Source organism: Toxotes jaculatrix, chromosome 13 (genome assembly GCF_017976425.1).
Source record: "Toxotes jaculatrix isolate fToxJac2 chromosome 13, fToxJac2.pri, whole genome shotgun sequence".
Classification (NCBI taxonomy): domain Eukaryota; kingdom Metazoa; phylum Chordata; class Actinopteri; family Toxotidae; genus Toxotes; species Toxotes jaculatrix.
The window spans coordinates 14,250,948-14,395,126 of NC_054406.1; the positions used below are offsets into that span (position 1 = coordinate 14,250,948).

General features: G+C 42.0%; 5 protein-coding genes across 7 annotated transcripts in view; 4 read left to right on the top strand and 1 right to left on the bottom strand.

Annotated features, from left to right (window-relative positions):
- Positions 1 to 1,620: 1,620 nt before the first annotated feature.
- On the top strand, positions 1,621 to 5,542 carry nup42 (nucleoporin 42). Of its 2 annotated transcripts, none has more exons than XM_041052592.1 (7): positions 1,621 to 1,888; positions 2,895 to 3,164; positions 3,325 to 3,413; positions 3,543 to 3,619; positions 3,798 to 3,884; positions 3,979 to 4,081; positions 4,577 to 5,542. In XM_041052592.1, exons 1-7 carry the CDS (start codon positions 1,713 to 1,715, stop codon positions 5,098 to 5,100), a joined length of 1,326 nt encoding a protein of 441 aa, XP_040908526.1. In that variant the 5' UTR covers positions 1,621 to 1,712; the 3' UTR covers positions 5,101 to 5,542. The 2 variants fall into 2 exon arrangements, with proteins under 2 accessions (XP_040908526.1, XP_040908527.1); XM_041052593.1 differs by having other exon boundaries at positions 1,621 to 1,887; positions 2,900 to 3,164.
- Positions 5,543 to 9,393: 3,851 nt separating this feature from the next.
- On the top strand, positions 9,394 to 39,282 carry rims3 (regulating synaptic membrane exocytosis 3). Its single transcript, XM_041053564.1, has 7 exons — positions 9,394 to 9,501; positions 21,097 to 21,422; positions 36,057 to 36,198; positions 36,285 to 36,397; positions 37,075 to 37,176; positions 37,274 to 37,413; positions 38,149 to 39,282. Exons 2-7 carry the CDS (start codon positions 21,158 to 21,160, stop codon positions 38,359 to 38,361), a joined length of 975 nt encoding a protein of 324 aa, XP_040909498.1. The 5' UTR covers positions 9,394 to 9,501; positions 21,097 to 21,157; the 3' UTR covers positions 38,362 to 39,282.
- A 5,447-nt stretch (positions 39,283 to 44,729) lies between these two features.
- smap2 (small ArfGAP2) lies at positions 44,730 to 61,335 on the bottom strand. Of its 2 annotated transcripts, XM_041053898.1 has the most exons (10): positions 60,916 to 61,335; positions 50,920 to 51,053; positions 50,066 to 50,230; positions 49,882 to 49,941; positions 49,480 to 49,537; positions 48,928 to 49,085; positions 48,597 to 48,777; positions 48,188 to 48,327; positions 47,756 to 48,139; positions 44,730 to 47,635 (listed from the first exon to the last, which is right to left on the bottom strand). In XM_041053898.1, exons 1-10 carry the CDS (start codon positions 61,022 to 61,024, stop codon positions 47,510 to 47,512), a joined length of 1,515 nt encoding a protein of 504 aa, XP_040909832.1. In that variant the 5' UTR covers positions 61,025 to 61,335; the 3' UTR covers positions 44,730 to 47,509. The 2 variants fall into 2 exon arrangements, with proteins under 2 accessions (XP_040909832.1, XP_040909831.1); XM_041053897.1 differs by having other exon boundaries at positions 47,756 to 48,327.
- Positions 61,336 to 62,006: 671 nt separating this feature from the next.
- trappc3 (trafficking protein particle complex subunit 3) lies at positions 62,007 to 67,170 on the top strand. The gene is made up of 5 exons (XM_041053936.1): positions 62,007 to 62,165; positions 63,010 to 63,107; positions 64,132 to 64,231; positions 65,967 to 66,149; positions 66,407 to 67,170. The coding sequence occupies exons 1-5, from the start codon at positions 62,124 to 62,126 to the stop codon at positions 66,524 to 66,526; spliced, it is 543 nt and encodes a 180-aa protein (XP_040909870.1). The 5' UTR covers positions 62,007 to 62,123; the 3' UTR covers positions 66,527 to 67,170.
- A 59,124-nt stretch (positions 67,171 to 126,294) lies between these two features.
- col8a2 (collagen, type VIII, alpha 2) overlaps positions 126,295 to 144,179 on the top strand; it is a 44,338-nt gene continuing 26,453 nt past the window's right edge. The window contains exon 1 of the mRNA XM_041053131.1: positions 126,295 to 127,062. The gene's annotated coding sequence lies outside the window, so the exon portion shown is untranslated. The remainder of the gene's footprint in view (positions 127,063 to 144,179) is intronic.

Sequence of the window (144,179 nt, forward strand, 5' to 3'; positions counted from 1 at the left end):
ATTACATATTTAACATTCCCTTTATTACTTGCATTGAATACCAAAAATACTGTATTATGTTAAAATGAAGAAATGATTCTTTTAAATATAGATTATGTGTGTTTTTACATGAAGAATAGTTTTATGAAGCTGACTTTGCAATGGTCCTGACACTTGTCAGTTAACATTGTACTTTAAAAATGCTTTACTTTATCCTATATTAACACATTTTGAAAAATAATTGCATTTAAACTTTTGCCTGTCATACCTCTATCAAAGCTTATTTCTTTGTCATAGGTAAATGGCAAATAAAGAATATAAAAAAACATTGAAGGAAAGTGTTTACTTTTGAAGTGAACTCCTGTGCTCTGTGGTGAAAGTGACAAACGATTGAGCTTTTGTTTCATTTTTAGTAAAGATCATGGCTCATTTGAAGATATGTATCTTTATTAACAGCAGTCTGACAGTGTCAACATAATTATTATCAAACACAGATGAAGTCGGATAAACTGGTTGATGTAGTAGCTGTCAGAATATTCACAAGGTGTGTGAACCTTCTTGAATGGTGCAATGTTGCCCTGAGTTATCACTTCTGTACAAAGGTGTGCATGTTTTATGCTCACACAGTACATGTCCATTGTACACCCACACAGCTATTTTCACTTATGGCTAATTAAAACTTTTGTTTCAGTGTAGTGTGTATATGTGTTCACATACCACAAATAAATCACATCTCCAAAACTGTTTGCTGCACTTGTTAGGACGGGACAACTTCTGCTGTTTACTGTTAGTTTATGCACTCTGGTGCCAGTTTATTAGGAACGCTTACTGTAGCAGGCAAGGCTAGATTACCAACCCATAATGGGAACCAACCGATGGGATAGCTGTCTGAAGTAGGCAACTCCCCCAGACTGTCAAAGGCCTCAAACCCCCCAAATTCTTTTTTTTAGAAATGTTGCAAATTTGCATCACTAAATCATATTGTGTGTGCACAGTTACAACTCATCTTGGAGCCATGCTTTGTAAGATTGTCACATGATATATGCAGTGTTTCTAAATAAGTTTGTGTTTAATCAAATGACAAACGTAACACACAGGTAACACACAGGAAACCTAGGGTCAGGTAGTGTTATTCCATTGCAGAAGTTCTCTTCACTGGACAATGTTATTTAGAGTCTTCGATGATGTATAGTCTCTATTTCAAGGGAACTTAGAGGTAATAGAGTATCAGTGATATATGGTACGGCACGGGGGTAGATGGATTTACCAAATGGGCCTACTGGGCACAGGCCCAGAAGTTCAAGGGGCCCCTGGGCAAGATCCTGTCTATGAATGACTTTTAATATTTCTTGATCGAAAGTCATTGAGCTCAGTTTAAAAGACACAAAATGACCACAAAGACACACAAAACGACAGCAAAGGAACACAAAATAACCACAAAGCCATTGCTGCCAGCCTAGGAATCACAGTTTGTCACATTTTATATCCTCTATGGAGTAAGTACTACGTTTAACAGCGTGATGTGATGAAGCTCCTGCTCCTGAAAGCACTGCCTTTGCCACGTGGGGTCGCTGTTGTTACCGGGATCCACGACGATGGGCCATGACGTAAATCTCCGGCGACCGGAGCGTGCGCCTCGTCGCGGGTCGCACGAAAACATTGTGGGGAGCAGGAGGTGTTTGGGAGCTCGGAGGAAAGACGACCGAATTTGAGACAACCAGCGCGGGGTGAAAATGACAGTGTGCAACTTCTTTCTTCAGGGCCGTTGTCGTTACGGCGAAAAATGTTGGAATGAGCACCCGAGGGGGGGAAACAGAGGAGGAGGAGGAGGTGGACGAGGAGGAGGTTACAGCAACAACAACAGCTACGGCGGCTCCTCCGGTCAGCAGCAGTCCAGAGGAGGTGGAGGTAAAGCTAACAGCTAACAAATGTGAACTTCTCAAAGTGTGGTGTTTGCGGTGGCAGGTCTGCTGAGTGTCAACAGTAACAGACCAGCTGGAAGCTGACTCTTGTTTGTCGTTCATTAACATGGCGCTGGTTTGTTCGCTTTCGTTTCTGAGCCACTGTGTTTTCTTCGTAACGTTAGCTGGCTTGATTCGAGCATTTTATTTGAACTTAAACCAAAGTCACATATCAGTAAGGTTTGACAGAATATTAGAAACACCCATTGGCTTAATGCAACAACACCGCAAACTGCATCGTTGAAAAAACAAACAAACATAAAACCGTTTAAGCACAAACAAACCATGGTGAAGGTAGAGTTTGGAGTTTTTGTGCCAGGTAGTTGTGCTAGACTACATTAGTCAGATATACCTTATAAAACTGGAAACTGAATGTAGAGCTAACTCGTTTTTATTAGCATCAGCCTCCAAACGCGGCCGCTGTTGTGTGTGATGTTGGCTACATTGATGACTTATATAGAGTTTTTTATTCTGGTATTTATTTTTTTTCGTATCAGTGTTGCAGCCACATTGAACTGATGATACGAGGAAAGCAAACCCAGTCAGTAAACAAAGAAAAACAAGCATTACTGGGCAGCTAAAGGTAGTGAGAATAGAGGAATTGTATCACAGAAGTAAACAATGTTTGGAGTTATTCCACTCACAAATATAGGTGAAATTAATTTTATTTATGCATGCCAAAATCACAAATATATCTCAGAGGGATTTACAGTTTGTACAATATGTCATTCTTTATCTGTAGACCCTCAATACTGAGAAGGATACACACACACAAAAATCAATTTACTGTTAAACCCTGTTAAAAAGGAGAAACAGTAGAGGAATCCCTCTTTCAGGATTGACAGCCATGCCATAGTTATTGTACATACGGAAGTGGGTGTGGTAGTTACAATATGGAGGAAAAGATATACTTTTTTTTTCTCAACATTGACTTTTATTGCTTTCCATGGGTGTTTCAGGGTTCGGGAACAGAGTTTGGGTGAATCCTAACCAGCAAAAAGGAGGCTATATCCAGCCTTCATCCTTCTCCTCTCATGGAGGTGATGACTGGGGCCGAGGAGGAGGTGGAGGTGGAGGGAGAAGAGATAACGTGAGGAGCTCTGATTTCAGCTTCTCTGGTCAGAACAGATTTTCCACACTTAGTACTCCTAGTTCCTTTGACAGAGGAGGAAGAGGAGGAGGACAAGGTGGAACAACTGGTGATGATGAAGATGACAAAAAACTGTGAGTTTGCTTGTTTTTTAGGGCCCGAGCACCAAGTGGTGCGAAGTCCCTATTGAAATTGTAGTTGTTTTGGTGTAGAATTAAAATAAATGTTTATGTGTCAGAAGGTAATCACGAGTTACGAGATAATTTATGTGATGTCTGCCTCATGATCACACAGGGAGTGCATTCAGATGGACATGGAGATTTGGGAGAGTTCACGACAGTGGTGCTTCTCATGTTATTCAAGCTCCAAGATGCCTTTATCTGGTTTGTATCAAATATACTTTTAATAACATGATTTCTTGTGTCATGTGTAGCCATAACACTAGTTGTAAATTATGGGTTTATTATATTAATCACCAAGAAATGTGTTTATTTATTTATTAATTTCTTCAGGTTTCACCGATCTCTCTCCAGAGGAGCTCAGACTGGAGTATTATTCCACAAGAGCCTCAGGAGATCTGCAGGGTTATGTAAGTGAAGTGTTAATGTCGCTGCTTTGTTTTTGTCTTCAGGCCAATAAGAAAGTCAAGAGGATGGATACAAGTTTTCATTTCAACAAGGAAAAAAATGTACTTCAGTTAAATAATGAATTGCAGGCATTTTATAAATATGTATAAGTCTAAGAAACAAACTGTGTTGTGTGTTTAGATTAATGGTGTCAATCAGTTACTCAACCAATGGAGAAGCAGAGTGAGGGAACTGAGGGTTATGAATCCACCCACCCGTGCAGCTGTGGTAAGACACACACACACACACACACACACACATACTCCCATCTGTTGATGTTGTGAACAGGTTTTGATATGCAGTATAAATACTTTCCATGCAGCTCGCAGAGTTAAACAACCCAGCACCTCAGGCATCTTCAAGTGGCTTTGGCTCAGTGACAGCAACTGGATTTGGATCCTCAACAACTGACTTTGGAAACAAAGGTGAAGAGGGAGTATTCATTTTTACAATAAAAGAAGAAAGAGGAGCTAGAAAAAAAACCAAATTGAGATATTATGTGCTAATTAGTGAGCTTTAGAGGAATTGGTAGGTGGAGTTTAATACCTTTCCTACCCCCCAGTCCCTTGTGCCGCGTTGAGCTAGTCAGCTGTTGGCTGTAGCTTCTTATATAAAATGTAATTATCTAACTCTGTAAGAAAGAGCTACTGCTTTAAATCATCCCTCATCTCTCTTGACTACAGTGCTTGAGCAGATGATTTGTATACATACAGTATAGTACAGTGTTTGAGAGTCCAATTAAATGGCTGACTTGTGTGAAGTCAAGCACCTGAATACGTCTAAATTCGAGTTTAGAGATTTACAGAAAAAGAAATGCATAGAACAAGCATTTCTTTGTTCTGTCCGAATATGCTGATCGAGCAATTAAATCCATATAAATCCCTGCTCGTGTTATTTTTAAAATCTTTCTGACCATCTAGGCTTTGGAGCTCCGGCACCAGGGCAGGCCAGCAGTTTCAGCTTCGCTGCTGCAACTGGTGGATTTGGTTCCTCAGCTGCACCGTCATCATCAGCCGGTTTTGGTAGTGCTCCTACACAGCCTCCCTCTGGATTTGGTTCCTCCTCTGCTCCTTCAGCTTCAACTTTCTCCTTCGCCGCTCCGACCACCAACAAACCAGCAGCCACTTCAGGGTTTGGCTCTGCCTCTGGATTCAGCTTCAGCTCTACAGCAAACACCGGAGGAGGATTTGGGAGTGGCTTTGGGGCTGAAGCACCTGCTGCAGCAGGAAGCAGCAGCATTTTTGCTGGACAGATGAGCGGAGGGTTTGGGACAGCTGCTGCTCCACCTGCTGCAGGAGCCGGGTCTGCCGGTGGGGCGTCGGACAGTCTGTTTTCACCTGAGAGCAAACTAACTCCAGAGGAACTGAATCAGTTTAAGGCTAAGAGGTTCACTCTCGGTCAGATTCCTTTAAAGCCTCCTCCAGCTGACATGCTGGTAGTGTGATATGTGGGGAAAGTTTACAGAAGTTTTGAAATAAAGAGGAATAATTTATATAAAACATTTTTTTCTGCATAGAGCTTTTGTTAAATCCAAACTCATTAATTTTTGTTTTTAATACATGGCCGATGTTTAATACTTTGATCACTTCAGCTGAGGAAAGTTGCTCTGGTACTGTTTAAGCTTTTTGTCTATGTGCAAATTACAGACTATGTACAGCTGCACAATATGTAGTATATATTTTTAAATAATGTCTTTTATCATAAATAAATTACTATTTTGGGGTGATTGAATGTCTTAGAATATACAGTTTGAATGCGGTGAAACAATTTTAGCTTTTGCCATCTGTTGAGATAAGTTTGTTTCCACGAGTACACGCATGTATACACATGTATACTGGACTGACACATGGTTATGACAACAAAACATTAAAAATATGCCTGTTACGTGGTTGAAAACTTTTATTTGCACAAAAATCTTGCAACAATTCAGGCATGATGTCCTCTTACCTAGAAATTTATTTCACTGAATGTTTTGTGAGACGATAGTGTATGTTTAACTGACATATTGTAATCTTACATCAAGGCAGTTCCTTTTGTAAAGGTTGTAATTGCACAGAACAGCCAGGTGAGGGGGTCACAGCACAAGCCCCAAAATACCTCAGGCTTTTTGACATTGCAGAGATGCAAAAAGAGATACTGGGAAAGTGTAAATAACTAGCTGTTTATTTTCTCTGGGTGAGTATTGTTCTCCCTCTGTTTGTTTTTACTCAGATTATAATGTGACACAATATTGAAACATCTGAACCATTGCCCATCAGTCCAAAACCATCCCTCCACACCAGCTTGTAGACCTTCACCCAGTAAAAGAGAGTGTGGGAGAGTGCAGATGACAATGAGTGAGTAAGCTATTCAATGCGTATTCATTAGGTGTTGAGCACCCAGTGGGACCACAAGAGGAGGAATACAGCGACAAAGAGACACCAATAAGCTATTCTGCTGCTATAGGGGCTTCAGCTCTGCTGACTGGAGCATATTTTCAGCTGACAGGGAGTTTGTGATATTGGCAAGAGGTGCAACTGAGCTGTGTGTGTGTGTGTGAATTTATTTTTATTGTGTTTTTGTGTGTCAACTCATCCCAAGTCCGCATCTCATGGCCAGGTCAGAGGCATTGTGCATATAACTAATACAGTTTCATATCTATAAATGGTAACACAGCAGTAACTGGCAGCAACAGAGTGCAACATAGTAATTTTCTCTCCTACTTCTCAGTCTGTCAGCAGTAACCTCCCACCCACCCCCTGCTAGCAGATAATACATCAATAATTCAACAGATTAATGAACGATTAAAATAGAGACTATCTCATGAAAAGGCTCTTGCATGCTGATTTCAGTGAAACTTATTTAAATTGCCATCCGGTCTCTACATGTAACTGAGAAATATGGGCACTTGTGAATCCTTGTTTCCCCAACAGTAAATAAGCAGATATAATCACTAACTGCTGTGGCATCAAATTGCCCGTCTGCCTGTGTTTATGTAACGTGTGCACGAGCTGCACAGAGTAGATCAGCGCAATATTAAAGATGAGGGATGAGTCTTTGGATGCCTGCGCACACATAGCCAAAGACAGAATGTCACTAGGAACACTTATTCACTCTGGAGTACATTAAGACCTGTGTAAAGTGGTCCAGTTAAATTATATTAAAGAAATGATTACATTTCGCTCATCTGACCGGTTGTGTTTAATGGTGAGAATTAGAATTTGTGAATGCAGTCATTTCCTCCTCCTTCCCTCCTGGGGATTGTTCAGTATTCCCAGAAGGGAGCTTGGATTTGGAGACATGACATTTGAGTTGCAAAGCACAAACACATACATATACACACACCTGTCACACACTGTACACGGTCCTCCTTTAATCCCCAACCCGCCCCACCCTCCTGGGAATTCATAGCTTACACAAACCTGGTCACATGACCATGATGTGTACTGTAATTCAATTGACTCTGGCCTGACTCCAGCAACATGGACCAGACATACACTGTATATGGTGCTCTAATACATTGAACACACTTTTCCATAGGGGAAATGGGGGCTGTTCATCTTGTTAATTCTCTATTTAGACCATGTAGCACAGCTGTGTATGTATGTCGGAGCGCTGGACGGATCAATCCTTTGAATTATAACTTCTGCCTGCAGCTATTGAAATTCATCCTCCCTTGCCGGCGTCTCCAGATCAGCATTTTTTAATGACATACAGTGCTTAAATGCACATTGTGTTACACGGCCACTGTGGTCACTACATCAGCTGATGACAGCAACAGATGTTCCCACCACCTCTTGAATCCCCTCTCTCCACAGAATGCCAATGAGCAGATTCGGATTCAGTGCTGGTATTAATGTTTGATGGGGGCTGATTCCCGTCGACCCTCCTTACTGTTGCAGCAGAGAACGAGGCTTAGTAATTGGAACAATGAATCCTGGGGTAGAATTGATTGTGTTGTGCCACAGCAGTTCGCCTATGGGAAACAGGGCATTGATCCAAGGCCTCTGATTTATGCCTATTTGAACGGTTTGCCGCATGGGTGACTGAGTGGCATATATTTCACCTGCGAGGGTCTGGACCTGGGTTTCTGTGCTATGCATGTTTATGGGTTCGTATTAGGATCAGGACACCGCGTTCTCCTAACACACTGACATTATTAACAGACTGCAGTGAGTGAACCCTCTCAGGACACAGAATATATATACTGTATTTGAGACCAGACTGGGCGAGGCCTGGATCATTTGAACTAAAGTGGCTCTAAGTGGCACTGAGAGGCTGGACACAAAATTATGTTCTATTACATCCATTACATTTATTTTATTAGTGTATGCAGACCAAGCTGCATGCTACCTAAGCACATGCATCTGTGTAGGGCATCACACTGCAAAAGACCACGTTTTGAGTGTTTTAAGTGAATGTAATATTTTTTATGTTTTCAGAGTTACATTACATTGATGTGGTGACTGAGCATCGATAATGTGAGGGATGACTATTCTCAAGCAAGTTTCAAGTCTGAAAATTGTATTTTATACAATACAGAAATTAAATATTGAAAAAATAATAATAATAAATTATATCTGTGTGCAAAATGTTCTTCACCTCTGCAAGTCTGGATTACCACCTGTGCAACAGACTGTTTATTATGTGTCAGTTTGGAGTGATTTGATTCACTCTTGTTTGCTTGGCGAGACGCAGCAGCAAATCAGAGTATCAGCTGAAATGGTAAAGACATTTTGGGAAATATGCTGCTTCGCTGTATTGCTGAGAGTTCAATGAGCTGATTAATATAACTCTTAACCTTGCAACTGTCTGTTCACTTTAATGGCAAATATGAAGCTTCTTCCAACAGGTGGTTAGTTTAGTGAACTGTGGAGAAACAGATCTGTTAAAAGGAAAAAAAATTAATTAATTGATTAATTAATAAAATAAAAACTGCATCCCGGCTCCTCTATAGTGCACTGACGTGAATGTTTTATCTTGTTCAATTATACAAAAACCAGAGTGAAAGTATAATTATGGTTTTACCAGGTGCTAAATGCCAGACTATTTCTTGACCAGGTGCAGTGACTTCCTGTTTATGCTAAGATAAGATAATTAACTGCTGCATATTAATGTAGCTTTCTATTTAAATTATAAACTAAGTGAATGGTATCAATCTTCTCAACTACCTCTTGAAAAGAAAGCAAATTGACATCTTTCGCAAAATATCAAACTGTTCCTTTAATACCACATTTGAGTTTGAACATTAACATGCTGCCTTCCACATACTTAAGGTAGGTGCAACAGGGAACTATTTTTTTTTTGCCCCAGGGCCGTACAGCGGATGAAGCCTGCCCATGCACCTCTTCTCTTATCAGGCAGGTAGCTTTTGTAGGCCTAGGTACTATGAGGCCTAAACCTCATCAGAGGATATCATACATGTGGAAGTAACTCTGTGCTGTGGAGCAACTCAGATAACCAACCCATGCATCTTGATCCCTCCATTTTTCCTCCACACAAAGGAGATGAGGTCCACAGTATTTACCCACGCTTGCCTCACAAAGCCACGCGTTGTCGCTGTTTGCCATGCCGCTGAAAGCAGCACCCAGGCCTACTGTAGTAATCGCATCTCTCCCCCACCTCTCCCCCTCCCCTCCCTCCTCGTTCCCTCTCCTCTCCACAGCAGCGCGTCTCTCACCGCGCCTCGGATGCAGTGTGACCAGCAGCACCGAGCGGAGGAACCGTCCAGCGAACCGCCGTCCGCACACCAGCACAGCAAAAATAAAACCCAAACGATGACATTCTTACACATACGACAGAAGCAAACAATCATTTGACAACTTCCGACCCCACACCTCGCCTTCGCTGCTCCTTGCTGTAAGTGGTAAGTGCTCTGATTCCTTTTTTTTTTTTTTTTTTTTTTTTTTAAATTGCGGGGCTCCAAGTGCTCAATTTCCCGCACAGGGCATTGATAGCGCCACTGCACTGATGTACTGAATAATGCAATTAACAGCAGAGCAGATTATCTGTGATAAGAGCAGCGTGGCTAAAACTGGGTGCAGTCATCTGAATTTACGAAGAGGTAATGGTCTCCAGATTAGATTATTACTGTCAGCTGGGAACACTTGCTTTCTTCGTTTATACTCGCACCTTTGTAGCAGCAGAAGCTTGGCATTGTCAAGATGGCTCACAGTTTACACTTCAGTCAACCTCATTAACTGTTTAAAGAGAGTGAGATGATTAAATGAGATGATACACACAAGATAATGCACATTGAGGCTGTATGGAGTGATTGTAATGTGACTTAAATACTTATAGATAGAATATTTCTTCTTCTTGTTTGCCTTTATGTTTCCAGTTTGAACATTTAAATGTGCTCTAAAGGGAATTTTACCAGTGTTGCTGTAGGAGCAGATAACGATCGTCTCTATTGATTTTGCCATGTAGGGAGAAAGTTCAGCCATGTCAGAGGTCAACTGTGCACCTCTGCTGCTGGTGATCTGTGGGAGGCTTGTGTGGGGTCAAAGGCGTAGAAAGGTGCCTCAGGATAGGTCAGCTATGCATTGCTATCCCCCTTATTTTTTTTTTGGCTGTGTTTGTTTGTGTGAGCACATGTGAGTGAAGGTGACAGTAAAGGGTGGGGGGAGGGAGGAACTGGGAGGTGGGGGAGAAAATAAGTATATTTTGAAATGCCTGTCCTCTGCCAGCACACAGGTCAAGCCAAGTGCATGCTGAGGTGCGAGATTATATCAGATGGTCACACGCACCACATGTACGAGCATATACACGCACAAGCGCAGACACAAACACAACAATGCCCGGAGCTCAGCTCAAAACTGTGTTCCCCACCTGTGGATGTGGGGGGGCAGGGGGGATAGAAACCAGTGACAGGGCTCCAGGGCTTCTGTATCTCTGAGCTCTTGTGATTTCTCTGAATGTTTTGCTAAGAAAATCTGACAGTCTTTAAGCTGTTTGATATTTCTGACATGCAGAGTTTAGCACAGAGTGTGCAGCAGAGTCAGTACATTAACTGGCACTAAAGGAGCGGGCCCTCTTTGGCCCTTTTTAAGGAGAAAAAGAATAATTATCCATGTGCTTAACTCTTGAAATCCGTGCCAGACTCGCACTTGATCCTCTGAATAATCCACTGAGACAGAATTGAGATAGTAAAATACTTGAAAGAGACTCAACACTGCTTTGGCAAGCCATGTTTCTATATCTCCATTTGCACTTAGCTCCAAAATTTAAATGCAGAAGCCATTTTCTACAAATTCTGCTTTTTACACTTGCAGAAAAGATGTTTAGAAAAAAAATTCTGTCATCCCATTTTACATCGTCAAACAGCTGCCATGCAGCTCACATCTCTGTTTGTGAGGCAGTCATGTGCCACAGTTTTTAGTTTCACATTTGGGTGGGTGTGGCAACCAAGCAGCTTTGAGATGCGTGGCGCCCAAGTTCAGAGGGCAGACAGATCCCTGCTCTTTCTGAAATATTCACCAGGTTGAAAAATATGTGTCTGCGCGTGCATGTGTTTGAGTCTGAGTAGAAGAGAGAGATGCGTCAGATAGTATCATATGAGCTTGCTACTCAAAAGGCCAGCCTGACCGTTATGCACTGTATCATCTTCCATCAAAGAGCCTCTGCACGCACACACACATACGCAGTCCTCAAAATTGAAAGCTGGAAAGGGCAAAGGCAAAGTCCACTGACACATCAGACCACACTTCAGATCTGTAGCTGGTCCTGGTCTTCTTAGAAATGAAAATGAAATCAAAACAACCAAAGGGGGAAGAGCAGACACTTTTCGTAGTAATGAGCAGGCTTCAGTGTGTGCGTCTCGGTGCATCTTTATATGTGTGTTTTTGTTGCATCTTCTGTGGCTGTGTGTACTCGTCATGCACAATTCGCTGGCCAACTGGTATGTATCATCAAAGAGAGTGGCTGTGATTGGTTAACAGTGAATGGCCGGTCGGTATTGCGCCTCACTTCCCACTTCAAACTGGACTCGCTAATGAGACACTACAGTTTTGGAGAAGATTATTTTGCACACTCACACTCAGACACATTCAGCCATGATGGATGAGGATGTGGGTTTTGACCTATATTTTATAGAAGTTTGTATTTTTCCTGCAGACGTCAGGTGATCATCCAGTTGAGAGCCACTGTACTTTTTTCGAGAAATATTCTGCCTCTGCAGCAGTCCCCAGAAAATCAATGCCACTCACCACCCGATATGGGTTTGAGGCTGCTGCAGGAGTAAAGGTGACCTCCATTATATGCATGTGGGCCACTTGCGTGATAACCTAGCACCTTTCAAGGAGACAAAAGCTATGCTTCTAAAAAATGGACTATGTGTTTGTAGTTGTTGCCATATTTACAAAATTCGCAATCTGCCGAGGAACTTAAACATTGTTGTAACCTTTTAATGCATATCATTGTGTCTTGTCTTTAAATTTGACCATTTGGCAGGGTGAAAAAAATCCCCTGTTCCAAGACAATGACACTACATGATAATATTAACCTATAAAAAGACGTTATGTTCATTTGTATAAAGTATTTCATCAAACATTAAAAATGTGGGATTCAAATCTGTAAAAGAGAAAAGACATGACAAGTATTAGAAGACTTCTCACTGTTATTATATATCAAAATATCTGTAGCCACGTTGAGGTAATTGCATGTTAGTTTAGTTTATGTTCCTCTCAATGGACTGTGTGATAAGAATTATAAGAAGTCATTCTGGAAGAAATACGACTTAGTGATTGCTTTGTGTTTTTAATTTACACCACATAATTGCGTGTTATAATTCACAATATTATAATCCACAGTTGCACGCTGAGAATAGAAATTCAGACAAGTTAATGTCTTATTGTTCCCAAATACATCTTATCAGTCTGGCAGATCAGCCAAACAGTCAAGGAACTCAAAAATGAGGTCACATATAAAAGGAAGAAAGTAGAGAAATGGATTAAAAGCCTGTGATAGAAGTCCTAAAAACATAAGTGAGCAGAGAGATAAATATACAGCTCTTATCCTGTCCTCTCGCTGGATCTGACTATGTTCCAGTGCACACGTCCTTTTAGAGGTTTAGGAGTAAATAAAATAGAAAGGCGTGTTTTTGGTGACCCCTGGCCGTGTCCCTACAGGCCTGTGGTAGCCCCTCCTTAGCCCAACACCGCCCGTGCTGTCTAAGCGGGGACTTGCTGATCCGGACATGGTATAAGTGGGGTGAGATCCTGTTTGCTCTTCCGCCCCGGGCTGGCTACCAGCATCCCAGGTGGGATGGTGAAATGAGAGGATGGGGGGTGGGGTGGGATGGGGTGGGGAGGGGTGGCTGAGGGGTACTGAGAGAGATGTCGCTGACCATATTAGTCACCAGAGAAAGCAGGTCATGAGTCAGGAAAGCTTCCAGTCTCATCTATCACGCCCCTCTTAACCCACTTTCCTTCCAGCCCAGCCACTCCGCTTTTTTATTTTTCTATTTTCTATTTTCTGCATCCCCCCGTTGCTGACGGAGTAACTTTGCCATCTCTCTTTTGATAGTGATGAAAACGAGAAGAGGGCGCAAAGAGAAGGGTTCAGTGCTGGACAGATTACTGGTTTCGGGTGAGAAGAGATTTGGGGATGACCTTTGTGGTGCGCCGAGGGAAACTGTTAGGAATTGATACATTTGAGGAAAATAAATAAAACGATTGAAGGGAGTTTGTTTAAGCTGTGTCACTGCAGGGAGGAAAAAAAAAAAAGAAGATAACATGGTGACATGATGAGGTCTCATTTTCACACCAGATTTCCCAGGGTGGTGTGTATAGAAACCCTGTGAGCTGGGTGAGACTGCTCAGGGGTGATAAGTGATTATATGAGAAAGGTCTCACTTCTCCAAACGGCTGCTGGCTCAAATCCTGGAACAGGTATTTGATTCACTGAGGAGACGAAAACGTTGTGTTTCTAGCTGAGCTGTGGAGGGATTATTGTGGAATATAGGGGAGCTGTGGATGGGTGAATGGACATTTGAAATCATTCTCCACAGGGTAGTGATTTGATGGTTGTCAGTGGCTTCAGGCCAGCTTTTCATAATACAGTTTAATGGAATTGTTATTGCTATAAACAGGTAACCACCTGCCTCCCACAAAACGTGTGTGTGTGTTTCCGCTATGTCTGGTTCATGAACTAACATCCCATGAACAAAAAAAAAAAAAAAAAAAAAGGTGGGGGGATAAAGTGACTAAGCTCTGTTCACTTGTCGTTTATTATGTGCTGTGTGGTGTGGAGAGAAAAGTGGAGCCCTGCAGTGGCCCTGTCATAATTAAGTATATTATACAGAGTAATTCTAGTTTAGTGCTGCTCAAGTTTTTATTTATCTAGCTTTGGCCATCAGTTGTACATTAGAGACTATTCACCAGCTTAATTACATCCTGGAATTGCAATAGCATCTCTGAAAAGAGATCCAGCATGGGAAGAAACACGAGCAGTGAGACAATTAGGTTTTAAACAAACCCTTATGTGAAAAAGTGAGTGGTCAGATTGTTGTTCCAGCTGACTGGTGTAAACATCCCTCAGTTTAAAGGCTGACCTCCATCATACTTGCTGCAGTTATGCCTGCACACAGTTTTCAAGAGAAGTGGATTAATATTGACATTACTGGTGGACTCGCTTTTGGTTTTTACCTCAAAATAAAGTGGCTTAGATGAATTGGCTAAACTGTAACCTACTGAACTTTGTTGCAGTGATGTTGTTTGGTGAGTTCCACATTGTCATAACTGTGGGAAACGACTCGGTAAAACTATGAAAATAAGGCCCAAATTGTAATAAAACAAAACTATCCTTTAAGTTTTTATTTAAGTAAATTAATGGCAAGCAGTTTTATTTGCCCTAATTCCAGAGCAGCACACAAACATGTATATTGGTCTATTGCAAAATATTGGTTTTATTGTGAAAAGATGTTCTTAAAAATTAAAAAAAAAAAAAAAAAGATTACTGGATTATTATTGTAACAACAATTAAAAGAACTAGCGTGCTGAAGTACCAGCTGTGGTTTTTATGCTCCTTCATCTTGCTGAGTGGATGCAGGTAAACACAAACAGCAGTTGTCATAGTGTCATAAATTATTCAAGTGTGCATTAAATAAGTGCTATGATGAGTTTTGGTTTAATGACAAAGGCTCTTAAACAGAAAAGGATAGATGTTTGCCATAGGCTGATACTTGCCTTGTGGTCAGAAGACATAATGGTTTATTGTATCACGGGTCACAGGTGTGTGTCGCACATTTTAATTGAACATTTCAATAACAAGTGACACTTTAAACAACCTCCGACAGGCTGATGTAACCCCTTCAGTTGTAGTTCTGGTGGAGAAAACGTGACCCTTTGTTTTCCCCGCCGTGGCTCATTCAACACGATGCAGGCAGTTCGTGTGAAAGCATGGTGTGACGGATCGGATCTGTGTCTGCTGTCACAAGGTGATGTAGAAGGAGTGACTCAATGACTCACCTCATTAAAGATTTTATTGGATAAAAATGTGATTGCGCCAATGGGAGAGGCAAAGCGAAAGCTCCTGATGAACTCCGATGTCTGTTCATTTCATGGCTGTTAGCGTTTGATTCAGATTTGCGTGTGTGTGTGTTCGCCAAGCATAATATTGCTCCGCAAAGTGTGAAATAGGAAATTTGTGAATATTTAATGGTGGTGTGACTGTATCTGGTCAGTCTGTTTGTGGGACGTACGCTGAACGCGCTCAGTCAACATGATACTGAAATCTAATCCGTGTCAGAGCTGAGTGTTTTACAGAAGATTTGGATGTTATTTCGCGTCCATCAGCCAAGACATTGGTGTCAGCACCCTCTGTCATTCAATATTTTGGCTCTTTCTTCTGCCACGCTCTGGCACGTACATTCAGTACAGCATATGTGTGTTTGCACTATGCTGGGTTTCTCTGTGTGTGATTTTGTGTGTGTGATCCATTTGGCTCTCAGTCATCCCACAGCCTGGCACTCTTACTGTCCTCCGCGTGTGCGTAGCAGAAAAACCAGCCTTCTGTTTTCTCTCCTTTAGAGACCCCTTATGATCAGAGAGATAGCAGGCGCCGGGCAAACGCATACAGTATCATAACCTGGGAAGTTTCCATGGTAGCCTCAGCAGGAAGTGCATTACAGCTCCTGCTTGTCCTTGCGTGCTGCCGGCGTGATTGTCCAGCATGAATTTCTGTTTAATTCGAGCTGTTTTTGCAAGTACATGACATGTCTGCGATGAAAAACGTAGAAACAAAATCTGTTATTAGAACGTGCGGTTTCATAAATCCTGTAGATGTACGCAAGCATACCGTGATATCATCACCAGTTTCATCTCATCAAACCTTTGTCTTATTCTCACAGTTTTTCTTCAGAGAGATTTACCATCTGCTCAGCAGAGTTTTTCAGCTTTTACTGGCCATTATAAAAACCATTCTTCTTAATATGTCCAGTATATTGCATGCACTGTATCCTGCAGTTTAGATTTTGATTCCAATTACCTGGGAGAAATGAAGGAAGCACATTTGGCCTGTTAGAGAAACATCAGATCCTTAATTTAATTAAAAATACGGTATCATATTTCAGGCAGGATGACCTTTATTGAATTAAGAATGACACCCAGTCTCATCATGGTAAACGCTTGACATTCAGGCAACCGCACATGACACCTCTATAGTCGGAGACAGATCTCATACAATAAGATAAAATGCTGAAATGATGATTTGGAAAAATATCTGATGACATTTGACTGGTGACAAATGATGACCAAATGAAATTTGCTGATAGATATTTTTATTTATGCCTTTCAGTTCATTTAGCCGTGATTCAGCTCAGTTCACTCATTGCTGTCCCACATGGGAAATTTGGCTTGCACCAGACAAAAAACACTTGGCAGACTCGCATCAAAACAGACTCATCCAACAGCAAATACACACAAAGAAAGATCAGTTAGAAAAAGTAACACGCAATAATAAAGGCAATAAGTGTATTCAATAAGTAATAAATAAAAAATGGGTAAAACCAATGAAAAAGAACATGTTAAAAATGACAATAAGACAGGTTTTACTGTTTATTGGTTCAAATTTATGTTCAGATTTATTATTAGCATGACTCATTTTGGCTTTATATTGTTTATTTCCTGACAAGACACTAGAGTATATTTATGCCATGTGCTTTTGCAGCTAAATTGTAGGTTAATGAACAGACCAGCAGTGGCAGTGTGGCCTGCATATTAGAGACCAACTTTAAAGAGACCATTAATGGATCTCTCAGCCATATCTAATTACAAGGTTGTGGCATTTGTGTTTATGGGGAGAGACTGAAATTAGAGATCACATTTTCACTCCTCTGCTCTTCTGCATCAGTTTATGAGTACGTTATGTTGAAAGTAGACGGTCAAGCTTGGCTGAATCACACTGAAGTTCATGTTTTCTGGTCTTCTTCACTGTAGTTTGCCAAGTGTTTTCTGCTAGACGGTTTTAAATCAGAGGTCACTCCAACCATTCAGGACATTTTGTCTTTTATAAAAAATTTAATGGTGCTTTTTTTTGGGGGGCTATTCCAGTTTAATCTGTGAAATATTAATGTCTAACTGTGTCCTTTTTTATTTTTTTGTATCTTACTGAACCTAAATTTTTGCCCACCCCCAAAATCTGGATTTTTCTTTCTCTGAAACACCAACAGTCAGACAACTGATCTTACAAGGAAGGGATCGGTGTGGGATGGAGACGGGTGCGGGGGAGGAACTGATAGCCACCAGGTCGGGCAGAGGGGTGGGCGGGGTTTCGGGGGTGGGGGTGAGTGGGGTGAGGGGGTGGCAGTTTGCTGACGGGAGGAGAAATAAATGAGCTCTGAGATGAGAAGAGAAGAGAGCACAGAGACATATGGCAGGGGAGCTGTCTGGCACAGAGATGAAGATAGATGGACTCCAGGTCTATACCTTTAGGTCCAGCAAACACTGTGTGGGGACAGGTACATGGTGGCATCCTCTACATTGACACTGCAGAGTTTAGAGATTGAAAGAGACTAGTAAATGCAGGTGTGGGTGATTTGATGATTGTTTTAGTGAATTCATATCCAGCACTTAAGCACCGTTACAAGCAGCAACATACAAATGGGCTACAGTGTTTCTGTTTTTCTTAATATTGACGAACATGTCTTCATACCTTAGCAGCAAAATAGGTCATTTCTCAACTCAGGGGCTGCTTTGCTTACTCATTGTTCCAGAACATTTGACCCACATCAAGGTTTTGTCCTGTGAGACAAAATCTCCACAACAAGCCAGGAAGTAGAAGTTGAGTCAAGATTTTGTTGCAACTGCAGCAAAATCAGTCATTTATCAGGGCCTTCCAAGTTGACCATCACACCAGTGCATACGAGTATTCTCTGATTAGCCACCACTAAGGATAAGATTTTGTTTTTTCAAAGACTTTTGTTGTGGCAGTGAGGTTACCAGGCAACCAGCCAAGACTACTGAAGGTGCTGGTAGGCAGATTTTGTTAGTGATGGACAGGGCCAGTCTAGGTGTTTCCCCCTGCTTCCAGTCTTTATCCTATGTTAAGCTCAGCTAACTGTTTTATGGCTCAAGTTTCATAGTGTAAGTAAACAAATAAGCATACCTTACAAGATGTTGAACTATTTCTTTAATTGGATGACTCATTTTATGTCAAACTCGCAGTTAAGCAATTAAACTTTAGCTCTGCGGATATGAAACCAATAGGCTTATCAATGTCACTTGTCTGTAGTTGTCCTCTGGGTAAAACGTATACTATGTACCTTACACTTCAATTCACCCTGCTTCACAGTCCTCAGCCAGAGACAGACAGACAGACAGACAGACAGACAGTCGGACACACACACAGATCTCATCATTAGGAGGAAAAGAGAAATGGATGCATGTCTCAGTTGTTGTCACTATCAGTGTCATATTCTTCCCCTTCTCTCTCTTTCACTCCATTATTTCTCACAGTTCAGGCCCCAGCTTCCTGCAGTATTCTTCTGTGTCCATTCATTATGAAGCATCCTCTCCTCCCACGTTTCTCTCCCTGTCCTCCTCCTTCCCTCGCTCGTTCTTCTCTGTCCTCATCGCTCACTTGTTATTCTCTGTCCTCATGCCTCTCTGAAAGCAGAAATTTTATTCTGTTTATCTCCCTTCTCTCGCAGCCTTCTCTATCCCTCCCCTATCCTAATTCTCTCCTGCTCTGCTCGCTGTGTGTTCAAAGTACAGAGGCCCCCCAGAGATACCGGAGAGGACTGCACATGGGCTAGAATAGAAAAGAGAGGGAGAGCAGGGAAGAGAGAATAAGAGAGGGGAGGAAAATAAGGGGATATAGGCTCACCCGAATTTCAGATTTCAAACCCTTACTTCCCCTTTCTCCTCCTTTCTTTCTCCTCAATCCCCTTTTCCAGTAATTACAAATGTCACTGCAGCAGCTCTGTACAAAGCATGCAGTCTCCCCCCTCCTCCTCTTTCTCCTCCTTGGCAATTTATTATGAGTTTCACTGCAAAATGCCAAAATTTGCCCTTTGCTGTATCAGTTCATAGTCCCTCAATAGCACCTACTTCGGTTATTGTAGTAATACTAAATGTGTTGCTTCAAAAGGCGCCAGTCAGCAGAGTTTTTTTTTTTTTTTTTTTTTAAGCAGTAAGCATTATGGTTGTGATAATGTGACAAAGCAGGGAAATAGTGATGGTGATGGTGATTTACAGGGACATCAAAAGCACAGTACAGTTACATTTGAGTCTTTAATTCTACAGACGTATTAAGGTCAAATTCACTGTACTTTATATGTATTATTAATGATTTCCAGCTGTGGCAGTTGTGCACCATTTCCTGTGATCTCTGTCTGAGTACAGTATGTAAAACTTCTGTCTTTTAGCCACGCTAGTGGGACAGCATCATTTGGTAGGTGCTTTGGTCCAACACTTTGTTTTGTCCAAACTGAAATATCTATTGGGTGGATTACTCGTTGTCCTCAGATGATGAGTCCTACTGATTTTCCTGGTTCCCTGATCATCAGGTCAAAATATCAGTTTGTCCAACACTTTGGTTTAAGCTCAAAGCACAGCCTCAAAGAGTTTATAGACTTGTAGTCATGCTAAGTTGTCAGGATGTTGTCAGGATGAAGCACGTGCACCACCTGAACTGGACGTGTGGCAGCAACAAAATATTGCAAGACACTTTTTAAGTTGTTTCTGAGTCATAGTGATAAACCAGGCGAGAAGGCAAGTGGAAAGAGAAGTTAACATGGAAGAGGAATAGGGAAGAAAGAGAAATATTAAAAAGGCGTGTGGAAGCATGATGTTGGCCACAGTGCATCTGCATATTTCATGTGCCCTTGGGCTGTCGGTTTAGCCTCAGTATAATCACTCTGATGTTAAGAGAGAGAGGGAGGGAGAGCAGGAAAGGAGAGAAGGAAAGGAGTGAGGGAGGGAAGAGGGAAATGACCAGGTGATAGTTGAGATTCTCTGTGAAAAAGATGCTGAATAATAATAGGCCTTTTTTTCTGAAGACATTTTGACATGTCACAGTAGGAAAAGCTCCATGTAAATAATAAGATTATCAATGGCTGAATTACATTTAACAGCTTTGGTTTCTGGCTGGCTCACTGTCACGCTCTCTTGCCTTACTGGGACACCTGAATGTTGTTTTTTCCTTCTATGACAAGTAAAAATTTCTGCTATGAGAAAGGCGTTCATACCTCTGCAAGCAAAGGCCTCGCTGTGTCCATTAGTTGGATATTACAAAGTTTATCAAAGTTTGGCGAGTGTACACGCACACACACTGGCCTCCTGCGAGGATTCAGCCAACCAGCGATGATTTGAGCTGTAAAGTTTATCATCTGTCACTGTTTAAGGTCAGACACAGAATAAGATTCCAAAAAAACACACAAGACAAATACCAGCTGACAGGGTCACCCCTCAACAGCAGGCCAGCCCTGACATTTGTGTGTGTGTTTGTGTGTGTGTGTGTGTGTGTGTGTGTGTGTGTGTGTGTGTGTGTGTGTGTGTGTGTGTGTGTGTGTGTGTGTGTGTGTGTGTGTGAGTGCGTGCGTGCGTGACTAAGATGTTGCTTCACTCACTTAAACACTCTGCTGCCATCTGCACTGTCCTCGCCTGCTGACCTTTGTGTTCTTTGTTTTCTCAGTTTGCAAAACTATTAGAGATGAGAGAGACTTTTCAGGGCTTTTCACTTTTTATTTATCTTTTACGGTGCAGGAAGTCATTTCTGCTGCCTTTGCAATAAGTGGGGAATTTAATTGAAAACCAAAGTGTGGTTGAAATTTAAACTCGGTGTCTCTCAGCCCCGGGGAGCTACTGCTGCTGTAAGACAAGCTATTATACTGTATTTCATCAGACACATCAGGACGCCCTTTTATTTGAGCTGTTCTACCTCTCCCGCCTTCAACTTCCAGTTTGTACTTCCACCCTCATCTTATCATCTTTTCTTGCCCCGTCTCATTTTCTTTCCTCAGCCCCGGTCCAACTGTCCGGCCCTCCCCTCCCAGCCCATCGGCCCTCCAGTCCAGTGGGACCATGATGCTCAGCAGCTCTGTGGAGGTGCCCAGCCCGGGCGGGATGAGCGGCCTCAGCGGACTGAGCGCGGCGGCCCGGAACGTGGTGCGCTCCTCTAGCATTTCGGGGGCCATGTACAGCCTGGAGAAGAGTCCCGGCAGCGGGGGCCCGGACTCCGCGTCTCTGACTGGCAACAAGAAGCGGCGCTCCAGTCTGGGCGCCAAGATGGTGGCCATTGTGGGGTTGTCGCAGTGGAGCAAGAGCACGCAGCAGCTCAACCAGCAAGGTCAGTTGACAGTTTGAAATGCTTTTGTTGCATGTAAACTCTGAAATTTTTCCCCCTACTCCTCTATATTTCTTTTGATTTCTTTTACTACTTCTGTATGCCTATTTCTTACATCAAATTCTCTCTATTCCAAGATATTTTTTCTCCCTTTTCAGGTCAGTGAGACTTCAAACTCCCTTTGTTCCTTTCTCCTTCCTCTCTTCTCCTCAGTCTCAGCTTCCACAGTTTTACTCTCCTTTGTCCTTGTTCTCTTTCTCTTCTGTCTTCCCTCCCCTTGGCCTCGCTTTGCTTTTGTCTACTTAATCCTAGTTTCTAAAGTTTGCGGGTATCAATCAGCTGTTTTAAACTGGGTTTAAATTTCAAACTCCCGATCATATTTTTATTTCCAAACGAGGAGTGAATTTTTAATAGGTAAGACATTTAATCATCTTTACCCTCCTGGCTTGGTTTTAACATAACACAATATTCCCTGGGCTTTTAGAAGTATTAAATGCTTCCCTGTCTCAGTCTATTTATTAAACTCATTCTAATACTGGTCTAACAGAACAGTTATTGTTTTTTTAGTGTATGCACAATAACATTAGCATAATCCACTCCAAAGGGTTTTGGGTAGTGCACTACCTCAGTTATAATACCTATAATATCTTATTCAATGAGCTCTCAGTGGTTTTACCTATTGTGGTATTATCATTGTAATGAGTCCTTTTTAAAAGGTTGCAGCACCGTTGTGAGCATCATTGTGTATTGAACTCTGAAGTGGGTTTGCCGCTGTAGCAGCTAGTATGCATGGTGGCTGTATGGCAATGGTAGTGGCACTATGTTCTAATATGTCTCCTGTAGGGTATAATTACAGACGCCGCGCAGCTGCAACAAAAGTGTTTCTCACGTTGCGCCTCAGCGGCAAACACAAACCCACTCATTTCTAGTGGGAAATAGGAAAAAGATGTCACACACTGAGGCTTGGTAAAGGCTGAGGCAGGGGTTGCAGCGCGTTTCAGTGCAGTTAAATATTTTCTTCATTGTTCCGTGTGTCGATAACAAACATGTTGTTCGTCTCTCCACATCCTCTGAGCACATTCTGTGTCTCCTTCCAGTACGCTGAACTGTAACCTTTTCAGAACAGTGTGTCCGTGTCTGCACGTGTCTCTGTTTGCCTGCTCGCTCTGAGATTGTACAGTATCTGTGCCTTAATTCTGTGAAAATGTTGAGTTGTATTTTTGTTTTATTGTCTGCACTAGTACGACTAGGATGTCCCTCTGTACCCATACCAGAATTATGATATTTTCAGTTCCTTCTTCCTTAGACATCCCATAAGCCATATTTTGACCTCCTCATTCATTCATCAGGATTTAACAGTGTTCGACACCAGCTTTTGATGTTCCGCAGTTTCTCGTGCTTGATGCTGTGGACATATTTTGGCACCCGGGCCTCATTCTGGGATGTTCAGGATGTTCAGTATGTTCATCCTCTGACTACAGCCCATCCTGGTCTGTTCTGCTCTACTGATACTGAACACATGCTGTGGGTGGGACTGGGAGGTATAGGGAAGGATTTTTTGCCCCGTCAGCCGAAGCAGCTCTGTCCTCATCTCACGTAAATTAATTTTCAACATAATTTCAATTCCCTTGGTACGTTTCTTCACTGGACCAGCATTGTATATTATATAATTATTATATTATATTGTATTATACAAACCATAACAAGACCAGGCAGGTTTGCTTTTGTCTTTTATTCTCAGCAATTGCATCTGTGAATTGACAGATTTTTTTTTTACAATTTTTTTGTAAAAAAAAAAAAAAAAAAAAAAGAAGTTGAAAATGACAAAAAGGGTGAGTTTATTTCATACATGTTCTCATGCGTGCTCTGACATGGTTACCATATAGCTAATAGGCAGTGTACACAGGAACACACACACACACAGTCCTTCACGTGTACACACGCTCTTCTAAATCATTATCCTGTATCATTACCTGTTTTTGGCATCCATCAGCTCGAGATAGCTGTTGCTCCAGTGCTCAGTCCGCACGCACACAAAGCTCTCAGCACACTCAGGCACAGCTGACACTTGTCTGACGCAGGCTGAGCTGTCGATATTTTCACCACAGGGGCTTTCATGTCTCTGTGTTTGTGGTGATGAGGAGAGCACAATGGAGGGGAAAGTGTGGATGAGGAGGCTAGGAGGGGCTGAGGATGTAGAGAAGAGGAAGGGGAGACGAGGGGTGCGTCTAAATTTAGATGTTCTCAGCTGCCAGAGGAACACATCGCGCCTGGAACAAAATCACAGTATCATGCACCGCTCCTTCTTCTTCCATCCATACCGCATCTCTCCTTACTACAGCAGTACTGTCTTCAGCTGCTCATGCATGATAGTTTCCTCTTGGCCACAACAGGTTGTGTGATGAAAACCTGCCTCTGACAAACTGAACTCGAGATCAGAAATATAACTGAAGGGCTCGGGATCTGCCCCTGTACTGACCTTATCAGGCAGACGTTAACCAATCCAATAGTTTTAGTTCTTCTCCATTCATTTAATGCAGTAAGCTACTTTGATGTGTTAAGCTACTGCTGCTACTCATTATGCTCTGCATGTGGTTCACAATAATTGCATTTCGATGTGAGGGTGGTGGTAGCCACCGACTGATTCAATAAAATCTTCCTAATAGCACATTCTTAGCACTTTTTTAACAGTCATTTTTAACAAAGCATGGATGCAGTAATGTTATATTTTATTACACATTTAAAAAAAGTTTGAAAAAGACTCAACTGAAGGAGGACTGTGGAAAGGTACAGTGAAGAAGCATTTCCATTTCCTGAGTGTCAGAAGAAGTTGTATCCTTAAACTAAATAAGGTGAGGATCACTCAGACAGTCAACGCTTCAGTTGATTGAAACATTAACTGAATCACAATCCAGGTGTTTTACATATTTTCTTTTACCTCCAATTCATCCAGCATCTAGATTACGTCACCACACTACTTGGAATTGGGCCTTAAAACTTTACTAATTTAAGTTCAGAGCATGGTTTCCTGGAGACAGACAAGGTTGTTTACTCAATGATCTAGAGAGGCCAGAATGGGCTACCCTAATCTGTTGTTTTCCATACCTCATAATTTACACCAGCCAGAGGCCAGAAAAAAAATGGGTGAGTATAATTAGACAAGTGACCCACGCTGACAGACAGACAGACTGACAGAAGGTCACACAGACAGACGAGCGGAGTGACAGGCAAACATTCCTTCCTGCTCGGTCAAGTTCGATTAGGGTCCTCTCTGTGTTCCTTCCTGGCGGTCATTAATGGCCCAATCTGGCCAGCTGTCACTGCTCCATGTTCCGAGTGACACATGCATCGATTGGCCGATGGGGTGGGTCAGTCCAGGTGCTGCCCCCCCCCTCTTCGCTCGGTTGGTCACCTAATAACCGATGAGCCGCAGGTTGAATCGGTCCCCAGAGAAGAGGGAATGTGTGGGGGGGGTAATGTGGGGACTTCGGATACAGGAATTGGGATCAGGAAACTGATCATCTGTCATTTGATTGACATTGATTGACTTTATACAACTTCTAAGATCAAAACCGTAAGTACACTTCTCTCAAGTAGGTAAAAATATGTTTCTGCTGGTTGTTTTCTCTCCGCTAAATAGTAAGATTGATGGGCAAGCACAAAATGAGCGAATGGGGTAATAGAGAAAGTGACTGAGCACTGAGGTGGCTGTTAGAGACACAAAGATGTAAAAAAGACAAAGTGAATGGAGACAGTGGGGGAATATGTCAGCGTCTCACCATTAAAGCGCTATTAGGAGGTAATGTGGTTATGGTGTTGTTATTGTGTCAGAGTTTCTGCAGGGTATGTTCTAGCCATGCCCCATTTTGTGAATTGGATCTAGTCAATTTACAACTATCAGCAGAATCTGTCTCGGTAAGATCTTATGCAAGCAAGGTAGTACTTTTGCATGTGTCCAAGCAAGAATTGCTGCTTTTTCTCTTAAAATAGCATCATATTCAAACTGTAAAACTATTTGAAAATGAGACCTCTTACTGTTTTGTATTTCAAAATGCAGCTGTAATCTCTCCAGGAATCTTAAAGCTTTTCTCAACTGAGGTTCTTTGTGGGCTCAGATATTTTGGTAACTTTGGCTTGATTGCTGTTCAGTAGTCATCATTGTGAGTGTGAACAGCACAATCCGCTCACAGTTTTGGTACAATAAACGCCACAAGGTTCATGGTCTGATGTAGTATTTCTAACAAAGATAGAATGAAAACAAACTGCTGCTAACTTAATCCACTTTGTGGCCTGTTTAGTAAAGGCTACAATGATTTCTCTTCCTTATTCCCTGTCCTTGGAAAGTAGTTTGTCAGGCCCTTTACCTGAGACCACTACACTCCCATAGGCATAGCTCTCAAGGTCTTTCAGATACACAAGCCTCTCCATCATGAGAAGGCGATACCACAAGAATGAAAACAAACTATCACTGTCCAAAACAAGTTTTAGTGCAGAATGTGAAAAGAAAAGGATATCAAAGTATGTCTAAAATAGGACAAGGACATTTTAAAGACTGTAGCCTTGTCCACATTTTCAGACAGCAGCTGAGACCTCTGACAGTTCTAAGTGTTAATGGATGCCATTTAATTGGGCCCCCTGGTGTTTCCAAACTAAAATTTGTAACTCTAGGGAGCTGTAACTCTTCAGCTTTATTTAACATCAACAATCCATTTTACAGCTCAAATGCACTTTTTTTTTACAGCATTCCACTGTGCCACAACACATTGTGACATCTTTAGTCCTGAATAATATCCAGCTGCAAAACTGCCATAGATAACCTTATGAATAAAGGCGTCAACTTAAGAGACGTAACAGTAAAGAGATGTAGGTTAGAGAGTGAACCTTACGAACATGAACACTAATAAAATACAGGTTGGAAAAGTCCCTTCAGGTGGGAGCGATGTACAGCACACTTTTCACAAAACTGCTGTTGATGTATCAGGTGTTCCTCCATGTTTAGATCCTTGTCTCTGACACAGGCTATTTTCATGCGTTCCTATCAGTGAGATATATGTTTTTCTTCCATAATGCATCTCAGTTTTCCTCAGGTTGTTCCATTCATAGCCCTGACTCCCACTGTCATTGTCTCATTATTCTAGGTTTTGTAACAGGCGAGCGTTGGGGATGGCACTTTGGTTCTGTCTGTGTTCTATTTATTACCTGCTATTATTAGTATCGGTGAGGAGAACACACACACGCACACACACAAATCGGTTTCCCAGATTTAATGGGTGAGTCACTCCTCCGCTGAACACAGTCTTATCTCCTGAGCAGGTTTATCCATGACTGTGAAAACAGAGCTAGCAGAGCGGCTCCCAGTACACTGTCAGTCTGCACAGAGGGACGTGGCTTGCAGAGAAACAAGCGCCACTGATGAGATGCAGTGCACCAGGAGAGTTAGATTAAAGGAAACCAGGCGTGGATGTGTGTCTGTTTTTTGTGTGTTTTTGGTGAGCGTCCCAGTGAAAGGCTTCAGCTCCAAGCCCCCCCTCCCAACCCACCCAGCCAGCTTAAATATACAGTGTATGTGTGCGTGTGTGTGTGTGTGTGTGTGCGTGCTTGTGTGTGTGTGTGTGAAAACGTGCATGGTTGGTGTGTTTGGCTGGTGCACATTCACACTCAATCACCTCACTCTTTTCTGCTCCATTTAGCTCTCCCAGCCCACTCAACACCCATCCTCCTCATTTCTCAACCTCACTTTTCAATCCCTTTAAATATTCTTTATTTAAATCTTTATTCTTTCGGCGTGTTTATTTCTGTGGTGCTGTAGATACAGCTGGAAGTACACCAGAGACTCGGAAAAGAAACAGAGACAGAGAAGGAAGAATGTCTGACACAGGAAGAGAATACTTGTTGGTTTGCTTAATAAATCGAATCCAACTTTGTTCTGAGACCAATAGCAACCACATTTCTGTGTTGTGCTATTGTCAGACATATTATTTTGAGTTGGCTGACAGTAACTCTAGCTTCCAACCCAGGAGTGAAGTAATGTGAAAGGGTTTTCACCATTGCCAGTAATGTTAAGAAACCCATTTTCCATACCTCTGACGCAGTTTTGTCTTTCAGTAAAGTAATCCAGGTGTTTCTGTTTCATTTGCCTTGCTATAAGAAACTATTAACTGATACTGTGGCACAAACTATAGTCCTGAGCCATGAATTATGCTTTGTGATGACAAAATGATCAAATGGCAAAACCTTTGTAAGCTTTTTTTTTTAATTTATCAAAGCCATGCAGCTTTTACAACTAAATGGTTCACTTAGGGCTACAGACTTATTACAATATGTGCAAAAAGGTTAAGTTAAAAAGTAACAAACATGATAGCTGCTATATTAGCTGCATTGAATACATTTAAAATAATAATATATAATGTATAATAATAATATAATTAGCATACAGTGTACAGTGTGTACAGTACAGTGTGGTACTAGTTGGTTTTGTGCTTGTTTGATTAATTGGCTCATTCTTTGGTAAATCCATGATAAACTAATTAAACAAAGGCTGTTATGCAAACCTTCTGTTATGCAAAGTGCTGTTAAAATTTCTACTGTTCATCTTCTGTTTGTTAGTTAACTTTCTCTGTTTAAATTGCTTTAATCAGTTTGCTTGCACTACAGTGTACAGAAAAAGTCTTTTTAGCTTCCTGAATACTTGCAGTGGAAACACTGCACTCCCCCACATCGAGATAGTTCTCCAGGACAGGCTGATGTGATGCAGAGTGGAGATAGGTATGGATAATATTTTCTGAGAGTTCTAGACACAGTCAACCACCAACCCAAACACACTTTCATACTGTGTGTGTACAGATGTCCACCTTGTTTGTTTGAATTCATTTGTATACCATTTCTGTGAAGTCTTTTTCCAAAAAGTTTTTTTTTTTTTTTTTTTTAATTCCAGTGTTTTATTCTTTACTACTATGGCAATTGTGTAACTTGTTTTTCTTGTTTAATCAGACTTTAACTGCTTAACTGATAATGACTGATTTCATGATTTTTGAGGGAAATTAAAGTAATCGGGTAATGTTTTGGCAGGAGAAAGAAGCCCAAAAATAACACAAAGAAAAGGCCACAGACTCGTATTAAAACAGTCAGCCTCTATATGTGTGTTTTAGACTGCATTAAAGTGGACCAGAGAGTAGACCTGGCATTTTAGTACTCAGGGTGTTTTCGGGGTGACTCACTCATGCCCTACTTCTAGTTCTAGTTTCTGAGTCACAGCTAGGAAACACACTTTAGGAAATTTGGCAGGGACATTTTGGAAAGCTTACAGTGATCATATCCTTCGAGGGAAAACTCACCCCTAAAGAGAAATTCTTACACATCAAGACAGCTCAGAAAAAGCTTGTGAACAAAATGAGCAACAGTGGACAAAAAAAAACAAAAAAAAAACAGCTATGAATTGTTAGAATAGTAACAGTGGGAGCTGTTGAATCTGAACGATGGTAACACTTTAACTGTCCTTTCATAATAATAGTTATTTCACAGGATGACTACACATGATAGCTATTCATATCCACTATGACTAATCAAAAAAAAAAAAAAATCCTCCTTGGGCTTCTATTTCAGGTGAGACTGCTGCTGTGTTGTCTCCCTCCCCTCACCTCCTGCTCCACCACCTCATTCTTCTTTTGAAGCGTATTGAGTCACTGGCTCTCCTGACACATACAAACTGAAACCTTATTCATGTATCTAAAAGCTTTCTCTTCCCCACCGGTGCTTTTAGAGGGCCACCAAACACCAGCTAAGCAGACCGGCAATCACTTTCTGTCCCTCTCTGTTTCTTATCTCTCCACTCGCCATACTCCCTCATCACCGTCTTTGTGTTTTCCCCCAGCTCACTGACATCTTAATTTTCCCTCTCCTTTATCTCTCCTCTCTTCATCTCCATGTCTTGTGCTCTCACTTTCACTCCAAGCGTCTATCATGTTTTCTCAATCTCGCCCACCGACTTCTCCATGCTGAATTCTCTATTCTTAGCCAGACAGATTATGTACTATTTCACAAAGCAAGGCAAGCTGTTTCCCTGCTTTTTCCAGTCTTTGTACTCAGTTAACCTAACTGCCTGCTGGCTGTAGCTTCATTTTACTTACACCGACAGTGGATTATCTCAATTTACTCAAAGGAAGAAGGCGGATAAATGTATTCCTTTGATAACCGTTGTCAACCGCTGTTGATAAAATGAGGGTATCAGGGTTTTCACAGTGTACAGCCAGCTGAAGTCTTATTTCCCATATATGTTGGGGGCTGTTTGCTGATTTAGCAAACTGCTCTAATAGATTAAGAGCTCTGAGATTTAGCAGCCTGGGTCAAAAAATGAGCAAGCGCACTTAGTGTCACCCCAGGAAGGCTTAAACAGGCAGTAAGTTGCAGTGTGTGCATGAGGTGAGTCACTGTGTTGTGTATGCGTATGAATGTCTGTGTGTTAAAGACCTATAATTAGGGTGTCATTACCACTCCTCTCGACATAGAGCCCTGTAAACACACACTTACACAGAACGCACACAAGCTGGCTGCCGTCTGCTGTGTGGTGCTGCAAAAGAAAAGGTGCACTTGAGAGCAGCTTTTGGTGCATAGGAGCAACACACACACACACACACACGCATGCACACACACACAGCTATAGCTCCTTTTCAGCCTATATGAACATACAGGCAGGTTGATTTCTAAATCTGTTTCATGATACTACTAAACCTTATTTTTTTTCTTGTAAGTCAGAGAACACAACTCGGCCAAGATGCTGGTGAGATCATTTCCTTTCTGCTCAAAGTAAGTCGAAGTCAACTGACTTCATTATTCTGCCTTAATTGAAGACACTGACACAGTTACCTGAAAAACACTTAAAGTAAATCAGAATGAAATAGACATATCTCATCCCCCTGGCAGACTTTTGATTTTAAGACTAAATTCGTGTAAAGAACTTTTTTTTAATGTACCAGATATTGTTCTTTTCTCTCTTTGAGTTGCTGCTTATGTTAGTGGAAAATTAAGTTCAGCACCTAATGCAATTGAAGGTTTTATAAAAATGAATAATCTGTTCTTCTTATCTGCTTCTTCCCTATAAATTGTTTGGCCATCTTGCACCATTTGGCCATCAGCTGCAGAGTTGAATAATCAAGAGGAAATTACATCTGAATTAGATTACTCTTTTCCTCATTGTAATTAATTGTCATTAGACAGGAGCCCGTGTGGCATATTAACTCACTGACAGACATCCTGCCGTACATGAAGCTTTTAGATTTCGAGAAATCATTTCCTATGCAACATGATGCTGTGAAAGGCTAATCGCCTCAAACTGACCACTCCCTGGCTTATGCCTGAGCTGTTAATGTGATTCTCTTGACCACAGACACACACGCACACACACGCACATGCACACAGAGACAACACAGGAGATTAGTTTTGTTTTACTCCCATGCATTATCATTAAAGACAGAGTAACACTTGGTGTACTAGGCTAGATTTAGCCCTCTGCCACATTTATTTGTTTTTGCATGCTCTGCTAGAGTTAAATAACTGTCTGAGAAAAGTGGACTGCTGGCAGAGTCTCATAAATGGTTGAATTGTAGTGAAAATGGTTTTAAGAAGAACACAGACAAACACACGCACAGACACACGCTCACACATGCTTGTACTTATATCTTTGTGAGGACAGTTGTTGACATATTGCATACCCTAGCCTCTTACCCTAACCATAACCATCTGAACTGCCTAACCCTAACCCTAACCTAAACCTCAAGTCAGATGATAAGATCTATACCACTCTCATACCTGTGCAGTAAATATGTTGTTGGAGCCAGTAGGGTTGAGCTTAGCTTAGCATAAAGACTAAGTTGCCAATTGGGAAAAAAGTTTTCAAGGCCTTTTAGCCTTTTTTTTTTTTTTTTTTTAATCCTTCTAGCTCAAGTGTTGCTATTACTTTGTACTTGCTTGGTGCTATGCATGGGTCTCCTCAGGCTGTTGATATAACCTTGAGTAGGGCTCTCGAACAATGAGGCAAGCTGATTTTTCAAACACAATAAATGTGTTTACGGGGTTATATTGTGTTTGAATCAGGGGTGTCCTTGAGCCATCATCAACTCCAGAGTTATTCGACGTTTGTAAGCCGATATGATTGTTGTTGTTTGAAATTCCTAGTGCCTGCCCTAGGAAGTAATGTAAATCTGATTAAGGTCACATGCTTTGTGTGATGCTCATAGTTTAGTTAGTTTAGTTTAGTATCTGTCTGTATACTATTTGTGTATATACACTGTGTTACCACTGAATCACTGGCTGTAACTGTAACAGTATGATGCATGGCTCTGAATCACAGAGTTATATATGTAATCCCTTGTCTTACTTAAGCGTCTTCCTTGAATCTTCCTTTTGTCCAAATTTAGCAGGGGTCCAGCGGTGAAGATACCGCAACAGATCTTTCATCTCCAACACCCATGCTTGGTTACTGTTGCTAGGCATGGTGGATCGTTGCCGTCACTGGTGCATCCAATAGGCATGTCGGCGCAGCCAGGGAGTCTAAAAACAGCATTCTGTATTACAGCATATAATGAGAAAGGCTTCATCAGTGTTCTCTCCAAATGTCAGAGCAGCTTTAATGATCTACTGAACACACACACACACACACACACACACACAAGCTATATTTCATATGTGAGTGTGCGTGCAGTTACAGTGTGTGGCTCTTTTCTGCATTGTTGGCGTTTTCAGTAATCCCACCTTTCTTTATTTCCCTCTCTGCTCTTAATTCTCTCTGCTGAAGCTATTAATTTTTTTCCATCCCCACCACTTCGCTCTCTCTGCCATCCTAATCTCCTTCCCCGTGACTCGATCTTGCCTTATCATGATTATCAAACATGTGGCTTGCATAAGTAGCTCCGATGAGTACCTTGGGTTTTTTTTTTACACACCAAAAAAAGTTCTGAGTGTGCGATTGCTTCCCCAGGCTGCACATTTCTGTGAGTGCGTCTTCAGGGACAAAGTATTACTCATCATAGTGAAACCAACAAGAGACACTTAAACAAGAAACCTTCTCCTGAAGCACAGTGAAGCACAACAGCTTATGTAATGTTGTTATTTTAGCCGCTCAAACGGCATATATGTCAGGCTACCTCTAATTACTTCTTCTAGGATGTTTGGGTATTTGATGTTAACACTGTATAACAAAGTTAGTTCAGCAGAGGGAGACGAGAAAATACACTAAATAATTTAGATGGGATAGACCGGGAAAAGAGATAGAAGTTGTGTGATAAAGATGGACAGAGGCCAAAGAACTAGAGAACTACCAGAGAGGATAAAATGAAAGTGAGGGTGATTTGGAAAGGCAGATGAAGCAACGAGGAAAAAAATTAGGAATCAGTGCGTAAGGAGTGTATGTATAGAGAAAGGGAGAGCAGGGATAAGAAAAAGATAGAAAGCAAACAAAGAGCTGCAGATAAAGAGCAGCAATAAAAGGAAGAAGTGTGTTGAGGGGGAGGGGGGGATACAATTTAAAGGCAGAGCTGCATAAGAAGTGTTGGCTGATGAAGTGAGTGAGACTCATGGAGAGGACAATATGAGCGAAGAAAGGCACAGAGAGAGGGGAAAGGCTTATGAGCGAACACGCCGGCCGGGGTTCTTGGTGCAATGCAGACGGCATTGCCATGGAAACGAATGGAGGAAAAGCGCAGATGAGGAGGAGGGGATTAAATAGGAAGGAGAAGATCACTGCTTCGCACCACGGGGAGGGGTGGGTGGGGGCTGTTGTGATGAGAGGGGAGGGGCTGGCCGACAAATGAGCAACAAGTGTGGATATGAAGTTAAATTAATAGATACTTGATAGTTGAAAGATGTCTCACTTGTGTGTGTATAAACTCACTCTGAAGGGTGTTTTGACAGATTCACCATCATAATAGACACACTTGACCACAGTGATGTGTAGATCATACACACTTGAAGCCGAACTTTATTTACAAATTTAAATGCTATACTCTTGAACAGCTGGCCCTTACAGTTCAGTTATGAGCAGGGACGTTCAGGGAGTTCAGGTCACTGTTGCAGGTGTTCAGTCTAAAGTAAGTTTCAATGAAATGTTGCCTTGCTAAATTGATTAAAAAAAAAAAAGTGATGGGGGATGAGCCTGTCGTCATGGCGCCAGTTGTCTCAGGTGGCATTGTCTGGGACCAGATCTGAGGGCGCGGGTTGTCATGGTAGCAGGAGTGCTTGGAGTTTGTCTGGGTGTGATGTGCTGCAAACACACACACACACACACACGCACACACACACACACAGACGGTCGGTTGGAAATATTCTTGACTGCAGGATTAAAAATAGAAGGCAGCAGAAGGCAGCACCCCTCTCCTCATCTCCAGCACCCATGGGACCCCATCATTCTCATCTTCCCCGTCACTCATCTCTCCTCAGCACTTACATCTACTTGTCTTCTTTGTTCTGTGACACTCTTTCAAAGCCCCTCCGTCCTCTCGTTAAATCCTTTCAGCACCCCCCAAAGTCTCATCGAGCGGCTTTGTTTGCTATCTGTTTATCTCCATAGTGATGGTGATGATGCAGGGTGTCTGTGGTTGTCATGGCGATGAGATGGGCACGGTGAGGATGCTTAATGAGCTTGGAGTTGCTCAGGCTAATGAAGTGGGGCGGCTGTACCTGCGTGCGCGCTCAGCTAGCAACAATGAGCAACTTCTTGTTAAAAGTCTCCTCTGGTGACTCCACTGCACCACTCAACTATCTGGGCTCCTATAGAGGAGAGATGTATGAGTTTCTACAGCAACCACAACTGCAGTTGTAATGAGCTGCACAGATGCAGCATTAAAACAGAGGACATTCATCAGTTTGTTCCTCTTGTTATAGCTTTGTTAACCGGTGATTTACTTCCACATTAACAAGTTTAATGAAGGGGAAAACTTACATATGTCTCTAAAAGGTTTAAGGCATTTTTAAGAAGGCAAGATTTAGAAACTATGCTTCCCCAGAAAGCCCCTGTTAAAGGGAAGTCCCAAAAATTATTCGGAAACTTTGTCTTTATGAAGCAAGCTTTACTGACACAACTGCACACAGCAGCTTTCTCATCCCGCCCCATCTGACTACACTGTCACCCTGTAGTCCAGACTGCTTACGTGCAGACACTGTGCATGTGAAAGTGTAAATGTTGCATGGAGGTGTGAATGTACAAACACCAGCGCTGTCTAGTGTCAGCGTGACATTTGTGTGTACGTGTGCGCACGTGTCTCTGCAGATTATTGTGTTAAATAGCTTTGAGAATCTGAAGTGTTATATTCTCCGTCTGTCTCTCTATCTTTTACATCTCCGTCTTCCCTTCTACTACTTCTTTCCATAAATGTTTTAATGTAAACTCTGATTAGCATTGTCTTTTCTTTAAATATTTTGTCCATGAAATGTCAGAAAATTGTGAAAAGTCCAAGGTGACATCTTCAGATTCCTTGTTTTGTCTGACCACTTGTGCAAAACCCAAAGAGATTCAGTTTACTCTCATATTTGTCAAAGAGAAGCCGCAGATTTTCCACCTTTCAAAAGCTGAGACCAGAGGATACTTTAACACACACATATGCATATAGGCTGCACTGACATGATGCCTCTTTGCACCCTGGGAACCTTGGGTAATGTTGAGAGCAAGACAAAGATGGTAGCGACAGAAGGGATGAGGGAAGGACTGACTGTGAAAACTGGCTGTGTGAGTGCACAACCCTACATGTCACATCCTGAACCCAAATCACCTACGACTTTGAACTCAGCACGTCAAGCCACAGTGTGTCATTACAGCGGATGATGCCCTGAAAGCTTCTTCTGGGGTTAGCAGCTCTCCAGCTCGCTCTGTTCTCCTAGCGTCAGCAGAGATGTAAATACCTCGCCCGCTCCCCCCTTCCCCCTCCCAGCTCAGCCTCCTGACTTTCTTTCTGCCCTGACACTCACAACAATCCTCAAGCTGCCAATTTGTGTGTGTTTCTACCTCGCAAGTCAGGCTCAGGCGTCCCTCTAAAAGCCCATCAGCCCCCGCCCCCTCCACCTCACAGCAACTGTTGTAAAATGCTCTTTGCGCGTTTAAAATGTGATGTAGTAATACCTCTGAAGTGGAGAGATTTTCCAATAGTGCAAGGACATCCCTGTGGATATTATGTGAGATTGCCTTCACGCCTGAGTGAGCTTGCTTGAAAACAAATAGTGGAGAGATGGGTGCTCTCAAGGCCAGCTTAAATTCCTCCTCGTTTCTAGTTTCAGGTTTCAATTTTATTGTCAGCTGCTTGATTACAATGCAAACATCACCGGTAATGAAATTCTTGGTCTCAGAGCCAACTCATCTTTACAGGTGTTTCTTTCAAACTCAGAACTAAGAAAACATTTGGGCAACTGAATGAGTTCTCAAACAAATTTTGCAATATTTTTTTCTATGGTATTAATATCTTCAGAACAAGATATCTCTACAAGGGGCTCAGATCTTTTCACAGCACCTATTTACGCCTAAATATCCAGGCAGCAGGCCTCCATGAAAGGCTTATCATGCATCAGACAGCTTTACGACTTCCTCTGATTATTATACTTAGTGGATTATCCTGCTGAAATAAGGCCACTTTGAGTTGAGATCTCTGTGTTTTTCAGACGGTGGGACAAAGAAGCTTCGCAGCACCATCCGACGGAGCACGGAGACCGGCATCGCCGTGGAGATGAGGAACCGAGTGACACGGCAGGGCAGCAAGGACTCGACCGACGGCAGCACCAACTCAAACAGCTCTGATGGAACGTGGGTATCCAGCAGCAAGTCATCCATGCATCCATCCATACACAGTATCCATCCATCCAACATTAATTCTCCTCTGACTCTCTTAGGTTTGTCTTCCCTACCACCCGCCTGGGGCCTGAGAGTCAGTTCAGTGACTTTCTGGATGGACTGGGCCCCGCTCAGATTGTAGGCCGGCAAACACTAGCTACACCCCCCATGGGTAAGCCAAGAGTGAGGTAGACCGACAACGCCACTCTTTCCTTGTCAGTCAGTTTCATTCTGCTCTGGTAGCATTCGCAGGTGATTCAAAATCATGAGATTAATGTGCTTCAAATTCTCATTGTTCTCTTGCATTTGATTGCGTTTGTTCTCGTGCAGGAGCAACAACATTTAGGTGTAAAACATCTATTTAACGCTGACAAAACAGCGTATTGCTCCACAATCAAGTTCATTCATCAGCAATTATTCAGTCACAAGTAAATAATTCTGTAACACAAGAGTATGTTAATATTTTTGGACTGAAAGTTCAAATAAATACAGCCATATACCAACATACAGACTGTTCAATGCACAGCAGCATCTAAAAATACTACACAATACTAGTGTATTCACTCAGCAGGGATGAAGTTATTCTTGCATGAGATATAAATCTTTCATGCAAAGATCACTGCATGTGAAAAACAACAGAAGAGAGCAGGCTTCTCCACTGTTCCTGGTTGTGAAGACTGACTCACAGCTCTGTGTCACCCTCTGCTGTCAGATATTTGCAACTGCAGCCTTGGTGAACCTTGTTGCAAATGATTTTTGGTTAACTGAAAACCACAGAGCTCAACTGTAAACAAAGTTTATTCTAGATTATTATGGGATTGTTAGAGGTGGTGTGTTTTCCCTATACAGGGGATGTCCATGTAGGCATGGTAGACAGAGGAGGGCAGCTGGAGGTGGAGGTCAACCAGGCCAGAGGGCTGATCCCTAAACCGGGCTCCAAGAACATACCAGGTACTCTGAACTGACTTCATTTGTTGAGAACTTCCACTGACTTTGATGCCCACGTAGAAACTTCACTATATGGTTTTTGTGTGCGGTGTGTCCACAGCGACCTATGTAAAGGTATATGTCCTGGAGAACGGAGTGTGCTTGGCCAAGAAGAAAACCAAAGTAGTGAAGAAGACTCTGGACCCCACCTACCAGCAGGCTCTGTTGTTTGATGAGAGTCCTCAGGGCAAAGTCCTACAGGTTCTTATTCCAATAAATCATTCCCACATCCGGTACACAACATAAATCATAAATGTCCACCTTTCATTATTTCAGTTATTATTTAGAATTAAAATCTTTAAAAAAAAATCTTCTCTCTGCCATGTCAGAAGATCTCCAAGCGGCACTGAGAGAATTTAATATCCTGTCAAAGCAAACAGACTTGGTTTTTGATATTAAAGTGCCTTAATAACAACATTGACCATATCTCTGTAAGATTTATTGAAGAAGTGTGTAAGTGTGTGTGTTTTAACAAAAAATAATTTTCTCTTATTATGAAAGGTCCATTTACAGCGTTGAGATCAGAGTTTTAATCTGTGATTTTACATATTTGTGCATGAAAAAGGTTTCTGAGGGGAAGGGATGAAGGTTTTTCATTGATAGATAGATACTTTATTCATCCCCAAGGGAAATTCACATTTTTCATGATGGGAATCTCTGTTCACATTTTAATGAAAAACATATTTATATGAGAGACATATTTGTATACACCTTTGAGTGCAAGGTGCCTTTAGCAAGAAAATTTTGATAATTTACAGGAAAAGAGGTCAGGTAGGGGTTTGATCTTAAAATATTTAAATACTTTGAAATAGTTTATTTGGTATATACCAACTAAACAGCACACCGTGATACACACATTCACGTTCTCACTCAAGGTCACATGACTTGTATCATAATATGCTTACTGTATTTCCTCATGCGTCATCTTCTCTGTAGGTAATAGTGTGGGGGGATTACGGGCGTATGGACCACAAGTGCTTCATGGGAATGGCCCAAATCCTTCTGGAGGACTTGGACCTGTCTGCCACAGTCAGCGGCTGGTACAAGCTGTTCCCTACCTCCTCTCTGGCAGACCCCAGCATCGGACCCCTCACCAGACGCCTCTCCCAGTCCTCCTTGGAGAGCGCCACCAGCCCCTCGTGCACCTAGACACCCCAGTAGACACCCACACGCACGGGCACAGGCAGAGTCATGCAGACACGGACACACGTACTGTATATACACAGCGACTGTATTTGAAGTGCAAGACAGGTAGGCATACACACACACACACACACACACACATATACCCATGTGCATCTTTGCAGGAAGACACATGTGACATATAATAACTGATCTCATCCACGTGAATACACACACACACACACACACGCCACTATATCCTTTACTGGACATTACAGTCTATATTCTCACCCACAGGTCAGTGTTTTTAGTTGAATGAACGGTTAGCAAATCCAACGTGAAGCAGGCATAATGTACCAGAACATGTAGCATTTTTCACCCTCTCATGTCATTGTTTCCTACCACGACACAACGATCCACCGGGTGCCATATTCTGCATTCCAAGGTACCAGATCTCCGTGGCACGACTCATCCCAGGGCCATTTCTAAACTCTCTATGCCAAACTAAGAAAAAAAAAAACTTTATTTTTTAAAACCAAAGCAATTGTTATTGTTGTTATTATTACTATAAGTAGTAGGTGAACTAGTATACAATATAAAGTATGGATATGTAGCAGAGTCAATGACTTAGATGTAATGCAAAAAAAGAAGTTACATTCTACACACGTGAGCGGTAGGCCAAACACATAAACATACCTGGGCAACAGTCTTGGATGTTCACATAATGGCTATTATGTGAGGTAGCAACACTGCTATTCTATAATTTTCACAGGGCAGAGTTTATATATAGATATACATATATATATAAATATATATATATAAATAGATAGTTAAATACTTATTTGTGTTTACGTATGTATCGGCTGCATTTTGCATGTTTGCTTGCAACCCTTGTAGAGACATTTTAAAGTGCTTAAATCTTTTTATTTAGCTTGCCTTGACCAATGTAAAAGGAGTATAGTGCCACTTTACTTTGCGATCCGTCCTGGGTAAAAAAAAATTTTTAAAAAAGAGCAATGCAATGAGTCAGGGAGAAGGATGGGGCTTTGGTGACAGGGAGGGCGCTACCATCACCACCTGCAGAAGGAGAGAACAAATTAGTCAGCTAGCTACACATTCGCTGATGAACAAATTTCTGATCTTGCCTTCATCTTTAGAGTAAAGGACTGTTGTACCACACGGCACTCAGCGCAAAAGCTCCAGTCTGGGGTTCTTGTGTTCCACATCCAGGGGGTGCCACAGTCTCACACATCCGTGCACTCTCTCTCTCTCTGTATACCAGCACCTAGACTTGTTTGGACTTCCAGTTGATTTCCCCGTCTTGATGTCATCTTTTTTTCGCACTCTTCCTAATTGATGAAAGGAGGGAGGGAGGTGGCGAGCGTGCCCCCGTCTCTCCCTCCACGCCTGGTCTGATCCCAGCCAGACATCCAACTGCAGGCAAACACGCACACAGCTGGTACCAACTACAACCTTTAATCCTCCTACTTTCTCTTTGGTCTCTTTGGTCACTCCTCTCTGTGTCACACTGACTGTAACTAAACCTTTTGTAAATGTGTAAACATGTATTTTAATCCAGATGCGTTTTTCTTTTTGATATCTGACTATTTACGCCAGTATTACTTTGCTAGCAGGGTGATTGTTAACCTGCCATATACGGTAGTTTTACTTGTTTCAGGTGCAATATGTCAAATCTAACCCGTCTTTCAGCATTCTTACTTTGTCTTTCCTGTCAGGCAGTGTGTTAGCGTTTAAGATGGCACTTTACTGTAAAATATGTATTAAGTTTGACATCTAAGTCTGCAGTGGTCGACCATTTGCTAATTTATTTTTTATTTTATTCGGTCACATTGCATTGAGCGTCTCTGAATCTTTTAATTGAATGCCAGCACGGTAATGTAACTGGAGTGTATTATGAATTGCGGTGCAAGGGCCCGTTTTAACAGCTGAAACAGGTCAGTTTTGCCAACAGCATCTGATTTTAAATCTAAGCACTCATAAAAATAATTTATTTGCAAAGAAAATGTAGGCTTGGAGAAAAATCTGCATTAATTTGGGTGGAAAATGTCTTAATAGTGTTTTTTTTTTTTTTTTTTTAAGAAGAAGAAGAAGATTTAAGATGTAATAAGATTTTGTAATAAGCCAAGATCTTTACTTTTGCATTTGTGTTTGATGGATTTAAAGTAATGAGTCAGCTGACAAATGTCTTTCTCAAAACAGTAAGACTGACCTGTTGGCTGCTTTACATAATTGTACAATGGCTGAGTAGCAGGACACACTGAGCTACTGGTGTTTACAGAAAATTTATAGCTGTCACTTCAGTGGCTTTTTTAAGAGGGTTTTGAATCTGTCTGTCTTGAGGCCAGCACCTAACCTTGCATATGGATAAAGACGCTAAAGACTGCCGTGTTTCAGTAGTGTTACGAGAGCTGACAGTCTCAAGCTACAGCCTATTGAAAGCTTGTGTGTGTTTACGAGCTCGCATTTGGTTTTACCGCCACCATATGTTCTGTCTTCTGCTAAGAACTGTCATTCCTCTCTTCATCTTTCTGCAAAAAGGGAAAATCTGAGGCATTTTATCTTCTCAGCACCTCAGACCAACAGAATTCACATTTCAACGCTCTTTGAACTTTGGATAAAGGGATCTCTGGCATTCTTGAATTTTCGGGAGGAAGATGATGGTCAGTTTTGACCCTCCCATCGTATACTCAACCCTTTTTAAAAGAACCATGAAGGTCTGGTTTCCAATTTCCTTGGCATTTTGGAGCTATTCCTTGCTGGATCTGTACTTGTATGGTCATGTATATGAAGTAATTTTATGTACCTTATTGATTTGTATCTATTTTTGTGGACAGCTGGCATGATGTAAAAAAAATAAGGACTTATACTCTTGGTATTTGCACACATTCTCTTCAGTGCGCGCGTTTTGTGAAGAAAAAAAAAAGCTTGGTTGACAAGAGAGCAATTCAATGGAAAGAACATAAAGCTAAAAAAAAATCAAAAAGAAACCTAAAAGGAATTTCTAAACCTGTATAACATCCCTGCTGAATGTTTAGTCATTGATAAACTCTATGAAAATACTGTTAATATTTTTCCATGTGATTTCCGTTTTTCTGGAGCTTGTACGAGACTGTCTGTGTCCCTTTGCCGTACTGAGTAACCCAAAACATTAACAGTTCTGATTATAGAAAGTAGGAAAAGAGATGATGCATTATTTAATTATAGATAAGAAGTGTATTTATAGAGCAGATAGCATTTGCCAAATTTGTCCAAATCATTTGATCCCTGCAACCAAAAGGAAAAGTTGAAATATTGCCTTTCTTCAAAGTGTTGTGTGGGTGTATGTCTTTTTATGAAGCGCATTTATTGTACTGCGTGATGCGTAACGAGTGGCAAGGCAGCAACATGTGAGTGAGAGATTTAAATGTGTAGATATTTATTTAAAAAAATTTAAAAAAGCCATTTCAAAACTCGAGTTGGCAGTGGACCACAGTGAAGAGAAATCAAGGATCAGGGTTTTCAGATATGAGCATTAACACCTTTTTCTCTCGTCATGGCTTTTTACCATAGATTAGAAGAATTTACTGTCGTATCACATAATTAAAATGCGTTGTCTCACAACGTGATCATGTTGTTTAGTTGGACACATGCTTTACTGTTTTAAGTGAGTTAGAGAAAATTATCGTAAAGCTGAAAAAGAGTGTTTGTAGATAGGTTGAAGCTTCACAAGCAGCAGGGTTAACTGTGGCGGAGGAGAGTTACAGCAGGTTGTCTGTGAGAGTTTTTATGGTTTTCTGAAGCTGAATGATGCTTAAGCTTTTTTAGATGTGAGGGTAGATGCATGAAAGCAGGTTGCACAGTTGCTGGATTCAAAGTGTTGAAGTGCTGATCATAGACAGTTTATTGGGAACAGCACGGAGCACGCAGAGCTCGGTGAACTCTGTTTTCAGACAGGTAAAGATGGCATTAGCTTGAGTTTGACAGTATTTCAACATGGCGGAGATTTGAATGTAAAGTCTGGATGATGCTTGGAATGTAAACCCATACACTTGCTTGTTTCCCTGTGAAATCCACATTGAGCATCCTATAAGTCAACTTTATTGCGTGCAAAACTTTTATAATGTATCTTCAATCAACCTGAATTGTCTCTTGAGTGCTATGTTGAAAATGTATTTTATTTTTGTAAGGAGAGAGGTATTATTCAGAGAAGGAGGAGAGAGAGTCGGAGAGGTGGTGTGGGCAAAACCTGCCTTTAGATTTTTGTGAAAATGAGGGCTTGTTCAGTTTACAATGGCCTTATTTTGTGTAGGAGACATTGCTTCACTATTGTAGCACACAACTGAAAGTTTTGACAAATGTATTTTGCTTGAAATATTGTACTGAAGTTATATATGTGTATATGTATAGTTTTATGAATGTATTTCTTAATCCTTACACCAGAACTGAGTGTAATTCTTTTGTCATCTTATTTGCTATACCTTCTCTTTGAAGACTTTCCAGGGACCTCGCCTGTGTTGGTTCAGGTAGCCCCTACTGTTACTGTACTCTGTCTTACTCTCTGTGTATTCATTTAAAAAAACAGCTCTGTGGTTGAAGCAAGCATGAATTCTGTTGGGCGAAATGCATTTTTATTTGATTAAATCGCCATGATGGGTTTCAAGCAAAAGCAAGATTGCTACCCCCCCTCCTCCTCACCAATGAATTTATCGATTAATCTATCAAGCTGATGGAAATGTTCTGATTTTTGTACTTTGAACTAGAAAATGTTTGCCGCATGGTTACGCTGATGATTTCCTTGTATTTACTCTTTCTGATGGTATGATAATTATGATAATAATTATGATAATGACAAGTGACATCGACATGAAGTCAGTTAGACCCAGTACCATGTTCATGGGAATTCAGTGAGATGCAAAAGAATTGTCAAATATGCTGTATCTTAAAGTAGCATGGACTTAGCCTTCCATTTTCTGAAGTATTTCTTCTTCTGGCAATAACCATTGGCTGTAGCCCCCCTTACTGTTTCTGGGGCCCTCACTCTTGGCTTCAGCCTCTTTCTCATTCCTTAGAGTTTGGGATATGGGATCAGTATCAGCTGAAGAACGTGGATGACAAAAAAAGATATGAAGTCAAATCATATTTGTAAGCACTAGAAGCAATTTAGACTCAACAGAGCATGTAATGCATTGTGAAGAACTGCTATGATAGTCCCCATGAGCAACAATTTCTGTTTTTATTTTTACTTTTCACTTTCTAATGGAGCATGCATTCCATATGTCTGTTTGTCCTTGTAGCCGGTGGCAGCGAGAACAAAACAGACATCACAGCTGAGTTGATGGGCAAATTGGAGTTTTTGCTGCTGATGAATACGGCAGTGTGTCTTCATCCACGTCTATAAATGTTGGTAATCACAGCACAAGTTACTTGAGTAGCCATTCTGTCCTTTTAGATGTCTGTCAGACTATATGAAGGCCACTGTAGCTTCCCTCCCCACTGTCAAGACAACCATTATCCTATTAAGCCCAGCAAAGCACAAACCCCACGAATACAAAACAGTTAATTATTAATGTTGAACCCCAAAATACAGTAAATCTCTGAAGGGTTTTAATGAACCACAATTTCAGTTCAATTGGATTGCTGGTGTTGGTAGATGAGTGGTTGTCTTTTCTCAACTGGCCTTAACCTTTCCACCGAGGAGTGTTCACAGAGTACGTTTTAAAGGGCAAAGCATCGCAGACAGTCTGATGAAAGGATGCGGTTTATGGCAAAGAAGAAAAAGGGAGCTGTAATTTTATACCTGTGCTTTGTAAATGTTTTCTATGTGCAGTATTTGATAATGTAAAACTGGTATTTTTGTGGTTTGTACGCTGCAGAATTGATTACTTAAGGTGCACGTAGTTTTGTAAGAAAATAGAACCAAACTGAGGAAAAAAAAGAACAATTTCGGATTCAGAAGCCTGTATTTGCATGCCCTTTGACATCTGGACGCAAAGTCAATAAAGTTTAATTTGAATCACAGACATTTCTCAAAAGTGTATTTTAACATCTTGAGTCCTAGGTGAAACGTGTTTTTGTATGACTTTCATTAATCTGATATGTGGCTTTTTCTGTAGAAGCTGAAACAAAAGTTAAGCACTGACAGATAATTACATCTTAAACTGATGTGGCATTTTAACTAATTAATAACATAGGCAACTACTTAAAGAGACATAGTGACCTCTTTGCAGCCTGAGTCCTTAGCCTGAGGGTGTGTGATCACCTATCTTCATGTACCAACACACCAAGCTCACTCACACAACCAGCAAAATGTCAGCATGAAGAGTTAAAAACTCTAAGTCAACACAACATATAGAATATAATCAAAACAATATTTATTTTGTGTTTTCACAGGGACAAGTATCATATGTCACATATTCTCAAATTGAATTGACTAACGTGAATGTGAAATCAAAAGGGGCAAAGCGTGTGAAAAAAATGCAGAACTAATGTACAATATGTGTTTGTCAATCTTGTTTAAGAAACATAATATACAGAGATATTCTGATAAAGAACAAAATACACAATATCTTGAATGACAAGTACATAAAAAGATACATTCCTTTATTTGCTCTTATTTCACAGAAAATATACCAGACAAAAAAGGAAGTGATTACAAGCAACCTAAAGTTAATCACAAATGAGTAAGCTCAGGTGAAGCCTTATCGCCCATAGAGAGTAGAGAGGGCTTTTTTTAAAAAAATTTTTATTTTTTCCTTTTCCAGAAACTTCTCATCGCTAACTGACAGATATGCTGTTACAGCGCAGAGGCGACAGGGTCTCTTAAGGTAATATTGGTCTCAGTAGAGAAGGTGACTGCTGCTGTCAAACTGTTGCCTCAACTGCCACCAAATGAGCTAAATTTGAAAGAAATAGACAACAGGTTTCTGAGTTGTGAAGGCTGCACTGCTTGTTTATTGGCTGCAGTTACATTCCCATTAAAAGTGGCAACTTAACACCAAAGTGCTTCTTTTACAAAAATGGAAAGACTTAGATTATTTACAGTATAATGGCTTCATGCAGTTATAAGAATGAACAGATCTAGAAACGCTTTCAGAGAAATCAGGACTGGGAGATGGTTTGTGTGGGCTTGTGAGGGAGAGGTGTAGAAGGGTTAACGAAAACATTGAGAGGTGACAGACTGTAGTCGTACAATCACTTTTCGCTTCACAATGTGGTTTGGCCGAGTTGTAAACGCCTTAGAATGACCTGAAAATGTGTTAGCCTCAGTCACAGTTTGCTCCAAACTTGATGGCAAGACATTTGAAGTAAAAGTTGGATGAATTTAACAATTCACCAAAAACCAACGGGACGCCGTTGACCACAGGACATTCAAAAGACACAAGTGCACACTGCTCGGCAGAGTCAAAGAATATCAAAAACAAACGATACTCAGGTGTGCGTATTCAAAATCAATCTGGGTATTTTTTTTGTTTTTTTGTTGGTCTTGGTCAGAGACTGATGGACATGTACAGCAGAGAGAAACATTCAGACATACACATTCCAAAGACACATTTGGACATCTTAATAAACATACAGTACATACAATCAGAGCTAGATAAACATTCTCCTCATGCAAGTCAGTGGAAGCATCTGAAACATGGCTGATCTGTACCTCAAAGGTTTTTCTTGTCTCTGTCCCGACTTGTCTCTTTACTTCTCTCTTATTTACAGACATTCAACATTATTTGAGGCCTCTTTTGTACAAGGTAGATTCTTAACTTGAGGTGCGTGAGGGCTTACATGATAACATTTCATGCAAGTGACATTTTTTTTTTAAGTGTCCCCACCGTTGCTGAGGAAATATAGCACAGTGAATTGTGGGAGCAGGTATGACCAAACATACTGTTAAAGGACGGCTGAATTGATTTTTCTACTAATCACTAGTTAAGTGGCTATACAGTAAAAGCATATTAGAAGACTGTACAACCATAATAAAGCTAGCGTTGATCTTTGGTCTCCCAAAATCCAGTTTAGGTCACTTTTGACACTTAAAGTTGATTTTAGATATTGATTCTAAAAGAAGCTGGGTCTAAACTGAGTAGAAGACATCATAATGCTGAGACAGTGAGGATCTAGGAACTTGTCTAGGAACTTAATACATAGAGGGATTTCTTAAATTTTAATATTGTTGGACAAGTAGGAAACTTTCATATTCAGAAAAGGATACATTGTTTTTGGTGAGATTTTCCTGATTTTCCTGCTTATACAGAGCTAGACAAATTTGTGAATTCCTTTCTCTTCATTGTGCAGCTTGAAGGTGTGACTTTGAAAAAGATTCCTATACCCAGACTCTTTTTTCGGTAAATCCCCGTCATGATTGAGAGTTGAAAGACAAAAAAACAAAATGTAAATGCTCCTTTGTAAATATGGCTGCAGCTAAAATGTAGCTAATTACTGTTCGCCAAAGCAACACATATTTAAGATCCGTGTTGAAGGTTCTCATTTTAAAATGGGACAACTTGTAACAGAAAATTAGCCGGAAGACAGGGTTTTGTCTAATTCTGTGCAAAATCAAGAAAGTGATTGCCTCAAAAATAATAAAATTCCTTCTGGTAAATCTGTTAACATGATGTATATATGATGTGCGAAGTCAGAAAGCTTGACGTGTAGTAGCTGTAACTAAGGGGACTCCTCAACATCTGACCTAACATACCTTCAAACTACACAAAGAGACTGAAAGTGCATCTGTGTATTTTTCTGACGCTGATCAAGTATGAAAAACAGTGAAATTCTCCAAAATCCAAACTGTTGACACCCACATACAGCAGATGTGCGTGCACACGCACACATTCGCATACAGGCTAGGTATAAAGGAAGATGTGTAGTCCTAACCAGTGGCCTCTCAACCCTGTTGTCTGTGTTGTTATACCAAAATGTTCTGAAGGCAAGCATGGAAATCTGGAAAACATGGCCAAAGATGAGAGACAAGAAAAGAAAGCAGGGGCAGAGAGGAGAGAGAAAGAGAGGTAGTAGTGGTTTCCCAAACCATCCTTCTTCACACCTGTCTCCTCCTCCTCCTCCTCCCTCGCATTAGAAAATGTCTTATGGAGAGTCTAATCCACAGATTCCTACAACTCAGTTTCCCCTCTCTTTTTGTGGCGTTGTTGGCGTTACATCACTTCTTGGATAGATGAGTTCATTTCCAGATGTGTGCTGTCATGTGCGCTGAACTCTGAGTTGTTGAACCTCCCATGTGTTGACTGCTGTATCCCATCATGCCGTTGGTGTTGTAGAGATTCATGTCGGCCATGTGCTGAGTCATCTGAAAGCCACATAAAATATATAACTGTGTCACTTACAGCACTTTCCCTAGTTAAATCATTTATATTGTCAAACAAATCTATGTGGGAGTCTTGCACAATAGAGGTTAATAGTAACACACCTGGGCAATGTTCCACTGTAGCTGCTGGGCTTGCTGCACTCCATAAACCTGCTGGTGGGGTAAGCTGGTCAATCCTCCAACCTGCTGCTGTCCCATTATCCCACTCTGCTGCTGTCCCATCATCCCACTTTGCTGCTGTACCATCATCCCGCTCTGCTGCTGCTGTCCCATCATCCCGCTCTGCTGCTGTCCCATAACGCCATTCTGCTGCTGTGCCATCATTCCACTTTGCTGCTGTGCCATCATACCCTGGCTGATCCCTGACATGTAGGGTGGCGCCACAACGCCGCTAGGCTGAGCCATGACACCCTGGGCACCCATTATACCATTCTGCTGTCCCATCATGCCATTGTGTTGAACTCCAATCATGCTGTTTTGTTGAACCCCCATCATGCCATTGTGTTGAACTCCAATCATGCTGTTTTGTTGAACCCCCATCATGCCGCTCTGTTGCTGTCCTATCATGGCCATTTGTGTTGCCATCATGGCACCTCTCAATCCATATGCCTGGGCTAAGGACTGGTACGAACCGTACGGGTGTGTCGGGTATCCCATTTGGTTCATGTACAAGCCTGATGAGAGCAATCACAGATAGAAAGCAGCCTTTTTAGCAATCAATCAATTAATGAGGCTTATTGTTTGATGAGACAAACTTAAAACTGAATTAACTGACTTTTTTTTTTAACAACTTGGGAGTAGTGTCTCACACCTCATAAAGTTGTAAAATGTCTTTGCCTATTTACAGATCCAGGAGCAACATTAGTGTCCATGTGCAGCAAACAGCAAAAAATAACATATAACAGTAAAAATAACATATAACAGAAAATACTGTAGTTCTCACCATGAGTAGCCATACTGCTAGCGTGTACTGAGGGAGTGGAAGCATACAGGGAGAGAATAGAGTCCTTGGACAGTTTCTTGACAGTGCCCTCCTCTACTTTGGGCGCCGGATCCAGGAACAGACTGAGGTTTTCAGGCACAGAGGCAGTCACTCTGCTCTGAGGCATAGAGCTGGAAACGGGCTGGACAGAAAGACACAAAAACAGAGAGAAAAGGTTATCAGCTGAGGCTGGATGCAAGCAAATGTGACAAAAGAGGCAAATGACAACATAGATATAGGGGTAGATTTACAAAAACACAAGGTGGAGAGCATACAGTGTTTTATCACCTACCGTAGTTTTAGTGGATGAAGAAGAGGAGGGTGTTGGTAGAGAGCTGAAGAGATCCAGGGCAGAGTGTGCCAGGGGTGGATTAGCCACCACTGGGCTCTCATTACTGTCTGGAACACATCCTCCACCATTAGACACCGCAAGACTTGGAGCAGGGGCATCTAACAGAGGGTAGATGGAAGTATGGTTATGATAATAATTGTTTCAAGTATATCCCAAGCATTTTCACATCAATTTATCTAATCAATCCCTCAAATTCTTGAACTTAAACTTGATAGTTTAGCCTTTGATGATCCAGACAGGCCAGAATCTAGCTAGAACTGAGATAAATTGGTAGTAGCAATCCATGGATCCAGGTGGAAATGTTTTGCTTTCTGGCAGCTCTGAGATTTGGAAAGGACACTCACAAAGCATTTCTCACTAGGTAATTTAATACAAAACAGTTTTAAATTCTATTACAATGCTAATCAAAAGGCTTCTAAATATACAAGTAATGATCTATCACATAGTTCTTAGTATTATAATGTAAAATGAGTGTTAGTGTGTGTAGAATACCTAATCCAAGCAGGTCTGTAACAGACTGGGAATCTGTTTTCGGGCTGATGTCTTTTTTCTGTCACAACAGACAAAATGGATACGATTTATGAAACACATGTGCACTGACGAACGAGCCTGAATCCAGAAACCTTTTTTTCTCCAGGTTCCCCTGTGGTGAAATGACCTTCCCACTGTAGTAAGAACGGCAAAGTTACTCCCAACTTTCCTCTGCTGGCTGAAAATCATCATCTCTTAAAGAAGTATCTCATGTCAGCCCCCCACCCGCCTCCCCGCTCCTCCTCCTCCTTCCCAGCTCAATCTGATGTTGCATTCACTTAAATGTTAAAAATCTAACAATCTAAAGACCGGATAATGTCACTTCTACTTTCTCAGTGCTGTAACATACAAGTATGCACTCACCAATTTCATCTTCTCAAACACAACTGGTTCCTTAGGTATGTTGTCGCAGCTCTTTTCTTTCTGCACAGAGAAAACAAATGGCTATTAACACTCTCACAAGGTTTTTTTTAAGCCTATTCCATGGATTGAGAGACGTGTGTGTATGTGTATGTGCGCGTGTGTGTGTTTGTGTGTGCAAACTCACTCTGAGCATCTGGATGTCAATGACCTTATCCATGTACTTCTTCTTATCATACTTGTCCCTGATGAAGATCTCTGCAGACTGGTCTGTCTCAGGGCGCTGGAAGCACTCAGGTAAGAAAGCCTCGTAAAGACGTTTGGCCTTGGCATTTCCCATCTCCTGAACACACTGGGGGACAACCGCACACAACAAACCAAATCACACATTGTTAAGCGATCTAATGAAGGAAAAAGACTATATTCATTTATCCCTCTTGTGTTTTCAGTCATAGAAAAAGAAGTGGACTCCTTTTAATAAAACGATGCGAATTCTTTTTGTGCATATAGAGAAAAGAGCAAAAGAAAGATGCTGACTGGGATATTATCACAGCGAAGCATAATGCTGACTTTCTTGCCTATCAGACTCAGACAAGATGAGCAGCATACTAATGAGAAAGTGTCTGTTTCCTCTACTGTATGTGAAGTATTAAAATTCCGTCCTGCTCCTCCTTTCCTGCTCAATCATGTCTAGTCTTTGAAAGATACAGTTGCAGAAATAGGAAAGGTTTTTCTTTGCTTTACTGCTGCACAGAAATGTCAACAAATTCTATATTTGTTATTTTTCCTGCATTTAGAAATAGAAGTATTGATCCAACAACAGCTCATTTCTGATGTAAGATCTTGTGTTGTAATATACTGTAGTTGGAACAATATAAAAAAGTCATGCTGTTTGCAAAAGGAAATGGTTTTTGCTGTGTTGAAGCATATATATGCTTCAAGGTGGACACACGCCTTTAATATCTTTTTGTGGAAAATCATACATAGTCACACATTAACTTGTGGGAAATATGGATCTGGTTCTGCAGTGTGACCTCTGACCTGGACCTGCTCCTGTGTCCACTGATCCAGGTTGACGGACTTGACCTTGGAGATGTGAACCCCCAGGTTTCGATGGATGCCAGCACAGCGGATGCAGATAAAAATGCCCAAGTTCCAGGACGCCCATCTCGGACCTGGCGCACAAAAGGCGAAAGACGAAGGTGAGTTAATATTTAGAGTGGAGGGTCTTTAGAGGACGCTGATAGAATAATTGGGCAGTGAAGCTAAAACTGAGAATAAAGAAGAAAAGTGAATATGAAGGTGTAATAGAGAGGTAGAGAGAGGGTGGGGTGAAGGATGATGAGCAAAACCCTGATTAATTTTAGTCCAATTATAGAGAGACAGGCCTGAAACCTCAATTATGAGTCTGAATTCAGATGGGAACACGTCTAATCCCGTGTAAGTCATGCGGTGTCCTGACACATAATGGGATCCAATAGGAGAGTTAGCCTACATAAGTGAGACTGAGAGGAGAGAGGGGGAGTAGAAATTCATACACACACACGCACACACACACACACACACAGAGCCTGGATACCTGCAGGGATGATTACTCATTTGCTCATGAGCCTGTGTGTGTGGGTGCAATGTTATCTGAGTGGGCCATTTTGTCCATCTTACTGCCATATGTATCTTAATGGATGGATCTGAGTGTTGTGTGCTCCGTATTTACCCAGATGTCTGTATAGGTTTAAGCTTAATATAGTGTTGTGTTTGCCACTGTGTGTCTTCCCTCTGTCTGCAGAGCTGTCAGGATCCTTGCCTGAACAGGCAACTCTGAGAGGGGTGGGGAAATAAAAACCACACTGTCAGGCTATTTTTCTGCTCAAATTATGCAACCGTCCTCTTCAGAGGGTACAGTCAGCTTCAAAGAGAATACTGGTGCTGCTCTCCCCATCTCTCCCCTACATGCTTCTCTCTTCTCACCCCTCCTCCTCTTCTCTTTCCTCCATCTTTTCCTGCTCCCCCTCCTCCTCTCACTCCAGTTGGCTGAACCACTCACTGCCTCCGTCTCCACCTCTCCACATCTTCTCCGTTGTGAGTCCTTTGCGTGCAACCTCTCTACAAGTTGATGCGCTGCGGCCTGTACACCACTAGGTGGAAGAGCAGCTTTTAATTTGAATGTTTCTCCTCTGTCAGCTGGAGTCATTGTGCCGTGTTTAAAACATGCAAAACCTTCCTCTTTGCAGCAGCTGCGGAAACACTGTGTCTGGGTGCAGAGTCAAATAATAGCCTTTTGACTCGGTTGCATCCTGAACTATGAATGCTAAAAGAAACCATTATTCTATTTACATCATTAACAGGAAGTCATTGGACTGGGAGTGATTTTTCATGTGTTTCCTGTTTGCTCAATTTGTGGGCTTATTTTTGAAACGCGAAAATGGACAGAAACAAACAGGCAAAAATCGGCACAAAGAGCAAACCAGTGAACATAAACAGGGGATGACCAGACAGACAGAGTATGTCCATCATCCTGACCGTCTGGCTGCAGCATTAGCTGTCACGCCGGCTAATAATAGTAGAATTACTCCTGCAAAGCCTGCTTAACTGCTGTAAACATTGGCACTGACACAGAGAAAGCAAGAGATTGTCAATTGTGTTGAACTCCCCGAACGCTGGAATTAGTTTGTCCTCCTCATCTTTATTCTAATGCTCCCCCTGTGTCCTGGCCGCCATTTCTTATCTCTCTCATTCACCACCCCTGCCTCCCGCCTCTTTTTCCCTGTCCGTCCATATCTCTCTCTCACAGTTCTAATTCTCTGTTTCTATTACATTCTCCACCCTTATTTTCTGGGGGTTTGTCCAACTGCTGCACATTTGTTTGCGTACTGTACTAACTTTATATCTCTTTCTAGCCATGCTAGTGGTGTAGCTCCAGAGATGGCAGTGTTGGTCTGTTGGTTTTGTCAAGACTGAAACCTCAATTATCCAGTGAAATATTTCAACATATATTAGATGAACTGCCATGAAATCTTGTACAGATGTTCATGATTTCCAAAGGATGAATTATGCTGACTACAGTGATCCCGTGATCCCCTTATGTTTTTTTTTCTAGTTTGGTTTATGACCAAACACCTGCAGATTAATGGCATTTTCATCAGTCTCAGCTGTGCTCTGTATTCAGAAAATTATTTGTGGTGTCCCACAAGGGTCTGTTCTTGGACTCCTGTTGTTCCTATTATACATCAATGCTTTGGTTGCTGCATCTTCATCTGTGTTCCTGTTACTTTTACCTGATGATACTTGTTTCTATCACATTAACATTTTTCAAGACTTGTTTATGAGGCAAGATCTGAATTAGATGCAATCTGTGAATTTAGTGAAGTCTTATTCAGTAATCCAGACAAACAACTTCATTTACATCTTCCAAGATTTAGAATAAATCACTTTGGTTCGAGTTAAAGTGAATCACACCTGTGCACTGCACCACAGTAGCCTCTTTGGTTCCAATCAATGCAGAGCTTGAGTCAGAATCCATATACATTATGTCTGTCCAACAGCAATGCACACCTCCAGATACTTTGAACAGTTTTAGAAGGAGGAGAGTAGGAGGAATAGACATGTAAAAAAAAAGGGAAGGAAAGATTGACCAAACAATCTGTACAAATCAGATTCTCTGTGTTGCAGGTGGATTTGGATTGCAGTGAATATTTCTCCACTGTTGAGTTCCCCCTTTTCTTTTTGCAATCAAAGAACAATTGCCAACACTTTATTTGAGGTATAATTAAATACTCCAGGTTTAACTAATAAATCAGTCCGCAGATTTTATAGGCTAAACTACCCAAAAGTAAAGGGTTTGCATAGGCGACTTATGAATCACCCTGGCAAAAAATGACTGTGGCTGTGGTTGTCAAACATGCAGCTTGAGGCACATCAGGGGAGGAGAAGGCAGAGACAGGATGAGAGCCAAAAACAGAGACAAACAAGCGGATTTTTATAGTCATCAAATGGTGGACTTTAGCTGTTTGACGACCTGCTGGGACGTACAGGGGGGTATGATGAGCAAGAAGGGCAAACAGAGCTCTATAATGAACCCCTCTGTCACTCACCCACACACACACATTTATTTATATAACGCTTGTGAGGACCTTTACTTGCGCCATGTATTCTTTATCCCCTTATCCTAAAAATATGTTTCCTTTGCTCAAATGAAATGTTAAATTCAAAGGGCTATACCAGTATATACATTTTATCCATTTCACTATCCACTTATAACTAACACTACATATTTTTGAATACATGCTGGTATAATAATTTTTTTGCAGACTCTTGGGTGTTGCTGAGCTGTTGAGTTAAAGACCCTCTGAAACAATTTTGTGATTTAGAGCAATATGAATATAACTGACATGACAATGAATATCAATGTCTGCACAAATTGTTATCAGTGTTATTATTTAGTTTAAAATTCTTAATGCCATTTAGGTGTAGATTGGTTTAAAAAAAACCCAAACAAACCCTGCAGAACCTCATAATTACAGCGTGGTGAGTTACATGACACAAACAAGAGCCTGCTAATCGATTTTCACATCATACAGAAATATAAAATTAATGGCTGCTTGGAAGGTTTGTCTCTCAAACGTCTGAGCACATTTACTCCTCCTGAATATGGAAATAGAACAATAAACGATGCATTAACAAAAGCATTAATATGATGCATTAACAAAAGCACAGCAGTTTTATCTTGATGATCAGATTTCATCTGGAAAATCCTTCGCTAGGTATGAGGGGACGTTTTTTTCTGGACAGCAATCTGAGTGGAAGTGAACAACAGACTTGGGTTTTTGGCTAGAAAATCTAATTCAGTTGACAAAGGAATTATTGGCCAGTTCTTCTGCTTTGACTTACTTTGATTGTTCATGCTCTGTTCATGGTTTGAAGGTCCATGACAAAAGCATTTCCAAGAGGTCTAACAGCTAATCGCTGTGTGGTACATTAAATTCATAACAGAGCCCTAGAGTATTTCAAAGACCACCTTTGTTGGGTTGGAGGAACTCATGCCCAGAAGACTAGAGCTAGTGCACTTGTACTTGTTCAACACCAACATGGGTATTTGTTTCTTTAGGTCCTGTGGTGCCAGCAATTAGAAATGGCTGCTTTTGCATATCAAAATAATAAATAGCCGTCACCACTTTGGAAAGAAATTCAAATTATGGCTTATGGGAAACATGGAATTGTTGACTTACTATCCTAGTTAAAATTTGTGATTTTTTTTGATGATGATAGCGCTCATTGCATTGGTTTGTTTGATAGCATAATGCAGCCTGATGTAACATTTTTCTAGTTGTGCGTGATTTCCTACATCTCATAATGTCAAACTAACTAAAAGAAACAGAATCATACATTAACACACACATCAGTTTATCATCTCACGTCCCAGGGGTGCCTTTCTGATACACACCTATGGTGACACACAAAAGCACACCACACAATCACACATCATACAAACACATTTGTTCATGTACACACCTACTGACGTGCACATTCATGTGCACGAGCAGGTGCATCTGGCTCATTAGCCTATATCCCACAAGGATAAACGGTGCTCTCTGCATGCACCGAGTTAATCCCACAGAGCCTCCTTCACCACCACACAAGCACACACTCGTGTGTTGAGTTGTCCCATCCTCAAGCCCATCAGCATCTAAACCAATCCAGAAACCCTGAGGCCTTCAAGTGACCCAGTCCCAGTCTGAGCTAAACAGATGGACCCCTATTGATAATTTACTAACACACACCCGCCATCTGCGTTGCAGTGTGCTTGTCACGATTGTGATCCTGCAGGTGAGTCATTGAGGTTGAAAGAACATAAAAAGATGAGTAAGACACTCCATCACTGTACGCTTTGGTTTCTTCTCAAAACATATTTTTAGACTTGCTTTTGTGTTTCATTTTATCCCATTACTGATATTACTGTTTCTACTCTCTGTAGTTAATATGATTATTATTCCTGCAATGTTAGGGTGCGTTCTCGTAATGCATATTCATTTGTGTATTTGCATGACTGTTAGAGTACTCTGCAATCAGTAGACTACAGATGTTTTATTCAGCTATCATTCACTATAAACTACAAATATGAGATGAAGCTAAGCCATTCCCCAAAATAACTTCAACCTTTGTGAATATGTTGTGAGTTGCGTCAATGCTATGGTAATTTTTTTAGGCTGTAGAAAGTGCTGTTGTCTTCTATTTTGAGCTGTTCCTGGTATTTTGTCTAGCTCCTGTACACTGATGAGGCAGTTTCTAGGTAAAATGCAGATTGATGTTTGACCTTATCTCACCTATTGTGTGCTTTTCTATTACAGATGCTTGTACAAGGTTTGATTACCAACCAGGCCAAGCAGGCAACTCCTCCCCCCCAAAAACAAATCCCAAGGTTCAGAGTGTGTGAACTGGTGTGTGGTAAGTTGATTAATGTGTAACTTTGTTTGGGAACATGGGTATATCCACATCTAAAGCACAACACCGAATGAGATGATAAGGACCTTAAGAGGAGTCCTACTCAATTACCTCATCTTCAGACCTTGCCTTAAAGAGGGGCTTAAAACATTCAGTATTTCAGCTGATGCTGTGCTTACATGTCGAATGTATTTAATGTTATACAACAAAACTGGACCCATGTAATATTTCAGGGATAATGTACAAACTGCACACAAAGTGGGAGGATCAGGGTTGTTAAAAGTTTATTTAACCCAGGGGCCCCTGGCAGGTTAATCCAGTTATGCCAGCGTATTAGAGAAGTATATACATATAGTAGTATACTGTGTACTCTACCACGGTGCCACCTAGTCCTTGGTACTGAGAGACTCTGAACTCAGTGCCAGCCTGGGGACACAAATAGCCAATCATCTCCTTGTATCAAAGGTAATCCTTGCTGGCTTCTGATTGGTTGAGATCAAGGGATGGGAGGGGAGGGGGGCATAAGGCATGACATCGCCAGGTGATATCTCCACGGCAACCGGGGCCCGGTATGTACGTAAACACAAGTACAATGGAGACAATAAAGGAGGCAGGCTTTTATGAGCGCAAACACACACACACACACACACACACACACACACACACACACACACACACACACACACACACACACACACACACACACACGCAGCCCCTTGAGAGTCAGGCCAGAGGTGGAAGTGGTGACTACATTATGAACCTGCCTCACCATCTCTTCCCCATCTCTTCATTATTTCCTGACAGTAGAAGTGTCACATTGTGAGGAAGTGATAAAAACACAAATAATACAGAGCAGCATGTGGTACAGAGGAACAGAGCGAGACAGGAAGTTGGGCAGCACAGGCAGTAACCTGCAGTCAAAATGCAGAGATACAGTTCCATTGCTGCGGTATTGATACAGTAAGCTTAGATAGGGATATCCTAGTAGCAATGTTAATGTGTTTTTGTGTGGTTTTTTTCATGGGTTGGTATCGTCTTTGCTCCATACATCTCAGCACTTCCTCTTCAGTCACCCAGAAGGAAGACGGTGATAAACGCACAGTAATCTGTGTCAGAGCAAACAAGATTAAACCAAACCGCATCACGAGCCATATGGCCAAAAGCCTGACTTGAGAGAAGGAGGGTGAGGGGGACAAATGCATTTAAGGCGTGCACATGTGTGCATGCACGTGTGTGGTTTTGTGGAAGCGTGTGCTTGTTGTCAAATGCACAGAAGAGTAACATTTACACATTTGAGAAAATGCGCCAATCAGGCGGCAGGAGGTAAAGTATCCCTCTTCATGCATGAGGCTACATCACAGTGTCAGCCTGTTCATTAGCACAAGGAAAAGGGTGAGAAACAAAAGTGATGTGACCTTTTAATCAGTACAGACCCCGGTATTATTTTAAAATTAAATAATAAATGCAGAACAGAAAACTTTGGGATGTAGTAACAGACCACTAAACGATATAAGAAAATGTCACTTTTATAAAGTTTAATGTCAGAGCTTTAGCATCTTGCTGTGTCTGTGCTGTCTGTTTTCTCCCCCTAGACCTTAATCTTGTTTTCAGTTTAATTGGACCAGTCTGTTGCACACCAAAGTCACACCACTCAAAAAAGCAGTGTGTCACTGCATGCATTTTAAGTGTGCAAGAATGAGACGACGAAAAGACGATTTAAAAGCGAGATGTGATAGGTTTCAAATGACACGGGGTTCATTCTTAATAGCAATCAAACTGATGTAAATGATTTAAGTGTCCTTTCCCTCTCCACGTGTCCCTGTCCTGGATCAGAAAGGTCAACTGCATCATAAATGCAAAAAAACAAAAAAAAATTGATGCCTTGCTATTTTATTTTCCCTGCGTTTGTTGACTGTAGTCCTAGAACAGTCACGTCTTTAGATAAGCTGCGAGGCAGGAGCCTGATCACACTGCTTTTTAAAATTGACTTCTGAACAGTCACAAGTGTGTTTGCCTCAAGTCCAACAACATCTGAGGTTCTATTTATATCTTTATTAAAAGACCATCCAAAGGGCATATGCACTGGAACAAAACCTTGTATTGTAAAACTAAGCGTTGCACAGTGTCCTGATGACGTCTCCACTTTAAATCCAACTAAGATCTTCACATCACATGTCATCTCAAACAAAGCACTGTACAAACCTTGTCATTGTCTATGTACTGTGAGAGGATTTTGATGAAACTTTGTTTCTTCCATGAGACATTGAATTTTTGTGTTTTAATAGGAAAAGTTTTAATAGAAAAATCGTCTACAGAGCAAATGAGGAATCTATCATAAAATAAGGAATAAAAAATGGATTTGCTTTTATGACTGTAACTTATGTCCCTAAAAGTTTGGACCACTTACTCGAACATTACCAACAGAGCCTGAAATGAACTTCCTGGCTCATTAGAGTAACCATCTGACTTTGTATCTGTGTAACGGTGTTATTTTATGTTATGTACGGATTGCATCTGTATTTTGTTTTTTAACAGCCACCTGATCTGTTCACTGTTTCTCATGAAATATTTGTGACGCTGCATCAGCACCACGGATCATTTTTGCCTCTGTTTGGCGGCTAAGGAATCTGAAAGAGATACAGAAAAGGCAGATACATAACACAAAACAACAGAGACACAAAGGCAGACTGAGAGGAATATGAGTAAGCAGTATAAAGAGAGAAGCAGAGACAGCACCCGGATAGTGACATTCATCCAAATGAACAAAAAGCATACACTGAGCGGGAGAGCTGAGGCGAAGGTTAACTCACTTTTACCTGAGGTCAAAAAACTGTCAGTCTACGCCACCTCACTGTGTGGATTCCTGTCTACACAAGTTCACACCAAACATCAGAAATGTTTTCCCCTGTCATTACACAGCCTGGTGCATAAATCCAGAGAAGAGCTACCATAACTTATTGATTTCAAATCTTTCATCCGCTTCAGTCATGAATCAGAAGGCAGGCGTACAGATTACAGGGGGGATTTTTAAGACATGACACAACTGAGACGCGAGAGTGCTTTGTACACTTAGTCCCTGATGCTGTTTGCCTGCCAATTTGTCTGCCTGCTTGTCTATCTGTCTCTTTGTCACTCAAAGAAACAAACACAGCTCTGAAGCTTCATGCAGTGCTTACCAAAGAATCCATCTTACTCCCTGTTAACTATGGGAAGCTGCTCACTTCTATCATTCATAAAGTTTTCATAAGGAACCCCAAGGGTGTCCCCTGTATGACAGTGTGCAGCGATTTATGTACACTCAGGGCGTTCACTTGAGAATTTATGGCTGACGTGGGAGCAGTGCCTGAGATGTGGAAGTACGGACTGAGTGACATGCAGCTGCCGTGTTGAGTCATTTCTCGGACGAGGAATGGCGTCACGAGGACCATTTTCATCAATCTCAACACCAAGCTAGATAAGCCCAACCTCGAAATCCAGTATACTACAGATGCAACAAAAATACATAAATAAAATACATGTTTCCTTCCAAATTCCACATAAGAAAAAAATTTAATCATTTTGCATGAAAAAAAAAACATCTCTCTAATTAAGATATTTACTGTCAGTTGACACAAGAGGGTTTGTGTTTGGGGTCCAACGCAGGTGGTGAAGTGGTTTGTGTGTGAACCTGCTGTAGAGCAGCATGTGTATATTTTCAGTATTTTAGAGTCAAAGTTATTGTCAACTTCAAGACCTTTGATCCTGACAAAAAAAAACGAAGACAAAAGAGGATCAGTTTGTTGATCCTAGTTTGTTGAGCTAAAGAGCAGAGTTTACCCACCAAACATAGTCCAAGGCCAGACTGGGGCCACAAACAGAGTGGAGGGTCAGTGGTCATGCATAAACATGTAAAATTGAAAGTCTGGTTTTAATGATTCTTATATACAGTGTTTAAAACAAACCCACAAAGACAGTATGACATCATTCCAACCAGCTCACTAACTTACTACAAGTATTACACAGTAAGTCTTAGCTGCATAATAGCCCCATATACCACCATTATAAGGTGAAAGTATTGCAGTGCCTTTCTTTTTAAGAGTTGAGATTCTCTGTGTCCCAGTGTACGCTCAACCTGCAGGAACAGTGTGTTCAGGGTGACTCAAAGTCAGCACAGGTGTCTCTCTGTGTGTCTGTCTCTCTGTCTGCTACTCTAGCTCTAGGTTTTAAAAACTAGGGCTCGGGAAACCTAAAAAGGTCTTGCCAGTGTCCCAGTAAATTTCATTGATGATCACATTCATCATTTCATCCTGTAATATAACTGTACAGCTGCCATTATTAACAAAATCCGTCTTATATGAGAGGTGATTCCTACCTGGTGATAATTGGTAAAAGATTAGTTAAAGGAGCTTGGCATGATGTAGCTTCATGCCATGCTCCAGCCTTGTGAGGATGTGCCCCCCGTGTCTTGCACCATAGTACAATATAATTGGCCGAGAGATGATGAATGCAGCGCCGCATTTTCCAGCGTAGTAAACGAGACGGACGGTCGATTCACTGACACTGACCATCTGCAGGCTGTACTCCATGCACACACACTTGACACAGGGCAGCATCACCTACCTTTTGATTCGCAGTCAGCGCAATATTTATTCTCTTCCAGCGCCAGCAAAGAGTTGAGGACAGTCTGGTATCTGTCAACGTCTTTCACAGATTTGCCCGTCATCGCCATGTACCACAGTCCACCTCCTCCACAGCCCCTACAGTCCGTGCCGGCTATTGTTAAATAGCCTGTTATATCACGAAATGAAAGCAGTGTGTGCAGAGGCGATGCGCTCCGTTGCTTTTCCTCCTCGATGTGGAGCACGGCGTGTTTGTTTCACCACGATGGGATGATTGCCTTTCAGCCAACCAGCATGCGGGTTACTCGAGGTGCAAATACCCTGATCAAGACGTAAGGTGGGGGGGGGGGGGGAAGACCATGTGACTTCTCAGATTCAAAATGTAATGATGACTGTGAAGCGCATCTGTAACCTATCTGGTTCTGAGTCCTCCTGTTCTCAGATAGTCATCGCTCTCTCGCTCTCTCTCTCCTCTCCTCTCCTCTCTCCCTCCTCTCTCTCTCTCTCTCTCTCACAAACACACACACGGATGAAAACAATTCTTGTTAAAATTTAACTGCCAAAGTGAGAGTATTCACTAAACCAATAAAGAAAAAATATTTTAAAGTTGCATTTTCCTGAACTGTAAATAAATTTAAGGTTGTTTGGTTTATTTTACTGTCAATTTACTGCGTATACTGCCATCCAGTGGGCAATCATGAGAAGTTTAAGTCTCACTGTGATCGTCTGTTCCTCTCCCAGACGCAAGACGGCGATAAAAATAATCTGCCACGAGTAAAACAGCTGAAGAAAGGCTGGTGAGACAGCTGACTATTGAGCTGGATCAAGCTGGTGAAGATTTACTGAAGTGGCACCGGAAATGATATGACTTTGCCTTCAAAATAAAACGCTTAAAATGCACCTTCTGGAAAAAGAGGAGAACATTAAACGCAAGAACGTGCCAGGAACAATAGTTTTTTTTTTTTAATTGAATTGGGTTTCTCATTTCTATACCACTTTTCTTTCTTGTCCGTGTGTCACTTTCGCATTTTCCTCAACAATTCCTACAGCTACATAGAGACCGGAAGTTTGTTGTAAACTCGCTAGCTCGACATTCTCGGAAGTGTGTGACTAAACTGGCGATTACGGAAATAACTGCTTAGCCAGAATCAAATAAATAAGGGATTAATATTGAGTCGCCACCTGTGTACGCCTGTAACACTGTCCACAATGTCCAGGCAATCCAACCGAACGACAGACAGCAAGAAGATGGTAGGCGACTCCCGCAGGATTAACATCAGCCGAATCTAGCTAGCCTAGCTAAAAAAATGCTAACCTTAGCCACATAACGTTAGCTCCCTTACCAGCGGGCTATGCTATACCTCCAATAAATTTCCTGTCAGTCATGTATCTGCGTTTGACAAATATGACTAGATATATGAAAAGCATTTGAAGCAGTTAGTAAATGTTGATGTCATGGTTGAACATGGCTGGCTGTGATAGGAAAAGGTAGTTCGTTGCAGCGCAAATGCTAAACAGCTGCCCTTTGTAGCTGTATATGTTCTAGTACATTCACTTTAAGACAGTTTTACAATCAGATGTCAAAATATGCGATTCTAACATTGCCGATGTGCATCTGTATCTGTGCGAATGAAAACCTTGGTCATGACAGGGGTCAGTAATTAGTTTTCGATATAGACCAATTTTTACTACCACTATTAAACTGGAAGGGCATTGCAGCTGCAGTGAAGACACAAGCCTTTGGTGTGAAAAATGATTATACTTCAAGTTGATTAAGGTGTTTTATTATTGAAATGTGAACATTTGTTTTCTAAATTATTAGATGCCATTTCAGAATCAGGAGCTGTTCATATCTTGACCCTTTAAACCTCCTGGTGCAGAAAGTAACCCCATATCTGTATCATGTCTTTCTACACACTGAAGGAGTTCATTATTAGATGGAAAGTTAAGGTCTTTTTTTTTTTTCCCAGGCCTCCTGGGCACCGTTGACGGGTTTTATGTGCATGTCTTTGAGGGTGGCTTGAAGCAACCAGAGTCAGTTAGTCAGCTTTGTGCAGCACAAATAACTTGACAGTTTTGTTGTTTACTCCTGTAGAACTCTGAGCTGTTCACACTGACCTACGGGGCCCTGGTCACCCAGCTTTGTAAAGACTATGAGAATGACGAGGAAGTCAATAAACAACTGGACAAGATGTGAGTATGCCTGACCGCTTTCTTTAGCTATCAACACACCCAGATATAGTTTACAAATTGTGTGGATGCGAAGCAAGTGTGCTCCAACTTTCTGGTGTGAGACAAATGGGCTTTTTGAGTATAAAATAGTTCAACAGTAGCAGTACATTATTAAAAAATATATTAACCAGTGTTTTCTTATCACATAAGTTCTTTTGCAGAGAGTCTTACAGCAGAGAGAATTTGCTACTACTACACTACACAACAGCATCTCAAAAGTCATATTGAGTAAAGGTTTGCGTGTTTAATCAAGGGGAGAGAGTGGACTTGGGTGTCTCTCTTTAACTCACGTCTTCCCATCACTCTGACAGATTCTCCTGACCTCTATTCAATTTACTTTTACTTTGATACAAACTGAAGCAGAGAGATGACACATTAAGGTTTGATTTCTCACACTTCTGTGTCAGAAGGTCCCTTATGCTCTTGTAATTCTTCAGAGCGTATGGAGGTCTTTGAAGAGGAGAACACTGATATGTGTGTTTAACACAGAAAAAAAAAAATCGCTGGAATGCCTTACCGGACTCAAATCTCCCACAAAATAAGATTAAGGAGAAAGGATTGGTTTATAACTCAAAAATTCAAAACATCCTGTCATTCTGACAAGACTTTGGACTGGATGTACTTTGCTTTTCTGGTTGTGCCGGAACCTTAAGCTCTGTGAGATGAGACTTATCTTACCTGCCCTTAGAAGGCAGTGAGTCTGCACTGCCCACTCTGCCAGTTGCCAGCCAACTGATCAGAGACAGACCATGTTAGGATTGAGATGCATCATTTGGCATCAGACTCTGCAGTTAGGATAAGTTGACTTGACCTTCTAATCATAAATATCATAATTTTCCAAGTGTACGACCCAAAAATGACTTGGAGCATGTCTCCTGCCTCTCTACGGTGCAGTGCAGTTTAGCCAATGAAAACTATGAAAAAGGCAGAATGACCTTATCTCTCATTCTCTTGCTTCTCTCTCCCTTTTTTCTCTCTTTCACAGGGGTTATAACATCGGAGTGCGTCTCATCGAGGACTTCTTGGCACGCTCCAGCATCGGCAGGTGTCAGGATTTCCGAGAAACAGCCGATGTCATTGCTAAGGTAATTGGAAGGCTCCAGGCCAATCAGAGCGTGACCGTGGATTTCTCCCAAGATTCAGGGGGAAGAAGAAGGATAAAGAGAGAGGACAGAAAGGACAGATTAGAGATGGTGAACTTGATGAAACACACTGAAAAATAATGAGAGAAAGAAGAGAAGGATGGTGGGGGGAGGAGGGAAAACTGATGATTGTGACGGAGCAGATGAGAAAAGTCCCAGAAAGCATTACTCTGCATTTTCCTAAACTTGAGGCCAAGATCACATTCCTCTTTGCTTCGTGTGATAGTTACCTTGATACCCAGAAGGCGAGGATTCACTTACATGTGGAATGAAATGTGATCTCATCCCTCAGAAAGGTGCTGTATATTCAGTGATGCCCTTTCTCTGCTTCACTCTCCATGAACATCTCTTCTTAGTGAAGCTCTGAAACAGGTTTAGCACATTTGAATGCATCTCTCTTGAAACGAGTCAGTAGTCTTGTCATTTACTAAATCGCCTGCCTGATCATATTGCTGTTATGATATGTGGTACTTCAGGACACGGGCAGACAGTGAAGGCTGCTCAAAGGCCTGATTGTGTGTTCTGCTCTCCAGCTGTTTTCAAGGTGTTACTGCTGCTTGCTAGGGGAGTCACACCGCAGATGTAACCCCACACTAGCTCAGGGAACTGGCTCATAGTCATGAAGTGAGGGGTGATATCTGTAAATGGAGGACCACTGAGGGACAGTGGTTTGGAAGGCACAATGACACCTTGGCTTCATGATATCACATGACCTTTAGCCAAGCTGTGAAATCACCTCCGTCATTCTTCATTTAAATACACAGAAGAGGAAAATTTCATTGTTATTCCATTTTCAGTGTTTTTAAAGCATATTTTTGTCAGTGTGAGACTGGACTACTGGGCGCGACCATTTTACATATACATGGAAAAATCTGCCCATCACCACGTAATATAACAATTGTTTGGACTTGCGTTTCGCTAGCCCGATCGAAATTTGATTTGTCACTGCGTGAGCGAGTTTGCCGTCCCCCTCTGTGACAAAGAGCTGCAGAAGAACAGAAGCAACAGACTGCATTTACCAGAAGGCAGGTGTGTGCACATAATACTGTTACTATGCCAGCAATACAAATTCAAGACTTCCTGCAGCTGCTTGGTAAGTAAAATCTTCCAGCAAAAAGAACTGATGATGACTTTTATTGTTAAGAAACTGCAGGAAGAGCTGAGCGATAGTCAGTGGATTTGGTTAGTGGATCAGTCAAGCCTTGCTTGGCAGCAATCTGCAAGCTCAGTTTATGTTTACAGACGATACCAAATAATAAAAACTTTGAGAAGTTGGACAGGACAGAGCAGAACATTGGGTCTTTGTAGCCTGTTCCACCTGTGTCTCCTGAGCCCAAAAACAACACTGGACTCAGAGGACAGATAATAATCCTTCGGTTCAATTTAGCATGTGTCTTGAGTAATCGGCAAATGTAATATAATAGAAAAACCTGGCAGCTTTAACTTTGGCACTGCAGCTAGTTTCTTTTGGTGCAAAGAAATTTGTTTTGGAGCCATAGGCTTTAGTAAAAAAAAAAAAAAAAAAATCTAAAAATGTATTTTGGTTATCTTCGATCGACGGGGCACTACAGATAAAATAAACTAATATACAATGAAACATTACTGTTTTCAATTGAGTAACCTTGCACTGTGTTTTCCTTTTCATCCACTCATCTTACTGTGTCGTGGTTGTTGTTAGGTTGCATTTAAGATGTACCTGGGAATCACCCCCAGTGTGACCAACTGGAGCCCAGCAGGAGATGAATTCTCCCTCATCTTAGAGAATAATCCGTTGGTAGACTTCGTGGAGCTGCCTGATAACCACAGCACGCTGATCTACTCCAACCTGCTATGCGGGGTCCTCAGAGGAGCCCTGGAAATGGTAAAGTTAGCACTTCTAAGGATTTATGTGATCTGAATGTGTTTATTGGGAGCTTCTTTACAAAGTGTTACACATTTATTTACAGGAGGAAAAAAAAGACTGCCATTCTCTGAAATGTTGGTATTCTGTATTTGTATTTTACAGGATACTTACGGTAAAAGTTTCACTTCAGATACTGTAGTGGTTGAAATGAAATATTGGATAAATTAATCTGAATTTTGTGCATGGAATAGTAACTGATTACGAATGTGTTTTAGGTCCAGATGGCGGTGGATGTGAGATTTGTCCAGGACACTCTGAGAGGGGACAACGTCACAGAAATACGCATGAAATTCATCAAGAGGATCGAAGAAAATCTCCCGGCAGGAGATGAGTAACGGAAAATGAAGGAACACCTTCACTTACAGACTGAGAGGATGAACAAACCAAACTCGCAAACATCAAGCTGAGTGGTACATCTCAATAGTATGTTTCGTTTCCTCACAATCTTGAATACTGTCTGTCAGTTGAAAGACTTTGTATTAACATCACAGCCTGGATATTAGAAAAACACTCCTGGGCTTCTAGCATCTTCATCTCGTTTTTTTTCTATCTGTGCTGAAAGGAGAAGAATGCTAGGAGTTAAAAGGAGACTATTGAGATTCATCCCAAAGAAAAGAAACACTGTACACTATTGAAACACAACACGAGATCATAACATGGCTCTGCAACCTTGAATTTTTTTTTTTTTGATGGATGACAAAAAAAAAAAACTTGAACCATCTGTGGTCCAGTTTGAGAGTTTCTCACATTAAAAATTTCTGCCCTGTTTCTGGAGAGAATGAAGTGTTTTCGTTCGGCCATGTTTTAACTGTTATCTTTTGTTTTTGGTGCAAGGCTGGAAAGCCCCACATTGTGATGTTTTATGTTTGTCTTGTTTTTGTTTTTTTTTTTGTAATGAAATCACGTTCTGTATTCCTGCCAATTGTCTGGCACAATAATTTATGTAGATGCATATGTCAATTAAATGCAACGTATTTGATGTGATGCTTTTTTTTCCCTCTTTTCTGAAAGTTTAGTTAGGTGACACTTCAAAACATAACTGTTGGGGGACCTGGAACAGTTTTAACTACTCACACACATATACTGTGTCCTCTGTACCACCTTGTCAGTTCTGCTTCAGTGTGCTGTGGAAGTGTTATTCCACTGGAGTACCGCAGCCACTCTGCAAAGGCAAACAATAACAGACCTAATTTCTCTCTTATGTTTGTTCAGGGTGCATGGAAGTAATCTGTGTGTTTGTGGTTGGGCATGTGTGTGTCTGTTTGTTTGTGTGTGTGTGCAGAAAAGGAAAAGTAGCCTAACTCCAGAGTCACCAGTGCTGGGCTCTGGTCGTCACACCTGTGAATGGCTTCACATCACATGCAGAAGTAACGAACACAACTTCTCATTTAGGTCCACCGCACACCTCGTCAATAACTGAAAACACACACGGGCATTGACTCGCACCCACGTGCGCCCACAAATCATCATCCTGGTCCTGTTTTAGAGGCAAAGATCTGTTCTGGATACCACGAGAACATTAGCCATGTTTTTCTTATTCTTCTGTCTTTTTTGTTTCGCTGTGTAACAGAACAATAACATTTGTACCGAACTCATAAGTCTGCTGAAAGCACTTAGAGGATGAGATTGTCAGATAGGGATTTCCTTTTGGGGAAATCTGTCAGCTATTAGCTGCTGGAAACCTTCAGGCTCTAAACATCCTATTTTATAGCTGCTATTACATGAACCCATTTCTGGTTTTACAGTTTTTATATTCGGGCACTTGACATAATATTCCCCCAACGGCCACCAGAGGTTGCTGTGTACATTATGTTCCTTAGCTGTATGCTGCATTGTTCCCTAGTATGTGGCTTAAGTTATGTACATTTAGCATTTTTTGGCCAAAGATGGATACTGTGGGAGAAATACATTCCCCTATTTGTGGGAGTGGAGGCCAGAGCTGGCCAGAAAACATAACTAAAAGGTTCATTTTCAGATTATGAATATGGAAAGAGCAGACAATTCGCAGTAGTTGAGCAGAGCGGCTGATGCCAATTTGTGGACTCTAGTTTTGATTTGGCTCAAGATTAGACAAACGATGACAACATGCAGTCTTTGTACTTTATAATCCTGAGGAAGATGTATTAGGATGGGATTTCGTAGTATTATTTACTGTCTTAAGCCTCTGCCCACTTCTGTCTCGGGTAGGGCTCATTTAAAAGGATAAAGAGTGGAAAGTGGAAGCACTGCGAGGGCCGTCAGCATGCAATAAGCCCGCTGGGCCATTAGGCGAGCTCTCAACACATTACGTGCACACATCTATGCACCCTGTAGGCCTGTAGTGTGGATGTTGGATGGAAAGAGGAGCAGGAAATAGTTTTTGTGCAGAAGCTCAATGTAAATGACTTGGCAGAATTAGAGCTGTGTACCCAGAGGTGGGGGAGGGGGGGGTGAATGTGGACAGCTGGGTTTGTGTATTTGTGAGAACCTGTATCACTCTGCCATATGTTCACAAGAATTCAACCTGACAGATGTGCACATACTGTACATGGAGGCCAAAGTGAGGATTAATTTATTGCCACCAGTGTACTCACAAATAGGTGTTAATACACACTAGAAGGACTTCGTCCAAACACGCAAATAGACCAGTTTCTGTTTCCCAGCCTTTAAAGTTCTACAAGTATGTCTTGTGAGAGTTTTGTGTTGATTGTTTCCACAGTTTTATCCATTAAACAAGAAAGTATGAAGACTACAAACTAACTAATGCTCTGTTATGACTTCACTCCTCATAACCTGTGCATCTGTGATTTCTATTCCCTTTGCAAGACTGCAGATGTTGTCGCAGAATGAAAACACGAGGAGACAAAAAAAGAGTTGTTATTGAGGCACTGAGGACTCTCCCTGCGCCATGAGGAATTGCTTAGAAGATGCTATTTTTTATCTATTGTTTTTTCCCCCTCTCCTTTCTCTCTCCCATAATTGTTTAAACCACACACGTGCACATGCTCTCTGGGAGATAAACATTTCCCATCATTTATATCTCAGACGCAGTTTGTTCAGCGTCTCCCACTGGCAAACATGCTGTTTTTATTTTACATTCTATTCTGTGTGATTAGTATTAATATTATTTATTGCAGCTGACTATATTTTTTAGAAAACTTTATTAGGACAGACCTGGAAAACAAGTAGCAAATGTTACGGGCCCGAGACAACGTGCGCCGATCTGCTTTAAGCCAGTTAAATGTTTCCATGTGGCTTTTATGGGAAACAAATGGTGAAAGGCACGCTGTGACAGTAAAGCCCAGCGCACAGCCTGGTATTGACCTGCGCTTATTGAATACTGCATCCCTTTCTTCTACCTCCACTTCATCCATTTCTGTTTCTCTTACTTTTCCCCCACTTTATTTTCTCAGTCTTTTTCATTTGTTTCACTCGTTCCATCTTTTTCCATTTTCTTAGTAATGTTTTGCTGATGTGCTCGAGGTAAGCCAGCGGTCTCTAAATCAAAGAGAGGATGTGTGATAGTCAACCTTTCGGGAATGTCCTGTGTCTGATGCTCAGGTGAGGTGAAGGCTGACTTAAGATGCAGTCGCCCAGGATTTCAGGAGGTTTCCGGAGTGTGTGTTTTTGCGTCTGGTCAGTGGAAAGAACGGAGATGACAGCAAGATGGACAGCTCTCTTTAAGACGAGAATGCAATGAGTCAGCAAACAAGTGTGTTCATGGTTAAAAAAAAAAAAAAAGTCCAGACAGCCTGAGTAATGTTCCCAGGCAGTGAAGCGGTGGGAAGAGGTGGTTGATTTAATGAGCATGTCGCTGGTGTGCACCTGAAAAGATGCTCACATGAACACGAGACTTGTTGTTGCATAATTCACAGGTTTTACACTTGTCTGCTGAAGTCCTGTCAAAGTGTGAGTTTTGCTGTTCGTGTGGATGTTGCTCTGGGATTTATGTGCATAAACACCTCAGTAAATAAATGCGGATGTGGTTTTGAGAGGTAATTATGATTTGATTTGGTATTCAGTCACAGTATGTACCCACTGAAATCTGCTACAGCATCTGCAAACCATTTGGAATATGAATCATCACCCACTTCCAGACAAACTGTTGAGCACTTCCTATAAATCTAATAACTCATGCTTTGCTCAGCCATTTAGCATTGCCTGTACATCCAACAGAAAGTGAGAAGGTTCTTAGGCCTCCCGAAGTTATGTTTGGGTCATCAGGAGTGTTAGCGGGAAGAGTGAGATGAGAGACTAAACTGGTAAAACGTGCCTCTCCAAGCTCAAAAATAAAAGCATGGATCAGATCCAGCGAACTCGTACAATAAAATCCTGGATCACCAGTGTCACAGGGGATTTGTGTTAACAAAGAAAACATCTTTTCAGCAGGAAGACATGTCAGGTTGAAATCGGTTCAAAGCTGGGTCTCTTTTCTGTATTAGCAGTGACCTGGCTGGTTCCAAGAGGGTTTCAGTCAGAGCCCTGGACGACGCCGAGCCATTTAATGCCTTGTTTTTAGTTTTTCCTCCTTTCCTTTCTTCCAGGCTTTTTGGATGGGAGCTGCTAAGCTGCTTTCACTCTGCTTCCAATTTCCTCCTGCTCTTTCGTTCTTCCTCTTTTCTCCAGGATCTGATGAAGAGGAGTTTTTAGACGTTCCTGATGATACAGGTTTTACCCGTTCCAGATCCTCTTTATCTTTGTGCCTCACTTTCCCACAATACACTCCACTTTTGTCTGTGTTTTTCTCCCTCCTTCCCTTTTTCCTGACCCCGCAGCCATGAAAGTTGGAGTTTATGTAACAGCAGCAGAACTTTCCAGCTTTGAATGGCCTCACTTGAAGATGGAGTGAGGAGAACGAGTGGGAGAGAAAGAAAAAAAAAGAAAAAGTGTCATGTATAATTTTACACTGGCTAGCCCTGAGGGCAAACGGCACCTAACCTTAGACTTCATTATTCCAGGGCCTTTTCCTCCAAATGCACATATGTAAGCATATATTTATATCAGTCTCCCAGGCAGTAACAAATACGTTAATTCCAATTGAAAAGCAGGAATGTGAAAGTCCTGGTTTGCCCTGGACTAAAATCAAACCAGGCTTCCCTCCCAGAGCACAGGGCTGCCTAGAGGCTGCACACCAGCTGCACTGGACGGGATATCTCCACTCACCACTGCCAAGCATGAACCGACCGAGTGTGTGTGTGTGTGTGTCACATTAAACTCTTGGAGTGACAAAACACACACCATACAGTGATCAGAGAGAAGCACTTCTGATGACGCATATCTCCCAAGCAGGCGATCTGTCTAAGTTTTAAAGCCTGATATCTGAGATAATATCACAGCATAAATCTAGACACCAGCTCTGAGGCTTTATGTCTTCAGCAAGTCATTTATTATCCGCCCACTACATGCACCTCTCACACCAGTCATTGTGACTATAAAGGGTCTGGATGTCCTATTATGGAGGCTAGACATTTCAGTTCTGTGAGTATGACTTTCCATATAAAACACCTTAAGCTGTCACATTGGAAAATGAGACTGGAATCTGCAGGGTGGACTGGGATTTATGGCAAATTCCCAATGTGAGAGGCTTGTGACGGTGCATTATTTGCTATGTTGGATGGAAATCCAACAGTTGAGTAAATTTTATGGAATCTTTGAAATGTAGAAAAAATGAATTGCTAGTTAGGTGTTTGCATTAAAGCAAATATATGTTTATCAAGGCTAATCAGACAATATTACCTGTAATAGCATTGTCATTGTCCAATACTGACAGCAAATGTTTTGTGTTTATTCAAAAATGAAAATGCACTTTGAAATATTTCAAAAAAAAAAAAAAGAAAAGAAAAGAAAAAGGCCATTCAGCTTCAGTGATTTGCATTAGGTCTGATGCCTGTTCAAAAAATTTTGTAACAAATTACAGCAAACATGTAATATGAGTTAACATGTTAATTAAATCTCAGGCCAGGTATCTTACTGCGTTGTGTAGGATTGATGTGGTTAACATGCAAATGTTGAGGATATAATATTTACTATCTCTGTCACTATCTTGTTACCATGGTCACTACCTATTGTGTTAGCTGAGAAGTTAAGGGCTCAGCAAAGTCATTAGGATGCTTCCTCTGGGCTCCATTGATATCTATACTATATTTAATGACAATCCAAGATGACATTTCAGTTGTTCCTAATGGTGGCGGTAGACAAAAAGGGGTTATCCAAAATCAGGAGGATTCATTATCAGGGAACGATGAATGTCAAACCTAGTAGCAAACCATCCAGCAGCCAACCTGTTGAGCTGTTTTTCTCTGAACTAAAGTGATCGTTTGGCACTTGACACTTTGATCTCTAGAACCTCATCATTTGCAAAGAACAAAAAACTTGTAACACTACTGCTACTGAAGGCTTAATTTCTGCTTTCATTTCTGCTTTTTGACCTTTTGTTATTAATGACATAGCCAGACAGTCGTTCACATTGTCACTCGAGCTATTACTTTCATCAGGTGTAGTGTTTCTCCATCCCAATATTGCTGGGATGCGGTCTGTGGTGAAGCATTTGCTCAACTGTAAAGTCTTCAAAGTCTTTCTATTGTTGCCAGGTTCAAGACCTCTTGTTCACCTGCTGGGCACAGATACAAAGGCCTCGGGGTGATGAGAGATTTATGTAAAGGGCTGTATTTATCGGACAGGCTAATACTCACAGAGCGTGCCTCTTCGCTGATCTGGGATGGAAATCAAAGGTCAGATGAGATTATAGACACAGTAAATTTAAAATTGCTAGTGAAAGGTGTAGTGCTCATGCATCCAGTACAGCATAAGTTATTTTTTCTGCCATTTTATTGCCTGAAAGTCAGTAAAATGGCATCAAAGTCTTGTGCTTCCAGTTGTATGATATTTAAAAATTTTGAGAAACATGCAGCTACAACAAGATGTAACAACAGTAGGATTTATGCTAGGAATGTGGGTTTTTGAGCACCGCATTAGCACAAGAGAAGATGTTCTTCATACAGGAAAGGAGTTGTACTTCATTTTGCACGTGTCTGAGCGGGAACAAGACGGCATGTATACCTGCATGTATTTAAAATGATAGAACACATGCATACATAAATTTTGGATACATAATGTGAGCGTATTCTCAAATGGCAATGTTCATGCCAAACATGCGTAGCTGGATGTTCAACTTTTGCCTTTCCCGTTTCCTTGCTCATATCATTCAGTAATGTGAGCACTGCGCCAAAAGTTCTCCTTAATTTTTATGGCCTTTAGAAAGTGATGTTTCTGTCTGTGTGCGTACATACTGTACTGCAGAGAAGTTATCCCTACACACGTGTACATGTGTGCATCTGTTTCATCTATGTGCCTCCCTTTGAGATTTCGTTGCTCGTTCAATGCGGAGGTGCTGAAAGTGCTCTCGGCGGGCCTCATAAGGTACGAATCTTTTTCCAATTAGTCAGCCAGGTTGGGGCTCAGTGGTGCTTAAATCTATTGTAAATCTGGCCCAGACAAAACACCCACTGGGTCCTGCTCCAAAGGGACAGATAGAGACAGGAAGAGGCAGGAAGCTGTCAAAAACTGTGTAGCATTTTGTCGTATGGTTTCCGGGCCTCTCATGCCGCAGGTCAATGTCTGGCCCTTTGTCTGTCAGCATCCACATCAGTTAGCCTCTTAAAGGACTGTCATATGGTTTGGTTCCATACAGGAAAAAAAAAAGCCACACTGATTTTGATCTCTGTGACCAAGTTACAACCACACATACAGTCACAAACAGCCCTACACGCAAATATCAAATCTTTTCTCTGGATTGACTGGACCAGAAACATGCCTCATGTCAGCAGAAGGGTCTCTTGTTTTCAGTAAACAGTGAGTAGGTTATTGTCACCAACTGAGATTCTCTTTGTGTTTGTTAGTCTTTCCAGCCACTGTCATCTGAGCACACTGTGGTTTATGTTTCACGGTAACTATGAATCAATTTTGTCCTTAATATGTTATGAGACCATGTAATTATTTCCTATTTCCCTTCCTTTCATTCTATGAAAGTGTTTCTTTGATTCAGAAATTTAACCATAATCAGTTAAACCAAAATTATATTCCAAAGAAACAAAGGAAAGTGAAACATGATCACTGAAAACAATCTGTTTTCAGAAAACCACATTTGGTTTCTTTTGCACTCGGTATGCAGCACGCACCATGGGGACATTTGCAGTGGACATAAAAGCCAGTGGAGCTGAGTGAATGAAACCTGGATGTCCTCAGAGATGTGCTTTGGAAGACAAAAGCATGACTTTAACTGTAAGGGAGCATCCAACATTCACATTTTTTTCTCTTTACTTTTATCTTTGTCGCTGTCTGTTTTATCTACTTCTTGGCAGGTGTGAACGAGTGTGAATAGATGATGCTGTGAGAAAAATGAGGACATGTGTTTGCCAAGATGAAGGTGATGACACTTTCTTCTAAGAAGTATGTTTATCTGGCACAAGTAACCAGTTCATGACTTTGTCCACGCTGCGGAGGATCCAAATTTTTTCTTCAACACCCGATATTCTTACCACAAACAGGGCCTTAAACACATAAAGGTTTGATTTAAATAATTTATTCCTCTTAAAATCTGAGAATCACAGTCTTTGTAACAAACAGAAGTATGAAGCATCACTAATGCAATAATTTAGATTCAACCATTAGCAACCCAGTCTTTAGCACTTATGTATTTTTTAGTCATGCTAACAACGTGGCTGTTGGGATTTTGGCCCACTGCTTTGGTAGAGACTAAAATGTCTAAAAAACTATTGGATGGATTGCTACAAAATTTTACACAGACATATATGGTCCCCAGAGGATGAATCCTACTGACTTTCCCTCAAGCACCATCATGAGGCTGACATTTGTGGTTTGTATGAGATACCTCTCCAACTATTTGATGGATTTCCATGACAAATTTCCTTGACTTTGTGTTTCTAAAACCATGAACATAAATGGTAAACAGTGAGTTCCTGTCACTGCGAACATATCAGTTTACTGATGTGAGCTTCTAGTTTAAAACATCACTACAAATTAAAACATTTGCTTTTAAACTGATTCACTGTTTTTACAGAATTTTTTAGTAGAACCTGTAAAGACGTCAGTTGTTGAATTTATGTCACAGTAATTTGACTGGAATTAATTTTGTCACATCTGTGACACAAAAAAACACTAAAACTAACACGAAGCTATGTCACTGATGTTGCTCTAGGTTGTGGTATGGGCTGCAATAAGAATTTTATTTAAACACTAAATCTACTCAAACACCTGAGGCCAGCGGCACCCACCATGCCACTGGCGACACCTCAACCATGAATACTCGATCTACCAGGGTGGACCTGGTGGTGAAAACTCAAAGAGCGGACTGTTCAGAGACACAGCCCCCCATTCACGCCCAGCTCCGGTGCTGCATGGTCTGGTTCAACTTTACAACATGAAGGGGGGTCTTAAAAACATGCCCTGTCACTACTCAGCCTCCAAAAAATGTCACTGATTTACACACACACACACACACACCTGCCCATGGCTCACCAATCTTTGACAGCTAGGTGGGGCCACAGTGTTAGCGGGGTATTTATGACATCATGACATCATCAGGCCAGGTGATGGAGTGCTGTGTCATGCTTTGTTTGGTTTTCCAGCACTAACCGTATTAGCAATAACACCAGCTTTGGGAAAACATGTCAGTGGAGGATATTACTACGATTGGCGCACAACTGGGGGGAGAGGGCAGAAAAACATAACATAATAATAACCCAGGGGGGCGAACGTGTTCGGAGGAAATCTGGCGTTGAACATAAGTGTGCAATTATAACAAGGTGCCGTCAATCACAGTCTCAGCTCCCTCAACCAGTGCCCCGTCTCTTCCTTCACACCTCAGTGACCCCTGACCCCCCCACGAACACGCCACACAACACTAACACTGTGATTCTTGTGACACACGAGGTACCTCTCAACACCTACATGCTGTATGATGGCTTCATTACGTATAATGTAGAGCAAAATACATGCATGTAAACCTACATGTCAGTGTTTTGGGATGTTTTACCCCATTTTTAACTACAGTGTTAACACAAATCACATATATTGCAGTTTTCCAAGGCATTTTATTAGTTTTTAGAAGGAGTTTCTAACTTTGAGACAGCCAGGGGTTTGTGCTCTTATCTAATCTGTCACAGTGAACTTCTTTATCTTTTTCTTTACTTTTTGACAAAGATGAGTGCCAGTACTGAAGCTGCAAGCAGGGGCGGTTCATGGAAATTTTACCAGTACCAACATTTTGATGCAAAAACAACCAAAAACATACATAATTCTTTTCATAATTACCAGGCTTATTGTTTGACTTCTGCATTTTAATTTTATGGCAACATAGCTCATTGATGTGATGCTTTATTTTTTTTGCAGTTACCAGTCCCTTTTTTGTGAATAACAAATAAAGACCAGTGATTGTAGAAATTCTATGTGGTGTGTAGCTGATACTCTAAACCTTCCAAAACAGAACAGAACAAAAACAGAACAGAAAGAACAGAACAAAAATTACTGTGATGGATTATATCAAGCCAGGTTAGTCTTTTTATAGGTTACAGCAATGAATAAGAAACCAGATGGTATAGATTTAATGTGATGATCCTTACAGTCCATGAACAGGACTCGAAGAGAAAGAGTGGAACAGGAAGGACTGAAAGGCTGTTGGACAGAGTGATAAATGAATGGATAGAGGGGTGAATGTAAGCCAGTAATCTTTTTTTTCAGCCATAATATCATCATTTCACTGCACAATAAAAGCAAAATAGAAGCCGAGACGGTGAGCATAAGCACCAATATTTATGGCTACGGTGAGAACAAGAGAATGACTGTAGTCAGTGGCCAGTGGTGCAAGGTGTGGACACTTGAATCAGCAAGGAAAGACTGACAGGCGTGGTGGATGGTTCCACAAAATGTGAGTCATTCATTAGCACCTCTTTATGAAGTTGTGTACCTTGTTTTAAAAAAAGGTACACCACCTAAAAATAGAAACAAGTAACACGCTTGGAAAAGAGCATCTGATATTTCCATTTTCACATTCTGGGCAGTTAGGTAAGCTGTGTGACGTGGTTAAAACTAAAATGATGGTGTAATGTGTTCAAGGACACATAACACCATGTGGAGACCCACCCTGGCTTCTGGTGTTCCAAAGGCCAAGTAGGCCTGTAGCACCAATTGGCAGCTCCAAAGAAAGTGCATAGTTATTTCCATTTCCTGAAAGGGCTGGAATCTATATATGTCCTCTTTGTGTGTGTATGGGTGTGTGTGTACAGTAATATGTCAGTGTTTGTCAGTAACATGGAATCATTTAAGATGAAATACCTTCCATCTGCAGTATTTAATGTGTATGGTTGCTATCTAGCACCATTCATCTTTGTATTTGACAACAGACACATGTTTCAAGGACAACTGGATGGTGACAGTGTTTCCTGTCTGCTGTTTCCTTTTCAGGGCACCCAGAGACTGAGGTGGGAGGAGTGTCCATGCCTGCCACAGCTGACAGATAAGGTCACTGTAGGAAAAGGAAGTAGGATGCACTTGTGTGACCTGTCAAGTGGGAGTGGGAAGTGTCAATCATCATCTGGGGCCAAGTCAGGCCAGGTCAGTGTGTCTTTCATGCCTTACAGTAGCCCCCTGGTCAGTGTTGATGAATTTTGAATGAATTTTTGAGAAACTGTGATGGTGCACAAGGCCTTAGAAATGGAAACTAAGAAATTGTAGCTATTGACGGGATACAAGCATTTAACTGTGTATAGTTAAAGATGGGAAGGACAGCTCTGACACAACTAAACTGAGGGCTAGGCAAAGCTCTTTGTAGCTTTTTCAAGGTACCACGCTCAAAGGCAAGGCAAAAAGCTTGTTGTCATAGTGAGAGGCAGGATGCAATAATTGTTCAAATGGGAAAAGGGCACGCACTTTCAATCCTTTCTTGTTTGTACATAAGTAATGCTACAGACACAATTGGGTGAAGAATTAAGGAAGAGAGCTTGAGAGTCAAGTTAAAACACTTCTAACTCTCTCACCTCTGAACTCCTGGCCAATTGCTGCGCAAAGTGAATATGAAAGTCAGACTGTCGGCTTTTGAAAGTTCTAAAAATCATTGTGACTTGTTGAAAGGTGTAGGGACAGAGGGTTTCATTGGACAAACACCGTGGTTGAAGGGTGTTGGGATGCTGTAAATCTCATCCAACCAAAAACCAGTAATGGAGGCTCCCGCTTAATTATGCCAATAACAAATGGGGGTCCTGATAGGTTTCTCTTGACAAGCTTTGGTGGGAACATATTTGTCACGCAAGCCCTCCCCTCCCCTCCACCCCACCCTTGAACGTAATTATGAGGTCAGTGGTGCAAGATAATTGGCTTCTATTATCCTTGTCTGGATGAGTGAGGACAAACAAAGCTGTCCTGCAGAAGAGGGTTACAATGGTCATCCCCTGTAAAACCTGAGCCACTTCTGAGGTGAAACTGGAGAGAACCTCCCATGCTGTGGAAGAACTTGGGATAGCTGAGATTTAGGGGTTAAGATAATGAATGTAGAGATTATGAGAGACATAATTTGGCATGATTATTTAATAGAGGTGTCACACACATAGATAGAGGATGAATTTAAATAGAGTTAAATAGATGAGGTTTGGCCTGAACCCGTGTGTTTGCAAATCCCTGTATCCATTATGTCATTCCTGAGCATAAACCACGGATTACTTTTCCTCTTTTCAATATTTTAGACCATCCTCATCTCCTACTCACTCAGCTTCTCCTCTGCATCATTTTCTCTTCATGGTCTTATGGTTTCAAAGTGATAATTCCAATTTACCTTCACAACATAAATCTTTTCCACTTGTCTTCAACATGGACTTACCACCACATAGCAGATCCAGCCCAAATGCACTTTCCTTCATAAACCTCTCGATCCTATTTCCCAGACTATTATGCTTGCATATTTCAATCGGCGTGGAGCGCAAGTGAGGGGTGGAGGAGGAAGGAGAGAGAGGGAGGTGGGAGAAGGGAGGAATGAAAAACACAAGGAGGTCAGCGAGAGAGACATTTCTTTCTTTCACACCATGTGTTACTGTAAGATATTCATTTCCTCTGCGATTCCTCTCCCTCCCTCCAGCCCTTTGTTTTTCTTCTCCATCACTGTCAGTGTGCACTGGCTGAGGTAGTCCAGGTCGCATCAAGTCCACTGGATCCCATCTCTATCTTGGATCCATCCCTCCAAATCGGTTTCACAAATTGTGAGCCGTGCAGAGTGCAGCTGTGGTAACCTGAGAGCTTTCTGTTGTAGTTCAGAGCCGCCAAAGCCCATTAAAAATGAGCATGTTTGACTTCTGAGCCTGGTTTTGTGATTGAACTAAAGGGACAATCTTATTTATCAAATCGAATCTAGATAGAGATCTGTTGACTTCGTGTGAGATTTGGCTTGAATGTAAAGCAGCAGCAACAAGACCTGGTAACAGGGCTTTCATTTGCAAGCCATGGAAATGTTATTAATTTTTGTCATACACTAATTAATAGATTATTTAACAATCAAGGCAAATGGAAAAAAGGACTCCTCTCCCTCATTTCTGTCTCATTCTTCTTCTTTTTGTCTTTGTCGATTTTTAACCCACTGGCCTGCACTGTGTCTCCAGTAAGCCTGACATTATTATTTAACAGTGCAGTATCAGGCTCTGAGTTCAGACATTCTCATCATGAAATCATAAAAAACATGACTGTGGTTGTACTTCAATATGCAAAGCATTCTGGCACTCAGAGACCGAATATAAGTCATTCCATGTGGAGGGGAGGGTTGCTGAGGCTGAAAGTGTCACATGCTTCTGTTGCAGCTCTTTGGTTCTCATGCACAGTAGTCAAGGATCCTCATTAAATAGTGTGTTATCATTTAAGGCTCAGTGTGCTGTGGCTAACTCGTTACATCATGGAAACGCATCAGAATAAAGAACAGGATGTTTTTGACATCCAGCTTGATCCAAATGTGATCCATCTTTGTACCAGATGTACTGTGATAAGCACATCAGAGGTCGTACAGACACAGGTGCTCCGAAATATTCGCTCAGTGGTTTGGTATGCTGACAGGAAGCTGAACTGTTACTCAGGGCAACCATAAGGTGCCATACACCTCTGTCCTGCTTATTTTCATGTGGTTGGTGAGGGTCATGTCATAACCAGGCAAACCCACTAGAGCCCTGGATTTGTTCAGAGAAAGATTGTTCAGGCTCCATCAGTTACTCAGTTGAACATTTCATTTTCACACTCTCATTCTACAAACATTCAAAAAATGTAATTTTGAGGCTCAGTTTTCAGCCCTTTTACAGTGTGTTTTTTACAGTAAGTCCAGAATTATTTCACAATGGTCAAAACTGACCATTAACTAAACCCCACCCCTAAATAATGATTGTCCAGTCTTAACTTTCTTGTTTTTAGATTTGTTCTTAGATTTCACCAAGTTTAGCATTCTTTCTCGCCTTCCTTTTTTTAATTTTTTTTAAACGTTTTTAAACATGTCACTGGTAATTTATGTTGATAGCAGTCTTTTGTCCAAATATTTCCACAGTTACTTTAACCAAGAAATCAATTATAGGCACGCCATACCTAAGAAGCTGTGGATTTCACTACACATGGATTCGGTGTGCATAAGTATTGTATCAGTAGTAGTATTATGTAGTAGTATTTCCCCAGTGCATTGTAGTAGACTTAGTAGTATGTTGAAAATATGTTATGTTGAAAATAAGTCTGATCTTACAGTTTTGTCTCATCATGTATACTAAGCCTAGCTCCAATACAAAAATGCAGCCTTGCACGTGCAGTTATATCCCTAGTCTTTTTTCACAACATTATGTATGTAGCCATCAAGTGCATGTTTAACATTCCTTACATAAAGGTAAATCTACTACCATTATCATTGTAAACTGAATGTATATTGGAGTTCGAAGAAGTGCATTAGAGAGCAGCATGTCATTAATCACAGCGGAGAATTTGTCATCAGACACATCGAATACAGTCGTGTTGTCTGAGGACATCAGCAAAGCACTGCAGGGATAATATTTAGCCAGGTGCTGAATGGGGATCGGGAGACGTTTATAGAGCTGAGTGCTTTATGGAATCCATATCCTTCCTCAGCGGGCCCTCTTTGGAATCAGAGCGGTAATACGGAGGCCTGCCTGCATAATGCCCCCCAGAGAGAGACAGAAAAGGAGAAGGGGGAAGATGGAGTGAAGAGGAAAGAGCAGGACACAATGATGGAGAGAGTGGAAAGTAAGAGAGTACCAGATATAGACAGAGACAAATACTCTTGTGTCTGACAGTGACAGTTAAATCCACAACCCTGCAATGTAAATCAGGCCCTGTGCTCTTGCTATTTTCAAATAATTTGTAAGGGAGATAATCACATTTTGGATAGAAAGAGCTCCACGCCGCAGTGAAGTAGAACTAAAGAGCTCTGCTAAATTCCTGCCTTTGGAATTTGGATTCCTGTGTTTGGAGACATATGCTTTATATACGAGCCTGGACGGGGCCCATGCGCTGCTTTATTTTCTTAACCAGACACCCACTGGCATGTAACGTAACTGTGGTTCAAAAACAGGGAGAGGCTTTAGTAATGTTCAGACCCCACCCCACCGGCCGACGTCCATGCACGGTGCCTCACCCCACATGTTCAGCTTGCTCGCATGAGTCCGTGAAAGCGCGAGAGACTGAGAAATTCAGGAAGGAGAATAGTAGGATTTGGACATTACCAGAGGGCCACCTCGGCGGCTTGGGTTACCTCCGCTCATTCTTCTCTCCCCTCTTCCCTCCTTTTTTCCACATGAACAGGAAAACCCTGGCTCTCCCTCCTCTCTGAGTAGCGGTGTGTAACTCTATGTGTCTATGAGAGAGCGGTGGGCCAGGCTGGATCTTGCTTGGCCTTGGGAAAACCACATAGAGTGTACCCAGCCTCCAACACGCTTCCCGCTGAGAAGCGCACATCAGGGACATCCACAGCCCCCCTCATAAAATCTGCACCCCTCTTTCATCTCGGCAATGTCTTTCTTTGTTTCTTTGTGTCTTTCTCTCATTCTTTCTTTTTTGTTTTTCTTAGGTTTCACCAAGTTTAGCATTCTTTCTTTCCTTCCTTCTTTTTCAAACGTGCAAACATGTCAGTGGTAATTCATGTTGATAGCGGCCTTTTGTCCAAATATTTCCACTGTAACTTTAACCAAGAAATCAATGGTAAATCCTTCTAATCGAGCTGTTTGCTGAGGTGGCCACAAAGTCCTGCTTTCCTTGGCTTGTTGGCAACGACCTGTTTAAACATACAGTGTCTCTGTGTTTAGAGTGGAGTTTTGGATTTAACCCCTCAGCCCACCAGTCATCACACCTGATGGGAACAGATAGGCCGAATCTGCTTAAGCTGTCAGTCAGAGTTGGTCTTGGCTGCAAGTGCAGCATGTGTGGGTGGTGTGTGTATGTGCAATGGATCTACAGTGTGTCTGTGTGTTTGTGTTGTGTGTACGGATTTGTGGGTATGGTACATATGCAGGCAGTAGGTCATCTGGATGTACAGTGATTAGAGTATGTGCTGTGTGTGTGTGCGAATTGAGTGTGCAGCTTACATTAAGTTGTGTGAGTGTGTGCAGTGTGTAGGCCACTTGAGAATATCAGCATATGATATATGCTCATATCTGTGCAGTGTGCATTGTTTGTTTGCTCTGCGTGTGAGTGGGTTTTTCAACAAGGCCAATCCAATAGGTTTGGTTTGTCTGCAGGTTTTTTGTCATCCAAAAATAATTCATATGAGCCTTTTACAATATGTCACCTGGTTAGGTGTGTTTATTTTTGGGCAAGTAAAAAGACTGGGTTAATGTTAAGGAAAGATTGTGGTCAGGTTTTGGGTTTAGGAAAGATTGTCTTCATGTTTAAAAGAAACCATTGTGGACTGTTGGTAGGAGACGTGGTCTAACTGTGGTCTCTGGTGTCAAAGTTACTGGAGACCACCTAACCTCCAGTTCATCTTCCTCCCTGTGAGGTTTCTGGCAGTATAACAATATCATGTGCCTTTGGCCCTCGCTCCTGACATGCAGCTGTCATTACTCACATGACCTCAAGAGGTCGCTTGTCAAGTAAATCAAAATTATATGTTGGTTTCATCATTTTCACCATGTTTATTTCAAAATCGTGTGACGATGTCAATATTTTAAGATTAAATGTAAATTTGAATCTGTCTGCCAGCTGACCAGGGCCTTTCTGTGTGAAGTTTGCAACCCTACCTGCATGGGGTTTTCTCTGGGTGCTCTGACTATTGGGAATTGTGGAAAAACAAATATTAGGTTTGCAATGTTCGTTTAGCTGTTTGAATCCTGGATTCGAAATGTGAAAGTTAACACGCTTTCCTGAAATGCACATCAGTAGTCATTCTGATCTGTTGCATGCCCTGTTAGTACACAAGGTGTTGCTGTTCTCCTCACTAATTGAAAAATTGAGAAAACTAGCCAGCTGTGCAGAAGGGATAATTATGACATGAAACCTTGTAACTAGCATACAGTAACATTAGCAGGTTACTGAACTGATTCAGTGGAAGCATCACGAATGTGTGTGTGTGCCCTTAAACTTAACTGATATAAAGCAATACTCTGCTTGGCATCTTGAACACACACACACAGACACACAGACACACACACACACACACACACACACACACACACACACACACACACACACACACACCTCGTTTTGCTCTCTTCATACATATGATCCCAATTATAGAATTATATACCCTGAGCAGGCTTACTTTCCCCAGTGACTGATGACTGTGGGATTTTAGGGAGTCAAAACTGTACCACCTCATGGCACACACACATAAACATACTGATACAGTGACACACACTAAAGCAGTAATACCAGTAATTAGGTGTCCACAGAAGGACTCATACATGTTACACATACATAAACTTAAATGCTGTTTGACATAAATGGCAACCTACCCACCTATTCATCCAACCACACACAACCACAATCTCCTTTTTAAACACACACACACACACACACACACACACACACACACACACACACACACACACACACACACACACACACACACACACACAGAGCGCAGTCTGTTCTCATCTGCAGCCCGTCCCGGCCCACAGATGTTCCCTCTCAGGGTGATCTCCAGGATTTGGGGAGTGTTTTGAAGCGTTGGGCCAATGACGCTCTGCAAAGCCCCGGAGATTTCAGTGGCGGGCCCTAAAAGAGTATTTGCCCTACCTGCTGAACTCCTCTGAGATGCTGAGCTGGTGCTGACCATGGTATCCGAAGGGGCACAAATGAGTGTGCATTTGTGTGTACAAGTGGAGAGACACATTCATTTTCAAATTATGTGTAGCACAGTAGCCCTGTGAGCTTTCATTTACGAAGTATGTAGACCCTTTCTATGTAAAGATTGCATGTTGGCAACCTTACCTCTCATACACATGTTTTCTATTCCCTAATTGGAGAGACTTTACATTGACCCTATTTACTTCTCTCCCACCCCAAATTAGCTGATATATTTTGTAGATTTGGCATCTCAAATGTAGGGGCCAATGGGGAATGTTCCTAATAAAAACCTGAAAAACCACTTGTATACAAATCTGTGCCTCAAATGTTTGTTTTGGTCTGCTGCACACTTTGAACTTTTTTTTTCATATTTAAATGTTTTTATGAGTTTCCTGACCAGTGAGCATGACATACGGCATGCTTGTCCTTTATTACACCCTGGAATAGTAACAGGCTGTTTCACTGTTATTTGTCATGCTTGCCCCAAGGGTGGTGGATTAAAACATTTAACCAGGCAAAATTTGCACCATATTACCGTTTTGTTTTTTCTGACATCATGTCCACACATCCAGATGGTTTTTGCTTTGATAAATACCACACATAAGAAGAATAAAATGATAAGAAAAACCCATAAAACAAGTCCAGACTCAACACACTGTCATAAACATTTCACTGGTTTCATTTCAAACTGGATTCTAAAGGAAAATCTGCGAATGATTTTACAATTTATTGCAACACAGATTTTTATCAATTTTTGGTTACTATAAAGTATTTCATTGTTATTGCGCAACATGCGGTATGTCACAATCCTGCTTTGTCAACAAGACTGTCTCCAGCCACGCAAGCGGCTGTGTGACACTGTACTGAGGCACAGCAGTACTTTGAGCTGAATGGTAATGTCATCATGCTAAAATGGCACCAGTGAAAATGTTAACATGCTCACAGTAGCAGGTATCGTTTAGTTTTAGTGTGTTAGCACGCTAACATTAACTAATTAGCTGTAGAGTATAGCAGAGGCTTGTGGGAATATCATTAGTTTTGCAGATATTTGATCACGAACCAAAACATTTGAAAAATTTAAGTTTTGATTACGTTAGAGGACAGTTCAGCTTGAGTGGAGCAAGAATGTCTGTACCAAATTTGGTACATGGCAACCCATACAGTAGTTGTTTGTTTTTGTTGAGAAATTTCACCAAAAATGTTGACCTCAAAGGATTTCCAAAAGATTTCCAAAGTCATCTGGCTTCATACACTGGGAATCATGAATGTCTGTACTGAATTTTGTACCAGTCCATTTGTAGATGATTTGTGGATTTGTAGATATTTTGCTGGATAAATGAAATCTTTGACCTACTGATGGCACTAGATGAAAATTCATGGAATCACTAATGGATCCCCTGTTGAAACATAGACTCCTATGGCAATATAAAATGCTAATATAGAGACATTGAGACATGTTTAGTGTCATTGTGATTCTGCTGTATGGTAAAATCATTTCTACTCTAACTGATTTTACTCAGAGGCAAGCAGGATATGCTTGTACGCAGTCCCACTTTGGGGTTGCACAGTCTTGTGGTCAATTTGGCCTCCTTCCCTTTGGAATTGAACGATGAATACAGAGGACATTAATAATTTGATCATTCCCACCATTACCATGGGAAGGCAACAACAAATGGACGGTGTCCAACTGTGGCTGTGGGTTCACAGAGCCAAAGTGGCGGCACAGGGCCTATTCCAGACCTTGATTATACACTGCGAGCTCCCTAAAAGCAGCAAAATATATAATAGTACTTAAATGCCAGGAATAGTAAAAGTTTTCTCACAGCTGAAAGAAATAGAACATCTTTAAGTTTTCATTTGGGCTCAAAGCGAGGGCATCACACAACTTAGACGACCAGGGGCATTTTGTTGCCCCGAGACTCGAGGTTTCGCAACTTTTGTTATGTAACTCTTTCTGATTCAGCAGTGCTCGCTGCCGATGAAGAATGTACACAACTAAAAGAGAGCTGGATCTGTACCGAGGTTTCAATATGTTTCCATTTTGATCCTCAGAACCCACACTGGAAACACACGGCTCCAGCCAAGACCATTTTTGAAACAAGCGCATATGAGTGAATGTTACAACTTACAAACACGTTTTCCTTTTTGTAACATACAGAATGGAAAAGGAATGAGCAGATCTCTGTAGGACTTACTACTAATGACTGCCTTTAAATAGATCAACTCATAGGAGGGTCTTGGCTTTGCTGCCATGAAAACAGCACTGCTGGCCATCAGACTACTGGACCCTTTCATTTTTGGTGTTTTTTTTTTTGGTCATGATGCACACAAAAATCCCTTCTGGGGTGCGTCCATGTTGACATAACAACATGAATGCGGCCATTTTGCTTTGCATCTCTGAGAAGGGTGTTTTAGTGGACTGTTTCTAATATATAATTCTCATATTGAAACTGATGTTCTCTGTTCTAGTTTTATAGAAAATGATCAGTCCATGAGATATCAGTTTTTCAAAGGTTTTGATATATCGCTCCAGATCTGAAACTGATTGATCTGATTTCCTCATTTCACTTCATGATCAGGAATGTGTCAAACACTTGTCAGTGATTTGGGAAACAACATTTACTAAAAAAAAAAAATCATCAAGCACATCCTTCCTAAAGGAGCCTCTATCTGGCCTTCAAATACAGCCTTGTTTATGAAAATCAATAATGGTTGTGCGAGGACCAATCAGTTGATATAAATGAGTTCTATTCTCCGATTCTACCAAATGCCTTTGTTTCTGTGGTTCTGAAATTTTCCACTGAGTCGACATAGAGTGTAACCATCTCTCCAGGCCATGGTGTGTGTGCGCCTGTGCGCTTTTAAAGGATGAGGATGGGATTCATTGAGGTTTGAAATGGGAAACAGACTAACAGAGACTCTTCCAGGGGTGATTATATCTGTGGGATAGTGGGGTCCATCCAAATGTGTGTGGCGTCTTTGTCTCTGCCTGGCTCCCTAATGCCCCTCAGGGGTGCAGAGCAGCCTGCAGCCGAAGGGTCCTGCTTTATACCTGCATCTCTCAGGACTCCATCACCATCACCATCTCCCTGTGAAACTAACCATTTTTTCTGAGGAAGGACTGGTGTTCTGGCATGTCCATGATCAGACTCATTATTTACAAGAGTAGATTATTTGTATTTTACTAGGCCAAGGAAAACAGATGAAATACCAAGAAGCACTGCAATAGAAGACATGAAATCATGACTTCAGAAAAGAGGTTATCTTAGCAAAATATGAGAAAAGAGATGATAAGCATCTTGTTGGGAATATGACATTGAACATTGTGTATCTGTTGTCATAACTGTGCCACTAAGGGCATGAGTGGTTCTTATGTCATATGTCCTTTCCTCTCTACTTGTCAACAGTGATGCTAGCGGTACTTTTCTGGAAGTTCTGTGGAATTTTTTTTGTTTTGTTTTCTTGCGGAATCAGAAACAGGCCCCCTAATAGTCCGCATACACTCTGGCCTCTATTAGGAACAAATTCAGAGACTACTTTGCTTTGATTACTTCAATATGAGAATTTGTGCCTCGTCTCTGTTACCTGTTTATCAGTGGTGCATTAAGACCGCAGAAACAAAAACATGGAGCGTTTGTGCAGGAGGAGGTGTGCCTGAGCCTTTACTCTTTTTTGAAGTTACAAAAACCATGAAAGCAACCTTTCCATTTCCTAATTGACATGACTTGATTACACATGATTAGATGTTGAAACAATGAATAATTTCAGGTTGTTTTCTGTATACTGTTCGCAAATGACAGCTGGATTTTCCAAACAGTTTATTTAAAGTCAGATGTATGCTGACCTTGTGCAACACAATGGGAAAATGAATGGCCTGCGGGGGAGTAAACAGGTTTCGTTTGAGAGTGTAAATTTTGCTGGTGTGAGATGCTTCTCCACAGGGAACAAACACGCCCCCTCTCTCTCTCTCTAGAGCAGTGGATAGAGACAGTGTGATAATGTTGTGTTTAATAAATGAACCTGTGTGCATGTTTGTGCACTGTGTAACAACGCTACCAGTGGTTTAGAACCCCTATGCCCCTTCAGATGCCTCCGTTCAGATACAAGCTTCTCCTTTTAGGATGTTCATGGCATCGAGTCGTAATCTGAACTGCATGTTGGCGTCTTGGTTCCATTTGCTACCATCCTCATTCCTTCTCTCTTTCATTCCGACTTCCTCTCACTCTCTCTTCCTGACCCTGCAGCTGTTTGGGGGAATATTTCCTTTGTTTCTTTCACTCTCTGTTTGATCAGAGTGTCTTAATATATTACCTGGTTGAAGAGGGTATGTGATGCTTATCTCTTACTCTCTGAAACTTTACCTTGTCTAAAACCTCCCTCTTCACATCTCCACTGGTAAGGTGTGTGTGTGAATATGTGCACGTGTGTATGTTGTGCACTCCATCCATCCATCCACTCTATTCGGCACATCTGTGCTGCAGCTGAACCCTTCCTTCGGGCAACGTCTGCACTGTTTAGTTTTCAACATCTTGTATGTGTGTGTGTGCGCGCATTTGTGTGTGTGTGTAGATGTGTGCGTGCGTGCGTGCGTGTTTATGTATGGTCTATAAGATAAGACGACTCAGAACAGGATAAGTGATTCAGAAAAAGGATGGATGGATGTCTTTTATGTCTCAGCATGTGCATTTGTGCTTTAATCACAATCACAGTGTGTGTACATGTACATCTTGCATGCATACATTGTGTGTAGGATACAGGTGGATGTCACTCCTTTATGAACCCAATCACCCCTGCTTCTATACAGCTTCCATACCGTTCCAGGGCAGAGCTAATATTTTATTAGGTAACCAAACACAGTCAGTATGGGAGAACCGTACATTGCAGACATTGCAGTCTCTTTTATTTTTAGCTTGTGAATCAGACCTAGGTCCACAGACAGCAGCAGTGGCTTATAGAGAACGCCTCTTACACAGCACAGACTCTCATGCAAGCATTGAGTCTTTGGCAGGTAACAGGGCCTGTGTGAGCCGAGCCAGGTGATTGTCTTCAGGTATAAATATTTATTATATGGAGAAACAGAACAGAAGAGGCTGTTTGCGTTCACTGCCTCAGCCCCCAGATGATTTTCTTTATTCATGTGTTACGGATTTTGCTCGATAATTCGGATTTGTTAACATAACTTAAAAATCATAGTAGCAGCACAGAACGTGGGAGCTTTGCTTTGTGTTTGTCATATATTCAACTGTGGAAAATGTGGTAAGTTTTGGGCTGATTTGGGATTCAGTTTCTCAAATTTGGCCGGCTCGTACAAACACACAAGCGCCTTGTTCGTTATTGTCGTTGTAGGACGTTCAGACTTCCCTGGCTCAACCAGTGAAATGTTTTGCACATCAAACACCAATGCGTGATTTTCTGTGATTTGTCTTGATTTTTTCACATTTGCGTTGCTTTGGTGGTAAATGTCTTAATTTCCTTGTGTTATTTCACTGTTTACAGCCACAAAGTGGGCAAGCAAAACAAAGCTGTAGCAAGTATATACACATTTCTATGTGGCAGTGTTTTCAACTGTGGCTAAATTATAGTTAGCTCTCCAGAGTATACCTGGAGTTTTTCAGTGTAATTGACTGTGGTTGTTTTTGTGTCTAACTTAAATCACCTGGTATTAAACTCAAAGTGAAATTAGAATTAATTTTTCATCAGTATACTGTACATCTACTTGTAATGATGAGAAAGACTTAGATTTTATTTATTTTTCTTCACATTACAAATCACACTGGGTTAAAAATGGATCCAGACTGAGGCCAATACAGCACCGACACAGTACTGGGTTAACTTTACCCAGCATTCATAGGTTGTTGTGTCCCAGTGTTGGTGGTATTTATGTATTACCACTGAGGTCATTAGATCACAATTGATCACAATCTGAACCATTGTCTGGGTTGGTTTTCTACTCACGGGCAGTGAGTAAAGTTAACCCATTACTGTGTCAGTGCTATATTGACCCAATTTTAACCCACTGATTTATAGTCTGTCCTTGTAATAATAGCACAGTAGTGTTCTCCAGCATGCATACGTTTTGGTTCTGACTCCACTGTCAGTACTGGAAATGTGATCGGTGTAAACTGTGTGCACTAAAACAATTTGCAATGTCACTTAAATTACAAAGGTCCTACAGTCAGTTAACCAGAGCTGGGTGATGTCAGCCCATCCCTGATCTGTGCACTCTCGTTACTCAACAAATCCGTATGTTATCCTCTGTCATGCTTCGAATCACAGGATAACATAGTGCTGACTTCACAGGACTACTTGTTGCTATGAGGTTTGACAATCTGGTCATTTGCCATCACCACAACTGGGCCCATGAAAGAAAGACAGCTAAAGTTAATTATACCCCCTTCTTTGTTTAATGTGGGACAGACACAACACGAACACACACCAAGTGTGTGGTTAAAGCAGCATAAGTGAAAAGTAATGTCTAGTGCTAACCAGTGCTAACATTACCAAGCTTGGTGTGGAAGCTATTTAGTGTAGTTTTCTATCTTTCACTTTCCGAATGGAAAATAAATTGAACGACGCGATGGGTCCTTATAACATCTTGTATCAATATTTATAACCTATACAAAATTACATGCTCCAGTAAGTTGCGCAACACAGAAGTTAACAGGATTTCTAGTAACGAGCGACATGAGCTTAGACACAGTTTCCACAAGTAAGTCCAAAAACAGTTTTATCCTCTGAAGAACTGAAAAATAAGCAGCAGTTAAAGAATCCAAATTTCAGTTCGACATTAACAAATAAACTTCCACAAGTTAGTGTTAACTGCTAAAGCTCATTAACAACAGTAGAACAAAGACTATACCACAGAGCAGCATGCCAAACTGAGTTAGAATGAAGTTTAAAACTCAGTTAGGGTTTTGTACATGCAGAGCATTTATTACCAAATACACACTGGGCACATGTTTTCAATCTGCAGTACTGTGTGACTTGTCTTGTTTCTAACATGTCTTGCAGACTGTTATTCCTCAATCTAGCATTTCTTGCTCCTGTGGCAAAACAAACTGTCCAGCGACAGATATGAATGAAACGTAGATAGAGGAACAAGACACAGAGCTGAAGGGAAAAAACACAGTGAACTTCCTGAAATGATCCCTTATGCTTTCTGCACATGATTTCAGTGATTAATGGGCAGGGAGCGCAGTGATTTGGTGTAATCGAGGTGGCAGGGATTGGTGCCATATACATCCAGATTGAGATTAATGGAGAGGACTTTATGTACTTCCCTAAAAAGGTGCCCTGCACTACCTCACGGAGGTGGGTCAGCTGCTCGCCAAGATTATGTTTAAAATTAAGTCATGTGAATATGTATAAAAGTTGTATTTCAAGATATATTGTGGGCCCCGCCACAAAATTCATCAGTGAATGCTTCTCACAACTGAATTACTTGCATCACACCCTCTTATTTTCACATTTGTTAAAATGTGTTTTGTTTTAACTATATGGAACATTTCTAAATGGACAGTTTTCACATTTACTTGAGTAATCTGATTTACTTTGACTCCCAGTTTGGTTCATTTTTTAAATTTATCCTCAGCTCAAACCTAAACATGTACAGAATTTCTAAATGGTCCATTTCACAGATGGATTTCTGTTCATTTTTCTCTTATCAAACATGTATTTGTTCAATCTTTTAAAAACTGTGGGAAGCTGAAGATGGCTGAATGCACTTATTGACCTCTAAGGCATACATACACACACACACTGCAGTTTTTCCTTATCACTGTCTGCGTTTGTGCTGATAACATTGCTGCTAGGGTCAAGACATGAACCACTAAACTCCAGAATCATTCAGACCATTTTAAAATTTATAACAGTGGATTTACTCGTGTTATAACAGTCAGTCCTAGGTGTCAGACATTCATTGGAATGAATGTCACAGAATTACACACACACACTTGCGAACACAAAACCATCAACGCAGCGAGTGGTCATAACACGGGAATGCAAAACCAAACGAAAAGAGGAATTCTGGGAACAAAAGGGAAAGTAAGCCAACAAAGCAATAAACTGTAAATCAAGAGTGTGCTCTGACCACTGGCTGATGGATGCTGGCTGCCGTGTTTGTGTTTACTGGGGTATCGAATGCTGTTTATGAGCACGGGGGTTACCATGGGAGCAGACAGACTATCCGGGGGTCGTGTGACGGAGGCCCGGGGCACTCTGTCATCACCAAGCGGAGCTCTCTGCTTTGATTTCCTTTATTAGCTCCCTCATGTTTGCCTCTGTGCGCATATGTGCTTCTGCGTCAGGGTCGATTCACTTCACGGGTGCTTGCGTCCTCGATGATTAATCCAACAGTGGAATGTTATCCATAAAAGTTGAGTGACATGTCAGAGCGTTGTTAAGTATTGTTGTTTTTTTTTTTTCTCTTAGTCACAGCACTCTGGTTTCTTGTACAGTCTATCTGCTTTTAATCACACATATAGTGTGTGACAGATCAGACCACTCGTGACACACAGTACAGAAACACAGTATACCACTTGCTGTGGTTAGTACAGTACATGGGGCCAAAGTCTTTAACAAGCTCGTTACTGCTGTTTTGCAGTTGGTGCCTCTGTTCTGCCTGGTGCAGGCTAAAGGGTGGATCACACCAGACTTTAAAACAATGGGCTGATATTAATTCATTTCAGTGGAATCGCCCCCAAATACTTGCATGCTACTCTGCTGAGTTCAGCTGCAACATGCAAATTTGCACCGTTGACAAGTTTCAAACCCTCTTGACGATCCTGACCTTTATGGAAAACAGAAAGTCCCAAACAAAAGAAGCTATTGTATAAAGTTATGTTGCACCATCCAGTTTTATTTAAACCTACAGTGCACAATTCCAGCATCAGCACCTACTCTCTGTGGCTAAGGCTGTTAGATTTAGAAAAAAGTTTTGGACTTAGGTGAAGATATTTCTGTGAAAGCTCTCTGTCAGCCTAATCTGAGACTCCGAATATGCATATTAACATAGTTAGCAACAGTGGCAATAAGACCCTCAGTTTCCAAATGTTTTTACAGTCAACATTCATGGTTTTCACCATGAAGTATGTCAATTACATCATACAAGTATGCACATTCCTCTGTCGTTGGCTGAGGCCTCGGCTAACTGCCAAATGGGAGGACACCAAAGAAAAAAAATGTGATTTATCATCAGACTAATATGGGGAACACATTCAGGCCGCAGAGTAATTTTAATTCAGACATTAACTTAGTGTAGCTATCTACTGTATCTGTCAGTCACTTGGCAATGCCAGAAGAATTTGGGAAAAAGTAAAACTGAAGCTCAGTGAACACGAGAACTGGTAAAGGGGATGTTCACAGATACTGAGACTAAACATTTTTCTGCAGTTACAGTAACAGAAAAAAAATTTAAAAATCTGACACCACAGTTATGTAGTTTAGTGAATTAGTTTAGGAGAGGCTAGCCACACTAGCAAGACTATTTTCCAAGATTATGAATTATATGGTGATGAATGAAAGCAGGACGTCTTTTGCATTGATTTACTTTGTTGTTTTTTTTGTTTTTTTTTTTCTTCCATATGGTAGTATTTTTACTTTCTGCCTCTCCCATAAGATTTGCTAGGTAGTAATGAAAATTTGTATCGAAAATCTACAGTATGACTCTTTGGCTCCACCTGTTGAGTTATCACCAGTGAGATCACTTTTGCCTCCAGAGCAGGTTTGACCGTGAGATATTTGTGTAACTAAATGTTCAGTCTGCTGTTTGCGCCTGTATGCAGACAGGATGTTATGGTAGGCCCACTTTCACAAACAGGAAGCATTTTAACCCAAGCGACGGTGAAGTTTGCTGTATTTTGATTATGATTTGTTTAGATCTCAGCAAACCCCCCCGTCAGTATTGTATGCAATACGTGATTTATTTTGATACACTCGCTTGCTCCTCGAAGTGATGACACATGGATGCTGGATCCATTTAACGTGGTGAAAGCTTCTTTTTTCAACTCTCCTTATCACATAACGTTCGGGTTTTTCTAGTTGGTACAGAATGTGGGAACTTCATTGTTTTGCCATGTCAGTCAAGCCATTTACAGTGGCTATTGGTACTGTTGGCTATGGTTTTATTTTGAAAAAAACATGTATTGACATTTTCATATCAGAACAACTCAAGCTGTGAAAAACAAGCCTTGAGTAGTATTTGCACCCAAAAAAATCACATGTAGTGTGCATTTTACATTTTTTATATGGGACTTAAATGGGACTTCCCAATTACTCAAATTCATGCTATTACAGCCTTGCATCTCATGCATGTGCATGTTTGTGTTTCTGCTCTGCTCTGCACTATTGCAGCGAAACTGATTTCCTCAGATTGTCTCATCACACAGTGAGAGCAGGAAGTAGGAAGTGCTTGTTGCCATGGCGCAGTGTGAATGTTATGCTCTGACAAGCACTGCCCAGTGACACTTGGCAAGGAGCGTTGTTGCCGTCTGGACCGCCCTGCGAATGTGCAGACGCGTGTGCGTGTGTCCGCATCTGTGCGAGTTTTCCTGCCTCCTTAATGCGTCGCTTCCTCCGTCTATTTGTCTTCTCACAGACAGGCGGCTGACTTTGCACAGGGGGCTCATGGGAGATAAGCTTAAGAGGTCGCGGAGCGCTCATAAAGTACTCCCCTCATTGACCACTTTGTTGTTTTCAGAAACTCTCTGGACCTCTATATCAACGAGTGTCAGTCCGGCCAGTAACGGAAATGAAATTAATATGGGACAAATGGCAAGAATAAATAAAATTTGTCACGTATCTGGCTCATAGAAGAATAATCCTCGATGCCAAATCAGTAAGGGGGGGGGGCAAAGGGGGGTGGTGGTTGCAGGCACCCAAGGGAAGATGGATTGAGTTTGGGCCCTGACCTCTACCTCCCTCTCTCCCTGGAACCCATTGCTCTTCCCTGGAAGTCACCCCTGACAGAGGCCCTGTTTGTCCAATTCACATTTGCTCATTGTCAAAAACAAGAAAGACTGATAGGATGAAGGGCAGGACAGAGTGTGTGTGTGTTATGTGACAGTACTTTGATATCTACATCCACAACCCTAACACAAAGCTGTGGGCATGCTCAAGAGCACATGCAGCGGCCTGTCAAAAAGTGCCTTTGATTGCACTGAAGCTGGCTAGTGTCATGTACCCCAGTGGGGGTATATGTGAGGTCGACAGACTAACTACCCGCTGGGGAGCAGAGACTTTATGACCGACCTGTAATCACCTGTCACCCCACAATCCTCTAACTACCTCTGAGGTCACGCGAGCATGTGTGTGGTTTTTAGTCTGAGAAAAGAGGCAGACAGACACATGGGAAGAAAGAAATACTTAAACTCATTTGTCATCTTAGTTACAAGACAAATGCACGGAGAGAATTAGTATTAGCTGGTAATTTCTTGCTAGACATCAAGAGTGCAAAGTAAGTGAGAGTCTCTAAAAGCATTTGGAATGTATAACAAATGTTTCGGGCGCCGTTTTTCAGTGTTTTTACATTCCAGACATACAGTGATGAGGGTCATTTGTCTTATGTGGTCATTTGTGTGAGTGCCTGCATGCATGTGTGTGTGCAAATGAGTGTGGGCGGAGCGCATAGGATGGGAAACAAAGCGATTTTGGCCAAGGGATTAGGTATAAATGGGTGTACTGCGAAAGACAGGAAAAACAAAGTGAAGATAGATAAAGTGAGAGGGTGGAGTGAGGCGGAGAAAATTAAAGGAAAATAAATGGGAGGGTAGAGAGGCAAGTCGAAGTGGAGGGACGGAATAGGGTGGAAAATGGTGGAAAAAAATAAGGAGGGCAGGAGGGAGGGCTGAGGGCCTGAGGGAGTGGCAGCGAGGGTCGTTTGAGTTGGAGCGAGAGGAGAAGGGGCTTTGGGAGGGGAAAGGGAGCGAGGGACACTGTGAAATGTTGAAAAACCTCACAATTGATGGTGTTTGATTTCCACAGTAATTACCATTCCTCTGGCTCCGTGCATTCCCAATCTGGGCCTATCTTATATCCACGCCACATTCCGCAAATGATTAGCTGGCCCACTGCTTCTCCCTGCTGCCCACGGACCGAGTCTGTGAGAAACACAGGAGGAGTTTAGGTTTAGATGTTCCTCTGTGCAGCAAAAACAGAGAAAAAAGTCACACAAATGCCTTAAAAACTCCTAAAAAGCCCATGACAGAAAGGTGCAGGACCATTCCCAACAGCATTTCCACGGGGTGCAGAAGATCCTTGCCCTTGTGTTGCGAAGAAGAAAGAACAAAATAGAGGAAAGAGAAAGACAGAGCTGCTGTGCCAAGCTTACTCGCACACAACTCCAACAACAGCCATGCTTAGGCTGTGTGAAAAGAACTGGCTCCCGTCTTTTAGAAAACGTCCACTTCACTTTTCCCTTGATAATTCTTCATCGGAGCAGAGCTGGTGTGCGAGTCCAACGTACATGCAGCCCATCAGAGCAAACTGCTGCTGGATTATCAGTTTAGGCCTCCACTGGTTTCCTGAATGTGTGTGTGTGTTTGTGTACACAAGCTCTGGCAGCATATATCCTCTCATGTCTGCTTGTGGTGTTTCGTGTGCTTGTGTTTGTGTGCGCGACTGCATAATCCATAGTTGGTGTGGGAGAGATTTAATGCTGCCACATGCAGAGGAGCAGACCGTAGATCAGCGGGCCCCCAGACTCAGGAGCACCTGGAGGTCTCGGGGCCCAGCCACTATCCCATCAGCACTGTCATCAATCACTGTCCAGTTACACAGCAGGGGACTTCGCTGTACGTCCCTGTGGCCTGCAGAGCAATAAAGTCACCCTCATATTTTCCAGCATTGCACAGATCAGCATGACAACAGTCCCATACTGTAAACTTCTGTTCGCTGAGCAGACTCATCTCACATGGATATATCAGTGAGGCGCAAACAGGATGACCTTCTCTGATAGCAGTGTTCTGCACCCAGGGGTGATCCTGCATCTCTGCAGTCTAGACAGAATGCCCTGAGGTACCCTGTTCTCTTACTTCTTCCCCCTTCTGTTCTCACTGACTGTCTGTCTCTAGAGGACTGCGGATTGAGTTGTTATCTAATATAACCACCGTGGCGGTGTTGAAGGGTGTTTATTTAGTTTATTTAATGTATTCTCCTGAGCCTTGGACTATGGGTCCATTCTGAGTGGGTGGGGAGCACATGAGCCCACTGTGCTTGAGTTACTGTTAGCACAGTCGGCTCACTTCTGTTTTGAAGCACTGTTTCCTGCTGCAATGTGAGATGCAGTGCACGTAGTATTATGGTAGTATTACCATGTTCTTCTTTTCAGAGCTGTTGTGGAGCGTCATGTTATAATGTAAGAACAATTTTAGCACCCTATAACCCTCTAACTGCTGCTGTCGTGCTTTTAATGATCCTTTTAAACCCTGTTTCCACTCTCTGCTGTGCTTTGCTTATTTTTGTTTTCATCATGTGAGATTAAGTTGAAGGTGTAGCAGAGTTGTTACCACTGTCTCCTCACAGCAAGAGGGTTGTGAGTTCAGCCTGAACTGACAGACAGAAATGTAACTAAATGGATGTTTTCCTGTCGCTGGACAGAGACTTAAAGGTACCTGGTGGAGTTTTTGGCCACTAGTAGTGCTGTGAAGTAATGTTTTTTAAGAGCGGGCCCTTGTTTTTGTTGTTTTTTTTTGTGCACACACCAGTACAAGAATTCAGGTGGTGCAATTTTCCTGCTGTTGATATTATACTGTTCTGTTGATTGACAGGTGATGGCTGTACGATGGGAACAAATCACAAACATGGATGAAAACGATGCATGATGTAACACACTTTAAAAACTGGCTTTGCAAATGTTTTACGTGGAAGGAAATACACTCAGTGTGTTTGAGAAACACTGAATGCAAATAGCTTTTGTTTGTTTACAAGAAACCTCCTTTGTGTACAATTAATTGTCAAAGGAAAGCTCACACTGGACCAGTGAGAAATCAGCGGTCTAGTCATATCATTTCTGAAACGTATCTACATTTTCATCAAGATTGATTAGAATATGCACGTTTATTTTTCCCACAAATTGGGACATGGAGTTTGACAGTAGTTGCTACAGTCACTGTAATATTTCTGCTTACAATTTTTACAGTATTCGGTATTTTCCTTTGCCAAAACTAAAGAAATCAGTGTTGTAGGAAAATGTTTCGGTTTGTTTGTCCTTGAAAGAGAAGCCATGCAAATTTCTGCATTAAAATAACAAATTTCATGAATAAATAACGACACACCGTTCATAGCAAAGTGTTTCCTGATGCAGCAAAGGTCTTTTTTATCATTTCTATTTTACTTGCCAGTCAAAGCACACCTAACTCGCATTACATTATTTTGTTACATGTTTATGTAAGATTGCCTGCACAACTGGATGGAAACACTATTATGGATTACTTCTACCTTGGCTCTTTAAACAATTCTGTAGTGGCTTTTGTGTTGTTGATAATTTCTAACTGAAAAAAAGACCAAATATGTTTATTTTACTTTAAAGAATCACACAATAGAACTTTCTCCATTATATTTAAACAGGCCCAGTTAAACTCATAGCTGTGGATTCCTGTATAAATGGGAAATGACGGATGAAAGAGATGGGGTTGCTGCTGTTGGAGAACTTTCGGGCAGATTATCAACATTTCTTCTCCCTGAGACATTGAATATTTGGAGAAGTGACAGTTGTGTATTTGGGTAAGGATGAGAAAATTCGTTTAAGCCAAAATAGAGGAGGGAAAATGAAAGTGAGAAAACAAACAGTGAATTCGGTTGCACACTTCAGTTGTGCAATGATTGCAAATATGAAATACATTTTCCCTCTCTCTGTCGTTCAAGGACAAACCTGCGTTTTCCCTCTGCCTTGAATTCTCTTTCTTTTATCCCCCTTTTCTAATCGTTGCTTCAACCCCACAAAGCAAGTTTTTTTTCCAGCACCTCTCCGGGGAGCTAGGATAAATATTTAGTGTTTCCCTGTTCCAAGCTTGTGTCCTGCTGTATCACATGCTTTTTTTTCCGCAAGTGGTCACAGGTGTGTAGCTACGCTCACAGCTTTGGAAATGTTTTTCCCTTACTAGGTTTGATCGATGTATCCGGAAGAAGCTCGGAGCGATGCCACGGTCTGGGATTGCACAGGATTTTGGAATTATCCGCTGACGGGTTGCAAAGGGTCTGGTGAAACGCTCCTCAGCAACAGGCTTTGATCAGGCATGCTAGGAGAGGACAGGAGTGGCACTGACTGTATATATTTTGACTGGCCAAAGTGGAAAAAAAAAAGGCTGGCAAAGATTTAGAACGGGCACAGCAAAGGAGAAAGTGTAAAACTGAATTTGTCAGACATTTTGGTTTTATACAGTCTGGGTCTTATGAGTTTTTTTTTTTTAAGTTTTAACCATCATTCCTTTTCATATTCAAAACATTTTACTCATATTCAAAACATTTTACTCACTAAGACTGATGGATGATGCTAAAGTTCATTATCGATCGCTGTTTACAGGCTGTACTAGCTGCAGTTACACAGCCATGGTTTTCCTGACATATTATTACCAGCATTTTGGGTGTGCTTAGTTTGGGTTTTCTTCTAATGTAATGACTAAAGTGTTGGAACCGTCAGGGAACAAGCAGCAAGAGAACATAGATTTTTGGATTTCAAAAAAAGCTTTTTTTTCTATCCCCCCACAAAAAGAGGGAAGGTGAAGCAAGTACTGATGAACTAAATTAGTCCCTGAGAGCAACTCAGAATACGGCAAACTAAACTACCACTGAACTTAATGACAATCTGAGGCCATCAAAGTCAAAACTGACCTAGTTCAATGACCTGAGGGGAACTATAATGGTTGGATGAACCATCTAAAAGACATAAAGGGTGGGCAACACACTAACTACATTAATAATAAATAAACACTAAATGGATGGATGGTTTGCTAGTAACTCAGTTTTGAAATCTTCTGTTCTTCTGTCTTGAAATGTCAAAACAAAGCGTGACAATATTGTGACACCAGCACATTTTGGCTCTTTGGTCTTAGGGTTGTTGCATCCGGCCTGTATGACACCGATGAAAGAAACTGTGTAAGTGTGTAACTGTACTTGTGAAGCAGGTGTGTTCACTGAGACACCGTATGTCCTGTCTCACAAACATGGAAACACATTGGCGAAATTCCACCGTCTTGCTGTGTCACTCCCAGCATGCAGCAGCAGTTTCATTAAGGAAACTGAAACAACATTACTGAGGCGATAAGCTGTGTATTGCACTCTTAGGACAGCTTCACCGTGGAACTGGACAACGCTGAAGCAACAACCTCTCTCTTCTAGTCAAAAAAATACTTGACAGCAGCCAAATCAAGGCTGACAAATGACAATGTTTATTTCATCAAGCAAACACTGCATTCCTGTCTCTCTTGCTGTTCTTTTCATGTGCCATCACACATGCACCTCATAATCCTATCTTTTAGAAAAACTATCCATCATAGCCTTTCAGGTTTTCTTTCCTCCATTCTGAACAATGGCAAAAATGTGTCTGCCGGTTCCCTTTTTAGGAATTGGAAGGAATTCTCCCATCAATCTCTCTCTTGTTTTTTTTTTCCCACCACCTTTCATTTACAAAAGAATCAGCGGTTACAAGGTGCATGTCTAGACCCCTGTGCAGTGATAGTAGTCAAAATAAATCCAGGGGAGATGCGCTGGACTAGATGAAGTGGAAAGGTACACCACTGATTGCGTATGAATTTGCTCTGTTGTGAAAGGAATGGGTAGCGAGGCGGCTGGGATAGTTGGAATTGTTGAGAGACCCCATGGGATTCTGGGACGTGAAATATAATTCTCTCATTCATGTGTTTTCTTTTTGTCTGGCAAATAATGTCATCATCCAAACTGGACCTGTCTTCCTCCCATGGCTAGACTGGTTGAGCAATGGTGTATGATGGATTTGTTGGTTTGGGTTTTTTTTCAGGCCACTGGCATACGGTGATATCAAGAAATGCAGTCAGCGGGAGAACAAAAGGGTCAGGGTGTCAGGGAGAGGACATTAAAATTGAAAGGGAAACTCGTGTGTGTTCTGTGTTCGTTTATTTAGCCCAGAGAGAGAGAGAGAGAAAAAGGGAAAGCTGTCCAGGCAGCAATGTGTGTATTTGTTTTAACTGCCAGGTCAAATCCAGGGCAAGGGTCACATGTATTTTAGTAGCCCCAGGCTGTTCTTGCAGGAATGGGAAAAGTGGAGAGAGATTTGAACGGGGTGGAACAGCACCCCCTGTGATCGTTTATGGCTGGATCCTCCGGCAAAACGTTTGACCCGCAGCTATCAGTCAGGGACTCTCATAGGTAATCCAGAGGACTCAGAGATGTCGAGAGGAGGGGGTCAGTCAGACTGTACATGTGAAAATAAAGAAGAAAAAGTCAGTTTCCACAGCTTAAACTCTGCATCAGACACTGAACTGACTGTGTTCTACAGTTTTCTAAATAAAGATGTGATGTTCGCCCTGCAGCTGACACACCGTACACACTGTAGCTGCTCTTCCTATCTGAGTCACATCAGGTGTAATCCTCCACTGTGCTTCAAGCAAGACACTATCAATGGCAACAAATTCCAGCCTCACCCCCTGCACGCTCTCCAATCCAACCTTAGAAATTCCTCCACATTTTCAGCATTCTTTGCCCACACTGGCATACCTCGTGAAATGTGTCCCTTTGACACGGACAGCGAGGGGAAAAGCCAGAGAGCGGTCACCCAGAGTTGGGAACGACGGGCGTGTTATTCAACAGAAGCAGGGCGTCAGGATATTACAACATAATGGCATGTTAAAACGCAGGTTATACAAGACCCCTGGTGCACAGACTCAGACTTATGAGCCACAGACCTCAAATAAAAACGTATAAAAATATGGACATTGTTTCAAAATGATCTAATGCCTAGCATGTAATTTTCTGCCTCTGAGCAGGCAGGTATTTGCCATAGAGAAGTTCACAGCTTATATGAGCTAGAAGGGCTTATAAAATGTGGCCTAAAGTGTATTATACCTCCTGAGTGATTACACCTGGCTGGACATTTGCATGTGTGCATGCCAGTGTGTGTGTGTTCACATCGTGCTTCTGTTTGAGTTGCTGGTTGTACGGCTAAGTCGAGACGCAGTGTCAGTTTAGTCTCAGTTTTGACATTTTGACATTAAAACTAATCACCTCTTACTGAGACCAGGCTTCTCGCCACACTTCATTAAAAGAGCATTAAAGCAATAGCTAGTCAAAACTTCTCTGAACCTCTGAAGTTCACAGGGCGCAGCCATTTTATGTCTGTAGTTTAAACTTAAGCCTTTTCACTGGAGCAATTTTCGATGGTCTGAAATGATACAAAGTTTTTTTTTTTTTATTCAGTTTAATTTTTTAGTGGCCACAGTCGGAATCGCCTTCACCAGATTTTTACCATTTGGTGAAATAGAAAACTGACAAAGAACTGTCAGTGTAATATTTTCGTGCTACTCAAGCTGGATCAAACACAACAGGAAGTATCAACCCAAACTGGATCAACCCAAAAAACCTGAAACCCTCAAAATCCTGAAACACTCTCATGGAGTGTATGGGGAGCCGTCTCGGTACACGGTGTCCAGTTCTCTTAATACATCCATTAATGCAACTCTCAAATATAAAGTATACATTTGAAATTAGTAATTGTCAAAATAAACCACTCACTTGTATTTGTTGTCTCTTGCAATTCAGCACACCAATTGTGTGTCTCTATCTTTGAGAGAAACTCTTCTGTTTCTAAGAGGTTGATAAAACATTACACAGGATTAACAGAGGTAGCCAGAAGTTCAGCTCAGCTCAGATAAACAGCCCTTCAGATGACTTTTCAACTTTGAACTCCCAGGGCCATTAGTCAGTCCGAACTCTTTCCCATCTCCTTCAGATATTCATCTTTGTATCTGAGTTTGAGGTGGTGATATGTGTGTCAGTAAAATCTGACATGCTTGGAAAGGTTTTCTCCTGCTTTCCCAAGAGCTGCAGTTTGATGAGCTTCCAACTCCATCTCATGTTTTGAGGCAATGATACACTGCGATGGCGAATGTTTTCATTCAGCACTGGCCTTCTGCAGCGAGATGACAAGCATTCAAATAAGAATAAGACTGGGAGTTTGTACTTTTGGACTCAGGTTTTTTAATGAAATTTGCAGATATTTTTGTTGTTCCACTTTTGTAATGAAAGACATGTACGGAAAGAGTAAATAGGATGTATGATGAGAATCTTATTTTCCTTCATCTGGACTTGGATCAACAAAGCTGATGTTCAAAACTTTTTGTCGAGTTCAAGTTGGTTGCTGGCTGCTCAGGACAAGATCAACTGTCTTATTTTCTTCTGAAAAAGGGAACTCAGCCAACACACAGAATAACACCTAAAGCAATGTGTCTTTGGCACTCAGACAGTTTCCTGTAACATTTTAAAATGATGATAAGGCTTTTTCTCACCTCACACTGTGGTTTTTATCCCTGAAAAGATATGAAGAGATGGAAGTAGAAGAGACAGGGCCCCCACAACAAAGACCCGAACAGAAACTGTGGGCTTCTAACTCATATTATAGTGTCGAGTGTCCTCTTGGTGGCTTTTGATCAGGGGCATTCGATTATACTTTTAGCTCCTCTCTTTGCAAATTCCAGTTGTGTGACTCAGGCTGTGGTGTCTCCTTTAATATTTCCACACACACAGGCACACACACACACTCTCTCTCTCTCTCTCTCAAAAACACTTCAAACATCAGCAGATATTTGGACACGTTTGGCTTTGTATTTCATCAGTTTAGTGTTTCTTTTTGTTCATTTCGCTGCTAATCAGAACTGATGTATAAATCACACAAAGAGGAAAGTCGCTTCAGCATGAAATGCTGCAGCACTCCTTTGGTGACCCCCCCCCCCCCTTCTTATGAGCTGGCTACAGACAGCATGATGGGACTGAAGCTTCTCGTGAAAAATCACTTCTGATGTGGCGAGGTCCCTCATCGAGGGATATCTTATTTTGATTCCGGTGTAATGTATGTATGTGCGCAGCTGACTGCATCTCCGTGTGTGATTCATTCATCTTTTATGGCCTTGCAGTTGTGTGATTTGTGTGTTAAATGTGTGCTTTTGCATGTTGCTGAGCTCTAATTTATGCGCACCGCGGTCTTCGTGTGTGGTCTACCCCAAAGCGCTGCATGTGGCCGTGGTTAAAAGTGGATTATTTCAATTGTTCAAAAAATCAGAAAAATTTCTTCATCCCCTCCCGCCCTCCCTCTTCTTGTCACCTTCGCAGAAGAACAAATGGAGTCTAATGGCATTCTTTGCATTCTTGGTGCGCGGAGCTGCTGTTTCCGTATTTCACGGATCTGAATGGTGTGGCCCAGGCAGTCTGGAATTCCTGGCTGGGAGATCAGAGGCCTTGATTTATCAGGATGTACTCTCTGTAAGGTGCATGGTCAGGGAAACTCGGACACACACACCTGCTCACATACAATTTAGAAAAGATCTTTTGCACAAGTGTAAACTGGACCAAAGCCTCTGTCGTTGATTCATGAAGTGTCAGGAACAGGGTTCAGTGTGGTCTCTATCTGGTTAGCATTTGGTAAGATTTGGTAAGGTTACGTGTGCACGAAGAAGTGTCAGCACACGTGTGGGATTTAATGTCTGGATGTGCACTGCGCACCATGGGCACCTATGGGATTATGAACAATCTGTCATCATGCATTGCCAGCGGGTGTGTTGTGGTCTCGTAATAACTATGGCAAGTCATAACTTCTCTTCTCATTTCATTTAAAGCAGAATCCCTTCTCGCCAAAGGCTCTGCCCCAGTAACCCAGTGTTGTTGGATGAGGATACAGAGAGAGGACTGTAGAGGACTGAAGGTTCTCAGGGATTTTAGTGGCATGAAGAGAGAACTCTGCTCAGAACTCATAGGCAGGAGACTTGGTCAGTCTTAACAATGAAATTGCAACGCAGTTAATTTATTGACATGGATGTTGTATTTCTAATAATCGCTTTTACTTTTCAGAGATATAAAATTCTTCCTCTTAATGCTGTAAATCAGTGTGCAGCGTTTGGGTGTCTAATAAACCTTCGAACCGTGGATCAGTTACTCAGATTGGGCTTTTTAGATTGTATTTCAGGTCTCAGCGGTACCTAAAACAACACACTCCCATCAGCGCAGCCCCTTGCATTTTCTTAGGGCTGAACAAACCTCATACGTGATGATGGAGAGACATGAACCTGTCGATAGCCCTTAGTCTCCTGCTGTAAAACACAATAACTCCGTGGTCTAACGTCGCTTCCCTCCTGCAGCGTAGCAGCTAGCTATGTGAAGTTTTCCTGCCTTGTTCCCTGATGACTTAGCAGTGTTTTTCTTCATGTGACACTGCAACCTTTGTGGCTTTACAGGAGGATTTTCTTTAGGCCTGAGCACTGGTCCACCCAAAAATACTGTACACGAGCCAATCAGTGTGGTCAGCACACAAAATTTGCATGAAGGCACATTACCAAATATGTTACCTAAAACTGATAAAAATAATCATGACTAATGGGCTTTGACTGGCCTTATTACTCTCCTCTACAGACCGATTCATAAGCATGCTGTATGAGCAGGGTAATGGTATGTGATTTTAGTTGATTATTTCTTTAGATTATTTCTGCCAGATGCAGTTAATTTGCACTAAGTGCTTCCAGAAACATGCTCACTAGTTTACACACTATAACACGTTACATTGTTTTATATTATAGTAGGTTTTGTATCCTTTGAAAATATGCAAGTGTGTCTGGGAAATTAAGCTGACAGAGAAAGAGAGATGACATGAATAAAATTAAGAGATGTGTGAACTGAGGTATAAGCAGCTCTTTTTTGTTTTTTTTTAACATTGTGTGGGAACTACCAGGGCAACCAGATTTATCAGGGAGCCAGTTTTAACCCAACCCCTCTGGTGTCAAAACAATTTATCTGAAGAAATGCTTCCATTTAATGTCTTGGCAGTTTGCTGAAGAGGGCATGTCAGCTTTTTTGAAAGCTCCACTTGCAGTGGGAATGTCAAACCAGGCCATTTGAAAATGTGTCCCTGTGAGGCGAATAGAGTCGACACACTTCTGACGCTGGGGGTAAAATTAATCACCATCACCAAATTTTCCATACAGGAAGCCCTCTCATTCATAGAAATTATGAGGTAAATGTTGAAAAGGTTCTTGATGATTATTTTGGGAAAGAACAAGCTCTTAACCTTTGAGGATTGACGTAGAAGAAAATGATGAAGGTGGCAACAGCGCACTTTCCCGAGCTGTTATTTTGAAAAACAGTAACATTATGGTGAAGTGTCTTGAGCAGAGTCATTGGTGGTATTTTGCGAACTTTGCCCATGTTTGCTCTTCGTGTCAGCGACACTTTTGACTGTTGAACACGTTTCCTATTTGACAGTTTCATCATGGCGAGTTTTGTTTTTCCTCCTCCTGAGTGAAAGCCTTGTAGGAGTGCTGAGTCATGGCTTCGAGGTGGCTGAAACTTTGTTAAAAAAAAAAAATCACTTGTTCACCTGTGGTACTCAGGTCCCAAACCCAGCACTTTTACTCAATCACAACCAGCTGTCCACATGCCTGAAAACACACAGTAAGCCACAAAACTTTGTTAAAATAAAGAGTGAACCTGCTTTAAAAGTCCCAGATGTATACAGCTGCCCGCTGTTTTTGCTGAGGACTGGAGCCACGCCTGAAACTTTTTATTGTGTACCGACTGTGGATACTTTTTTACCCCTTTAGTGGCTGTAAAGAAAGTATTACTTCTGATTGTGGTATTTGTGTATTAGATGTATGCAAAAGTCAAAACAGCAATATTTTCTGTTGAGATGTTGAACTGTAACAATCTATAAACCTTTTATTTGTGCTGATTTAACTGGCAAAGTTGAAAAAATCTGCTTTACATCAGAGAACAGCTTAAGTTTTCATTAAATTTTCTCATAGTTGTCTTTGAATGTAACAGTTTTCCTATTCAGTCTGAAGCCAAATGCTTACTGGTGTCACTGTGCTCAACCCACCCAGCAACCCACCAATGGGACCATGAAAAGGAACTGAGAAGTCACCCCATGGCAGCGTGCATGCTTTAAATTCCCAGAGCCTGAGGAAATCAAGAAAGAGGCAGTGGCCATTGTGCACCGAATATCTTCCAAAACCTATTCTGGCTTATCCTGTTCAGGGTCAGAGGAACCCATCGCAGGATGCACCGAGTAGGAGTTACATCATGGATAGTACGTCATTCTATCTCAGGGCTTTGCAACACTATACTGAGTACGATGTGCAGTGACCTTACTTTGTACCACCATTAATGAATTAACCCTAATTAGCACAGTGGAACAGCCAACGTCAGTACCTTATACTTGGTATTACAGGACTGGGGAAACAGCCACAGTGAATATAAAGTTAGACACTGAAAATGTTTTACATCACAGGTGCCATTGCAATGCATTTAAAAGATCAAAGTGATTAATACATAACCTGTAACATGTAGATTTCTGACTGAGTTCTGTGATTTCACACAAAGAACAATCCAATCGTGAACATACCATAGTTACGTCCTCATTCAGCTGGAAACGTTTCTCTTTGACTTTAGCCTGTTTTTTTTTCTTGTCAGTCCCATTTGAAGACTTTTAATAGCTACAAGTACGACATTGAGTTGAGGTAATATTCATACCCTAATCATATAAAAGTATTTCTGAACACATTTTTGGATATAGCCACTGAAAAGCCACACACACGCTTTAGCATGGGAGAAACTCAGACAGAGGGTCTCACAGAAATCATACTGTCAGGCAGTCAGTCATTCATTCATTCAGGCAAACACACACACACACACACACACACCATTCCACAAGTTAAACTCTCTAGCTAACTCAATAATGACCTTTAAAAAGTATTCTCATTATCCCTAAAGCAAACGGGCATCCCTGTAAAAAAGGTTAAATGAGATTCTGTAAAGTCAAATATACATGTATTTTATGGCCTGCTATTGGATCCACATGCCAGGGGTAATTTGGGAGGGAACACACTTCTACATGTGTATCCCTATGACTTTTTGATTGTTACAATTACATGTGCATGGCTCTTGTTAAGACTCCTGACCGTTTATGGTTTCCGGCTGAGTACACAGGTTCAGATATTTTTTTCCTCCTCATTTAAAGGGGGAACATTAAAGACCGCCTCTGAGGCCTCTTGCCGCAGATGGTCCGATGAGCTGTACGCTGAGGACCCCACACTGGAATATTTGTACCCTTTGCCTTTCTTCTCCTCTTCTCTCTCTTCCTCCTTCTCTGCATTTTGTCATTTCTCCTGCCAACCAGCAAAGCTCAACTCCCTGAAAGCCATAAAACGAGTGTTTTAACAAAAAACACTGGCATGCCTTTGCACTCCTTCAAAGGCGACTTTTCTGGCGCTGGAGACAGTACAGAGACTCTGCTCATGTCTCCTTGGATATTCTCAGACACATTCTCAATCGACAAACACAGACGGGTGGGATATTTGCATGGCAATTCCAAGCATCACCACAAACTTCAGACACATGGTGCACAGAGACAAAAGACAAGAGTGACAACTTATTAAAAGGAAAAAAAAAAGGAAACACAAAAATATCCAGTCTCTTTATACCTGAGATGGCCTTGAGAATGAGTGTTCCCAGGGCTCTGGTGAGTGTTGCACTCTGGTGAGTGTTGCACTCTGGCGCTGCGGTTCCCAGGAGGTTGTGTGCTCCAATCTCTCTAATGAGAGAACCTTCCAGGCTAGACATTGTGGGCTCTGGCTTCAGCCTCCAGCCCATGCTGTTCTCACCACAAAGAAACAAGCCAAGTTATTCACTGATTCCTCTCTGACATCCCTGGCCAAAATGTCTCCAATCCCATCCTCCTACTGCCACCACTCTTGACTTTCTCTCTAACACTTACTCTCATCTTCTCTTTCTGTTCTTTTTCTTTAAATTTCTCTTATTTTCTCTTCTAAAATGTGGTTGAAGTTGTTGTTATGGCTCAGGGAGTGCACATTCTTCTTTTAAGAGGGTATGAGACACGCAAATAAAAAAAAAATGTAAGGGCACAAATCCGGCATGGGCAACGCTTAGGCAAACTGACTCACACATTCAAACTCTTACAGGAGCGCTGCTGTGCTTGGCATGTTCAGCGAGCGTCGGTGTTTACACAGCATGTGATAGCTCTGGCTAACGGGAGGGAGGAAATAGCATCTGCAAAAAGGGTGGCCAGTTCTGAAGGAGGAGGTCCATCTGTGCAAACAGCACCTAGTTAAGGGAGTTATTAATTACCCCGGGTCACCGGCCAAACTTGTGGCCCGGCACAGGAGCAGGAGCACAGGGAGGAGAGAGGTGACGTTAAATAACAAAGGAGAAGGGAAAGCGGGGGTGAGGATAGTGAGGTGGTTGATTTTAGGAACCTTTTTTTTTTTTTTCGTGGTGCTCCTCAAAACTGTTTCTTTGCTTACAGCTGCACAGAAATCGACCACAAAAACAGAAAAAATAAGCTGCAAACTTCACTGGAACGTTTGGAAGACCTTATCCCACAACAATACACACCCAAGCAAGTTTTTTTGTTTTTTGTTTTTTTTTCCATATGCCCTTCTCTTTCCTTCTTCACTTTCTACCCCTCTTAAATTTGGGAGAGTGGGGTCAATTGCTCTTCTTTTTTTGTACCCCTCCTTTCTGCTTTCAAGAATGTCTGCAATGCTTCCCAGGAATCCTGCCTTGTTGACTTTGGTTTGGGATAAAAGGTATAGCCCTCTCTGTTCTCCATGCTGATCCGAAAGGTGATTAGGCCGGCCTCAACATGAGCCCATGCGTAGCCCAGCACACTGGCCCAGACAGATTACCCTACGTTCCTGTGTTCTACTGTTATTTGGGGGGGGCAGGTGAAGAGATAGATGAGAGGCAAGAATGTTGGTAACTTGGTGGTGCTATAGAGGCCATGTTTGTTTTGAAGGAGAGTGAAAGTTCAAATGCTAATTGTATTGAGATGCTGAGTCTTGAAGATGAGGCCCTTGTGGATTATGGCTCTTTTCTGGGAAAAGTAGGTAATTCTACTGGATTGAGTAATTCCTGTAGCAATAGAAGCTGATTCCCGGATTGACCACATCTCAGCCAGGTTAGAGGTGGAAAGTATGAAACCCTTTTCTGATTCAAATGTTTTCGCTCTGCATAAAGATTTGTCCTCACTGACTTCTGCTCGGTTTTGTGCAATTCACTACAAAAACGTTCAAAGTTCACATATCTGCCTGTCTGCACCTTTAAGGCTTACTATAAACCATAAACAGTTTGTGGTTTTTAGATGAAGTTATGCATCTTCTTTCACCTAAATCCTCTTCGTCTCCTGTGGGACTTAAGACCACAATGAGCACAATGAGCACCCTCCATTGTTATCTGTTCTTGCCAGCGTGTAATGCCCCCCTAAAGTCAAATTCATTTTGGCTAGTTCACCAGTCCTCCAGGTTTTTCTTTTGCCTGGAGGAGTCCATCTCAGCACAATCTTTGGACCTTATCTGCCGCAGTTAGAATAAAGGAAAATGGTCCCATCACTCAACACTGTTTATGCAGAGCCAGTCCATCAGCATTTTCTTATTGTCATGATATCAGTGTGGTATTTCCTCATTCCATTAAGAACTTGTGCTGCCTTTGATGTCAGATGCATGTTTTGGACGTTCCATGTTCCTGGACGGGTCTTGCTTTTTGCCCCAGTACGTTCTCTTTTGTACCCCTGGCTTCCAGCAGGTTTTCACCGGGGGTCATACAGTCACTGAGGACTTCCTTTGACACAGTGAGTTAATCAGTGAGGTTTAGAGGCTGGTAGCTGCATTTTCGCACAGTGGACAGAGCCAGTCTGTTTCCAGTCTTTATGCTAATCTAAGCTAATCACAGCACAGACACAGGTATCAATCTTCTCAATTTCTTCTTGGCGAGAAGGCAAGTAAGTGTACTTCCCAAAATGTCAAGCTATTCTTTTAACCACAAATTATGCCACTGACATCAAAGTCTCCTTAAACATTAAAAAGTGTGTATTGAATTCAGGGTCAAACAACTTTTTATTCCTCTCTCCAATGCAACAGTCTTGGAGATGCATTTTTTTTGTTCCCTTGCTGCTCCATTATTCCTTTCCTCTCTACACTGTAATTACCCTCTCCCTCCTCCTTACCCTTCTCCCCAGAACTACCATCAGGAAGCTGTAAGTAAAACTGATGTTTTGAAATAAGGACCATTTCCACATGCACCACGCTCTGATGCATGGGTGAGAGAAAATCGTGATTAGCTTGCATGGGCCAACAATAATATTGTGTTTAATCTAGATATCATTACATGCAAAATGAGCAGGAGAAATTCAAGGGCACCATTGTTTCCCCTCGGCCAGTTTTTCAGGGGTCCAGTGATGGAGTGTTTCCTTTAGAAACCCAAACCAGGAGAGATGTGGAGGTGCCACTTACAGTATTTGAGCAAAATGAAGAGAAAGACCTAGAATCAGAGTGACAGGAGGGTGGAAGATGAGGTGAATGCTTTGAAAGCAGGACAGTCATTGACTACTTTCGAATAGCATTTTCTTATGTGTGTTGATTAGCATGGATGCATGTGATCGCTGTGACAGCACAGATGACCACACATCCAGTCTTTTGGTGCACTATTGCAAAACCAGTGTCAGAACCAATGTTCTCATGCTGTGAATTCGATGAGAAGGCCAATGGGCTAATAAGGCAATGGGGAATAATTGCATTTTGCTTACTGTAATGTTACAGAATGGTTTGTGTTTTTCTAGAGAACGACCAAAATATTACACACTGGCAAACAGAGCAGCTTTACCTGATAACAGTCAGACCAGTTCACGTTATTGATGTTGATTATCTACAGCTAATAAAATCTACAATCGTGGTTGTCATCTTAGTCATCAAATTCAAAAGCTGATGGCTAAAAATGAGCCAGGGCCTGATTTTTTTTTTCTCCCTATTTTAGGTTTTCAGTTGTCAAAGGTCAGAAGAGGGAATGTGAAGTGGAAAACCCAGTGCTTCTACTTGGCGCTGGTTCGTCCTCATGGATGAGGCACTGGGACAGAGGCAATCCTCTGCCGCCCCGTTTCTCATCGACTCTATCCAAGAGGACGAATCAGGGCCAAGTGCAGCAGTGGAGAAACAGGAGGAGGAAACAGAGGCAGGGACATCTGTAGGTTCCCCAGATTGAGCCAGAAAGACTGACTGAGGCTTGTTGGAGCTTATAAGAGAGGACACACAGTTCCAGACAGAGAGGGAAGAAGAAAGCGGAGCAGGGCAAGGACCAACCGCCCATTCATCCCTTATGGAAAAAGATGTCAAAAACTTTTAACAGCTGCACAGAATATGGAAAAAAAACATATTTCTTATTGGAGGTGATGTGTAATATACCTGCAAAATTTAGTATTTACAGCATACATCTGTTATCTTGGACATCTCTGTCTGTATGCCCCCTTGATAAAGCGACTTCACTGAGATGCAACACATCAAAAGACAGATTCTTACATCATTTTCTTATAGTTTTCCCTTTTCTGCCGTTGTGTGTAGAATTAGAAAATGTCTGACTTTGGCGACTCCCAGTGGTAGTATCCAAAAAGACACGCACAGACACACACAGAGAGCAATGCACAACACAGCAACACCCCCACAAAGACTACACATACACTCAGCTGTCTGTTTATTGGGTACACCTGGATAAAGCTAAGGCAGTCCAACTGTGTGGCAGGAAACTCTACCTACATGAAGGTTATAATGTTGAGTTTTTAGGTTAAACACCTCACTGTATAATTTAGTACACTTCACCCGCACAACAAATTACAATCTCTAGAGGGATTATACAGCTGATCAAGTGGAGAACTGCTGTGTCTTTGTTTTCACTGAAACATGGCTACACAGCAGTATTCTGGATCCGGCCATTCAGCTGGATGAGCTAACTCACTGGGGGGACCCAAAGATTGTTCTGTGCTGATGGACTTTACAGTCACAAAGTGCTGGTCATACAATCTGCCGAGGGAGTTCACTGGTGTTGTCATTGTAGTAGTTCACTTGAGGGCATCGCTGCCTTTGCAGTGGCGTCAGTGATCAACAAACAGTTCACCAGTGACTAATTTATCATCAGTCGCTGGTGACGTCGGTCGTGTAAATTTAAAGACTTTTTTTTGCCAAAATTCCTCCAACATGGCAAAGTTTTGTGACCAAATTGGTCACAAAACCAAAGGAAGACCAAAGATATGTTTCACCTGACTGTTATAAATATCACATATGCACTTGTTTTAAGAGATGGTGTGTTTTCAGTTTAAGTAGCAGGATTTTTCTTTCCAGTGGGGTTCCAGTGCAGAAACAGATTTCTCTGCCATATGTAATACATTGCAGAAAGTTGGCTAACTTTGATTAATCAAACTTTAACCGTAGCCTGTTCAACATGGCATTACCTCCCTGTTGTTGAGAGAAATTTGGTGTGTGTCTCACAGCAAATGCAAAACAGAACAACCTCCTTTTTGTGCACCCAATTCATAACATTTTATGTGTTTATTTATTTGTGGAAATATAAAACGCTTTTTCTCTGGGACTGGAGTCAGGGGATCAGATAAGCAAGAATATTTGCCAACCACCAAAATCTGATCCTTGACTTCCACAAGTGATTTACACCCTAATATTACACAGGAAAGGAAACGATAGGATCAACTAATGCTCACGGCCTCCCTATCCTTTTCTTAATAACTCCTCAGAGAAGACGAGAGGAAGAGGAAGGAGGAAGAGGGAGCTCAGAGAGGGTGAGAGTGCCACGGGATGTGATTAGGCTGGACCTCCCTTTTATGATTTCTGTATTACAGGCGCTTGGTGCCAGACATTCCCTCCATGGAAGGAATGTCTTCCTAACCAGTTCCATGTGAATGGTTTAGGAGGGAACCACAGCCCACTGGTTGGGTTGAGGGCTCAGCCTTTAAAACACACACCAAGGGAGAAATATGTAGAGGATGCAGGGCAGGAGGCTGGAGAGGAGGGAGAGCAAGAGAACAGAGGGGGAGAAAGATGATGAACAAAAGGTCAGAAAAGAGTGAGGGGCTCTAATGTGTTATATACGACATGCATACATACAGTTTTTTTTTTAATCCAAACTATCTACTCTAGTTGCTATGGACATAAATTAACATGGAATTCTGAATTACATGATATTAAGTGGTAGTGGGGATTCAAATAAAGTTAGTGATGTGGCTTTAAGTTTCATACAAAACAGCCTAATATCTTTTCCAGGAGAGCATGGCTCCAGCTTTATAAGGCAAATGTGGGGGGGTTTAGCTCTAAGCAAGAGAAGAAAGTATAGTCATAAAAAAACTGTTGGCTTTCTATATATGAGATCATCAGATATATTGCTGTACATATATGTGTTAAAATGGTGTTGGATGACTCATCATTTACTGTTGCATTTGTGTAGATCCGATCCAAAGGTCGTGCAGCACATGCAAAGAGATTTGGTTTGAATTTTCATTACTATGGCACTCTATCACACAGACATCTAGGCACTAAAACATACTCAGACATTACACGACATCGTAAAAGCCCTGCTTGCTGTCTGTGTTTAAATGCAAGACTTCATAAAATTCCACCGACTGCATTTGTAACAATTTAACGCAATTGAATAGTAATTGCAACACCAACAAATCATTATTATGTTTTGTTTTGTCTTTTTTAAGTGCTCCTGCTCTGCAGTTCACATTCTATTTCTCTTCCCACGAGAAAATGGCCTGGAGAGAGCACAAGCCCTGCTCCGTCCCTCCACAAGTTATTTGCATTTTACAGCTCAAGAGTAGCACAGTGTTGGATGCAAAGTGTGAACATTTGTTTGTCCTGGAATTTTTACTGGACTGGATTATTCTCCTGGTGATTTTGGCCACGTGTAACATAATGATAATAGTGCTTTTGCTGGGACGGGCTGCAGTCTCTGACCATTCTGTGCAGTCCAGTCCAGAGGGCCCAGTCCACAACCCAGTCTCAGAATGTGAAATAGCTACGTTTGTCCACAGTACAAAATGTATCAGTCTCACAATTAGGGCCTGAAAATTGTGAAAAGTTCACGTTTTTTTTGTCCCATTCTTTTCTATTGCAGTCCACCCTCTTTGAGTCTTTCCTGAACACACACACACATACACACACACACACAATTGACAGAAATCATGACCTTGTCCTATACAAGTTAATGGCCTTAGCTCCAACAATAATGTTTGTCTGTCTCAGGAAAGAAAAGACACGCCTGCCACTAGCAGCTAGTCAAAGCAGGAAATCTATGAGAGAAAATGTAGATGTCCTGGACATGTCCAAGTCTACATCTCCTGCACATAAACACTTGTAAGTGAGCAAACAGACAGACACAAGCAGCGTGCAGAGAGAGACAGGCTCCAGCCCCGAGCCTGTGGCAGGCAGTTGTAATTGGTAATTGAGGTAAAGTGATAATTGGTTGGTGTGTTGCTTGGCAATGTGGAGGATTTGGAGACATGTTACTGAGAAAGACTGCAAGGAATAAAGACCTTCTCCAGGTCTCAGCTTGTGTATGCGACCTTATGACCAGACACTGATTCTGTAAAACCCTGAACCTCCGGTTCCTTCAGTGTATGTGCATGAAAACTAAAGTATGGTTACGTTTAGGAAAAGACTGTGTTACTAGCAAATTAACTATGCTTAAAGCTATCCATAAGAGTTTTGTGAAATCAAACCCCATTTTTGGCTGGTCTGCAACAGCAGGGCCAGCCCTATAAATGAAAATGTCTGTCACTGACTGACTGACTGAGTGCAGTTACACCATTGGTTGGCTGACCAAGTGTTGGAGTTTCCCCCTTGGCCATTGCTCTTTGAAAATGAAGTGGCATGAACAATTTCTACTATGTCATTGGGGGGCATTTAAATGCAGCTGTGCCAACTTAGCGCCTTTGTCACTAGATTCAGTGACTGTTCAGACGCTTTTAGCAACTTTTTTTATTTATTTTTTTCAAAAAAGCACCTAGCGAAAAATCTAGTGACTTTTTGGACAAACCTTAGCTAGTTTCTGTAGAAGACGGTTGCCAGCCTCTAACTCTCTCTCTACTTTCTATCTTACATGTGAACCAGCAGTCACAAAATCACCACGCTCATATCAATTTGTTTGGCTGCACTGGAAACAGTTTTACCTCTTGTTAGGGCCCGAGCACCGAGTGGTGCGAAGGCCCTATTGTTTTTCTAATGTTTATTATTATTATTATTATTATTATTATTATTCCTCCCAAACAACTGCATTTTTCAACCCCTTCCCATGCTCTAAAACGCCTGAAATTTTGCACACTCATCAGGTCTGGTGAAAAATTTGATATTTTGTGGTCGTTGTAAATGGGGGGGGCCAAATGGCTCCGCAGCGCCCCCTTGAAATTTTCAAAACCCCCCTCCCATTGGGCTTAGTTTGTCATAGGTGCATGAAAATTGGTACACATGTTGATCATACCGAGACACACCAAAAAGTCTCTTGACACCATGACCTCAACCCAACAGGAAGTCCGCCATTGTGGTCGGAAGTTGGCGATTTTGGCGAATTACACCATTGGTATGCGGACGAACTCGTGCTAGGGATTTCACCTGATCCACTTCATATTTGGTGGACCTCACCTCAAGACCATGATGATCAAAAGTTATTCAAGGCTTTTCTCTAAGTTAAAGGGCGTGGCCTCTGTGGCCCGCCAAAGTTTGATGGCGTTTGGTGAATTTTCCATGACATTTTGAATGGCTCTCACGTCCACATACTTTATCCAAACATCTTCAAACTTCATGAGCTTGATCAGGGCTCTGCCCTGAACGCCTCCATATGTCAAACTCCCGCCTTACTCGTGGCGTCCCCTGCTGGTAACAGGAAATGACCTATTCTTACTCTGAAGTGTACTGCTCCTTAATAGTTGACACCATCGGCTTGGTTTCTGCTCTACAACCTTCCCAACTACTTGGTGAAGCTACATTATAAAGGCCGTGAAGCTGGGTGCAATGGCATCTGTGTGGCGGCGCGGCAACTGACGATCCCTCGCCGTGAAATTACGTTTGGATTTGTAATGACCTTAACCACCTCCTATGATCCTAAAAATTCATACACACGTTCTTGGGGGCTGGTCCTAGACTCTGATGGGGTTTTTGTAATTGGGCGGGGCAAAATGGCTCAACGGCGCCCCCTTGAAGATTTAAAATACCCCTCTCCATATGGGTTTTTTTGGAGTATGAAGATGAAAATCGGTACACATAAAGAACACTTCCAGACGCAAAAAAAAGTCTCTTGACACCATGACCTCAACCCAGCAGGAAGTCGACCATTTTGTTTTTGGCGGCCAAATTTCACTGCTTTCCACCACTGGTATGCGGATGAACTCGTGCTAGGGATTTCACCCGATCAACTTCATATCTGGTGGACCTCACCTCAAGACCATGATGATCAAAAGTTATAAGAGACTTTTCTCTAAGTTAAAGGGCGTGGCCTCTGTGGCTCGCCAAAGTTCGATGGCGTTTGGTGAATTTGCCATGACATTTTGAATGGCTCTCACATCCACATACTTTATCCAAACATCGTCAAACTTCATGAGCATGATGAGGGCTCTGCCCTGAACGCCTCCATATGTCAAACTCCCGCCTTACTCGTGGCGCCCCCTGCTGGTAACAGGAAATAACCTGTTTGTACTATGACGTGTACTGGGGAGAAGAGGAGAGGACATAGGAGGACTCTGGTACTCTTGGCTGCGCCGGCTGCGACTCCCGCGGGTCGCAAGGGGTGCGAGGGCCCGTCATCGCTGCTTGCAGCTTTAATTCTTCTGTTGTATTCCTGACAAAGTACCTCCTTGATGAGTTTTTGCTGTACCATTAAACTGTATTTGTTGTTACTGCAGTAACCATGGTAATCCCCAGGGCTACTGGGCTGCATTATGATATGACCACATTTCTATTTACTCCTGAAACTGTCCTTCATTTCTCACTCTTTCCACTTTTTTTTTTTCTTTTTGGTGGCACATCTGTATCTGACTCTTAATCCATCCATGCATGTCATGCTCTTTATCTAGTAGCACCCTGATCCAAGAAGCTGGTTTTGGTCTTGGTTGCTCACTTGCCACCTCCATGGGTGGTCCCTGCTGCAGTTTTCCTGCTGTGGTGTTTGTACAGTTCACAGGTCTTTGTTTTTCTGGCATGTCTCTCGACTCTAACCAAAGCCGGAGGCCTGCTGCCTGTTTTCTTTTGCAAAGCTACATATCTGCAGGCTTTCGAGGAGAAACTGGGCAAAAAGCAGAAAAACAGAAGGAGAGGGGAGAAGCAGACAGGCAGAGAAACACTAATGCTTTGCCTTGAAAACAAAGTTGTCCCTTTCTCCCCGTAGGTGTATGTGAGAGTTAGTACTCTAGCCCCTGTTCGCTGACATAAACTGTGGTTTGTTGGCAAAGGCCTGGCACACATGTTGACAGCCTCATTATTTATATTCCATTTTGACAGCTTGTTTTGTGTAATGTACAGTACACACACGTATTTCCATCCTCGCGCCGCCCTGTCTTCTCAGTTTCACAGGAATAAGTCAACTTAATGAATTTTGTATGAAAAGAAAAAAAACAGTGTTTCCCCTAAGGGTGTGTTATGGATCAAACAGTCACTCAGTCACCAGCGCTTTATGGCTAATTCCCTGGACTCTGAACAAGGTCATATTGTTCCCTATTTATACTCCTAGAATGATCAAAGGTGAAAAATGATCCCTTCCGACAGTTAATATTTCTAAATGTCTCACTGAGAACCAATTTTGTGTTATTCAAACTGTTTTCCCAGATGCATTTATCAGGACATATTACCCATTCAGAATTTGAAATTCATGATGTGATATCCACCGACCGTGTGTGAACCGAGCTCTGAGACGACGGTGACTACAGTGTACTTTCTCCATTTCCTCTTGTTTGGAGGATGGTGGGTGGTGGGACACGTGGAAACAGCTGTTTAGGGAGGAGGTTCCTGTGAGCATCAAGGTCAGGACACATTCACAAAGCTAGACGGGAAACCAGGTGGGACAGGATGCCAATATACTGTACATGAATGTGAGTGTGTGTGTATGCGTTTGGCAGGATGCATGTGTGCGTTCGTGCACGTGCCCCTGCACAGACAGCACTACTGACAGCTTCACTGTTAAAGCTCAGTGGGGATATTTGCCTATAAAGGGGCTGTAATACAAAACAAACAATACTAGAAAGTTCTCCAGGGTCAGCAAGTGGTCAAGTGAGTAAACGAGTTTGTTATAATAGGACTAAACTTACAACAGCGGGTCTGAGAGGACCGCAGTGACCTCCTGAGGCATTTGCAGTGGGAACACAGAAGCTACTTAGTGTGAACAGGGAGGGTAAAGGTTAGAGAAAGGATTGCTGCCCCACAAAAGGTCACAACCTAGGTTGTTGTAGTGCTTGGGAGAGCAGGACCTACACGCATAATACAGTTGGGAGACTTGTCGTCTCAGTGTGATGCAGCTTGGGAATTTACACTGAAATTCGATCAGTAGTTTACTGAATCTAAATCCAATATCGGATCTGTTTATCAAATCTAATCTAACATAGGTAACTAAAACTTTTGTACTTTTGACTGAAAGGGCAGAAACTCTAAGTTGTTTGAGTTGTAAGCTAATGTTCACAACTTGTATTCACGACCTGAGAATAAGATGAACACTTGCTCCAAATTGGGTCCCCAGTTTTGAACTGTTAAGCTGATTGAGTAATTAGTAATAATCAATCAACAAATCCTCAACCTTTTGGTGATTGATTAATCATTTCAGCTGTTTTTTTTTTCGAATAAAAATAACAAAAGTGTTCTGGTTCTAGCTTTTCAAATGTGAAGATTTGCTGCTTTTCTTTGTGTTATATAATTGTGCCTGCTTAACATTACATTGTCATTTTGATATGAGTCTTCTTGTGTTACAGGACTTGTTTATTTAATTATCTAGAGACAACAGAAATATATATTGTGCGTTCAGCTGTCCCTGAGAAAATTGTTATCTTCAGATATCAACTGTCATTGTCTCATGATTACGGCCTAAATATCTTTTTAATCTGATATAATATACTTTTGTTGAATAATGTGCCTTTATGTGAGTCTATCCATCAGACTGACTGAGAATGGACTCTGTCAGATGGAGCGCTAACAACAGCAGAAATGGCATTGGGTCATCCTGCTGTTTTTGGGCAATGAATCTCTGTCAAGTCTCTGTGGGACAGAAAAAAAAGCCAAAGTTCAACTTTATAGGTTTGCGGGCAATTCAAATGAATTTTGTCACTACAATAACATAACATATATATCACAATGATTTATTGAAGTGATCACAAGAAAACACCCTGTCAACATGTCTGACATCTCACTGTGATTAAAATCGTGTGTGTTAATTAATGGGTTTGAAAAAAAATGTAACAGTTGGCACGGCAACAGTGCGATCTATTATATCGAGATAATGAGATGATTAGGTCATGATAATGAGAAACAGTTTGTTATGAGAGTGAATGGGATAATTAAGATGTGATCTCGAGATAAAGGACCTAAAAAACATTTGGAGGCAACCATGTCACTCGGGGCTTCACTACATTTTACATCAAATAATACACCTCCTGTGTTCTGCTCAGAAGGCTTAACATTTTCCTGTGTTAACAATAATTCCTGAGGGTTAAGACACTGAATGAACTTTGCCCATCCTTGGACCACAGTGCCAGCCCCTCATATCTAACCAGGGTGGAGTTTTTGGATGTGCCGATGAGATCTCTAAACTCCGGCAGTTGACTTTATTTATTCTGACCTGATTGTTTGGGTTTGAGGATTCTGTTGCTCCTGCTGTGAGGGAAATTGCTCTCTTGCCTGCTGGTCCTGAAACGGAAAATGGTTTTCTCTGTGTGTGTGTGTGTGTGTGTGTGTGTGTTTGCAAAGGATCACTATTCTCAATGCCCTGTCAGGACCGGGTAACCAAGACAAGTCTGTCAGCGAGAGAGAGAAAGAAAATAGAATTTGAATTGTTAAATAGTTGGTAGAGTGATGAGCTTATCAGTTGAGTACAGATCTCTGGGTGTGTTGTTTTTACTGTTTGCATGGAAGTGTGTCAGGTTAGTGGTCAGGGAAATTGCAGCTGCAAAGTGTGTTTGCGTTGGTATGCACCTTTAAGGTCGTTAAATGAAAGATGAAGAGGAATAATGAAAACTTCACAGTAGGCTCATAATCTGATAGCTGGGCTTTGACTCAAAGCATTGACTCTGCCTTTGGATTCCCAACACTGGACGCTCTGCTAATGCACGTATCTCATAACCTTGACTACAGTAGATACGTATTGGTGCACACACACACACACACACACACACACATGCTGCAATGAAAGTTCTTCTGTTTGAGATATAGCAGCACAGTTGCACTCTGGAAACAATTACCCCGGCAATAATCTTCACATTCTTTCATCCCACCACCAGCTCAGCTGATTGGGATATTCACTGGTACGCAAGGCTAACCTCAAACACACTCACACACACACCACTTGCACGTTTAGTGTTTCTACCATACAGTACAGTACAGTAGGTGCTCTCGCTCCCTCTTTGGTTACTTACCAGCCCTCTTCTCTTTCTCATGCTCACACACACCTGACATCTGATTCCCGGCCCGATGATTAATGACCGTAGAAGTCTTTCAGCAGGGACCACCCAGGGTCAAAATAACTTGCCATAAATACAGAAGCTGTAAATTACCATTCAGTCGCCACTCTTTTGTTTGCACGTGCTGCAGCATCTTGCACGTTTCAGTGCGTGCACGAGCGTAAGTGTGCAAGTGCCTGTGCAAGAATGGCAGACGAGTTACAGCCGAAACACTGAAAAATGCGCCGCCCCACCTCCTGTCTTCAATCAGTGGTGCATGTGGTGTTTGTGAAGAAAGTTGGGGGTGGGGGGGGATTACTTTGCTAACACCTTTCAAAGTGCACAACCTCTTCTTCATTTTCTCCTTTTTCTTCCTTTCTCTGTTCCCCAGTCTCCTCTTGCCCGTTTCAACAGACGGAAGAATCGCCCTGGCTGTCCTCTAATCTCTCCGGAGAGCTTTTTCCCAGGGTGGAAACACTGCCATCCTTTTTCTCTCCACCGTCCCCCGCTTCCCCCCTTTATCAGTGTCAAATGATTACCCGAGGGGAAACTGAGCTCGGCAACAATATGCGTCAGGTGAGCCAGGGGGAGTCCGGCCAAAAACATCTCCTCCTCTACCTGCTCTCTCCCTCCATTCATCCATCCCTCCATCCCTCCATCCATCGACCTCCCTCCAGTCACCCCACCCGCACTCTCCACCCATGTGCCAGCCGAATGCGGTGGCAAAGCCCCAAGCCCATCTCAGAGGAATTTCCCTGTTGAAATTTATATCAGTTTCAGAGGCCTCAAGTTTTATCCACAGCGTGTGAAAAACTGAAACTCCTCTCTCCCTCCAGCATTCACTTTCCATTCCTTCCTCTCTTCTGCCTGCTGCCTTCTTCTTTAAATGTCGCTTTCTTTCCCTTTCTGATTGTCCTCCCCACATTTGTTCTCTTTTTTTAATCCACATCAGCCACACTTCTCAACTATTTGTCTCTAAATTCACGTTCCTTTTGCATTTTCCTTTCTACTTTCCCTTTCTCCCTCACCACCTTTTTTCACTCTCCTTAACAGCCCCGTGTAGGCACAGCCTGGTGAATGCCAGGCATTCCTTTGTAAGGTTAGAACAGACAAAGGTGGACCACATCACCTGGGAGAAAACGGCCCTTTTGAATCGTCGCCCGAGGGAAAGAGAGGCTGATAGCGGAGAAAAGAGGGAGTATAAAAGCAGGGGAGAAAAGAGTGAGATGGCAGAGAGGAACACCTGTCCTCTGCTGTCCTCGTGTGAACCTTCAACTCTGACCTTTGTTACATGATATCAATGCCTTGTTTGAATAAAGGGGGCGCAGCTGAAAGGAAGTGCTTTAGGCATAGGTTCAAACTCCCAATCCAGTATTGAAAAGCAAGGCGTCTGGGAGCTTTTAAAGGGTTTTTGTTCATCCGAGCAATGACATTAAACCATATTAGCTCATGCTATCAGTGCAGTTACAACCATACAATACTTTACTCAGAGAGAGACAGAGAGAGACCACTGACTTGAATAAACAAGGTCATATTACAACCCAAAACTTAATTCCAATCAAGCTCACAAACAGCTCCACCCATCAACACACTCCAACCATTCACAAAACCCACTCAAGGAACATACACGCTCTGAATGCACCCACAAACAAATTCACCCCACCCTAAGCACACCGCCACTTTTGACTAGAACAGACCCCTACACGTTAACACATAGTGGGTCTATGTTTGGTGACGCTAGGTGTGGTGTAGGGTGGAGTGTATCAGTGACGCCAACCTGCCTTTCACAGCTTATTTTTGGGCTTTTGACTGAACATCAAGGCCAAAGTCTGTGTGATGCAATGCAACGGTTTTCCAGTCAGTAAATGGCTCCTGTTTGTTTTTACTCTCACTAATGGAATGGAGCGAAGGGGAAAAGTGGACCGAAAAAAGAGAAACTTATGACAACCAGGTGTTTTTTCCCTCTTCTCGGGAATGTTTCACCTTGTAAAAGCAAGTGAGTGGGAGGGAACTTGTGTACCGTGCTGAAGTGAATGGTTTGGGGATTTTTCAAGGGGTGTGTGCTGACCAAAAGGGTATGAGTGAGAATGAATGTGTGTTGTGTGAGAGTATTAGATTGTGAGCTGAGACTTTTTTGAGGAGCCCGAGGCAGAATTCTTCAGTGGAGCTGTAGCATAGCCATGGCTGGAAGAGGCAGGGGCTCCCTTGTGTGTGTTTTCGAGCCTCCACCAACCAATTTTTTGCCTCATTGAGCTACAGAAAGCTATTGAGGGTGTGATCAACAACACACACACACATGCATTCTCACGCAGAAACACACACCTGGGGGAGATGAATGAATGGCAGGCCTGACTACCACACAGGGCTCCTATTGATGACATCATTGCTGGGCATCTGGTCACTCCACCCTTTCCATGTTCAGAGAGCCATTCAGTCAGCTTCCACTGCACCATGGCTCTTTCACAGACATGACGCCAGGTGCTTATTTTTTAGAGATTATTCATTTAAGACGGCTCCACTTGTGAACAAAATACTTTTCTGTTGACCCTGCTGGCACAATCAACAATTGGCCGAGTTTATGACCCTCCGTCCGTACAGGAAAGACATCTGTGAATAAAATAAAATTAAATCAGTTCCATTCTTTATTCCTCTAATGTATGTTTAATCAATTTGCTATCTTGATATTGATGGAATTTGCCAAAAGAGAGTAAAAGAAGCACATTAAATCCTGTCTGCACTGTAAATTTTGTCGTAATGACACTTTTCAAACAGCGGGTCCCATTAAATGTAACTGACATTATCCAAATATGTCCTTATTGAGACGTAGCCCTACAATTCTCATGCAAGGAAAAGCTGAGTTCAGCCTGACTTTGGTTCTAATGGTTGGTAGATTACACAGTCTGGAGACGTTTATTAGACTTCATGAGCAAAACATGAATGAAAGGAGTGCAGCACAACTGCCAGCTTTTGATAACTAGCCGGAATTTATGCAGTGATTAAAGTAATGAATCAGTGGACGTTACTGAAATGACAGACCTTTTAATAAATCAGTCCCAACTGGCACGATGTGATGATGAGCAAAGCCCAAAAAAAAACACTTGGACAAACGTTTGACACTGAGCTTTTGCTTAATTCTCTCTAACCCTCTCTCCTCCCACTGAAGCGTTTCAAGATCCACTTGGAATGACAGTCTCTATCTGATCTCTACCTCAGCCAATGGCTTAGTCCCAGCAGGTCTTTCAGGAAAAGGCTCGGCCAGTTTTCCTCCAGCTCGTCCAATCACTAGCACAAAACAGCTTGCTCTTCAAGCTCCACTACCATAGCACAACCCCAGCTAACTCTCTGCCAATTAAACACTGAATGCTAAGCCTGAACTGGTCTTAGTAAACCTCTGCTCCGTTGGAAGTTACCTGGTGACCGATAAGAGCTGGACTTAACTGTCCAGGTTAATAGCTAACGTCCAAAACATGATTTCCGATCACCCATGATGAGAATTTATGCATTTTCCCAGCAAATGCTTGGCACATTTTAAATGTAAGGTCTGTTAGATACTTGTAATACATCTTGTAGCAATGAATAGCCGGGCTGTAGCAGCGAAATGTGAACCGATGTCATTTACTGCTGTGCTTTGGTGATTAACCCCAAGAGAGTGCTATCGTGTAACGATTATACGCAAACTGCAGCAGGGTTTAGGCAACAACACAATGCTCCTTTATGTATTGCACTTATCCAGTGCTATGTCAGGCATAGAGATTATTAATTTGTTATTGGAAGTACAAGGCAGGTGAAGTTTTTGTGGGAGACTCTAGGATTCAAATATCTGGGTTGTTTCATGCCAATATCTACAGGTTGAATTCGATTTGATGATTTGATTTGTGAGCATGTTTGAAAAGCAAAAGGGATGAAGGGCAGGGGGATTTCTTGGAAGGTGAGTTTGGGAAGGAGAGGAGAGAGCAGAGGGAGGCAGAACATGAGCAAGAGACGCCTCCCAATTCCCCTCTTCTCGTCTTTTTTCGTTCCCTTCCCTCCTCTTCATCCTACCCCACCCCTCTCCGCGCGGCTGCTACCCCACCTCTTCCTGCTCACTCCCCTCCTTCCTCAGCGCAGCCAGCTACAGACACTTGCTTTTTGTATGAAGGGGGTTAACCCAATGAACAATCCTGTCTGTCTTTCCCAAAATAAGCCAGTGGGAGAGGGATCGGCGAGTAAGCCAGGGAGATTGGAGCAGTGAGGTGCACAGCCCCTGGTTATAAGTCCTGGGAGTGGGAGTGCAGCCTGCTTGGACCCACATATACACTGCCTTGCTGCCTGCCTGACTGCCTGACTGACTTGACTGACTGACTGAGTCTCACTCCACTGTTACTCACTCTCTCTCCCTCTCTGTCCTGCTCCCTCGTTCCTTCCCTCCTACTTTCCACCCTGGAGAGCGAGAGCGCACAGATTGGGAAGGTGCTCTTCAGACCTGCGTCTGGACAGCCTGAAGACGGCACAGAGAGGATTTTTCCCTCTTCTCTCATCTTCTCCCACACTTTCACCGTCTCTGCCAGACAGCACATGGATGAACTTTTTTGCTTTTTGCTGGAGGCAGAAAAATAAAAGTTAAACAGTCAGTTTGCTCCACCTGCAGTTGAAAATATTCAATTTTTAACTTTTCGTTTTGGTTGTTTTTGTTTTTTCTTTCTTTCCCTGCACTTGTGAGCAGCACTGGACCAATTCAGGGTGCCAGCTCTTTGCCCAGGAGGACACCACTCCTCTTTTTTGGCTGCATGTTCACTGAATATCTGATGCCATTGCATCCCATGGGAGACACGCGTGGCTGAAGCAAGGAGGGAGGTAGAAGAGAGACCCACCTGAAGCTCACACCTACCGCTTCCCTTACCCAGTGCATCCCCCTGCCCCTTAACTCGCTCTGAGGAGAGAAAGGTAAGCTCTACCTGTCCTCATATTTCCTCTGGCTGTGTTAGCAGCCTCGTGTCCTGTCATCTCTTGTCTTTAAACTTTTATCACATGTGGCTGCGGTGAGCGTGGCCAAAGGAAACAGAAGGAGAGAACAGGAAAGGGGGAAAAAAATAAAATAAAAAATAAAAAACAGACGGTGCAATATCTTAGTCATGGGACCTGCATAATTCTCCTCAGTCCTAAGCTAGTGCGCAGAGTAACAACTTCCAGATTAAAAAGAACCTGTACAGTTTGTTCACCAAGCTCCAGCCGAGACACTGTATGGACACTGAAGTTGTAGATGTGCAACATCTATTGATCTGCTTTGAGTTAAAAAAAAAAAAAAAAAGACAGGGATGTTTCTATGCTCTGAGAAGTGATGGGATTGATCAGGGATTCTGCTTTGTGTATGTGAATTTTTCAGATGTTGGGACTTAGACATTGTTGATGCATCCACATACATCTGGGACGTTTACTGATGATGTTTAAGTGGGCGTGGTGTGCATTTGGATGTATCGATGGTGTATCGAGGTGGGGCAGTGTGGTAGCTGGACGGGTTTGGCTCTATAGCAGATATGCTGCTTATCCTCTTAAAGAGGAGTGTCCTCCATGTGCATAGATCGTGTGTTTGTATCTGTGAATGTGATTGTGAGTGATCATAGTTGTGACTCACTGTCACGTGTTCTGTTGACATGCACGGACAGTTTTTGATAGATTTGGTAAACATATTATATCGTGCGTGGAATGTACCAGATGGTCACATGGTCCTCTTGTTTTCCCTCTTCTCTTTTCTTCTCCTCACCTCTCTCTCCGCGTTGCTTCACTCTGTCCATCCACTGTGACGCCTCTGGCAGGCGACGCTGCATTCCATTGTAACGACATCTCCTCATCGCAAACAGAAAGAGGAGAGATAGGCGCGACTGCGAGTCCTCAGGTATCCCGCAGGACACAACAACAGAGAGTGAGACAAGATACAGAGAGTTGGGTGAAAAATGAAAAGGACAAAGACAGAAACAGGAACACAATAAAGAGAAGATTCCAAAATGCATGCTTTGCTGAGATGATGCATTTATCGATCACATGTGTTTCAGTGAACCAACAGCAGGCGTTCTCAGGAAGGAGAGAAGTAGAGGGAGACAGAGAGAGAGAGAGAGAGAGAGAGAGAGAGAGAGGTGCAGCTTGAGGGTAAGAGAAAGAGAGAGGGGAGGGAGAGAGTCTGGAAAAGACAGTGGGCTGGAGTTCTGAAATCCAAAAACATTTGGCAGCATCCCTCTATTTCACTGGCTTACGGCAAGAAAAGTCGACTGGATATGTACCTGTGGTTGTGTGTGTGTGTGGGTGTATGTGTGGGCGTGTGTGTGTGTGCGCTGGTGCACGTGTAGCCACACATGCATGCTCCTCGGTGACTGAATCTGTGCGAGTATCAAAGTGTGTTACACAATCTTCAGGGGGGAGTGGGTGAATGGATACACACTAAAGTGTGAACTCCCCCCCTCCCCTCTCCTCCCCTCCCCTCCCCTGGCAGTGAGGAATGACAGGAGCTCTGCGGTCTGCAGAGCTGCTGGTGCACAGCAGCGTCTGCTTCACTGTTTAAAGTAGTATTTGCTCATAAAGTTCAGGGGCCTCTCATATAGATTTAGTGGTTTCCAGTCAGCTTCCCACCCTCTTTTTATCCCTCTGGAGTACCTGTAGGTACTCCCCACCCCCACACACCTTTTCATGGCGTGTGTCTCCATGCCTGGCACAAGGGTGATGGCAACATTATTCTGTGACCACAGCAACCCCATGACACTGACTGGGATTCCATGTTCTCCAGTGGGAGGCAACTGGTCAGCAATTGGTTGACTGGTGGTTACAAGTAGCTCAAGTGTGTGTTTGTGTGTGTGTGTGTGTGTGTGTGTGTGTGTGTGTGTGTGTGTGTGTGTGTGTGTGTGTGTGTGTGTGTGTGTGGAACATTAGTTAACCACAACTAACAGCCTCCAACCAGCCACCCATTCCAGTGTTTTGATATTCTCTGCCAAAGCGTGACTGACCGTACACAAACAACAGTCACGCTGGGTGCTCAGCAGCACACATGTGCAAACTTTATGCCCTGTGCAATGCAAACATCTACACAGGATTTATCACTCCATACAGACACACACACACATCTCGAACAGATGAACACACTCACACAGTCCGTTGCCAAACCGCTTGCTAATATAGCGCTGAGCTTCTCACGCCCCACTGCAGTTACTTTATAGGCCAGAACGTGTTGAAGTTGGGACTTTTAAGACTCCAAACTTAACATCAACTCCTCCATTTTTTGAAAATCTTCAAGGGATGATTCCTGTTCTGATGTCAAGGTGAAAGAACAAGGTCCTCCCTGCAGATCTGTAGAGATTTTTGAGCGAGCTTTCATCAGCAGAGCAGCAAAAGAGAGAGAATTGAAAGGGAAGCACCTTTGGATGGCTCTGATGTAAGGCCGTATGAATGTCTCCTCCAGGCACCTTAATGTACTTCGGACTAAATGAAGGTGTGGAGATTTCAACTGGTCTTTTAGGAGCCATTTCTGCACTAATACCCACAATGTATCAGTCTTTGCTTTATTAAATAGTCTACACTTTGTGGCCACAAGGAGGCAGAATACCAGGCTATTCACTTAGAAACACATAGCATCTTGTAGTTAAGAGGACCTGTTGTTATATTTGTGAACGCTTAAGTGATTAATTATTGTGACTTTATGAGTGTTATTACATCTGACAAATGCAACTCTAAACTAAAATCTGTCGTAACTGATAATAATCAATGCAGTTTCTCATTACTCTGTTACCATTCAGACACCATGATTTAGTCACATCCTTTCTCACTTTAAGGCTCAGTAGAGATCACGCTGTCTTTGTTTTTAAAATTTTTATGTATCACTTGCATGTACTGTATTTCACTCCCTAATGGTCCTGTAGTCCATGTTTGTATATGTATATGTGTGTGGGTCACTCTTGTGCAGTGCTAACAGGAAATGAAGGAGAATGCCACTCATTCTCAAGGAAAAGTAAACGCCCACTTATTCCTTTGCTTCCCTGGAACCCAAACACCTTCAGAACACACACGCACCGACACACACAGACACACACGGGGACACACACAGACACACACACACACATTTTCCTGAGGAAAGAGAGTGAAAACAGGGCCCTCCTTTAAGGATCTCTCCGACAAAGAGCGTGTTTTCTTAAAGTGCTCTTTTGTGCCGGAAGACCAGGCCTGTAATTACACAAATACACACACACACACACACACACACACTGTACATGCACACACTCTTCAGCACGTATTATAAGGCTTGCTAACCGGTGCTGCTGATATTCTGAATGAGGAATTGCCATGAAGGGCGGTGGAAACAGAATACAGGCCCTGGTCTTAATCATTGCCTGGACCATAACATTCAAGATTAATAGGCCGGATTTGTTTTTCAGCTAAAAGGGGAGAAGAAAAAAAGAGACACAATAAAAAACTGAAACATATTTTTGCATGCCGTTGCACAAAGATTTGCATCTTGTCTCCCTCTACTTCCTTTTGCCTTGTGTGTTTATAGTCTCTAAGCTTGTCTACACATCACTAGTTGCCATCTTGGCCTGGACATGTAGCTGAGACATGTGGAACTCAGTCAGCTATATGGCAGATAGAGACATATGGTGCTCCAGAGAGGATGGAGGAGCACATTATTAATCCAGCCCTTGTAGTGAAGTCTGTTATGTCGGCTCTGTATGAGCTCTGAAGAAACCGAGCAAAGGGCATTAGGAGGTGGACGAAAACAAACAAAAAAAAAACAGTGGAGAGTTTGTGCAGTTTTCTATGATTCTAATTTTATTTGTATTACAATTTTGGCAACTTAACTTATTTAGTTCTCTGTCTGTGTCATTCTCTGATTCATTTGTCTGTTTCCCTTTATCTGTGTTTATCTGTCTCCCACTTGCACTTTCATTCTCTCATAACTGTGTCTGGACCAAAGGGAGTTTTTCCATTGGGCTGGCAGCAACAGGGGGACAGAGAAAGAGAGACAGGGAGACCGAGCAGTGGGGAGGCTTGGCAGACGCCCCTTGTTATTTTTCCTCCGCCTCCCATTGACTCTGTCAGCAGTGTCTCAGTCTTAGAAGAGCCTGCAGGCTGAGAGGAGCTTGACAACATGCCCTCTTCAGCTATGAGAAGGAACTTATTGCAGGCACGCTTACGAAACAGAGGCAGGAGGAAGTGGGGACTCTCATCGTCGCATTGCCACTTTTTCCCCCTTCAGCATTCCCCTCCCGTCTTGATTTTCATTCCAGTTGCCCCTGCTTCTTCCCCTTTCTCTGTCCTTTCCATCCGTTTTTACTGGTGTAGACTACAAATCCTCTTGAATCAAGCCCTCGCTTTTTACTGGCCTCAAACTAAAACCCCTGTGGTAAAGCAACCTTGTTCTCCAATGCCAGACATTGCTTTTTGTCAGTGAGGCCTGAACAAGGCGCAGTAAGTAAGCCATGGACAACGCATGTATTAAGCAATGCTTCCTGGAGTCAAATCTATATTTTTCCACGTTTTTGGGGGTGGGGTGGGCAGCAGCTTGTATTTTCAAGGAGAATCCAGCAAGAACAAACAGGAATGAGAGCCTGAGCGCTCATCCAGCAACAGTGCTGTTCCTAGTTAATGGGATGTGACATCTTATGCTCCACCACTGAGGCTGAGTCTTTCCTGGTTCAACTCTGGATGCAAGGAAACAAGAGTTTCCCTTTGCCTCCTGAGGATGTGCGTAACCTCCCCACTTACCAGTCTCAGTTATGGAAACACAAAAGGGGATGGGGGAATCCATAACTTTGAGTAAAGCCAATTGAAGAGTGTTTGATGTTTAGTTGGCTGCGCAGGGCAGATGTTTGTATGTTCAGGTAGTGAGTACAAATGAGCATGTGTGTACAGTGTAGGTTTATTTGCCTTTGGTTTTTGACTCTGCTACCTCTCATTCATTGCCCCTCGGTTCACCGTCTGGCAAGAATTTTGTTTGGGGCTTCCAAAAGCAGGACACTGGGCCAAATCTTAACAGGGGTCAACTCCTCAGTATAAAACTCACATTATCCCTCTTTTCATCTTGTTACAGACATACTACCCGAGCCAACTGTTTATTTTTATTATATCATTTCAGATGCAGGATGGATATATCTCTGATGGGTCAGTATTGAGTAAGGGGTTGGAAACAGCTCTTCTGAGACAGTTTGAAAAGCTCCAGACTTTGTTATTGTTCAGTCTGAGCTTGATTTAGACGTGTGCGTAGGTGTTCGTAAAAAGAGAAAAGAGACCAGGGTTATTGTGGTGTTATGGTCCCCTCAGAGCAGGATAATAAAAAGCATTTTATTTCAACCAGATTTTCTGGAGTAGGAAATGGATGCTTACTAAGTGACATACGTATTGTACAATCACACACTGGGTTTTTTTCCTAATCCTTAGTAGCAGACAGCAACTTCATATCTACTATGAATCAACAAGTTTTGTTCCACCAATTACCTCATGGTGAAGCTTGCTGCTGTTTTGAGAAATAGCTTTCTTACCAAGGCTATCTATGCCAGACTACCAGCACCTCTAAAACTCATTAATAAATAAGAAATAGACCAAGATGAGATGTTTTGACTCACCTCTCGTATTTCTGCTAAGCTAAGCTAACCAGCTGTTAGTAATTGCTTTATATTAAGTGAACAGACAGGAGAATGGCATTGTTTCTCATGGAGCTCTTGGCCAGAAAACAAATAAGTATATTTCCCTAAATGTAAAATGTTCAATTTTCCATAGAAATCCATCTATAGCTCTTACAAGCTTAAATGTTGGCAATAATTATATTGTTGCAGAAAAAAACAAGATACTTAATGCAAAATGTTGCAGATTTTTAAATTCTGCTATTTTTAAACATTTGTAGTACATTTAAAGCAATAAATTATTATTTTTTTGGCCACTTGGAGCAGCAGAACAAGCTGTAAACAAACCACTGACATACTGTTTTACATGGCAGCTAGTGATGTAGTTGATGGTGAACATGTTAGCAAGAGGTTGCATATTTACACATATGGAAAACATGGAACAACATTAGCTTTCATTCTTTAGTGTTTCTGGCCACATGAAGAATTTAAGTCCAGTATGCACCCTGCTTTTAGCTCTGTTTTGGTCTTCACCAACAAGAAATATGTCATCCTTTAGCTGCTAAATGCACATCTGTGTGGGCTCGTAGCACAGTTAACAGTCGGAGGTTATGACACAAACAACTTAGAAGACATTTCAGACATTTTAGCATCTGTTTTGAGCTTATTTTGGTAATGTAAATGACGCTCAGCGTGATATGAAATGGAAACATTTTAGACTGTCAAAATGTCTTATGTCTTTTAACATATTAATCACTCTGCCATCTTTCACTAGCAGGTGATTACAGGTGTCCACCACATGGCCACAGACATCTGTGAGCCCTCTCCTTTCCAGCCTTAAACAAACTGGCAGGGGTTGCCAGTTTCTGCCCAGATAAACAACTGAAATTTAGCTTGGCTCACAGTGTTGCTCAGAAAGATGGTTTTAAGTGGACTCATCCCCTACAGTGGACCACCCGGGGCTTTTGGGTTGTTTCTTTTGAAAATTTAGTTATGTCACACCGTATTATGCGTCTCAAGAGCCTAATTTACGATTCTAGTGGTTCACACAGTCTTTTTGTACCCTGATATATGTTTACCATGGCTTCAATCCCATGTGAAGACAGTGAATTAAAAAAAAAAAAAAACTAATTAGACAAAACACACAAATTTCTACTTGAGCTAATACAGTATCCCATGATTGTTCAATGCAGGGTGCTGGTTCGCTCAGACTTTATGTTTACATGGCCTTGGCTTAGAGACTTAATCCTTTCTGTACAGACTTTGAGCTCATTGAGCAACATGTGTTTCATAATGCAACGCTCAGAGGCATTAAGCAGCATTCAACACAACCAGTCCTTCAAGGCTTTTGTCCTAATCATTTCCTGTAATCAGCAGCAAAGCAGTGAAACGATGAAATGAAAAAGCGACTTTGTGCTCACTCCAGCTCATTTTAGGTGGACGCTGTGTGAGCCTTGCTCTACTGAGTGCATTCTGTGTTTTGTGTGTGTGTGTGTGTGTGTACATGGTCTTAACTGCAGTTCTCTTGTTTCTGTTTATCCCTACAATACATGTAATGCTTCCTGAAGTTAGACACGAGAGGCAGTGCAGTCTGGCAGCATTCCTGTGTGCTTAAAGAAGCTGTTGAAGAAGAATTATTTTGTTTCATGCTCACAAGACAGGAAGGGTTATTGCTCTGCCTCCAGTAACAATTTAGGAGGGATACAAGTGGAGTAGAGTTTCATGGAGAACATTTGAGATGCTGTACAGTGAAGACTAGGATAAACAAACACAAGACTAATTGGATGACAGCCTCACTGTTTGCCTCTACATCACGGCATTTTGCTCTGTTTTGTCTGTCAATGTGAGCCTCTATAGGTAACATGAGTAAACATGCAAGCAAATACGGAAAGCTTATCCTTATAAAACCTGGCATTTAAATCAGTGGTGCCTCATTCACCATATGTAGTGATGACATTAAGTAAATCTCTGTAGATCAAAAACATCAGTGGTCAGCTCATTCATCCATATGAGTGCAGAGTTTTGACCTCTTTCCACGTATGAGAGCAATATCACAGGGTTTGAGAAGCTGCTGTTGTCCATAAGCTGCAGTTGCATAAAGCACCACAGAAGTGAGCTGTCTTGTTAAAAACTGGGGAGGCTCAGAGATTTACATGAGCGGAGTTAAAACCTGGATGTTCTATAGATGATAGATTGCAGAATAAAAACATCCTCTACCTGACATTAACCATGCAAGCCTGCAGTTGTTTGGACAGTGAACACTGCAGAAGTAAAACCACTTCTGGGAGGATGTTCTTTGGCCAACCAACATAATACTTAATTAGAGGGGGCTTTGAATCAATTACCACTCACTTTCATGTGGTTTGCAGATGGCTACATTTTCTCTCTACTCCACTTTTTCTGCTCTTTCCTCTTCGAGCCGCCAGCAAAAAGCCCTGTTGCGTTGCCTCATTGCTAATTTGAACCAGAGAAGTGGTCATTTCCTAACAGTGGGCCCCGGTCTGCTCCACAAGCCGAACCGACAAACCAGCCCAATGGAGCCTGAGCTGGAGTACTCCCAAAGCTGGGCAGAAACCACACAAACCCAAGTCTTCCTGACATGTGGTGAAAGTGTGATAGGGATATGGGAAACATCAGGAAGCGTTAGGAAAGAGGGATGGCGATAGATCCATTTGGAAAAGAAGGAAAGATTGAAGTAGGACATGATGAAAATGGGGATAGAAGAAAGTGGAAGGGGGCGGTGATAGTGGGAAAGAGGCAAGGAGAGGTGAAAGTATAGGAAAAGATTTGAAGGTAGAAGAAGCAGAAAAGAGAAAATAAGCTTGGTCTGAGGAGCAGTCAGTTTGTAGCAACCATGTGGCGTCTTTGATCTGGCCGAGGATTTGAACCAGTGTCAACAGAAACATGCAGGGGCCGTCTGTTTGCTCCCAGACACAGATCATTCCTCCATGAATTACTCTGCTTCAGTTCGCCACAACCTCTTTACTACTCCAGTGTTTGTTTACCCTGTCGGGAACACCCGGCCCATTCCTCAAGTTGAGCAACAAGCTCAGTAATACCCCAGAACTCCTGCAATCAGCTAAACTTTCTATGCCGTTAATCTCTCGGGGGAAGCAAAAAAATCTGTGTAGTTTTGAAGATTTAAAAGATAGATTTGAGTCAAACAGTACTGCCTTTATATTCTGTAGTTTGCTCAGCAACAGAGTAAGCTCCCATTTCGCCCTGTAATACAGCGTCCATTCACTGTACTCCAGTCACTGTCTTCCACCACAGGGAAGAGGCATGTTCTGTATCCCTCATCATCTGGAAGGAAGAGGGAGGGATAACAAGGAGGCGGAGGAGGAAGACGAGGATGCAGACATGTCCGCCAGATCGTTATAGTGAGAGGATGTGTCCTGAATGCTGTGTCCCTGCCATATGACAGCTTGCTGATTCAAACCTCATGTTGGGAGCAGAGAGACAGTGAAGAGACAGCAGAGTCAGAGGCTTATTCGTGGTTAGACTGCAAAATGGGTCGTTCGTAGCGATGATACCACTGAGACTCTGCAGTCACACTCAGCTCTGCAGACCTTTTTTAGCATCTTTCAGCTCATTGTTTTGGATTCATGGCCCAAAACTTTGGCATTTGATGGAACTTTCAGAAGTCTGACAAAATAATCCAATCTGGAAATTTGGAAAAAGAAAGACCAAGAGATTTTATTGCATTGGATTATGGGAAGTGTAGTATCCAGTGTTTTTGGACCTTGACCTATACAAGGTTCTAAAAGTTGGGATGTCTTGACCCCAGCAGCATTTATTCTTATTTAAATTGACATCTTGCAAGTCCCCAGACACTATGGAAGTCCAGTCCCAAATCACTGGAGAACCTCTTTAATAATTTTGTATATTTTATATTTTTCTAATACTATACATAAACATAAAAGGTTGTTCTCTCTAAAGTTATATCTTCGTTGATTTGAATTGTAAAGAAATAAAACTGCATACCCAGACTGTGCAAGTTTTCAGTTGTTAAGAAAGATGAAATTACTCTTTCACAAATAATGTCTTATGGTGGTGTGAATCCTGTGAAAACAGGAAGGAATTCATTTTCAAGTTTCACGTCTTAGGTCCCACAATATTCATAATTTGCAGTATAAAAACAAACACCTGCCTGGTGTGAAAATGTTTGAAATATCAGAGACCTAAAGAGAACCACATATCTGTGTTCTTAATCCCTCTCTGGGAGGGGATCAACCAGGACATCTTGTCTTCAGGGATGCTGAGGAAGGCCAGCTGAGACAAGCCAGCTGTAACAAAGTAGGGAAACGCACAAACAGCCATCCACTCTCACGTGGAGACAATGACAAATCCAGACCCCTTGAACACTTGTGGGGATTGTGTGTAGACCCCCTCTAAGTCAGCACAGTACACACTAACAGTGCCCTAATGAATTGATGGCCTTTCCACAGCAGGCTGTATACAGTGTGTTTGTGATCCGAAAACCAGGTTCGCTAACATTTCTCTCTGCCTTGTGTCTTTTTCTGTTTTCTGTACATAATTCTGTTGATCACATATGTCTTGCTGTTTTCTCTGGAGCTTTTCTTGTTGAAAGGCATCTCCCAGTGAGCAGAGAGTGATGATAGTCATAATGTGGAGCTCTTCTCTAGGAAAGATAATGCTTCTGTTGTACTGCACCATATAACTCTGATCCAATTGCTCCTGATAGTAAGGGAAAACAATCACTTTCATTCAGGAGACTTGTGTTCCATAACGTAGGTGCAGAAATGGTAGGCAAACCTCTTTTAAAAGGTTGTTATTGTCTATAAAATAACATTGTCTCTGACTGCAATCCAGAATTTTTCAGAAATGTCCAACATTAATGTTATTGTCTGGTGACAGGGTTGGAAAGAAAACAGCAATTACGGTTCAAGAGTGGCGGGACTGTTAGCAATATGGCTACCATTGTTACAGGGTTGTCCCAGTTGAAGACCCCTCCCCCTTTCCTTAGCGGTGCTAGGACAGTTATTTTAAACTCCTTGTTACACTCACACACACCTGAGGTATGCAGTCCATGGAGTCTGCATCGATTAATCTGCTAATCTACTCCATGTGACACTCCTCCTCCTGCCTTCCTCCCTACCCATTACACCCCTCTCAATACGATTATTCAGAGAGGAGGGGAAAAAGAAAAGCATTAGTTGTAATGCTGCCAGGGTCCAAAATTGTCCAAATAGTTCTCAGGCCTGCCAGACACAACAGCATATTCACAGCCTCGGTCTGTCTGTGGATTCAGTTCTGTCTGGCACATTTGGATTCTGTCTTCTGTTGTGTCCTTTAGCAGTTTTGGCATTTTGCTAAGATACTGCCTACATGTCTTGTCTGTCTATTGTCAAGAAATGCCATGACAGCGCTGTTGTTTCTTGTGCATAGACTGTAAAACACATAGAAGCGTGAGCCCATGTTCCCATGCAGAGACTCAAACTTTGAGTCTCCTCGCTCCTCTACGTGTTCTGAGCTCCAGGGAGGAAGGAGTCGTGTCATGCCTCACCTGTAACCTCAGATGCACTTCATCCTATGTCCTCTCTGCATCCTCTCTCCCTGTGTGTCTCTACTGGTCCATCATTCCCTCCGTAGAGGGCGTGTGGAATGTATCTGTAATCATTTTCGGTGCATTTTTCTGCAACAAGAGGGAAGCTCAGACAGTAACACAAAGTGTCTGGTGGGTGGGAGCATATGCAGAGATGCAGACAGCACAGACAGGCAGACAAAGTAATGGATGGTGACGTTTGTTAGCTGAGAAAATCATCTGATCCACAGATACAGAAATTAAGACTGGCCAGGACTGGACCGGTTTCTCAAAAGTGTCCTAGAACAAAAAACATCTTTGTTCTGTTGACTTATGATGCTTTGGGAAACACAGTTTTCAACCCAGATGGTAGGGTTTTGTCTCCCCTATCAGTCTAGACTCGATTTATTTACACATCTGTGCCTGTGCGATAAGCAAATTGTAGCCATTACCTTATGAGTGTGAGAGGGCAATTGTGTTTTTCCCCACAGTGTGGATAAAGAAGCAGAGGCAGGAGGGGGGAGAAAAAAAAAAACGCACACAAGCAAAATTGAGTGTGACCACTGTGGGAGATGTGGTGAACATCAAGAAGTGGGGGGGTGGAGGTGGAGGTCTGGAGGAGGGGGGGTTGGGTTGGGTGGGTGGGCGGCTGAAAGAAATTTGGCATCGTTGATGGAAACGGGGGTCTGGAGCCGACGCACACTCGCACACAAACACATACATGTGCACTCTCAGAGGACAGACACCAGCACCCATCATTCAAACGGCATTTTAAGGGCCATTTAAGTCATTCCAATAAAAACCGCAGCCGTTATAATACGTTGTCCAGGGGAGACAGAGGGAGAGAAAGTTATGGCATGGGCAGGCTAGGGGTAAGGAGTAATAGAAAGAAAACGCAGGGAAAGTAAGTCAGACACTGTTTGTTTTCAAGTCTGCACTTTGAATCTTTTTCATGTCATTCTTCCTCCCTGCTTTTCTCAGTGAGAGAGAGGCAAGATCTCCAGTCTGGGAAAATGATTTAGTAATAGCAGGAAGGTGTGAAGGGTTTATATTCCTTATCAGTAATCAGTTTACTCCTCCTGTTAGCTGAGTGTGTGATATTTCCCACCGGTGTAGTTCTCTTGTCTTGAACGCAGTGATTTGTCCACAGTGCCAAAATACTGACCCCTTGTTGGCAACTTGTTGCCAGGAAACATTTCACGTGATGTCTGAACCTGTGGTGCTACCTTTTGCTATTTGCTAATACCTGTTTATTTACCCTGATGTGTAACCCATCACCAATGTCTGTTTGGTTGTTGCCGCCCCCAATCCCTCCCATTAATATCCCAGACTGCCTTTAGACAACAGGCTCCTCCGAAAACATGGCAGACCAGAACAACATGTAGCAGGAAAGTGGGGGGAGTTGATCTGTCTGCCTCACAACCTTAAATCTCCATCCAAGGCCAACAGCCACATAAGCAGCGTTGCATTCCGACGACTGTTATTTCGGCATTATGTCTATTTGCACTGTTCTCAACTGAGGGGCTGTGAGAAGCCGTCTAAACACAGCTCTCTCATACCACGCGATCCTGGTCAGTGTTAGCATAGCCGACTGAGAGCAAATATGGAGCATGGCGACAGAGATGTCGGACAATCGCTCTTGACTTCATGATCTAGTTTCTTAATTTTCTTTCTTTTTAGAAAAGTATGCATCCAATCATGTCGCACAAGGAGGAGGGAAACAGGTGTTTGCAGTGAAGACCAGCAGACAAAGAAATAATGACTCGCAAGGATTTGAAATACAAAAAGTTCAGGAATTCAACTTGACTTGAGATCTATTTGTGACTTGCCAAACAAAGATTTGTTCTACCAGCCTGTTAATCTGGATAATCCAAAGAACTCAGAATATCAGACGTTTTCATGGAGACCATGGTAAAAGTCTCAGTCACAGTCAATAATTTGAGTAACCAACCCTTAAGGCACCCATGCCAAGTTTGTGCTGTTATATCACAGTGGACTCTGGCTGTTCTTTCCACTCTGTAGCAATAGTTTGGACCAAAACCTTAATTTATTCTTCTCTGTTTGCACGTCTGTGATGCATATGTACTCATACTCACACTCATACACATAAATAGACATGCACACCTACAGGCATGTACGGTACGCACACCCGCACCCACACCGACATGCTAAAGGCTCAGAACATTTTTACAGACCATTCAAAAACCATTACTCCGGATTTACAGAACATGTATTGGCTTGTTCTCCTTTAAACCCACCTACCACAAAGCTCACCCTCGACATGCACCACCTCCACCGCCAACACACGTAAAGTTTTCTTAAACTTATGGTTTTGAGCATGAATCGATGTCTTCTGTCCCCATCTAGTTTTGCTTTGCATAGAAAACACACACACACACAAAGAGTGTTGGGGTTTTCGCTCCTACCTCTCCAGACCTAAGTAAACACGCTGGCTTCCAAACCATACAGAGTAGTGCTAAAGAGACGCGTCAGACAGGGCCTGGGGTTATGCTTTCTCAGCAGTGGATGAATGATTTGAAAGGAAAGAGAGGTTTTGTGGGCAATTTACATACGCGGGACTCTGAGTCATTTTGGGGTCGTTTGCGGGCTGCAGGCAGCCATTCCGCTGGCTCTGGACGGACCATCATGTCTCTGTTTGATGGCCTTCATTCACACGTGCCCTTTCACTACTCTGTTACGACCTCACACTTCACATGGGAAACTGAGGGAAAGATGTTTACATCTGCAAGGAGAGAAATAAAAAAAACGAGAGTGACACAAATAAGCAGACAAGGGAGACAAAAGACAGAAAGACTAGACATATAATCTATTTCCATTGTGTACCACATGCCCTTAGAGCACAGATTTCAGATTGTGTTGATGATTCTTTTACCCACCTCCCTCCTCTCTGCGTTGCCCGCTAGCATGATATTGCTCAACTGGAAAACAATGGCAGAAGCCCTCCATCTGGTTGCAGTTTGTATCCCGTGCCAGTTTGAGTGGGAGTGATACAGAGACCTCCAAAGGGCTTAAAACAACAACAGTTCACAGTCGCTAAGAGTCGGTGCATATTTCCAGCTACTGTAGCAATAAACACACACTCACACACACACACACACACACACACACACACACACACACACAGACACACCGAGGCACATGTTCATACACAGAGAAACCAGAGTGTGTAACTATTAAATTAATATAATTCAAAAATCTGGTGACTGGTCACGTTCAGGGAATGGTGGAACGGGCAGGTATTGAAAAGACATTAAAATTACAACCCGTACGATGCAACAGAGGGAGAGAAAGTATGGCCATGTATTTGAGCCCATGGCAAGTGCAGTGGTGGAATGTCCTGGGGTGTTTTAATGGAGTTTGTCTCTCCACACCTGTGGAACTAATAGTGTGCCACTGAAGTCAGATGTCCTATGAAAATATTTGGTGGAATGAGAGAGGGGGAGAAGGGGGGCGTGGATCAGTTCGGAGGTTCATACCTAAAGACAGGCGTGTAGTTTGGCTAAGGCCTAGGATTTCCATTAAACGGCAGGTTTGAGGAACAAGATAATTGCTCTAGCAGAGTCTCCAGCCTGAACCCCATCTCCTCCTCTGTTCCTGTTTCTCCAAGAAGCACTCTGCTCTCTCCATGTGCTGCAGAGTCTCTCTGAAAAAAAAAAACACACTGTTTATGGGCATGTTGTTTGTTGTTTTCAAGTTTTTTTTTTCAAATTGATTAAAATCAATGAATAGTTAATGTTGTCATTCTTATAGTATATTATCTTGCCATTTTCTATTGTTTCAATTTTCCAGTGAACATTTGCATATTTAAAATTAAAATTAATTCAGTTCTCTTTTGTGGATTGAGCAACACGTGTCCTCAGGGTGCATGAAACCTTTTCATTGCCAATTAAATTACTTAAAAAATGCAGGGCTTTCAAGCTAAAAACACTTTTTTCTTCTTCTTCTTTTTGTTTTCACCCGACAACAGTGATATGCCTACAAAGGTTTTTTGAGGTCACTGAGGATAAGAAGCCAGAATGTGGTATGGAAATGGGCCTGGTAGCATTAGGGGATTGGTTGAGGCTTTCCACTGTTGCTCCCTCTGTCTTTCTTTGAAGTCAGTGATGGCAATAGTTATCTCAAATGAGGATGTTCCCATGTCCCTTTTACATCTAGGGAGTGAGTTGTGGTAAGCCTTGGGCTGGGTCTTTTACAGTGTGTATACAGTATGATTTTTCAAATATGGGGCAAGATATTTAGAAGAACGCTCTTCTATTTATTTTGAAAAAGGTTCTTTGATTGTTTTATTGAAGCCAGTGATGTTAGTCTCCCATTGAAGCCATAGGTTCACTCGATAGGTCCACTTTGGTCCACACTGAAATATCTCAACAAGTATTTGATAGATTGCCATAAAATCTGGTCCAAATACCCATCCATCTATCCACAAATATCAGAATCCTAATGACTTTGGTGACCCCCTGACTTTTCCCTATAGCACTACCATGAGTTCCATGTTTGTGGTTCTGACATTTGTGAAATGTCTCAATACACATTGGTGTCCCCCAGAGAATGAAATGTAGAGACTTTGGCAATTCATTTATCTATGCAGCACCATCATCAGGTCAAAATTTGAATTTGTTCAGTATTTTTGTGTGCAATTAAATAGTTATTGTTCATGTTTACTGCTAATTATCAAATGTTAGCACGCTAAAATAAGATGGTGGGAACGGTAAGCATCTAAACTACTCAAAAAGTATTTGATACCTTCTGCAGACAGACACTACTGGAATACAAGTTTCTCTTTGTGTAGTAAGGATCCTGTGCAGGCAACCACAGAGTGACAAGGGTAACAAACATAATCCTTAACAGTGACTGACATGAGATTTGACCCTCTGACTCTTTCAACTGCTTCATAATTGGTGACATTTCCCAGGTCACGGTGGGTCACAGTGCGTGCACAGTAGGCAGAGAGGAAGCGGTGATGGTCTGGTGGCTTTTGACTGACGGGTGCTTAGCTGGTGGGCAGATGCTGGTTGATAAATGTAGAAATGGAGAGCAGGCAGGAAGGTTCAAAGGGAAGCTTAACCGTTGCTTGCTTTTACAGTGCTATAGGGTCACATTCCTCTGGAAGACTTTTAAATCCTTCCAGAGATGTTAGAGCACGAGGTGTGAATGGATAATGGGGGATTTTGCTCAAGTGGGTATGTCTTGAGTAGAAAACTGATGGAGAGTTGACAAGTTGTGTTGAGTGTGTCATCTTGGATGCGAGGAACAAAAGCCCTCCTTCATTTCCCAGCCGTCTTCGGTCACTAGAACAGAGCTAACAGTGGGCTGGCAGAGGGCGAATAGCTCCATGGATCAAGCCCCAACTAAAAGCTGTGGCAAAGTGCCGGGCTGCCCCATACCACACAGCTCTTCCCCTCACCCAGACTTTAATCTTCATCCCACTTTGATTTCAAAGACAGAATCACTAATGTGGGAGGAATGGAAGAAAGGGGGGAGAGAGAGGTAGAAAGAGGGAGGAGTAATGGGGGAATAATTGAGGAATATGGTTTTCAAAGCTGTGTTATTTTTTTATGAAGCTGTGAGACGTATTCAAGTCTAGAGATCAAACGGTGTGGTGCTTTTTATGTTCTCAGACCACAGTGAACGAAGGAGCTGAGGTTTCCCGCAGCGGCCTGTTCTGTGTCATCCCAGGAACTTGAGCAGCTTTCCCTTTCCTTGTCTACCTCTCCTTCTTTCTTTCTTTCTCCACTGTCTCTCCAATTCTTGCCATTAAGCTTTTGTGTCAGTTGTTGGAAGTCAGTCATGGGCTTTGCTTGGTCCAATGGAGGCCGTTCAAGTCCCTCAATCAGCTGTCACACAGTTGAAATGGCACACTGTTAAACATGTGTGCCTCTCCGTACTGCCTTTTATTTTCA

Bases quoted from the DNA above. Each gene is read 5' to 3' on its own strand.
- nup42 (XM_041052592.1), top strand. From the start codon at position 1,713: ATGACAGTGTGCAACTTCTTTCTTCAGGGCCGTTGTCGTTACGGCGAA. The intron at 1,889-2,894 runs TAAAGCTAACAG...TTCCATGGGTGT, and splicing joins CAGTCCAGAGGAGGTGGAGG to TTCAGGGTTCGGGAACAGAG. The intron at 3,620-3,797 runs GTAAGTGAAGTG...TTGTGTGTTTAG, and splicing joins CAGGAGATCTGCAGGGTTAT to ATTAATGGTGTCAATCAGTT.
- rims3 (XM_041053564.1), top strand. From the start codon at position 21,158: ATGATGCTCAGCAGCTCTGTGGAGGTGCCCAGCCCGGGCGGGATGAGC. The intron at 21,423-36,056 runs GTCAGTTGACAG...TGTGTTTTTCAG, and splicing joins GCAGCAGCTCAACCAGCAAG to ACGGTGGGACAAAGAAGCTT. The intron at 37,177-37,273 runs GTACTCTGAACT...GTGTGTCCACAG, and splicing joins GGGCTCCAAGAACATACCAG to CGACCTATGTAAAGGTATAT.
- smap2 (XM_041053897.1), bottom strand. From the start codon at position 61,024: ATGGCGATGACGGGCAAATCTGTGAAAGACGTTGACAGATACCAGACT. The intron at 50,231-50,919 runs GTCAGAGGTCAC...GTTGTCCCCCAG, and splicing joins GGACACAGGAGCAGGTCCAG to TGTGTTCAGGAGATGGGAAA. The intron at 49,942-50,065 runs GTGAGTTTGCAC...TTCTCTGTGCAG, and splicing joins TTGACATCCAGATGCTCAGA to AAAGAAAAGAGCTGCGACAA.
- trappc3 (XM_041053936.1), top strand. From the start codon at position 62,124: ATGTCCAGGCAATCCAACCGAACGACAGACAGCAAGAAGATG. The intron at 63,108-64,131 runs GTGAGTATGCCT...TCTCTTTCACAG, and splicing joins AATAAACAACTGGACAAGAT to GGGTTATAACATCGGAGTGC. The intron at 66,150-66,406 runs GTAAAGTTAGCA...AATGTGTTTTAG, and splicing joins TCAGAGGAGCCCTGGAAATG to GTCCAGATGGCGGTGGATGT.